Raw genomic sequence first — 134,607 nt, 5'->3', positions numbered from 1 at the left:
AGACATATTTTAATGCCATGATAGTGACAATACTCACCAATAGAATAAAGTGATCTCCACTTTCTGGAGTGTCTTTCCCAACAATTCTGGGAATGAGCACCGTTGAGTCTGTCTTTAAGTCCTTCAGTTTAAATTTGCATGGAATTAGAGCAACAACTCAGTATATGTGATGCCTTTATGTAAGCATGACAGCATTAACCAAAGTAGTCAAAACCTTTCATCTTTGTTACTACATGTAGTGTAGTTTTTGTTGTTGTTTGTTTTTGTGCTAAAAGCATACATTTGTGCTAAAGCACAAGAGAAAAGGCTGGATGTATAAACATGGCACGCAAGCATACCTGTAAGCACTTTAGGTTGCGGAGATCAATACTTTTCCTGCTGGCCCAGTTCCTCCACCACAGTGTGAAGAGAAATGTTGGAACAACAAACACCTGTTGAAAGATAAAAGATACATCTTTAAAGCACTCAATTATTACATTCAGCAATAGTGCAATTCCAGTGATCAGTGATCTTACATTCTGCATGGGTTGTGCCATCTGCAATAATCTTGCATTGAGAACCTTTAAAGAAATAATAAAATGTATTAGTATTATTTATTTGTATTATTTTAATGGTACACTATAAATAGTGTGTGTGTATATATATATATATATATATATATATAGCTACTTACAACATCCGTAAGCCAAGGAAGGTTGTCTCGATTGTCATCTAAGCAGAGTTCTTTGGGACAAAGTCTTTCAAGGTCCCTCATGTTCACATTAGCCTGATCCGTTTTTACAACCGGATCATTATTTTCAGGCTTTGTGTATATGTCACCCAGTTTTTTCTATGAGAAAAAAAGGGGTACAGTGAGTAGTAACGTACAGAAGTATAACTCAGAGTTGTAATATGATGAATGAGATTAGGCTATTGTTTTTGAGTCCATGGGATGCCAATCTACACTGTAAAATCTGTGTTCATTTAACTCTTAAGAGTGTACAAATGGTCCGGTAAGGGTCCGTTTGTGTCCATTTGGTTCCTAACTATCAATTATTTAGTTGGAGACCCCTTGGAACCCCCCAGGGACTCCACGCTGAGAACCACTGCCACATAGCACCACTGAGAAAGCATGTTAAACAGTCCTCAAAAAGGTGCCCTTGTGATTACAAAACACCTCTTTTTAACCCTTTTTTTCAATACAATTACAAATCTTATTTGAATTGTTCATGCATGCCATAATTGTTTAATTATGCCATACAGAGTGACTCAGTTCAGGTCACCCACTATAGTTATGCAACGTCCAAGCTATTGTTTCCACAAAGGAGCTGTTCAGAGCAGAATTATAAACATGATGCATAACATAATTATTCATGTAGTCATTCCACAATTAGTCAAATGTATCATGATGAATACACGAGCAACCATTAAATATATTACTTTTTCATAGGAAAATACCTCGTTTTGCTGAAGAATCGGGAAGAGTTCCAGAGAGAAGGATGGATCTTCTGCCTCTTCGACCAGATCCACCTCACAAGATGCTTTGTCCGCCTCGGCAACAACAGCAATTTCATCTTTGCCGGCAACTTCCATTGTCTGTTTGGCATGACTTTCTGCAGGAGAAATTAAACTTAGACTACGCCATCAAAGGTAAGTCAAATGTACGTAGGCATAATGTTAACTTCCAGGTATTGTGAAAGGATGCCATACATACCACTGCCAAATAGGGTCAGCCGTCCATCTTTGCCAATGGTTGCATTTCCTTTCGACATGCCGCACATTTTGTCGAAGAATTCACTGTTTATACGTTCATTGTGAAGGTGAATTATCAGCCGCAGCATGAACATGTAGTGAACATCTTTAAGCTGACAGAGGACGTCTGGTGCGTTGGCAAGCTCGTGGTTCAGTTGCTCTGACATGGAAGAGTTTATCAGCCCCATTAGTTCTGGCAGCAGGTCTAAACTGCATTGTCTGTCCTCTGGCCTCTTCTGGTTCGTTTGGTAGGACCGGTCATAGAGACAGTACCTGTGGGAAGTCCCTGTAACGGGGTGCAATCCCGGCACTTTCTCTATAGGTCCACCCAGCTGTTTGATTTTTGTTTTCCAGGGGAAAATATTTTCAATGTTGGCAGTTCCATCAAAGGGTTGGAAGAACTCTTGGCGGGTTCTGTTGTTTGTGTGTCTTGCCACCTTTCCTGCCACATCTGAAACATACAGGGTTGGTGGCACCCTAAAACTGAGGAGGGCATCGGTGTGGTCCCTTGCTGACTCCTGCCACCACAGTGGTGAACAATAGTAAACTACTGCATGCATGCATTCAGCATGATAAACTCCCCCTAAAGGACAGGAGATAAAAGGTTTATTTAAAGGCATTATGAATAAGGTTACATGATGCCGATATAATAAGCATTAAGTGATGAATGTTTAGTTTTTAGTTTTGACCTAAATCAATTATTTTATTAAAAGCATTTTTTAAATTTAAATAATCAATTAGTTGGATTAACTATTGCAGCCTTAGTTGACACAACATTTTATAAGTGGTTATACAGTATGTGTTTGTCAGGTGGCAACAGTGTGAGCGATCAGGTGGCAATCAGATTGGGGTCCGCAGCCAAATACATATTAATGTGGGGGTCCTTCACATGAATAAGTTTGAGAACCACTGCAGTAGAGGGTAGTAAGTACAGTAGCAACAGTTGCATGTTCCCAACTAGAGGGTCCACCATAGCAAGGCTTCAGGATTACCAAAACAGGCATGATTTCATACTGTGATCCTTAAGCTTTTGTTATGGTCATATCAGTTGATATTACATACCTCCTGTGTTCTGGATCTTGTTAAACATTTCAGGGTAGATGTCTTTGTAGAGGAGGAGCTCCTCCAGTCTATTGATGAGGTCAAAGCTCGAACCTTCTGAGGACACACCCAACTCACTGCTTATTGAAATGAGCTCTGCTTTCTGTGAGTACAATAAAAGGAGTTAATATAATATTAAGCTAAACCAAATAGAACATCAACAATATTATTAAAAAAAACACTGAGGGCTATAATACCTTTTTAGAGTCTAGGACTTGAAAAAGCGAATCCTCTAAAGATGATGATGAGGTACTGGGCACATCCTCTAAAGATGACGATGAGGTGGGCTTTGAAGTATCTACACTTTGGGAAAGTCCTTTGTAGACCTCGGTCTTGGGAAGAGATGGCCCAATTCTCGTTGAGCTTCCCATCCAAGGACTGAAGCTTGAGTAGGGAAGTTGACCCGTATAGGGGTTCTTATAGTTTCCTATACAGCAAAGCAAAGTTCATTACAAATCTAACAAAGAGCCAGACAGTTATATAAAACTAGGTCCATATTGCTGATATGCGTGTCTGTCTGTGTGTGTCCCGAAAACCATCAGAACCGTTCGACTTCCAACTTGGCGTGTGTATCGTCGAGGACCCGAGGGAGTGATGTGCCGAGGCGGAAGTTGGTCGCATTGACAGTAGTCCAGAAATAACTATAATATATCTGTCTGTGTCCCTTTTATGTCTATAAATGGAGATCCATAGATCATTAATATGACGTCATAATACTGACAGCATAGACTGGCCTCCAAGTTCTATGATAATGGGTAGTGCACTAGTACAGTGGTTCTCAACCTGTGGGTCGGGGTCAAGCCCCCAGAACCCAGTGGTTTCATTGAAGCCAAATGGACATGCTGGCCATTCATGGTACTGCAGCTTAGGGGCCTCAACATGAACGAGCGATAACGGTTTCGACCAATGGGCTCGACTCACGAGCATGCGCACGAGCTTGCGCACGGGGCTGCGCGCTTCTGTGACGCAGAACGCGTCACAGAAGTGACGCACTGGGGCCCAAAATAGGCCGTGCCCACCAAATTTCCAACCCTTCCGGAAGAAGGGGTGATTTAGGACTATGCGCTGGGTGAGCAACTCAATGCAAGTGGATGGGAGGAGATTTCGGGTGCCCTCTTTATTATTTTTAACTCTATGGTCGGGGTCCCCACATGATTGGGGGGGGGGTCTCAGATAAAAAAGTAAAGTGCCGATTTAAGGACTTTTGGATTAAGACCTTTGATACCTAAAAAAGAAATGAAATGAAAAAATACCTTTTATTTTATTACATCAAAAGTAATCAACAAACTATACTATAAAAACTGGTCAAACATTGGCCAAATTGTCAAATACTCTAAAGATACAAAATTTGTGCAAATAGCTCATCTACAAGCTCACAACGCCTCACAACGGCAGCTTGTACATTGGCAATTTTCATAATTTATCTGTGGAACTGAGTCAAACTAAATATAATGCCCGAGTTCAAATATGATTATTTTGGGGGGGTCCCCAGTTCAAATATGATTATTTTGGGGGGTCGCGACCTGAAAAGGTTGAGAACTAGTGCACTAGTACTCTGACAAAGGGTGCAACGGGTACTCTGACAACAGGTACAATGGGTATTGCACAACCGGTGGGCCATTGTGTTCCCAATGGGTATCGTTCTCAGTGGGCATTCGCCTAGTCAGTGTTATACATTTTCAATTAAAAAAAGCTTACCATTGCAGAACCCCGCAGCAATTAGACGTTTTTCGAGGTCTGTCCAACACTTCTCGATGTTCACAGCTGAATCGGCGGGTTGGATGTCCTCTGGTTTGGGCCTTTTCATTTGATCCACTGTCAGAGCAAGCAAGCAATGCTGTAATAATTATGTTTTATGATATTTAACTATTATATTGAATTGCACAATGAAAATATTTCCTACCTGGGATTTTGAAAGCTAACTTCCAGTTAGCATCAGCTATGATTGCAGGTGGTGTGTCGCCACAGCGATTACACACATAGCCGTAGCTGTATTGCGTCATAGCTGAGTAATGGAAGAAAGCCTTCCTGAACGTGTTTCGGTGAATTCTGGTGTCAAGGTGTTCCTCCATCATAGAGACGAAACTGTCAATTTCTGTGTTCTTCTTTAAAAAAGGAATAACATATTTAATCCAACATTGTAAATTGACATGTACACTTCCTTCCCAAATAAAAAAAACATTTTACAAAACATACTGCTGTCGTCCAAAGGAAAAAAATCCTAAGGGGCTGTGTCCGCAGTACGTTTCAGAGCTTTTCAGAGCTCTCAGCGTCCAGTGATTTTTAGGCGGACTGGGCGCCTCGAGTTGAAAATTTAAAGTGGAGATACTTCAAGTTAGGCAATGGGGAGATGATGGTGTGTTAGAGACAGGAGAAGAGTGAGAGAGGGAGAATTGTGCTGTAATGTTTTGCCTGGACTATTTGAGATGCAAGTAAAGTTAAGGAAAAGCAGAGAATATGTTGGACTGAATATTTCTTCTCACACACCGACATCACGTACACTTCTATTTTATATGAATATTGAGAATATATGTATTATAGTATATTGGGGCACTGATGGCGTCAAAATAGAGACGCTAAAAGGTGTTGGAAAGTGACGCCAAATCGGACGTGTTTGACAAGTTGGGATTAGAATGTGTTGGTAGAAACGCTATTTCCCCCGAAACTTCCTGACGGCTGCAACCCACAATTTATAGTACATAGCCCCTGGGTAGGCCACCCGGCCTGGCAGAGATATCTGCTCCGTGGAGAACCCTTTTGTAGTTAGTACTTGTGGTGCATCTCTAGGCTATTATAATGCTGTGTTCACATTGCCAGATACAAAAGATACAAAGCTACACAGCATATTTGTAGCTTTGTATCTCTGTAGATGAAGTTGAAACCAGCTCAACTTTTTTGTAGCTTTGTAGCTGTTGTAGCTTTTGTAGTGTGGGCGGCCGATTGGATTGTATGCTACAAGGGTAATTTCACCGTTTCGAATTACATTTTCTGAATTACTTCAAAGTTACTTCTTGAGTCTGTCTGCTTTTGGGTCAAAACCAAAACCATGCTTGGAATATGTCATTTATTATGTGACATACCTTCACTGCTGTGATCAGCGTGGAACACAGAGGAATGCTTAGCAGGATTCTGTTGTTGAAGTTGTGGAACCCTGATTTGTGATCCTGAAAGCGAACCTGGATTCGGCATACTGGGCAGGTTTTAACAGCAACCTTGACACCTGCAAAATAAGTATGATAGATAGATACTTTGTAGAACAATACATTGATTGATGTGTTGATAGATGAATGCCTACAATGTACAATATGCATACATACTGTACATAATGTACATACATACATACATACATACATACACTTTGTTTTAGTATTTACTGTAAGAAAGTAATTACGTTTAATCCCTCAATATGATTAATGCAGATGAAACTTTTCAAACTAACCTCTTTTTATGCTGAACAACCCATACACAGTAGCTTTTGTTGTAACCAATTTGTAAGGTTCCAGCTCAGGAGGGATTGGCCCAGGACAATGTGGGCAGTATTTCTCTTCTGGAGCAAACACCTCAGGGATATCTCTTTCTACTTGTTTTAGGTCTTGTGGTAATTTTTCAGGGATTCTTTTTTTCTGCCAGAGGTATTCGGTCATTTTTATTATTTGCTCCTTTGTGAAGACATCAGAGTTGCAGTGGGTATCTTCAGGGGTCTCGACATCGCTGTCACTGCCTTGGTCATCAGTCAATAACCCTTGTCTCTCCTGAAACATCCACCACATTCCCAAATATATGTGGATGCAGTGGTGTGGTTGTTTGCTGCTGCTGCTGCAGAGGCAGAACCACTTCCCCTTATTTGAGTTAAACGTGACTGTTGTTCTGCCAAAACAACTCCATCTTTCAACTTTTCCTGCATAGATAGAGAAATAGATTTCTCCAGAATACCTGTGTTCTTTAAAAAAGACGGGGTATACAGTGCAGGTGCCCTCTTTCATGGCTACATCATGGAGTTCTTGACATTCTCTCTCCATTTTCTTGGGGATAAGGCCTTTGTCGACCATGATTTGAATGGCCGTTTGTTGTAATGTCGGTGGTGGCTGGAATGGAGACGCATTTGGAACCCTTGCCAGATGCTCACATTCTACTCCTGGTTTTCCGCTTATATTGGCTAGAGACATGAACTCTCTGCAATCATTTGACTCACAGCCAATTTTTGCACTTAATGTAGACTTCTGGATGTGGATTGGAGCCGTTTTGCCCTTTTTATATTTTGAAGTTAAAAAAATGCCTCTTTCCACATCCACACAAAAAATTGGCTCTGTAATTGTGCTGTGCTGTTTTCGTTCATCATGTCTGTGCATGGCTACGTCATGGAGTTCTTGACATTCTTTCTCCATTTTCTTGGGAATAAGGTTTTTGTCGTCCATGGTTTGAATGGCCACTTGTTGTAATGTCGGTGGTGGCTGGAATGGAGACGCATTTGGAACCCTTGCCAGATGCTCACATTCTACCCCTGGTCTTCCGCTTATATTGGCTGCTATTGGCTGTTTTAGTTCATCATTTATGTGCAAGTTTGCACTTGTTGCTAATGCATAGCCACGCTTGACATTAGTAGCGGTCCCTGTGTCACTGGGTACACTGTCATCTCTAGGACGTTCATCTGTAATTAAATAGAAGATGTTAACAACACATTGGGTGCCAAAACCGTATATATACGGTTTTGCGCATACTAACGTTGAGTGCCAAAACCGTATATATACGTTTAAAAAAAAAAAAAAAAAAAATTACTTTTTTTTTTTTTTTTTTTTTTCCTTCACAGCAACAGGAAATATCACTCCTACAAGATTTAGACTCCAATCCACCTCCTGGTTAACTTATGACTTCAAAAACCTGTATCTCGGCTCCTGTGCACTTTTTTTTTTTACAATGTTAATTTAACTATTTTCAACTGGCTGCAACTATGGAATGGATTTCCGAATGTTTTAAATTTTTTCCCCCCGATTGTACGAGACCTGTATGTGTGTAATGAGGGGATCACCGTGAGGACGGTGATCACTGAAAATATTTTGTGACTACTTGAAAAAGGTTCAAAATGTTTAAAAAGTCCTGGCACTCAAAGTATAATATTTTAATAAACCTCTGGCACCCAATGTGCTTAGTGTAATCACAAATAAAACTTTATCTCCCTGTGTTCTGTAGATTCTGTACAGGTCTTAACACAAAGATAATCACAAAAGCATTTCACAAACCTTTCCTATCTCCACCAAGTTGGACTTTTGTTATTACAGAACAATGGTACAGAAAACTGTTTTCAGAATCTTAATCTCTCAATTATTGTTCATAATTTCAAGTAGTAAATATGCATGAACACATTATTTCACTGCTTTTTACAATGTACTTAATAAACATATAACGGTACATACCTATCCTGCACAATTTTACTATGGGTTTCTTCGATTCATCCAGCAGTCGTCTTTTGGAAGCCATCTCTACTGATGCTCTAGACCTCTCCCTGTGGTGGTCTGTGGAAATCACCAGTAGAAAATGTTTTAGTTATCATTCAGAAACCTTACATAGCACATAGAAGAACAATGAAGAGCTTCAACAGTGCAGTGGTAGTTTTCTGTTACATTAAAAATCACTTTGCCATAATAGTAATTGACACAGAATGCTAAGCCAGACAGTTTTTTGACGATTTGTTATGAGCAAGATACTGTTATACTCCATAGTACAATGGTGTTGCTTGCCGACAAGAACAGCGCAAGCAAACTTGTGTCTCATTAGCTTGTATATCCGTTCTTTATGGCATGCAGCTAGGTCTCCATATGTGGGCATAAAAGGGACACAGACAGACAGATGGGTACAACAGATATTGCCGGAGGGGCATCGGCCTAGTGTATTATTGTTTGCGTTCGTTTGCGTTCGTTTATGGGCTAACCTGTTTCACTGTGCAATGTTAAGTCAATGGGGAGAATATTTTGGAATATCAATGTCTAACCAATAGAGCTACTGTTGAAGATATCTCATCAATATTTGTTGTTACGGCATGGCAAGTTAACTACACAACTCAAACCTCTACCAAGGTGTCATTTGTGTTTAAGTGGTTACAAACTTGTTCAAATTCAAAAGTGAAGTGTTCCATTGTGACCTGGACTCCATGCTGGGTCTCTGTCTTCATCCTCCCGCGGTTCTACCGGTGCACAGACGTCATACTTTCTCGGACGGCCGCGTTTACTCTTCTGAGGTTTGACCACCATGCCCTGTACCGTCATATTGGTGGCGTCTGAGAGAGAGAGAAAATAAGAAAGAGAGAGAATACCAATTTTACACACGGTTAAGGATGCAACTATCTATTACTTTTCCGATTAATTTAGTAATAATAAAGATTTTTTTTTAATCCTATACTGTACCAACAAATCAAAGCGAAATAAATTATTATGAATTAAATTAGACCTAAAATCTCTTTTAATATAAGCAGCAAACACCTCAGTGTTCATTATCAAAGCAGCCAGTGTTTTATTTTAAACAGTAGTTTGCTGGGGTGGTACTGTAGATGTACAGCATAAGCAGGAACAGGATAATCAAAAATCCATTATTGGTATCTATGTTTGTAGTAGGGTTGCAACAGTTAATCGATTTAACCGATTATATAATATAATTGACAATTTAGCAAAATAATCGATTAATAATTGATCTCTATTTTGGGCATGCTATAGGTGAAAAACATTTAAAAAATAGTGAAAACAAGTGATCTACAAGCTCACAACGCGTCATGCCAATATTGTATTACAGTGTACCTGTTTTGATGAACTGATATTTGTGGTAGCGAACAATGAGGTATTAAAGTTAATTGTATCCAGTTATTAAAAGTATATTTTACTTGTACTTTACTATATTTTCTCATTTTGCATAATTAATAGCCTGTATTGGGTTATCCTTTTCCCATCTTTATATTATTGACAGGGCAAACCTGTTTTTGTCAACATCAAAACTGGAAATTGTAAAGTATATGTGACAAAGGTGAAACGGGGGTTCTTAAAACTTTTGTAAAGGTTTTTATTGGTGCTTAATGTATAATTATTTGCTCATTTAACCACCATCTTATTATTTTTGTACAACCGTTTTGCACTGTATTGAGTTACAATTGTTTTCCCCCGGTCCCTTGGTTCACTCATTGAGAGACATTCAGTGGCAGAGAGGTGGTCACGAGGTCCCGCCCAAGGCCACGGTCATGGCCAATGTCCCCAGACATTATGTCACCACGGACAAATGAAGGAAGAGAGAGGTGTGGTTTTGACAGGTATAAAAGAGGAGGCGGGACAGTTGAAAGGAGAAGCAGAGCCCAGAGAGAAGGAGGGTCAGACGGAGAGAGGTAGCAGAGGAGGAGGTTGTATGAGAGCCCCGGAATAAAGTGAGGGAACTTGAGCGAGTTACACCAGCCACCAAGCAGTTGGAAGCCGAGGTGTACCTATCTATGAGCCAAGAGGGAGGAACGATCGAACCGAAGGGGAGGAAGAGAGAGCGAGACCAGACCATAAACAGAGGACCATACGAACCGAGACCAGACCATAAAAGGAGCGCTGAGACGGAGAGTGGTGATAAACGTTGCATACGCAACCTACTCAGCGCCAGGTGTAAAAGCCTGGCCTGTCAGTAAGTACCGATCCATGCAACGTTCATCCTTGTATAAACCACCAACTGTGAAAACGCGCATGTACTTTACCAATGCACAGTGAACTGGTCATAGTTTCTATCATTGCAGAAGGAGAGAAGAAGACAAAGACGACTGGCATAAACCCTCTTCCTACTTACCCCCATATATGGACATGCAGCATTTCCCCCTGAAATGAAACGTGTTGAGTACCTCAAAAGCACTTTATTGGCACAGCACTTTACTTAAGTATTGTTGCACAGAAACCCCTGCTAAATTGAAAACCTGTTGACCAAGCCCTGCGTAATTTGCACAACTTTATAATCCATTTTATAGTTGTTGTGTAAATTACTTTGTTGTGTTTTAGTTAGGTTTTATTAGTATAGTGTTATTTTGATTGTTTTTAAGGCAAAGAAGCCACTGTATTAGGGACCAATAAATATACTTACCTTTTTGATACATTTTGCATCCGTGTCCAGTTTCTCAGGGGAATTTTCTAAAGTGTGTGTTCTCAAAAACCAAAGTATTGAAACTTACCAGTAACTCGAACCTGTGAAAGCCTGTAGAAGTAAAGGTGTATTTAAAGGGGACTCTCCTCTATAACAAAAGTGGCGTAGTCGACAAACTAAACAATATTCAGACTGAAACTCACAATAATTACGCACCCAGCACTTTACTGTGCATTGATATTTTATTGTTGTGAGTTTGATATTGAATTATTTATTAAAGGACAAATAGAGTGTGCAATACCTCAAGATAATTGCAAGTCAAATGTGATACAATTACGGCCTTGTTCACATATACAGTATACTTCTAGACAGTGAGCTAAACATAAAACAAACATGAACCTTCAATCCATGGGTAAAGGATGTTTATCATTGAAATATGGGTCCTGAGTTGATCGGGTTGCAGAAAAGGCCTCGGTGTTTTTTTGCCCAGACCTTTTCATCTGTATGAGGGAAGATGTATCCCAATAAGCCCAGTACAAGGCCCCAGATGTGTGTGTGTGTGTGTGTGTGTGTGTGTGTGTGTGTGTGTGTGTGTGTGTGTGTGTGTGTGTGTGTGTGTGTGTGTGTGTGTGTGTGTGTGTGTGTGTGTGTGTGTGTGTGTGTGTGTGTGTGTGTGTGTGTGTGTGTGTGTGTGTGTGTGTGTGTGTGTGTGTGTGTGTGTGTGTGTGTGTGTGTGTGTGTGTGTGTGTGTGTGTGTGTGTGTGTGTGTGTGTGTGTGTGTGTGTGTGTGTGGCTCTCTGTCCTCTCATTCTCCCTCCCTCTCTTCCATGCGGTGCTGCCGTACATTTTTTCCTGCTGGCCATGTGTGCAGTATGTGTCACGATGTATTTGTGTGTGGGGGTGCACATCCTTCTTCTTATGAAGGAGTGCTTCATAGGAATGGTGGGGTAATGAACGCACAGAAAATAATTAAATAACATAGTTGTCATTTACAGATTGGACAAATATATTTCGGTCGTCCCTAGCCTACTGGCATCATGCATAAACAGTTTTGCACTGATGGTCCAGTGGTATGCGTTATGTCATAAGGTTATGTCGTAAGCACGCACATCCCAAAACAACTTATCGGGTGCTGGACAACAATACGTACATCAAGGAAAAGAGGGGAAGTCTGCACACCGTTAGCTCCCAGTTTTACTATTTAATAAAATAAATTCTACTGGCAGCTAACGGTGTGCGGACTTCCCCTCTTTTCCATAATGGGGAAACTGTACCTGAATCCCGTCTCCCCCCAGAGTCACCACTGGTAACCGCAGCAATTGTCTCCTCCTGAGGCATCTTAGAGATCGCACTTCGAAACAACCTCTCCAGAGATTTAGCCATCAAAACAACGTCATCACCAGGCTATGCACAAACACATAGAAATACAAGTGTGCACACACACACACACACACACGCACGCACGCACGCACGCACGCACACACACACACACACACACACACACACACACACACCTTAGAATAGAAACGGTACATTGTTAACAAGTCATTCAAGAAGATGAAGATTAATATTAGAGGCTTACATTATTGTAGATGTAGCAATTTGTGAACATTATTTCGAAGTCACTGATACACTCTTGGGCATTCCGGTAGTAACTGTTTTTCAAACGTTTCTTTATCGTGCCCATGTCCATAGGGTGCTTGATGATATCATAATAGTTCTGGAGTAAGAAGAGGAGAGCTTATAGATCATTCTTTCTTTTACATTTCTGAATAGAGCTTAAATGGATAACATTTTAATCCTTCAACATATCTGTTTCAGGCAGAGTTATGTGCATCTCTTTCTCTCTCTCTCTCGCACGCACGCACGTACGCACGCACACGCACACTCACACAAATACTCACATGCAAATTGAGTTTGATGGCATCCACTGGAGTCTTGAAGGGCCATGCATAGCCATGTTCCCATAAAGTCTCCAATACCACTTTCAGCAGGTACTACAACAGCAATATCACATCTTATATCAATCAACCTGCATTACAATGTAAGACACCGTTTTATCGTGCAAAGCATGAAACAAAAAAGGTGCTGCCACAGAGGTTCCTACTCCCTACCTGTAGCTGATTGGTCTGTCGTGTGGGCTTGGAGGGGTTCCATGTTTCGGGGGGAGGAGGGTTGTAGGGAAGAGGCACAGGGGGAGGGGCCTGGTGGCTCTCCGTCTCTAGTCTATCTCCCATGGCAACCGTGGGTTGTGGTGGCTGTGCAGACACGTTGGACCAAGTGGACCTGTCAGGGTCTGGTGGGACCACAGGGGGGCCCCTCAGACCGCACATCTGGCTGTACTCTGAAGAAAAGAGCAGCTGATATCATGCCCAGTGCTACTGTTACAGGGGTTAGCGTTTCATGTTATCATGACCAGTGCTGCTGTTACAGGGGTTAGTTAGAGCTTTAAGTTATCGTGACCAGTGCTGCTGTTTTTACGGATTCATGTACATCAGCTTACATCACTTACTAAACCACTGCCAGCATCACTTGATTTTGGGGAGGGCGAAGACAACCACGTGTGTCTCCCCCGATTTATGACATTGCCAGTTCGCTTCTTTTACCTGACAAGTGAGAAGTTTCACCCAGAGACGTTATCAATCAACAAAGTTGGTAAAAGATACAGACTCGACTCTGCCAGGGCCTTGAAAATAGCTCCCAAAAGCTCATGCATGAAACACAAGGTCATACTTGCCAACACTTTCTCCCTTTTATTAACCCTTTCTCCTGCTGTGCTCCTGATTTATAATTTCTCCCATTAATCTCCTGATTTCATGTACAATTCATTCAAACCTTTATTTATTCTTGAAAACACGTTGAGGTTGCCCTCATTTGCAGTGTCGACATACATCACAATTCATTTTCACATCAATATTCACATCAATGATAAAACAAAACAAAACAAACTTCCCCCCTAACGTGTGATACAACACAAGTTTAGAAGCAGTTGCAGACATTTGTGGGTAGGTCTGCAATCAAAGATTTAAATTGACCATATGTTATGGGAGAACATCTTTCATTTAAACTGTAGGTCATTCCAAGTGGTTGGGGCACTAAAACAAAAGGCTGTTTTTCCCAGTTCAGACTTTACTTGGGGGACCTTTAGCATGAGCCAATCATTGGAGTGTGTCCTATATGTTCCATGATTCCATTCCAGCAGAGATTTACGGTAATATACAATGGTAATGTCCCAACAACTGTTTGTTTTACCTGTCAGCCAAGGAAGGCCAACCCACTCTATCATGCAGGATGCAGTGACATGCAGTCCTATAATGTTCACCAGAGACAAATCGCAGAGCAGAATGATACATCTAAGGGCTTGAGGATAGAATGAACAGCATTCTTATAAATGACATCTCTATAGTTACACAGAAAGAAAGACTGCTTCAATAACCCTTCCCTACATGTCATTGGGAAACTAGCTCTGTTCCTGTTGAAAAAAATATTTTGCCTTAGTTTACATGTAATGTAAACTAAGTAATGTCAATTTGTCATCAAGCCAGATTCCAAGGTATTTGTATTCAGCAACCATTTCTATATTGGATCCATTTCAGGTAGTTATGTGTAAGTTATTGTAAGCAATTTCCCTGGCCCTAGAAAATATCATGAATTTAGTTTTGCCTGCAAGTACAAGCTTTAGCTCTCTAAGTGAATCCTGAAGTGCATGAAAAGAAAGCTGCAAGTTCTCAGTTGCACTCTGGACAGAATCAGCAATACAATACATAATGGTGTCGTCTGCATAGAAATTGGCTTGGTAAGCATCTAGACTAGAGACAAAGGAATGTTGTTTATGTTTAAGGTAAATAGAACAGGGCCCAGAATCGATCCTTGAGAGACGCCTTTTAAAATGTTTGTCACGGGTACCGCTCATAATTCCGACATCCCACTACTCCGACTACGTGGCTTCCGCGTGCGGTTAGGGTTAGGTATAGGGTTAGTAACCGTCGGAAAGGCGACATGTCGGCTTCCCGACATGTAACCGTTTGTCACATGCAGTGGTGGATTTTTTGTTTTTTTTACTTAAAGGTAGGGTAAGTGATTTGCTTTGGTTAAAATAAGTGTTAAATAGCTCTATATTCTGATAGTACTCATTGCTATAGAGTGTTTGTTCAGTATTAGGAGTCTCCTTGTCTCTCCACCTCTTTATTAAACAGAAAATGCATTTTCGTTTCAGTTTCATTTCCAATTTTATCCAACCAGGACAGAGAACTCAATCAGGATACAGATTAAACAAGTGAAATTGGAAGTGATGACACTAAGAAATGAGCAGACAAAATTGGAACTGGAACACTATACAAACTAGACGCGTCGCAATTCAGGGCAATTGCAGAGTGTGGTTGCACCGACGCAGGTCGCGGGTTGCTGCCGCCGGGACTCAAGGAATACGCTGGGAGGAGTACCGTCGGAGGCTGCGCCAATTACATTGTCACATAACTCCTGAGATCACTTGCGTTTCATTTTGAAAGGATTGATCCCCCCAACATAAGGTTTTTGCATCAAACGGTTACATTTTGAGCATTTGTGGCGTCCCCTATGGATCAAAGTGGAAATGCTTTTGGGGATTTGTTGAGTAAACCACCCTTGACATGTGATTCAAATTTGGGATTGACTGGACGTTTTGTTCGTGATTTGTGGCCTTTTTTGTAAAACGGGCCCCTTCCGCTAACTTTGGAAGCCATTTACGGACGAACGGTAATGACTATCAAAATTCCGCTTGGAGATGTTTATCGCATGGGTCCAGAGATCATGTGTATAGATTTTTGTGAAATTTGGACAAAATATATGGGAAGAGGAGCTAAAAGTGTGTTTTGAAGAAAATTCAAAATGGCGGAAAATCGATCTTGATGCAAATGGGCGTGGCCTATATGGGGAGATGCGTCATGAGCCAAGGAATGTAGGGAAAAAAGATTTTTATTCTACGACCTACGGTTCAAGAGTTATAGGCCAAAACGTAAAGTGGGCTGTTATAGCGCCACCATGTGGCCGACTGGTATGATTCTTTTTTTTCATAATTTTGCAATAAACTATTAACCTCCCCTCCAAGTCTTGTAACTGTAGCCCTTACGGTTTCCGAGAAAAAAATACTTGAATTGGAGTTTTTGCAATTCTCATTAAAGTGGATGGGGAAATTTAATGCACTAATAAATCAATATAAAAAATCTATCCATACGCAAATGGGCGTGGCCTTTATGGGGAGATGCGTCGTGACCCAAGGAATCCAGGGGAAAAGACATTTAGATTTTACGACCTACGGTTCAAGAGTTATAGGCCAAAATGTAAAGTGGGCTGTTATAGCGCCACCATGTGGCCGAATGGTGTAATTATTTTATTAATAATTTAGCAATAAACTATGAACCTCCCCTCAAAGTCTTTTAACTCTAGCCCTTACGGTTTCCGAGAAAAAAATACTTGAATTTGAGTTTTTTCATTTTCCCATTGAAGTGGATGGGGACATGTAATGCACTAATAAATCAATATCAATTAAACTATGCAACCTATCTCTTAGCAAAGTACAAGCAGTCTGGTCCCGGTGAAGCCGATCAATTTGACTTATGGCACAAAATTTGGAAAAAAAACTGTGGGAGAAATAGCGCGCGAGAAAAAAGTTTATCTAGAAATAAAGTCGGTAGAGTACTATAGTCTGGTTGCCCATTCGGGCAACCACACTAATTAAGCTTAAAAATTGGTACTTTCTCCTGATTGGCTGAGATTTTGACACCTACCGAAAAATGTCTTTTCTGTTTATTAAAGAGCTGGAGAGACAGGGAGACATCTGTTACTGAAAAAACACTCTATATCAATGATTACTATCAGAATATAGTATTTTAACCTTTTAACAAAATACTTTTAGTTTTAACCAAGAAATATCACTTACCCTACCTTTAAGTAAAAGTACCAATACTGCAATGTAGATATATTACAGTAAAAGTCAGGAATTCAAAATTTACTTGAGTAAAAGTACAAAAGTATTGGTATCAAAAAGTACTCATAAGTCATTATGCAGAATTTTTCAAATGTATACAAATCTTTTGAAAATAGCAGATCTACCAGCTCACAATGCGTTACATCGGGACGCATTGTGAGCTTGTAGATCTGCTATTTTCAAATGGCCGAAATGTATATAGGGCCCAAGTGGTTAATGAATGTATGTATGTATATAATCAAAATCTACAAAGTAAGTAGTAACTAAAGTTTTCAAATAATTGTAGTGGAGTAACAATTATATCTCAGAGGCTATTTACCTCTGAAATGTAGTAGAGTAGAAGGAAAAGTATAGAAAATTGGAAAGTAAAAATACTTCCAAATTGTACTTAAGTACAGTACTTGAGTACATGTACTCAGTTACTTTACACCACTGGTCACATGTCCCACATGAACAGAACAATATCCTGCATTTCAATGATCATGCATAGAAAAGAAAGTTCCTTTAATGCCAGGGACTATTTCTTCATTGACCAGGTTTACAATGTCTATATATTATAGACACTTAAGTAAAAAATAAAGAGCATACTTTCACTACTCACCAAAACAAAGACAGTTGTAGGTTGTTGAAAGCCTTTTCTCCATGGTGGGAAGCCTCTCATAATCCCACCATTTGTATAAAATCCACTTTTTTGCCATAAAATAAAATATATCCACCAGTTGGAGAAACGTCTGTTCACTCAATGCTGCCACCTACAGATCTGGTCAATAGAAAATTGTTTGTATATACGTATATACATACTGTATACTCACTCACTCACTCTGGCAGTTATTTTCTGTTTTATACGGAGCATCTGAAGGTAAAAACTGCCCTGGTGAAATTTTGATGTCCTCACAAGGTGTGTGTGTGTGTGTGTGTGTGTGTGTGTGTGTGTGTGTGTGTGTGTGTGTGTGTGTGTGTGTGTGTGTGTGTGTGTGTGTGTGTGTGTGTGTGTGTGTGTGTGTGTGTGTGTGTGTGTGTGTGTGTGTGTGTGTGTGTGTGTGTGTGTGTGGAAATAAAACAACGAGCAGCTTATCAAATTCAAAGCTAATATTGGAGACAGAAACCACCAAGAAGCAACCAACCATCGAGGTATACATACCTTCTTAAAACCATCAAACAAATGGAGATTTGTACTCTTAATGTAAAATGTTACCAAATCCTATTAGTCTATCATAATAAATCCATGAACTATAGCAAGGCCAGGCCTTGAACCTGCTTTCTACCAATGCCCACCTGTCGTGTCCTTGCAGCTGGGTCCTGCCTCATCCGTGGTCTGGCTAGTAGCCACAGCAACTTTGGATATTCCACCATCGAAAAGATCTGTCAATTTGGCACATTTACCTGCATCTTCCAGGTACAGTCTTTTAGCCATTTTCGCGAATTAACTATGTTTGCCACAAAAACTTACAGGTCGTCCTACGGGTATCGTTCTACTCTGCTGTGTGACACACACTTCAGAAATCCACTGGTCTTTACAATGCTGCTTTTTTTTGACCGGCCTTGAGCAGTGTGCTGAATGCATTGCATCATTGTGTCCCAAACTGTCTCATGCTTGTTCCTTTAGTCTGCAAAATTCCTCATGACTCACCATTTAGGTGCTTGTTTTGCACACATGACCGTTGCACATGAAACGCTGTTTGAATCTGCTTTTATGTACAGTAGGGCAAAATATTTCAAAAAGATTAATTCTAAGAAAAAGAAGAATCCTATAAACAAATGGCAGAAATAAGTTTAGAGAAGTTTATTGATTTGTTTCCATCAAAATTATGCAAACAAATACTGACAAATCTCATGATTATTTAATGGCCTAAAATTATAGTGAACTATTTGGCTATGCTTGCCAGGTCTAAGACTGTGGTAGGAAACAGGCGGTGGAACTGGGCGGGTGATATTATTATTTATTTTGTAAATAATTTACAATAGGTGACTGACAGTCCCACATAGGTAGGATATGGACAGCAATTAAATGGCTTTGCACTGATGAAACCGGGCAGGATGAACAAATCGTTCTAGTTTATGTTTTCACTGTCAACTTTCTTGAGACTTTTGGATGAAAAATTCACATTTGCTAAACAAATCAAAACTGTGTTTCACATGCCTTAAATGTTGCTTAATGAATAAGGCTGGAGGGAAGGTTGCTCTTTGATTATTGACACAAAAATCACAGTTGTTGACTGATTTGAAAAATATTCTGGAATTTTCGTCCTTGGCCTGCTGGCAGCAGCGTGCATGGTGAATATGACACTCATCTGCCCACTAGTGTGAGATTAGCTGCAGACAGCCACTGCCCACGCACAGCTGGATGCAAGAATATCCCAGCAGAGATTAGTTAAAGGAGTAGTTCACCCAAAAAAATGACTTATTTTCTATCAATTACACACCCCATGAAGCCTTGAATTCATGGAGATTCTTTAGTTTTTGTCGCATTCCTGAGCCAATAATTTGATGATATCTCTGCGAGGTACAGTATATATAGGCTACTGTATATAACACATATATTTTGTATTACGTTTTTATAGTTTTTATTGATGTACTTAAAATGTAGTTGTGTCAAGAAACGCATTGAAGTCTCGCTCTGATCAATAATGAACAATGTTGAATATGTTGCATCGTCTGAAAGACTATATTGCACAATGTAGCTTGTCAGGTTTCAGTCTACACCAGCGGTTCTCAACCTTTTCAGGCTGTGACCCCCCAAAAATAATCATCTGTGAACTGGGGACCCCCCAGCCTGACAAGCATTTGGAATTGTAGGAGTTGAGGCATTCAATTTTGTTTGACTCAGTTCCACAGATAAATATGGCCTATTTTTTGCCTCTTTCATATATTATTTGAAAATTTGGCTAATGATTGACCAGTTTTTATAGTATAGTTTGTTGATTATTTTTGATGCAGCAATGGTCTTTTTCCTTTCTTTCGTCTTTTTTTGGTTGGAGGGGTGTTAAAGGTCTTAAAAGTCCTTAAAATTGTCGCTTCACTGTCATCTGGAGACCCCCCCCCCCCCCCCCCAAATCATGTGGGGACCCCCCTGGGGGTGTCGACCTACAGGTTGAGAACCACTGGTCTTCACACTAGAGAGATACAGTACATATCCAAGGACACATGGCCAGTGGAGGAAATGAGTCATTATGCATACCTGAAGAGAACATGAAGAAATCATAAATCTCTCTGTGTTTTATCTCCCCCTCCTAGCATCCTGTGATGAATCCCAGGAAAGCTGCGTTTCATTGCTGTATTGTGTGTGTGTGTGTGTGTGTGTGTGTGTGTGTGTGTGTGTGTGTGTGTGTGTGTGTGTTCGTTCATTAGTAAGACAGTGGAATTGCTGTATATTCAGATTCCTCAGAGAACAAAATAAACCCAAATTTAAACAATCAACCTACCTTTAAAATCCCATTTACACTTCTAGCTTCATAACTGTCTCACCAGCCCTGCCTTTGTGAGACAAACATAATGGAGACTGTATGCATTCACAACCAAGCAAAGCCCGTCGAACATCTCAAATAATGTGAAACAGGCCTCTAGGTGAGAATTCTCAGCTTGGACATCTATACCGTATGTCTCCATTATGACCATGGATATGTTCTAGTTTAGTCTAAAGTGTGAAAAACATATTTTCATTTCAGCTGGTCTTTCATATCCTGGGCTGATTGCAGTCTCAGACAGTACATCCCTGTGCCTCTCTAATGCATCCTGCCTTCTGATAAGCTACACAAACATACCTCTAATAATGACCTCCATTTGGTCAGGAGTTGCAGGTGGGTGAGACTGTCTCACATCCATGGGCTCAGCCCCATGTTCTTGGGTTGGAGGGGGAGTGTGAGCAGCTGCTTAATAATGTTCATAATCTTTGAGAAATGCGGGGCAGTCCTCTGTCGTGCTCCTCGCCTGAGTGCCTATTAGCCCCTTTCGGAACCCTGAATACCTTTTTTGTATTTGGGATGACGGTATCCTGGATACGGTCATCCCAAATACAGAAAAGGTATTCAGGGTTCCGAAAGGGGGCTACTGAGTGCCTCTTCATGTAGCTGGTCTTTCTTATTCATGTCCATTGGCCAAACATAAAAAACTTGTTGTGCTCTGTTTGCTGGTTGTGTGTGACACACGCTTGTACATTGGCATACTGATTAAAGCACGAGGACCAGTGGCAGGCCTAAGCCCCCCCACCTACAGTAGCACTTGGCAGAAGGGAAAATGTTTCTACCATGAGATTTATATTTTGCATACACAAAAAAAGGAAAATGTACTATGTAATGAAGACTACATTTTCTTTGTTTTGAGGATCTCTCTCTCTCCCTCTCTATCTCTCTCTCATATGTATGCTATTTTCCATTTGAAACCTAGGTTTCAAAACCTTGTTACTAATCCCGGCCACAGCAGATATTGTTTATCTCTGCTGCCCTCTAGTGTGTACTGACTGCTGCTAATTTGCCCCATCACTAAAACTTAAAATGTTGTTTTCATGCCCTCATCTTGATCGTTCTTGTCATCCAAAGTTGGCTTTTTCATATTAATGTATGTGTGGATGTGATTTCACTGATAACATGAGTGGACATGTTGGAAGAATGTCCAAGTAAGTCATTTGCTTGGGATGCAGAAAATGCCCTTTTCTGCATTCTGAGCTCAGTGGTCAGTGGAAGTCAGTGGTGCAAGTTTGCAGTACCTTTCTGTCAGTTAAATTTTAATTGATTTGATACTTTATTAACAAGTTTATTACCAATACAGATAGTACAGTCAAGGGTTATAACACAAGGATAACACAAAAATGCCCAGGGGCTTGTTTCCATTATGGTACATATTCAATTCATCAGTAACATACAATACAATGCAAATACAAATACAAATGCAATTTTGGGATAAAGCTCAGTAAAATCACAGGTATATTTACAGAGAAAGTAGGGGTCGGGACGGGGGCAGAGGATTCCACTATCAAGTTGCTCAAGGAGTTAATCTATAGGTCCACTTGTATTTTGAGAACAGGACTTCCTTTAAGTTAGCTTTGAGTTTGGGTAGGGAGCGAGAACCTTTGTCTTTTATAGGTCATTTCACATTTCTGTGGAAGCGTATAGTAGAATGCATTTTTTTACCACGTTTGAGCTGAATTTTGGGGGAACGAGGTCAGTTGATCTCCCTCTGGTGTTATGTCCATGCATGGGCATCACTCACTCTGGAGCAGGGGTCTTCAACAGGGGGTCCGGGGGGTCCTCAGAGTTACTGCAGGCGGTCTGCCAAATCTTTGTGTGATGATAGGGAACATTATAGCCGAAAATAGCAGATCTACAAGCTCGGTTGTAGGTTGCAGAGCTTGTAGATAGGCTATTTTCGGAGTGTTGGTGTAGACGGAAAAAGAGCAGACCAAGTACAGAGCCAACGCCCAACGGTCAAGTTGACTTAATATTTAGGGTTTAAAAGGTTAACTAGCTGAAAATACACATTAGCATGAATCGAACTATCTATGAAATCTATGAAAAAGTGTAATCTTCAACACAGTTTTATACAATATGTAGTGGGGGGTCCCTGCTTCATCTCTTTCTCAGCTAAGGGGTCCTTGGGCCGAAAGACGTTGAAGACCCCTGCTCTAGAGAAGTAGTTCGACAGGTATCTGAGCACTGATCCTCTGAGTGTCTTTAAGACCAGACCCATTGAGAGATGCACTCTATATAGTCCTGGGGGAGAGGCCTAGTAGTAAAGCAAGGTCAATTTCATACACCATGTACTGTAGCTGTATATCTGAACCAGAAACGTTAGACTAGTATTTAACAGCTAGCCTATAGCCTGGAATCCAGACTAATTCGCGCCTTTTTTGGTTTTGTGTTCTAATGATGATTCATCACACACACACACACACACACACACACACACACACACACACACACACACACACACACCCTCTCTCTCCCCTTTTGTGTTCTTATGATGATTCATCACACATGTGTGCACACACACACACACACACACACACACACACACACACACAGACACAGACACAGACACAGACACAGACACACACACACACACACACACACACACACACACACACACACACACCCTCTCTCCCCTTTTGTGTTCTGATGATTCACTGTACACTCTCTCTCTCTCTCTCTCTCTCTCTCTTTTACTGTTGTTTTTTCTCTCTTCTGTCTGTACCTTTTTAGTAATGTTTATATGCGCTCTTTTTTTGTAATGTTGCTGGATGGAAATTAGCAGTCATGCTAAATCTGGTGTATTTACAAGGCATTTTATGTGAGGTGTTCATTAATATGCGCTGTCCCCTCCAAATAAACGTAAATAAATAAATGTATGCTCCTTGAAAATACCTCCTGCGCAATGCGCATGCTTTTACGGTAGGTGAAAAGGAAACCCCAGCCAGTGTGTCATTGGCTAAGCGCGCGGATTCTCCCACACCGCTCTGTGCGCTCTCTCATCCAGGGTTGCCATGTCGACTTATTATAAGCGTCTTTAGGCTTATTTTTCTGGGTTGGGGTTGCGGTTTTTTGGGCTTGTTTCTAATGTGTAGTTGCTTATTTGGGCTTGTTTACTAATGTTTTTTAAACCAGTGGCTCTAAAACATGTTCTAATAAATTAATTTCTAAATTAATTTGTCTGCGGACCCCCATCTGAAATCTTTTTATGCCAGGGACCCCCCACACAAGATTTATGTTGTTAAAATGTCATTATTTTCAAGATTTTTTGGGGAAAATTGTAGATCTACAAGCTCACGACGCGTTGTGAGCTTGTTGTAATGATATTTGAACTGTGGTGCCACTATGCCTATGAATTGAATACCAAGGCCCTCATTGGAAACAAGTCCGCAAGGACTTTTATGAACGGACCTGTTAGACAAAGTATTTTAAATGTAACTGTGCTGTTTTACATTTTTTTTTTGCCTAATAAAATATTCAATCAATCAAAAGAAGGGCTCGCTTCTTTTGGGCTTGTTTTCATAGACCTGGTTGCTTGTTTCTCTCTCAAAAGCTGGCAACACTGCTCTCATCTCATTTCCATACAAGCCTGTACACACCGACCGACGAACACACACGCATCTGTCAAGGAAGGAAGCAAGCGCGGTCGAATAGTGTCTTTTGAGAGACCTTGAAAGAAATGTCGCATTTTAGTCTATAACTTCGCAGTGAAAAGGACAGTTAATCAACCATATTCAACCAGAGGTAAGAGGACGCTCTAGTCCCCGAAAGATAACACTCTGCGATGTAAGAATATTAGCCGTTTTGTCTTTTGTGTGCTGCTAAACAACAACGTTAGCCAGCAGGAGGCTCTGCTAATTGATGTCAGTATGTCGGCTGGAAACCAACAAGTGCTGCTGTGTTTTCTCATGTCAACGAGACAACGACCATATACTAACTACTCATATACTAACCTCCAGTACTAACATATTATTAGCCTCGAACGTAACTGGCACGTTTATATAGCCTTCTGACTTTTGTACTTCACCTACACGCACATGTACAGTACACACATCTTAAAAACAAAGTGCTAGCCTTGGATCAATAATATCATAGATGTATTTTATCGAGTCATTGACTTTTACTTTCGTATCCATGATAGTCTTGAGCTTCACCCCCCAATTCTCACTGGACATCCGCGCGGAAAGCCCGTACTTCTCCGAAAATGTACAAAGAAAACATATAAAGTGCTGACCCTGTAGCCCCGGATGTTAACTTGACATCAGGAACCCGTGTGCACTGTATTAGACAGTATTTTTCAATAGATATGTGTTTTAATCCCGTCTTGTGTCGGATTCTGTTCCTCGTAATTCCTCAATGGGTGGTTGTGACGGCTGACGGGGCGCATCCGGTGAAAGCCGGTATTACACTCAATGTAAACAGGAAGTACAGGAGGGGGAAAATACCATTCAGACACAGACGGGATTAAAACACCTATCTATTGACAAATACGGACTAATGCAGTGCACAAAGATTCCGAATGCTGAGTTAACAATCGGGGCTACCGGGTAAGCACCTTATATTTTGCTTTTGTACATGTTCGGAGAAATACGGACTTAAAGGGCGAATGCCCAGTGACAATTGGGGGGAAATCCCAAGACGATCATAGATATGCAAATGTAAAAATTGATCAAATACATCTGATAATTCTTGATCCAAGGCTAATAAAGTGCTTAACTTCAAGCCATGGATGTTACCCGTCGAATCGGACCGCTTGTGTTCTGAAAGAAATCCGTATTGTTCAATAATGAGGTGTTTTATCCAGGTTATCCCGCCTGTGCCTGGAGTTCTCAATATTTCTACGTTTACATCGATGTAATAACAGCTTTCAACTGATAAAACAGCGCCACAATCCTCATTGAGGACACAAAAATCTCTGTCTCGTCCAAGGCTAGTTATAGTCAGAAAGCTGGAACTCTTCTTCTGAATCCCCTGTTCAGTTCAGTTTAGTTCAGTTCAGTTGTATAGCACCTGATACTTGTGAGTGGTTGACTGTTGTCAGGTGTTACTGTTTTCTTGCTAGAATTCGTATTTTGTATTTAGCAATATACACGCTTCATGCTGATTTCGTACTGCATTCAGACATATCCTTTGTCTGATCATTAAACAGGAATACGTGATCAACTAATGTTAGCAAGCAGAAAGCACCAGTGAGAATTTCTTACCCACAGAGGATGGGCCAGATGGTGTGTGTGTGTGTGAGAGGCAGACACTACAGTAGTAAGTCTACATTCTTAACATATCAAACTAAACCCACACCTGAAGCCATCTATTATAGTGATTCATAAGTTGTAAGCCTGGTGTTTTCTTTGAAACAGTGTTCTATATGCACACCGTATATCTAGGTGTGCCCTGGGATCTTTTAGCTATGCCAGGTGTGCCTTGGCACCAAAAAGGTTGGGAAACACTGTTCTAGTGCACTTGGATCTCTATAAAAAAATACTATTACCTTATCAATCATTATATGGTTGGGTGTGGGTGGAGGTGAGGATTAGAGAGGATACATAGTGAAAACAAAAGAGTTTCTGTTTGCAGCATGGTTTCCTGAACAAGAAGACCCATCCCTACAGCATACGTCTAGTCATTTTCACAGTTATATACATTCTACAGTACGACCAGTAGATGAGTTGTAACATATATAGATTCCTAATTTCCTATGTCATTACAGGCAAAGAATCTTCAAAACTTAAAAAAGTAAAAATATAGAGAACATAGCCGATCTACAAGCTCGCTGTGACGAGTTGTGAGCTTGTAGATCTGCTATTTTCACAATGTTGTTTGCACAACATTGTTGTGCTACAAAGTATATCATCGTGCATATGTGGTTAATCGATATATTGATATATAAAAAATGTCAAAGATATATATATATATACTTTAAACCTGCTTTTTGATTGATTATTTGATTAATCAACAAAGTAATCGCTAGTTGCAGCACTGCTTGATAGAGCAGTGACTGTCACTCACAAGCATGTCTGTATATGCTTACACAGATGAGAGTGAATCAGTATGTAAAGCAGGTCAAGCCTAAAATATATCGTTGCTGTTGGGCAGAAACCTCTTATCTCCGTATTTTAACTTTTTGTGTTTCTTCATAAATGAATGCCCTACTTGATCGTACTACAGTGTCACACAAAAGTGGCAGATCTACAAGCTAGAAGACGTGCGGCGCGAAGCGGCGCCTTATGAGCTTGTCGATCTGCTACTTTGGCTGTTTTTGAATTTGAATCCGGAAAAGTAACAGTTTTGGACATGTGAGGTTTCCACCCGACAGAGATGATATATCATAACTATTTAACAGCTTGGCCTACTTTTTTTTACTTAGGCCTTTTGTGTTCTCAAGATTCACTGTAAAACTGCACTTAGCCTTACCATGTCTTAGCCTTGCTTGTTGACAAAGCACCAAGCTGCTCTGTGCAAGGAAAGGACATTTAAAATAGAAAATGCCTACAATTCCACTTCCCCAAATAACTTGCTTGACGCTTCAGTTGCATTTCCCCTTAGTGTCTGAACTTGTAGACAATGAGAAGGTAAGCACATTTTGTATTGAACAATAATTAGACTTAAGAACAAGTAAGTGGTCCTTGGGCTCTCTGTTTGTAACTCGTTGCTACAAAATCATCCTTATTTCATTTGAGCTGTACAAACTGAACTATCAACAGCCAAAACAATCTGTCTATTGCAACAATATTCAAACGCTTTAAAGGAGTAGTTCACTCAAAAAATGACTTATTTGATATCAATTACACACCCTATGAAGCCTTGAATTCATTTTTTTGTTTTTGTCGCATTCCTAAGCCAATAATTTGATGACCGGCAGAAAGATGCTAATGTCTCCGGTAGGAGACTCAAAAGAGACTCTTTGAGTGTCCTACCGGAACCGTAGTAGTTAATCAAATTATTGGCTTAGGAATGCGACAGAAACAGAAAATTTCCATGAATTCAAGGCTTCATGGGATGTGTAATTGATAGAAAATAAGTAATTTTTTGGGGCGAACTACTCCTTTAAGAACAGCTGTAAGGGGCACGGTGGCGCAGTCGGTAGCGCTGTCGCCTCACAGCTAGAAGGTCCTGGGTTCGATTCCCGCCGGGGACGCTGTGGGCGTGTCTTCTCCTCCGCGTCATCAGCGCCCATACCCTAGGTGGGGTTGGCAAAAGGACCTACTCTGTGTGGAGTTTGCATGTTCTCCCCGTGTCTCCTAGGGTAGTTAATACCCTCACAAAAACATGTAGTAATCCTGGTCGCTATACTGCCTCCCCCATGACAGCCGGGGCGCCTGATGGAGGGGAAGGGAACTGGTTGGAATAACGTGTTCCTTCCACGCGCTACGTCCTACCGGGGAAACTCCCCCTGTCAGGTGACAAGAAGGTCAGTTGGCTCTCCTGCATTGAAGGAAGCATGAGCTCGGCCCTGGCCTCCCTGGCTGTGGGGGACTGGTGTAGCGCTGGTGTAGGGCTGGTGTAGCGCCCAGGATCACTTAGGAAATTGGCACCGGGTGAAAAAAATGGATTACAAAAATCGCGGGATAAAAATTTATAAGGAAAGAAAAAAAAAAAAAGAACAGCTGTAACAAAAATGTCTTGAAAACATCAAACATCACTCATAGAATTGAGGGGAACTACGGCTGACCGCTCCACAGGACACAGAGAGCACCATCGCAAAAAGCTTTGTACTGACGTCAGTGTGTTAGTATGCATGACATAACAGCTACAATAACTGAGCCTGTGCCAGGCCAACAAACAGCATATAGGATAGAGGCCATGGTGGCATTGACTATGAACTGGACTCACTGTTGTGCAGTGGATAATGATAAATCACAGAATCAAACAGGCATGACTGGATCTAGGCCAGTGGTTCTCAACCTGTGGGTCGGGGTCCCCACATGATTATGGGGGAGTCCCCAGATGACAGTGAAGGACTTTTAAGACCTTTTTAATACCTAAAAAAATAAAGAAAATTTCAAATAATGTAAGAAATTCAATTTGAATTTGACATTTTCTACAAGCTTGTAGATCTGCCATTCGGCACACAACACAGATATTTTCTTAAGTTTGTGTTACAGGCCCTGTTGATCATGATGTTGATCAATTTGGTCATCCTTTGGAAGAGGATTATGTCAATCTCTCCAAGGTTTTCTTAGATTAAACTCTAAAGTGTTTCTCTCTCTGCATCCAGATAATTCATTTTAGACAGCTGTCGTCATTTGTGTGTGTGTGTGTGTGTGTGTGTGTGTGTGTGTGTGTGTGTGTGTGTGTGTGTGTGTGTGTGTGTGTGTGTGTGTGTGTGTGTGTGTGTGTGTGTGTGTGTGTGTGTGTGTGTGTGTGTGTGTGTGTGTGTGTGTGTGTGTGTGTGTGTGTGTGTGTGTGTGTGTGTGTGTGTGTGTGTGTGTGTGTGTGTGTGTGTGTGTGTGTGTGCGCGTGCGCGTAATGTGTCTAAATATGTCAGTGGCTTAAATGTGTTGATTAACTTTTGACTGGATGACATGCTAGGATGCAGCCAGTGTGCTGATCACGTTTACTATAAGTTGAAAGGTCACAGTGGATCTGTGGAGCTTTGACCCTTGACATTCAACATTATATGCACAGGATGTTCTCACAGGACTGTACTGTAGGTCAACAGTGTGTTTTGGTGTTTGCTGCATGATTCTGTCAGCTGTTTAATGTTATCAAATTAAAAACAGCTCAATCATAGGTGCCGATTTATGTGCGCACAAGTGGGGGCTCAACTCGTCCCCCACTAGCCCAGCCGCGACCAAAAAAAATTGTTGCGGCTATTGTTCTAGGTGTTGACGATGCGTTGACGGCTCTCTCTGGGGCACGCATTTTCACGCATTTGCACCTTCAGAGCTAGTGGAGCTGCGGCCCACTAGTAATGGTACTGTAAATCTGGGCCCCGAAATCTGAGATTGTGGTGGGGGCTCGTCATTTCTGGCAGGGGCTTATGCCCCAAGGCCCCCACAGGATCGTCGCCTATGAGCTCAATCCATGGTGGTGTTTTTTTAATTTATGTTTTAGGGCTTGTTCAACTCATATTATATATCGAAATGGACATTCAGAACCTGTAAACGGCTTCACTTGGCTCATGTAGGTGAGTCAAATAGTCGAGAAGCAGGTTTTTTTTATTAGTTATTTATAATCGATAGTCAGATTAACCACTTTAAGCCCTGTATTGTACTTTGTTGTACAATGAGAAAAGAGAACTGGGGGTGGCAGTGGCTCAGTAGGTAGAGCGGCCGCTTGGGAATCAGAAGGAGCCCGGTTTGATGTATGGTTTCCTTCGCCAGCGGTGTGTGAATGTAGAGTGCTTTGGATCAGGCGCTATATAAATGCACTATTTAGAACTCAGTGTAATAGCAAAAGTGTATAAATTAATCGTTATAGAGGCAAAAGTTTGAACTAATTGTGATTTGAACTGAAGTCATATTGCCCAGCCCTTACTCATAGTACTGATACCATTGCCCTTGAAGTCACTCTCCATGTCATGTGCTGCAGGGTTTTCAAACTTTTTTTCAGCAGACCCTGAATTGAAGGAAGAGAGAGTAATAATAATCACACATTTGTCTCTGTTTCCCCCTTCACACGCTGTCCCACTGACCAGACCAGACCAGTGATTATCCAGCATGTTGTCCAGGCTACGGCCAACCCTGTCCCTGAGACCCTGTGTCTCTGCTTACAGATGGGCGCACACCAAAGAGAAGGGAAAACCCCTTATGCTCAATCCTCGCACCAACAAAGTAAGTGTACTACTATTTTGTGTGTGTGTGTGTGTGTGTGTGTGTGTGTGTGTGTGTACAATATGTGTGTGTGGGGGGTGAACAATATGTTCAGCTCATTTGCTCCAGTCCAGATCCAGGTCAATTAGGCTACATAATTATATAAAGTAGGCTAAGTAGTGGCATAAGCCTTGACAGATCAACCCACATCCTTAAACACAACCACACCAAACCCTTGTCCTACAAATGCTGACTAACCTTAACTAAAGTTAATTAAACGAACGCCAATCCACCAAAATAACATCAGTGTCATTCCAAATTGTGCCATTTCAGACACATTAGATGTAAAACTGGCCTGTGAATGTTGATGTGCACTACTGGGTTTGTCTTTTGTAATATTTTTTAAAAGTTTTGCCAAATACTCATGTCCTCCAAATCCTCATGTAATGAAGTTTCATGTCCACGTTCAGTCCCCGTACCGTATAACCCCTCACCAGAAAGAGGCGAGTAACAGACAGGCCTTCTTGTAGAGTCAGACGATCTGCCATGTAGAGAAATGGTCAAGCCCATCAACATAACCTAATCAGTCTGGGTAGACCTAGACAAAATCCTTTCTAATTGAATTAAGTGACTTCTAACTGTACTGTATCACGTGTTTTGTTTTGTTTTGTTTTGTTTTTTCCTGTTCCCATAATCCATTCTGGATTGTGATTACTGATTTAATTGTGTTAAATGAAACTTTCAGTTTGACCTTTTTAGGCTTTGTAAACAAGAATCGCATAGGGCAGATATGACAAATAACTTACAAATATACAAAGCCTGTTACTGAAATATACAAAGAAATGATGAATGTTCCAATAATTTAAAAAAAAAGTACTCTGGCCAAAACAGGCCATAACCTTAATAATAATTATACATTTCAAAACAGCAAAAATAGCTGATCTACAAGCTCACAACGCATTTGTTGTGGGCTTGTAGACCTGCTATTTTCTCTATTTATTTATTTATTTAAATGTATGAAGGTTTTTGAAATGTTTTTCCCTAAATAGGGCATAACAAAAAATAATTGCTATTGACACAAATAATTCCACAGGCGATTATGTAATAATTGTGACAGGGCTACTCAGGAGATGTTTATCTCAGGTTAAGAATAGCAGAGTGTATCGCTTGACTTTGAAGGACTGAGTTTGACATGGAGAGCATCCTGTCAAAGAGGATCTGTTTTCCTTGTTTTCTTTTTATCTCTATTCTTCCTAATCTTGACAACTGCACATGATGGGAGCTTGTACGAAAAATAATTTCACTCACTTTGTTTATTTTTTTACACCTGTAAACCTGTGATGTGACAATAAAGAAGTTGTTCTTTAGTTGACAATAAAGAAAATCCTTTCCATCTCCAACTGCCATAGGGTTAGGCGTACATATAGGCTCGGTCTGGGAAATAATCAAGCTAATGATTTGTTTGAGTTGAATTGTGCAGGTTCGACCAACCGGGAGACTCTATTCCACAATTATTAACAGTCAGTTCCATACCCATACCATAGCAGTGCAGTATTTCTCCAGGATCTTTGGTTGTTTGTAGTGGTGGTAGGCTAGCTACAGCCAGGCTTGCTATAGACAAGTCTGTGTTTTAACTGTAACCTTGGTTTCATCATCATTATCATAACCTTTATTTATGCTCGGAAATACAGTTGAGGGGCAGGCCCTCATTCAATGTAGCCGACAACACAGAACAACACAGAACACAACACTCAACAGGCAGAGTCATTCACATGCAGCCACATTAAAGTACATTAATCAGAAGATAGAAAAAATACTCAAAAAACTAAAAATAGAAAAACCAAAATCTTTTTAAATAAAGCAGTTACAATCTTGAACAAAGGTGTTGGAAACCACTGCCCTGAATTGACCCACAGAAGGAAGAGGTTTGCTTGCATATACACAGTATTTACTTACCTGAAACATGATCAATTCTAGTGTCTGTTAAAGTTCAAATACGCTTATTTAGATACTAGGCTGCGTTATAATAACATTCAGTTGCCCTGTATTTGTTCTTGGTCAGCAGTAACGTAGATCATTCTGGTAGCAGTTATTATGCAGTAGTTGCTTGCTGCTGAATGAATTTAGTTTGAAAATAATTGTATTTCTTAGTATTTCGCTATATCTTAGATGTTGACCTTGTACATAAGGCTTACACAGTAAAATGTTACTTTATCCATTTGTATACAAATGTTATACAGCCTTATGGGTCTATTTGGTGCTTACATTTGCATACGAGTTATTTTAACACTTGTTTATACTTGGTTTGTTGCTGTTGTCAGTCACCGTTCATGGCAAGTTAGCCCTACGTCGGTTTGTTTCTTGTACAGTAGTTTACAGTTGCAACACTGGGGTTGACACTAAGGGTTGCCCTGTTGCCCGAGGCAAGTAAAAAAATATATAGTGGAGTTTGCTTTTTTGTTGCCTCAATTGGCAACAAGGGATTTTTCTTTCATTCTTTATTGTCTCCGCCAGGCCGAAAGGCATGGCGAGAGAGTATGTTTTACCCCCTGTCCGTCCGTCCGTCCGTCCGTCCGTCCGTCCGTCCGTCCGTCCGTCCGTCCGTCCGTCCGTCCGTCCGTCCGTCCGTCCGTCCGTCCGTCCGTCCGTCCGTCCGTCCGTCCGTCCGTCCGTCCGGCCGTGTGTCCGTCCTGTCCGTCCGTTAGCAGCTAATCTCTGGCACCGTTGGCCCGGCCGCTGCGAAACTGTGCACGCACACTCCCTGGATGCCAACTCAGAACCTCTGCCCCAAATTTTTCAGATTGGCCGTTTATAGCGCCACCAGGAGGCCGATATGTGCAAAACACATTTATTGATACTACTCCTACAGATTTTGTCCAAACATCACACAAATCGGTACACAGTATCTCTATAGTCATGTGATCAACACGGATTTATCCAATTTCCCATATTCCATCCTGATTGCCTAAGATTGGCTTCCAAAGTTTGCAGGATTGTTCCGTTTTGAACAAAATGCCTCAAATCATAAACGCAGCTTGCGATTTCCGTGAAATTTCACACGCACATTTCTATTAGGCCGACGAAGAAATGCCACCCTTTTCACATTGGCCTGTTATAGCGCCACCAGCAGGTCTAATTCTGCAAACATATTTTTGGAACAAAATGCCTCAAATCATGAATGCAGTGTCCGATTGCAGTGAAAAGCCCTTGAACAAATGGCACCCTTTTCACATTGGCCTATTATAGCGCCACCAGGAGGCCACAATAACGTACCTGACCTGGCGGAGACCTGTGCTCCGAGGAGCACTTTTTCTAGTTTTGGAATGTTTTTAGACATTCGGAAGAAAACTCTTTTGTTTGTTTGCTATTCACACATGGGATAAAGTCCCAAATAAGTTGGGCCGTGTGTGTGTGTAGGTGTTCGGGCGCGTGTGTCCTGTAGCTTGATGCAGTGGACATATGCCTCTCCTTGATTTTTCTGGGTCGTTCTGGGTCTCGAATCTCCATGTGATAAGATGATGCTACATATCAGTACAGCTTTTTTCCGCCTATTTTGCATAGTGACTGGCTAATGGTGACACCACCACACACGCTTGCATGATTTAAAATGTTCAGGCAAGTTAACATGATCTTCAGGCTAGTAGACCGATGGGCGAGAGCTTTTGAGACTTGTGTCATCTTATCTGTGCTAAAAATAGCTTTCCAGCATGATATAAACTGAACACAGGGCAAATGAGAGTACCTCATTTGAGTGGCTCTAGAAACAAATGGAATCCATTTTCATTCATTTAGTATCATCAAACCATCACAAACCATTCAATAGCCCATTGGTTAGACTTCTGAAGTTATATGTACGTATATATGTGTTCTTAGGTTTAATTGTATCCAGAAACTTACATGACCACACTATGTTCTGGAAAGCAGGAAGCCAATCTCATTCTTATGTTCCATGATTTCACCAAGCATAGACATCATTCCCAGAGAAGCAGAAGATTGTCATGAGTTGCATTTCAATACCGGATGACACTTAACTTGACTTAAGGCTGCACTGCAGAGAAAAAAACTGCAGCGTGCTGCTTGTTCAGTCCTCTGCCTTTCAGATCCGGAGAGAAGTCTAATGTTAAGAGTGCTCCAAGTCTTCCACAATGTCTGTCCTAATCATGATACCGATGCAATCACAGGAAATTATATTTGTCAGTTAAGTTGTGTAAAATAAGGCATGTTTCTGCTTCAAGTGACTTGCCTTTAATCTCAGTCATACAAAACAAGAAGCTAAAAGACCAGGCCATTTTGTGTATTTCACTTTGTACTGGAGTGGAATGAAATGACTCACCATGATTCAGCATTATACTAGGACAGCCCCCCTACATCCAAAACTCTGGAGCTAGTTAGACACTCACTCACGTATGACTGGCAGGCACACACACACACACACACACACACACACACACACACACAGACATAATGGTTAGCCTATTGTGCCTCTTTTGGTTCATGTTTCAATGGAGGCAGGGCTAAGATACATATACACAATTTACATGAACATGAAAGTACATGCCTATACATCCTTCCCCACGTCCCATGTTCTTCCCCTTCTTTGTTCATGGGGTGTTTCTCTCTACAGTGTTCCTTATTGGCTTTGTGGAACCCACTCCCCTCTCTCACCTCTTTCCTCTTCCTCTCCTCCCCCCAAAAATTGCCCCTGCCCCCTTCTGTTACTTTTCCTCTTCTCCCTCAGCTGCTGTCCCTGCCCGGTCACACACTTCTTAGAATGTTCATAAATGTTCAGAGAGAAGAACATGAGGCATGTTTATGTCTCTATATATACATTATTTCATGAGGTACCGGGTAGTGACTGTCCAGTGACCCAGAATGGTTTCAAGTATTCCCAAGTGTCCGCATGTATTTTGCATCAAAACTAATCCTAAGGATCTTTATCGGAGTCCTCTAGAATCTTTAATGCTTTAATCCTATCTCAGCGTGAGGAAATGTCCTCTCTGAAAGTAGCAGCATAGCATAGCTGGCACTGGTCATAACAAACAGACACAAGTGACGAAGATGGAATGGAAATAGAAATGTTTGGCCTTTGGCCTTTGGGGGGTCAGCAGCATAGCAGACCCTCTCTTACAGTACAACGTGTTAGAAATCTAAAACCTTAGCAGACCTACCTATCTAGGAAATTGTATGTAGAATCAAATTTAGTTTTCACTATCGGATGTTGGCCTGCAGATAAATGGACAAGCGTAGGCCTATACAGTACCTCCATCTCGATACCTTTTTGTTTTTGCTGTTGCTGGGACTGATAATCAGTCATGTAAGCTGGCTTCAATATCGATCTATAGAACTAGGTTTACAAGGCTTAAGCTTTTTGAAAGTTTTTGAAAAACACACTACATGGGCCTGGTTATTATTAGGCAGTTAGTGGAACCAATGCTGTTATTTATACTTAGCGGGACAAATTTGTGAATCCATGGATCTCATGTAAAGTGAATATCTGTGGTGACCAGTCAGTTGGTCCACTCTACAGCTTTCAATACCACCATTCCTGGAACCCACCCTGACCTTTAGAAGATATGCTTGGCATTTCACAGCAGCACAAGAGAGAGAACTTGACTCTTTTAACCTTAGCTGATAGTACTGGACTGATTTTAGATGGAAGAAAGCAAGCCTTACTGCCCTTAACCAACTTGTACAGTGATTACTGTGTGTGTGTGTGTGTGTGTGTGTGTGTGTGTGTGTGTGTGTGTGTGTGTGTGTGTGTGTGCGCGTGTGTGGTGAATCTCAAGCTGCAGTGCGTCTTGTCTCACCTTGTGTTTGATGCATACAGTGTCTTTAAACGATGCGGTCTGCCAGGTTCACCATGGCTTCTGTGCCCACTCTGTATTGTCTCGATAATAAAATGCACAGAGGGTCTCGGACGGAATTGTATTGTCTCCCCCTCTTTCCCTCCTTGACCATTATTCACACGCGCCCCCCCCCCCCCAGTATGACGTAAGAGCAACGGCTATTCCTTGATTCATCCCTTGTAACCCCATATCTTTCTATGTAAGGATAGAATAGCCTCATCACAGGAAATGTAAGGTTTCTTCGATAATAACGTTGATGAACCATTCCTCCTCATCCATCCACTCATCCCTCTATTTTTTTCCCCTCTTCCAGGGTATGGCCTTCACCTTACAGGAGCGACAGGTTTTGGGGATACAGGGGCTGTTGCCTCCCAAAGTGGAGACTCAGGACAACCAGGCCATGCGCTTCCAGAGAAACCTCAAGAAGATGGTGGACCCCCTAGAAAAGTAACAAAGTCATTTGGTCAAAGCTTGGTCATGATGGCTAGAACGCTGCAGCTGTTATTTACTGTTCATAATGAAGGATTTCATCTCCCTGCCTGCCTGATTCATACATAGCTGCTCGAGGTGTCGTGTACCAAAAATAGCATCTAAAAGATCACACGTGTTGTGAACTTGTAGATCAGCTATGCTTGGTGCGCAACACCTGCATGCAACTGAGTATAACTCAGGCTTTATTGTTCCACTAATCTTATAAATGGAAACAGTGACCTACTGCAAATGTTTGGTGTAGTATCCCTTTCATGCAACATTGATCTCCTCCCCTTGTGTGTGTGTGTGTCCCCCAACTATGTCCTTCATCCTCTTTTCATCTCTCCTTCCCGTCCTCCGTTTTACCCCCACCTCCTCTCTCTCTCTTCATAGGTATGTCTACCTGATGGGCATTCAGGAGAGGAATGAAAGGCTGTTCTATAGAGTGTTAATGGAAGACATAGAGGACCTGATGCCCATAGTCTACACTCCCACTGTAGGCCTAGCCTGCACACAGTATGGACACATCTTCAGGAGACCCAAGTAAGAATGCAGTTATGGTATAGTCATAGAATTTGTTGAAGTATTGTAAACGAAATTGTCTAATGCTAAAAACACTGAAGAAAAAAGAGACGTAAGGATATTTTCTATAGTATATTGTTTGTTTTTTCTCCAACCCTAGAACCTTCAAATGATACTAGCCACCATTTTTGTTTCTCTTGCCAGAGGCTTGTTCATCTCCATTCATGACAAAGGCCACGTCCGCTCCATCCTAGACAACTGGCCAGAGACTAATGTTGCAGTGAGTACCTGACAACTACGCTGTAGTAACACCAACTGGCTTATTTTATAGGTGTACCACCAAGGGGCATATTACAGAAATGGGAAATGGATTGCATTATGAAGTGCCTTTTATCCAAAGCGCATTATTTACAATGTATTTCACATCCACACACCTATGGTGGAGGGAAACATGCAAGGCACCAACCCTGCTCACCAGGAGCAGTTAGGGGTTAAGTGTCTTTCTTAAGGACACTTCGACACGCAGCTAGGAGGAGCCAGGGATCGAAACGTGAACCAGCTCCCTCTTTCATTCCAAGACGACAGATGTGGTTAAAATGTGCAAGGTTTTTGTCTATTTAAAAATGTCTCTCTGGCTAGCGGGTAAACCTCGACAGAGAGGAGCTATGGTGTCACACATGCCTGCACCCTCCATTGCTCCGCCCCTCTTTACCATATTGCAGACCACTGAAATCTGATCCAGACCCTGACTTTATGCCTGGCATATATACTTTGTTGAGTACTGTGTCACAAATGGCAGATCAAAGCGGAACAGCTGCCGGTCATCAAATGATTGGCTTAGGAATACAACAAAAACAAAAGAATATCCATGAATTCAAGTCTCCATGGGGTGACTAATCGATAGGAAAAAAGTTGTCAGTGATTGACATCCTATTACTGTTTACCCACTGATCGGGAAATTCACTAGAAATTGTGTGTGCCACAAAAAAGTGTGTGCCATGCACATATTCCCAAAGACGATCACAAGCAATCTCATGATGAAGTCAAGAATGATACTGAGGGCAGATGCCATTCCCTTGATGTATCACCCCAGAAATGCAGCTTTTTTAAACACATACAGTATCTACACCTTTTTGGACAAATAAGTACTTAATCGGAAGCGACCAGCTCTTGGTTTTTTGCACTGGAACATTTTGGACAGACAGACAGACAGACAGACAGACAGACAGACAGACAGACAGACAGACAGACTCACCTACCAACCAACAGTGTCTTATCTAACTGCATGGTCACAGCTGCATTAGGGATATACAGTGTAACAGTAATGCCAAGGAGTCATTATCAAGGAGCAAACGCGCCTTTAAGATAGAACTGACATGATCTTTCACAATTTCATATTACCAAAGCAAATCCTAGTTAGGATAGGAAAATGGACGTGGGAACAGTTCTGCAATGGGATACAAACTCAACCATGGTTAATTATTTACCAGATAAAATGGCATTATCAGATAAGACAGGAGTTATGATGTTTCTGTAATACGTACACCGGAGTACCAGTACCAATGTTACTTAGAAACGATCAGGACATCAATCCCACTTTATCCTAAAAGGCTAATGTACAGTTAGCCTTCTCAGTGAATCAGAAAGTCCCTTAAAGACAGTCTCCAACTATAAACCTATGAAGAGATGGAACACAGAATGAATCCCACAGGTGTGGTGGGCTTTCTACATTAGCCTGTGTGAGACCAATAATCACTGGGAACAAATTAAAACATGTGCCATTTTCCATGATCAGGTGCTATGGTGTCAACTTGTGTCTGTTCTCTATCTCTCTAGGCAGTGGTGGTAACTGACGGAGAGCGTATCTTAGGTTTAGGGGACCTGGGCGCGTTTGGAATGGGCATCCCTGTTGGAAAGTTGTGCCTGTACACGGCCTGTGCTGGAATCAGACCTGAGAGGTGTCTACCGGTGGTGATCGATGTTGGCACAGACAACGAGGTAGGGGGAGGTGTTCAGTGTGTATGTGAGTGAGCGAGCGAGCAGCTGTTTTTCTACACTAAACTGTCCTAGCAATCAATGCATCTCTCTGGTATGTCCATGCCCTTACCCCCAGACCCTCCTGAGGGATCCGTTATACATGGGTTTGTACCAGAAGCGTGACCGCTCTCAAGCGTATGACGACCTGATCGATGAGTTTATGGAGGCTGTGGTTGACAAATATGGCCAGGACACGCTGATCCAGTTTGAGGACTTTGGGAACCACAACGCCTTTCGCTTAATGCGGAAGTACAAGGAGAAATACTGCACTTTCAATGACGACATTCAAGGTGTGTGCTTACAAACTTGAACACAATGTAAATCATAATTTATGTTTAGATTCAAGGCTCTGACATACACTGGTAGCTGGCACCTGTGACATGTTTCAGTTTTTGAAATAGTGCATCTCATTCCCAAATCACGGCATACACAGTATTCTGCTTAGTTTTAACCTTTTGTGAATACATTTTTTTAATAACTGGGCTCTTCATTTGACTCTGAAGCCTGATTTATATTCGTCGTCGATCCTATGTGTCTACGTGCCGAAAATAGCCAATCTATAAGCTTACATTGCGTCATGGATGCAATTGAGTTGTGAGCTTATAGATCTGCAAGTTTTGGCACACAAATAAATGTGTGTGTGTGTGTGCACACGCGTATGTTTATCCTGTACATATGTTTAACAGGCACTGCAGCAGTAGCCCTGGCTGGACTGTTGGCAGCTCAGAGAGCTATTGGTAAACCAATCACTGAACACAGGGTGCTTTTCCTGGGAGCTGGAGAGGTAGGACATAATACTGTCATCCATCTGTCCATCTGAGGCATGGAGAGACCCACAGATAACATGAGGATACAAACGGATTTGTTCGTTGAACCTATGAACTTGAAGCTAAATGTGTAAGATGCTGTGTTGCAAGAGTATTCTTTTTCAAATGTAATGTCCCCATGGTAACTTTTCCCCACATTTATAAATCTTGTAGCTCCCCAGTACAACAACAGTTTTCTCTGTTTTGCCACTAAGCAGATCCAATTGAGCAATTGTGGTTTAAGGACCTTGCTCAAAGCAATCACAAGAATTGTTACTGATCAAAAACATCTACAGTATAGGTTTGCATTTTGTTTTTGACAGATGTTTACTTTGTTACATCATTCCTTTTGTACTGTTATTCTACTCTTTGACGGTTTTCATGCCCTGACTTGGAATATTTACATTTTCTCCTTTCACCATAGCTGTTGCTGCTCAGTGGCCAGTTGTAGAAGACTGGTTTCACTGGCTAATTCCTACTGTATGTGTGTGTACATCTGTTTTAGAATGGAGCAGGGCAAAACAAATAAACTGATTTTGCTTCAGACTTAAATGTCATAAATTGTCTAAATATAAGATATTGTGGTCTTGTCTGCAGGCTGCCCTGGGCATTGCCAACCTGATTGTGATGGCAATGATGGAAATGGGGATGACCCAGGCTGAGGCCAGGAAGAAAGTCTGGATGTTTGACAAACATGGACTACTAGTAAAAGTATGTTTGTACTGTGTATGTTATAAAAGGCATATTTAATGTTTGATATAAATGACTGTGTTGGTGGTTGCTTGTGTAGATCTTCAATGTCCTAGCCAATTAAAATAATGACTTCTGTAGTCCTTGGGGGGTAGATGCTAAGAGAAGAACAAGCAAGCATCTGTTAGTATTATTGTATGGTACAATAACAGTGGTGACTGGTGAACCCGAACCAGCCCATTTGCCTCACTTGCACACAACCACGCAAAGGCGAACAGCAAATCTGCACACTGCAACTGCAGAGTGATTCAGCAACCACCTGAGCCAATGTTGAAGGGACAAGATTTGGCACCACACCAGAAGGAAATACAATGTAGTTCAAATATTTATAATTTCATTTCCTACTACGTTGTATTGATTAACAATGCTTACCAAGTCGAAATGGGACGTTTATCGTTTTCAAGGTATTATGTCCGAGATAGGTCAGGAGACAACACATATCTCAAAGTGATGAGGTCTCTTTTAATCAAGCTGTGTTGACTGGTAGTGTGCTGTATGTGCGCCCTCTGCTGGCATACATGGTGTGACACCTTTGTGTCTCCTAGGTAGACCCCAGGAGGAAGACAATAAGCAATAATTTTTCTGCCCTCGAGTCTGTGTGTGTCTTGGACCTGGTAGTACAGTGTTTAGTGGTTGTAGTCATCTATATCTATAAATTCATTAATCCTGTGTCAGAGTGTGTGTGTCTGTCAGTCCTGGGCATAACTCGGGCACCATCGGACCGATTGACTTCAAACTTGTGGACACTGTATTGATATTGGTGTATACTGTTGATGTCGCAATGACACTGTGACTGTGTGTATTTGTTTAAGCTCAGTGCGGGATAATGCTATGACAATGTGATTGTGTGTATTATTTCCTTCTGCATAGTGCAGGATTGGGTGTATTAGTACTGTGGTAACACATACCGTACTGGGTACTCTTAACTTGTCTCAACATGTACAGTGAGTAGTACTCTCACCACGGGTACAACAGGTATTGCATAACCGGGTGGGGCATGCATTCCCAGCTTCGTTCCTGACTTGCGTGGTCCCAGAGTAAGCCAGTGCCCAAAGGGCACCGGTGTAGTATTAAACAACATGAACACTGTCTATTTGTATCCAGAACAGACCCCAGGAGACTGATGGAAACCAGGAAGCATTTGTCCATGACAGTCCAGGGGATGTTCAGAGCTTCCTAGATGCTGTCAACACAATCAAGCCCACCGCCATCATTGGTAAGAAATTCTGCAACTAATTTCTTACAAGAAATTAAATGGATCAGGTGTTTAAATGTGTTGGTTTATTATTACCTCTACTGCCTTAAACAATTAATGTATGCAACATTTATATTTACAGTAATTTTTCATCGCCTCATTCCAAAAGCAGGCTTATATGGTTGTATGTAAATATAGAAAACACCAGCTCATCAAGTAACCCAGTTCACTCTTCTCTCCTATAGGGGTGTCAGGAGCTGGACGACTCTTCACCCACGATGTCATCAAGGCCATGGGAAGCCTGAACGAAAAACCAATCATCTTTGCCCTCAGTAATCCCACCACCAAAGCTGAATGCACTGCAGAGGATGCCTACACACTCACTAACGTAAGACCTTTTCTGTCTTTCTCTCTCATGTCCCTTCTAGATATTGTATTCCCCCCCCCCCCCCTTGGGTACTTCGTACTTGTCCTATCAAACAACAGTTGTTTATCCCCTTCTCTGTCCCCTGCTGTGTTCTGTCCCTCTGTCCTCTGTGCCATCGTCTCCACAGGGTAGATGTCTGTTTGCCAGTGGCAGTCCGTTTGATCCAGTGACTTTGAGCGATGGTCGTGTCTTCACTCCTGGTCAAGGGAATAATGCATACATCTTTCCAGGTGAAAGTGAATTTATTTAACTGTATTGGAAAACAAATTAATGAAAGATTTATGACCTGCTGGACAAGAATTATGGTCATGGTTAAGAAATTAAACCAAACAATGTACAAGTAAAATATGACCATAGAATAAGATGAATATAATTCATGTGTGTGTGCGTGTGTGTTCGTGTGCACGCTCGTGCTCTACAGGTGTGGCCCTAGCCGTGATCCTGAGTGGAGTGAGACATATCCAGGACACTGTCTTCTTGGAGGCAGCAAAGGTCATTAATACAGATCCTTTTATTGTCCTTATTTCAGCTGCATATTTCCATTCAACTTACAATTAAATGTATTTCCATTAACATCACTTCTACATTAACATTATAATCCATCTGGCCCTTAAAGAGCTAATACATTAATGCTGTGTTTTGCTCTCCTATTCAGACATTGGCAGAGCAAGTGACAGATAAAGAACTTGCAGAAGGCAGACTCTACCCTCCTCTGTCCAACATCAGAGAGGTCTCACTCCAGATGGCAGTCACGGTGAGCTTCCTGAAAATAATTCTATGAAATTTCAACTAAATATTCACTACCACGGCACTTACCAATAAATAACTGCTGTTAAGCAAGACTAGGAATTGTCTTTCTTGATCTGTGCCAGGAAATCATGGCTTGTTGCCAATTTATTGATTAGGATGAATGTGAAACAAAATCTTTTGCCTGCAAGCCCAAAGTTCTTCTACTTCAACCACAACTTTAGCGTCCCTGGCTTCCTCTTTCTCGAACAGAGGTCACAATGTTTGACTATTCTGAACCTCCTTCTGATCTGCCCCTCTGACTTTTTGAACTGATGTATTTCAATGGTCATGGGCGCTACCCTGAGTCTATCAGTTCCCTTTTTGTCTCTGGCTTTTCTGTCACTATGTCTGGACATATGCTAACCATCTCTCTGTCTCTTCTTCTTACAGGTGGTGGAATATGTCTATGCCAACGGCATGGCATTCCGCTACCCTGAGCCTTTGGAAAAGGACAGCTTTGTGCGTTCTACTGTCTGGAGCACCAACTATGACTCTTTCCTTCCAGACATCTACGACTGGCCCGGCGTCGACTTCAACCCTAAAACCTAGACTGGAAATGGGAGAGTCTGTAGGTCCTGACTGTGTCACCCATTTCATTACTTTCAACAAGTCGGCACAAACGGCTTTGTAGGTCAATGGGCATACTGTCATTAGATCTGTGAAAGGTTGGAATAGGAATCAACAAAGGGCATTTAAAGGGGAAGATGCTTTGGAATGGGATTTCATACTTTGAAGCTTGATAGGAAGGAACATTAGGTCGTCCACACAAAATGTATACCACACTATGTGTGTTATATATTGCTTTTAATAAACCAGTAAAAAGGAAAAAGCTGAAACAAACTTTCACATCTGAATTTATGATTTATGAATCCCAATCCAACAAAGCTTTGGAGCTCCTAACCATTCAGCTCACCCCTAGAACCAACAAAGGCCTTGTGTAAGAAATATAGGGAGTCTATTTTAATTAGTCGACAGTTTTAAAAACCTGAAGGTACAGATGGTGCATTAAAGCAGAGGTGTAGAGATATGGGACCTTATACTGGGAGAGAAAGGGAGGGGACAATGTAATTCAGGGGTGGGCATTTTGAAGATGGACCTCTAGAGTTAGAAATTATTTAACACACACTAGGAAAACTAGAGCTGAGTTGAAACCAACATCTATTATTTTGTCTTGAAGAAGTTCTTGTATTTTATTTGTCTATTTTTGTATGGGCTTTTAAGATGTTTTGACATTGTGTTGCATTTTGTAATGACTCGCCCTCTTTCGCCTAAGAATTTGTTGAGTAGAGAAATATTGTATTATCCCTGCAGCCAACATATGACTGAGTCCCTAAAATAAATAACCTTAACATGAAAGAATATAAAACAATGAAGAGCCTCTGTGATAAAAGAACATCTACACCTTTAGTCACTTACACCCAGATGGAAGAAAGGAAATCTTAGGGTCCTACCCATAACTGAGCTCATTCATATTATAGCCAATGAGCACATTCTCAAAATGTTCCTTTAAATGTTCTCATTAAACAGGGCCACACCAAGCACTATAACTATATCATTCACCACTGTTATAGTTGTGATGTGTATTCTGCCATCCACTTGAGTTATAGTGCTTGGTGTGGACGACCCATTAGCTGAACCCACAAATAAAAATTAAGATAAGGAATGACAACATTTTGCTAATAAGCAAGTGCAAATGTGCCTGTATGCATTTAAAAGTAAATTACATTAAAAGCAACCAAACTTTGGTTAATACCGTCTAAGTGTTTCAAAATTAAGTTAAGGAGTGTGATGTTTCTTATTTGTTTCAAAACTGCAACTACAAACTTCAATGGAAAACCAACACTCCAAATTTGAGAAACTCCTCCTAATAATTAAATTGAACAGTGTGGCAAATAAATGTATCTTTAATCATACTTCAAATACAGATAAAATGCAATGGAAATACAAAAAAACATCAATTTTTAAGAAAAGTTCTTAAAGTGTTGCCATTATACTGTGTTTATACTGTATGTACTTGTGATGCAGGTGAAACTGTACTTGTAATTGAAAATATTTATAAAGTTGTATTACGTATGTATGTCTACAGTCTTGGGTGGATCTCAACTCATGAACTGGGCACCCCAACAGCTACAATTGTCCAACACTAATCTATTCCAGAAAATAACGTTCAGAACTTCAGACTCTACACCTTTTGAGATTATTGCACATCTCAAAATGCTACCTTTATGATACTATGCTTTTACATGTAGAATATTGCTTTCATCTTTGTTTGTTTGCAGGTCTAGGCCTCTGCAATGTATTCAAATCTATACATCTCTAGGCTTGGTGAGACATAGTTTTTTTTTTCTGTATAATTGCTAACCTCAGGATATTCTACTAGAAGCTTCTAGCCAATTGCCTGCTCAACACCAGACATCTTTGCATAGTGACACATTGACTCCATATATTAGCATAGCCAAAGAACATTTAAGTAGTCGTACTTAAATGTAACATACTAAAATAGAACAAATATCATTGTAATGTTAAGCTATTAAATAATCATGTAATTATATTCAGTTGGTTTTACTGTTTAAGGACACCATTTTATTCTATTGTGTTTTCTTTTTGAAGATTTTACTATTTATATGATGGTGATTGGATTGGATTCTGTTCATTTTCCATTTTTGAGTGGTATTGGCAGAGTGAGAAAGTCCTCAGCCAAAGTCACTTCTATTCCACTCCCCTGTAGAGCGTTCTCCGCCTGTATCCTGAGTTCTGTAATGTCATCATCATCCCCCTCCTTATGCAAAGCACACGGCTTGTACCGCTGACTAAAGTGGTACAGTACCAGTCTCCGTGCACAGCATGCCCGGGCCACCGCCGCAGCCATTTTAGGTGTACTGTGACCATGGTCCACTGCTTTCTCATGGTGCTCATCTCCCAGGGTAGCCTCGTGAACCAAAATGTCTGCTTTGTTGCACATCCGCAATGGTCCTTCTCCAGTGACTGAGCTACAATCCCCTAGAATGCAGACTTTTCTTCCCGGAATGGCCGCCTCCAATACCTCACTAGAGGACACCACACGTCCGCTCGCTAGCGTTACTGATTCGCCCGCTTTCAGGCGCCCATAAAGTGGTCCTGGGTTCAGACCTATGGGACATAAAAAATATGATCAGGCAAACCATCCATGTACTGTGAGTGACTGCTCTTTGAATCTGCCTGGCATTAAAGGTGCAACATCTTCTAACCACTAGATTGTGCTTGTGTTCACTTCCCATTTCTGTAGATAACTAACACCATGTATAAGCTGCACATTAGCATTATTCCACATTATCCAGTTATAAGTCTTACATTGCTTATTTATTTTCATTTTTAATCGTACAACCACTGGTGATTGACAACAAAAACAAATGACCGTCATAAGGCCATGGACTTGTCTTGGGCAAAAGCTAAACACCTGATAAAACGTTTAAAAGTCACACTAACACGTACTGCTTCTCATGTTTGAGTGGATTAAAAACAGGAAATTGTTATTTAGGACTTTATTAGATAAGACGCTTTACCAACCCTTTTGATTCACTAAAGATACACTGACTGAACTACATGGGAGTGTTTATTAACCTATTGTAACAAAATCACACATTTTATTGGGCTGGCAAACTTTTTTAGAACTGACTGATAAACTAGTAAAAATACTGGAAGTCATTATACCCAACTCCCGAAGCAGTGCAGTGTTGAGTCTCCCAGGCCGATCGTGCTCTTGAATGGAGAAGCCAAATGATGGGATACGGTGGAACAACCTGAAGGCCTTGACCACAAACCTCTTGTCCTCTAGGAGGTGGTAGCAGTCAGTGGAGGCATCGAGGGAAATGGTCCTCCCAGGACGCTCCTGAGGGTGGAGAGGACCACATTCTGCTGTCATCTAAAGATTAGGAAAAAGAAAGGAGACCAGATTAAATCAATCAATAAACAGAAGACAAAAACTAAAAACGTGGTATTCTATCACAATGCATGGAAGAATAAAATATGAATTATTTTGCACTAGTGCAAGCCTGTGCCCACATGTCTGTTTCGTCACGTGCTTGTGGGTGTGTGTGATGCTGCATGGCCCCAGAGTCGGACCCGTGTAGTTGTATTGGTATACAGAGATTTGTGGAATTTATAGCTAGATGTGAATAATACAAATTAATCAAATACCTACTTCAAGGCTGAGCTGCCCTTCTGGTGGACTCTGGTCTGGGGTCGGTTCCAGTTCATGCACTAAATTGTAGTTAAGTAAAATTAAAGAGAGTGGAGAGGAATAGAGCAGATCAGAGAAACAGAACATGAGACAGTTAAATGTAATTAGAAAAAGGAACATTAAATCCCCAGACTTGGGAGTAAATTATATAATTTAGTGCACATTTAGTTTGTAGTACTTTGCTTTCTATAACAGCATATCAATAGCTGAGTGGTAGTGAGCCTGCCAGCTAGCACTCCTGAAAGGGCAAAGCCTTGTTTTTAACATATCCAACTGGGTTAAAAATGTGTAGTGTGGATGTTGGAATTCAGCTTGGATATCAATGACCTGCCTGCATAAGGGAAGAGAAGTTGTGACCCCGTCAGACCAAGAGTCACCCTGAGGAAGTGCCTAAGGCCCCGGGGTCCATAAATATCCACGCAGGGTAGACACTCTGAGGGACTTGGGTTGGTGTTGAGACTCACAGTACATAGGAGTCCAGGCAGGCCAAAGAGGTGATCCCCATGCAAGTGGGAGATAAAAACTTTAGTGATACGACCTGTATGTAAAACATGGAAAATATTGCAGTAGTCAATACAGATGTAGCCAGGGATGTACAACAATGACGTGTTAACTATGTGACCCTTCCATAAAATTAATACACAAACACAACACAAACCTTCTTTCTTGATTGATTGATTGATTGATTGAATACTTTATTGGACAGAAATGCAAACAGCACAAGTACAGTCATTCATACACTTGGTCTAAAAGGAAAACCCCCAAAAGTCCTGAGGACTTGTTTCCATTGAGGTCCTATGTATACAATTCATCAACATAGGTGATAGCATAAAAAATAACACTAAATACCATATCATCAACAAATATAAAACAAAACTATATGTACAGAGTAGCCTAGGGAGAAAAAAAAGGGGGGGGGGTGAATGCCATCACCTTTCTATTCTTTGAGAGAAGTGAGTTTACCTCCCCTTTGCCTGAAGGTGGATTTTCAGGCCTGTTTTGAAGTGATACCATTTTTTAAGGGATTTTAAGGCATTCATTCCACGCTTGGCAATGCAGTAGAAAGAGAATGTACCCATGTTTGTTTTATAGGCAGGTGGGTGGGTGTTACCAGATCGTTGTGACGTCGCTACCGCAGCTAAATAAACAAACAACAATGGGTATTTGACATGTTTGAGAACCGCGCACACGTAGACCCTATTGTTCACTCACTCACCAGCTCTCAGCTGACTCTTCATGATCTGGGTCTGGGTTCCTTCGCCGCAGTCGAACAGCCAACAGTCCCCCTCGGTCCTGAGGACCAGCGCCGAGGCTCCGCGGTGCGGGGCCGGGTAGGCAGACCCGGTCCCCAGGAAGGTCAGATCCATGGTCATTTTATCCTGGAAAATAACCTTAGAACAACTCTTGACACGAACTGACCGGGGGAGCCACGTTCCACTTCCAGTTTGCAATGTAAACACAGGCTCACGGTGATGACGCACAACACAAGCGACGTATGTTTGTATTAAAGACCGTTATATTATACCTCTATGTTAAAGACCCACTCTGGTATTTTCCCTAAGATTCCTTTAATCTTGTAAAAAATAATGTAATAGCAGATAGTAGTGCCCACACAGCAGGAACAATATAACACCAATGTGCCTCAGGCTCATGGACACATATTTTTGTTTTTGTTTAACTCTTTAATTTATTGAGTCGCGCCATGTTCGCATTGCAGAAGGTGTGCAACATAAACAGAGAGAAAAATATTGAAGAAGGGAAAAAACACGTTGTAATTAAATGAATGATTAAATTCTCCTTTTCCTCTCTTCAGTACAGTAATTTATTTTGGTACAATTTGTTTAGTGCTTTTTTTTTTCCTCCCTTCCCTTCCACCCTTCCCAAGGTCTTTTCCTCCACCCGTAGGCATAGAATAATAGCACTAATATTCATGGCAATAATACCCACAGCACAGTACCAGCTCAAATAAAATAAAAAACAGACAACATGGACACATTGTTTAGTGTAATTAATGGTACATAACAGCGTTTGCACGGCAACGTGTTGCAATGATAAGAAAGAAGACCCTGCTTTTGCTCAAATGAAAGTTATAAAATAGAACAAATGTTTTTGGTTGCTCCACAGTGCCCTCTATGGAATCAATGGAATTTTTCTATTGACCAGATTTTTCCTTCCGGTGAAATATTTTATTTTCTGGCCAAAAAGTGTATTATACAGAGAAGGTGGGGTGCTGAGAGGCTTCCCACCTCCAAGAACAGACTTTCAACAACGCAAAACAGCCTTTGTTTAGGTGTGTAGCGAAATGGTTTTGTTTATTTTCACTACTGTTGGAGCCCTCGCAGGGCAGTGGAATTCCTTGTACAAGCGCAGAGCCCAGCGCCTGGCAGGGGGTCCCCAGCAAAATGTTATTATCAAATATGGCTCTCGCTCTTTTATTGCTACTTGTAACTTTTTAATGGATCCTATGTAAGTAAAGCCTGATAAGAGTGTCAAACTCCCAAAATCCACCAGAATACTGGAAATTACATCCACTCTGTTAAAAATTTCCTGGGGGGGGGACCCCCAGTGTGGTCAAGAGCCCCCCTCCCCCATGGGAAAAAAATCTCCTGTTATCGGACGGTCTGAGGTTGGCAGGTAATGTAATAGTGTTTCAGTTTCCATTATACTTTTAGTGAAACATGACAACCACCCTCTCTCCCTCTTCTCTTCAATCCTCCAATAGTTGACATAGGCCTGCTAAGCAGACTGCTCTTCATCTGGCTACATGACTTGAATCACTTGCCTCTCGTGTACATCTCGTGGACATTAGACATCTATTGGCTAAGAATGGTGTGCATGTGTGATGTGCTGACAGACTGTCTTTTTAGGTTTTATAGTCCAGCAGATTAAGTCAATATTTCAGAAGAATCGTTCACTTTGACATTTGCCATGAATAATTCCTAGGACCTACTTTTTTTAAACCCCAACGCAGGGCCAATGCAGGGCTAACAGTTCAGTTCTACCTCCTAACAATGACAAGCAGAAAGTGCATAATAAATGTGCCCCACTCAGAATGGGGTACTTTTAGAATGATTATGAGACAATAATTTTTAATAATAACCTAATAATGAGCATTTGTTTTATAGAAATGTAGTACATAGCTAGTTGTAGTAGTTATAATGTAATTATTAACACATGATATGGAACAGGCAGCAGATGTGAGTTTTTTTGCATGTTTATTTTATGATTCTTTCTTATTTCCCCATCATCTCGACAGCACTATTCATCACCATGGCGATAAACGTCAAAAACTGTCCATGCAAATTGTTTGCTTATTTCCCTTTTGTTTTTTCCTCCCTTTCGTGTTTTTCAGCCCCCCCCCCCCTTTACGCCTTCTGCATAAATTAGTCCCTTTTCTACTCTAATCCTATGTTACTTTCTTCCCTTCTCCTTTTAGGACACTGTGATGCCCCTTTATAGTGATTTCCTTAGCAGAGAATGCACGTACGTTCGGTTCACTCCTCTCTGTTGTACACAGGACTCATTACATCTCTCCTCCCCACATCTCCCACATGTCCTGACTCCCCTACAGACTGCAGCATACATGTCCATATGCCTGACAGCAGAAACAATCTGAGAGGACCTCGTCCTCTCTCAAATGGCCTGACCTTATATGTTACATAACATACATCCTTTCTGGCAGATCTCCTTGAAACATGATGCCTGACATGACTGGCTATCCTCTCTTCTGAAACCTTTCAATCTTTTAACTTTACTTACCAGGGCCCTATTTCACGAAAGCAGAATTAGGGGTAAGCCTGGATTTAACACCTATCCTGGCTTAATTTAGCCAGGATTTGCGATTAATCAGTTTCATGAAAGCTGAATTATCTTGCCAGATTAGTTTAGCCAGTTCACCCTGGCTAAGTTTATCCATGACTAGATTTCACGAAAGAAAATTGACGCAATCCTACCTTAGTTACCATGGCAATTTAGCTGTGAGGTTAGCCTGGTCCGGACCAGGTCGAGAAATGGGTCCAACTCCATTGAGAGTGGCACCCCACTTATCATGCCCATCCTATTTGATATTACCCCATGATCAAAACTCAACTCTGCAAGCATAAAAGTTTGTTATTTAAACATTGTATTCAACATCTGACTGACTTGCAATCTATCACTACTATTCCACTTCTAGCTATTCTAACCGATTTCACCACTCCTATTTTCTGCTAACACTGTGCCGATCCTTAAAATCCCATCTGCTTTTTTGACCACTCTTATTCCTGCTACATAACTGCCTTTCATCACTTGATGAGCCAGTTCCATTCCTCCTTTTATTTTAATTTCCCCTTGAGTCCTCCTGTTTGAATTTCACTCTCCATCTCAGCATGTTCCGCCATCACCTCAAAGAGGTTGAAATTACAGAACAGGATGCAGTTCCTGAAGATACAGAGAAAGTGTGCACTGCACCTCTAAATTACATAGGTTACACATAGAAATGATTACTATCAGAATATAGAGCTTTAATAACATAAAAGGAAAATGTTTTAGGGTATGATACTGAGTGTAGGGTATGATACTGACATGATACTGACCCTGACCATGATACTGACATACATCATGAATATGTCACGCTAAATACTCTGATACAAGTTAAAGTACAAAAGTATTGGTATCAAAATGTACTAAGAGTACCAAAAGTAAAAAGTACTCATTATGCAGAATATCTCTTTTCAAGTTTTCAAATGTATACAAATCTTTTGAAAATTGCAGATCTACAAGCTCATTGAAATTCAAGCATGTCATTGAAAACCATAAAAAAAAAAACATGTCATGGTCAGTATCAATCATGGTCAGTATCATGTCAGTAATACTGTATGCCTGCATACAGGAGCTGTCCATGCTGCTTTGACCGTATCTAACCACTCACTCAGTGATATTTTACTTCTAATATGCATTTGCTTTGGTAAGCCTGTTGCAATTCATTAAGCGCCCAACAATGTGATCAACAATTCTGGTATTGCAATACATGATGAATAAGTAAATAAGTAAGGGTCATGGTCATCTTTTCCAGAGCTTTATTTCTGGATCTGTACACAAGGTATTAAAGTACAACAGAAAATACAAAATAATGTTTAACAAAGGGGAAAAAACAACTCAATATTTATGTACAATTCTTATAAACAATAAAGATAGCTTCTTGAACATTTCTGATAGTGAATGTCTTGATTGTCTATATTTCTGGATATACATTTTTACGTTTTGTAGGTTTTTATTCACAAAGCCGTTTTCTTTTTCGTCAAAGGACTCGAGTTTAGTCTTAAAACCACAACTTCTATAATTATTTTTTCTTCCTTTTTTAAACTTCAAAACACAATACAAAATATAAAATAAAATTTGTTTAGTGCTTGCTTACACACACGTCTCATACCAGAGATATCAATAAAATATCACATTTTTGAGAGTTCACAGGGTGGTGAAAAACCTACTTCTACTACTTAGTCAATGGCCTTTACATTCTGACAGTTTTGCTGAGTCTTTGTACAAACCACAGGTGAAATAAATATCACTGCACTGCTAAAGCTAGAAGAGCTCGGAGGACCTACTGCACAATGCACATCGCATTTGGAAGAGAATCTAGCTCTCCACATACTTAAGAGCAGCAGCCATCCCTTTACCATCAAGACAAACAATATAGACGAGATTGTGTAAAAGCTTTTACACGTACAACTTTTAGCTTTTTTGGAGAAAGAAAAAAAAAGAGAAAATAAGCATCTTTTACACATTACTGCAAGATTCGAATGCAAAATGCAACATTGAGTAATATCGATACGTCTTCGGTAAAGCCGTTTTTCAGTGGTACTTTTAATGAACAAATACAGCTGGCATGCGTGGTTCAGCTGTCCACTGGTGTCGGGGTATGTCTTTCCAAAAGAAAAACAAAAGATCAAATAAGATCACAAAAGTCAAATCGGTAAAATGTAATGTCTGTACATATCTACAAATTATTGCCTTTTGACAAGGAATCAAATTAAATCCTTTGTATCAACACAGATTCACAAGTGTAAGAGGTCAGTTGATAGACTTTTTAAAGGCTATTTGCTAAGTATTTACAAGAAACGCAGAAGTGAATGTCTCCTCTAATGATGGCCTTATAAATTGAACAGACTCTAGCAATGGTTCATATGAAAGAATCTGTACACAGAATTGTGGATTACTGGATCTATGGACATGACAGTCATTCATTACAATGTACCCCTGAAAAAAACAAAAACTACGTATTCATATCACAATGCATAGATAAATTAAGTAAACACTACTACTGCATCCATTCAACTGACAATGACCTGCCAAACACTTTACAGCTCACAATTATGTAATTCAGTCAAGAGAACAGCTCAATTTAAGCTACTAAACCCCAACTGGACATGAAATTCTGAACCAGATACAAGGCATAATCTTATCAGTACAAAAATTAAAACAAAGCAAACAGAGTGGCTTTAAATAAAGAAATAATACTGCTAGCAGGTTTAGGCAATTTTTTTTAAGTGGTCTGAAAATGCTGCTACTTGTTTGGGGGGATACACACAATGTTTTAACTTTAACACACAACTCACAAATCTGTGGGCCAAACAAAGTTTTTCATTGTATTATAAGAAAGGACAACTGGATTAACTTAATAGTTTTTCTGCACAATTGTTTGTGTTCAAGTGGTGAATTGTATGTTAGTGCCTTATAAGCCCACATGGGCTGGACACCTTCGGCACAAGACACTATAATAGAATCAATGTTTCGCAATTCAATATTGCTGGTTCACTACTAGTCTGTAAAGTGATTCTGAACCACCAACCATGATAATTAGTTTCAAAGTGTGACAGAAATAAACTGTATAGAGGATCATAATCAGGAGTGACTGTGAAGTATTCTCAGACATTTAAATGATACATTTTGGCCACTTTGGACTGTTAAGTAAACATTGGGACTAACACTAAATAAGCTTCCACAGGAGAGAACAAAACCAAAAGAAACATCAACCACTCAAACGGAACACGCGTCTACTGTAAGTGCTGCTTGCCCCGACGTTCCTCGTCTCCATGCTAGCGAGTGTTGACTTTCACACAATATCTAGTCAGGCTTGTTGTGGGACATTTTTAACCATCTGCTTCAGCCCGTGAAGTACCTGTAAACCAAAGACTGATTCAGATTTTAAAGTACCACTTAAAAAAAAAAAAAGAAGCGACTACATACAAACAATAGAGGCAGACAATGAAGCTGTTTTGGCAGCTTAACAGAATGGCAGGATAGCTCTGAAGATGTTGTGCAGATGTGAGGAAAGGAGGAAGATACACAACTCTTCTACTGCAGCCTCTGGGCTCCACTGTACAAGGACCTTAAACATCTCAACACCACAAAACAAAAAGTCAAATGGCTATATAAACTCTTGAGAGAAATCAAGATTTTAGTTCTATATGATAGACATCACTGATGTCATATTACACATAAAATGAAAACAAAAACAATATAATAATAGAATTAAAGAAATCAGATTCTCCAGTGAGTCTTATGTACAAGCAGGATGGGGGTGGGGATTTAAAAGAGGGAGAAAAAAAAAAAGAGGATCACTCTGACTGGAGTGCTGCGGTGTGCTGTGTGTGGTGCCGTGCATGTCCACCCAGAAACCCGTTGGGCTCACCGCTACCAGCCAAGCTCCCAAAGTCTGTGACGGACACGGCCATTTTGGCGCCGGTGATTCGGTGGTGGTGAGGTGGCCCGGTCCGCCGCCCCTCATAGTCCACACCACCGATGTTGCCTACGGAGACATCGCTAATAAAGGAGTCGGTCATCTTGAGTCTCTTAGAAGGACGCTCACAGTCTTTACTGACACACACCCCTCCAAGCTGGCCCAGGTCCGAGTGGTAGAAGCCGGCGTCGAGCATGTTGAGGCAGTCGGGATCTCCTCCGTTGGTGGGGAAGCCCATGGGCTCTTCGTGGTTCAATGGTCCGCGGTGGAGGCCGTCCAGCGGTGGGAAGCTGTAGGAATCCAAACAACCGACCTCTGCAGGGCTGCACACTGTGGCCACACTGTTACTCAAAGCTGTATGGAGAAAGGATAAAGACATTAAAGCTGGGGTTTCAGGAGATTATTTAAGCAGATGTTTTTACTGTCTGTATGACAGGGGGTGTGTGTCTGTCTATAGCGAATCTCACGAACCGCTGGACCGATAAGCGCCAAACGTTGTATGGGCACTGTCTGTAGGCCATTGACGCAACTCCACTAATTCTTTGTCACATGGCTTTTACCTTTTTTTTTATATTTAACTTTGGAATGGAAGTCAATGTGGCTGCGATTGCCCTTGCTAACATTTGGACTCATACGTCAGGGGCAGTACGACAAAGGCTGTCTTACAGAGGCGACTTACATAATGGTCGTGAATATTACATACAAGATAAATGACTTATTTTCCTGCAGACTGGCATTGCGGACAACCAGCAAAACGTCTGGGCCACAAAAGGGTCGGCGGACCCCAAGTTGGGGACCCCTGTCATACGTCAGATACGTCACAGATGACCGACATCACAGGCTGGTCACATGAAGCCACACCGTTTCTATGTGGATCCCGAGGTCCACATAATTGTGTGAATGTGGATCGGATGAACAAACACGTTAAGGAAATGTGTTACTCAAACTACTCAGATAGAACATTCTAATAACTTCAGATAAAACTTTAAGACCTGGAAAAGACTATTTAAGCTGTATCACAATATGCCCAAAACCATGCCCCATCAACAGCACCATGTTCTCAGCTACACTGAGAACACACTGTCAAGAAATCTCAGTAGGATTACACAAATTTAATTTGCCAGGCGGTTACTTGTTGACAGGAAAGTTAATTTATAAAAATTAAAGTGTTGATTAAATGCTATAATTATCTCATCATCTTTGTTGGCAAGTCTTCTTCTTTCGGCTATTTCCCATCGGATCACCACAGCGGATCATCTGATTCCATCTGCTTCTGTTCTCTGCCTCTGTTACCCCAGCCGCCTGCATGTCCACTCCCTGAATCCATAAACCTCCTCTTTGGCCTTCCTCTTGTCCTCTTGCCTGGCAGCTCCATCTTCAGCATCGTTTTCCCAATGTACCCCTTATCTCTCCTCTGCACATGTCCAAACCATCTCAACCTCGCCTCTTATATTATCCCCAAACTTTCTAACCTGGGCTGATCCTCTAATGTAGTCATTTCTGATCCGGTCAATCCTTGTCACTCCTAAGGAGAATCGTAGCAACCTCAATTCTGCCACTGCACTCTTCTTACACACGCCTTGTTACTTTGGATAGTTGACCCTAGGTATTAAAACTCCTTCACCTTCTCCACCTCTACTCCTTGCATCCTCACAGTTCCACTGTCCTCTTTCTCGTTCAGACACATATTCTGTCTTACTCCTGCTGACTTTCATTCCTCTTCTCTCTAGTGCATGCCTACTACATATCACAATGTACTCCCGATTTCCTCATTCAATACCATACTTCCTCTCTTGGAACCCTATCATATGCTTTTTCTAGGTCCACATATAAGTAATAAGCAAATTATTGCCCATCGATTGTTGCTCTCGTTGGGAGACGTGACCACCAAGACGTTTTTTACCTGAGAGCAGCATACGTTTCAAATCGATTACAACGGGAGCGCTGAGTTTTTGGAAACTCAGCAGCATGACGAGGCGATGAGCGCCTTGCACGTTTTCACCCGGGGGAAAAAAGCACCTTGGTGGAAACGGCCCCATACCATATATGAGGACCAGCATTTATGAGCCCGAGTTGTACGCTCTGGCCAAGGGCTGGACCATCTTGATCAACAAAATAGTGTGAGCCCAGACACAAAAATAAAATATATAATTGTGCCATTTCCTGCAACGTGATACAAAGCATAATGTTAAAATATATGTGGTTTCTACATATTTTCCAGAAGCACAAGAACCCCAATGATACCGACCTGTGAGGTCACTGGCAGTAATGGAATTGAGCAGGCTGAGCTGCTGGTCCGTGGTGGGCTCCATCCTCCCTCCTCCACCTCCTCCTGAGCACACAGAGGAGGTGCTGTCCACTGCCAGCCCCTCAGCCTCATCCACCAGCCTGTCCATCAGGTCACTAGGGTAACGGGAAGGAAAATAGAAACATGACTTGCCAAAATTCCTGTATTACTTAATAAAGGATTCACGAATAACATAGGCCCATGTGTATAAGAATGCCCTTTCCGCCACTCACGTTACGCCAGGATAGCTGCTGTACTTTTTCTTCCCAAAACGATTCTGCTGAACAAAGAAGTCAAACCGCTCCGACTTTTTCCACATGTAGTAAAAAGCCACACATTCTGCTACCGTCCGTGTTGTAACCTGACAAAGGAGGTGATAACAAATTAGTAGACGTTGTTCCTGTGCAAAGACAACACTGCGTTCATACATCCTCATCGCATCAAGGCAACAAAAAAGAAGCCTCACCTTGTGTTTCTGTATGAGGTGGAAGTTCTTGTCATACATCTGTAGTGCGTGCTCAAAGTTCCTACATTCATCTTCTGACCATGGAGGCGATTCTTCTGTAATGAAAGATTCAGAATTTCCTTATCGATCATGTTAAATACATTGGGAGAGGTGAGGTGACAAAGGAAAAAAGCACCAACACCAACATAGTGACATAGGAAGGCAACGAGCCACCAGAACAGCCTCAAAGTGTGAGGAGGAGGGGGGGGGGGGGTTCTTTTGAAAAATATATTGCTTTATCAAACTCAGGAGAGCCTCAGTAGATATGTTTTTATTTACAGAGACCTTTTCCTCTAAGGGGACAAGTGGCCTCAAACCAAATCAGGACAATTGCCGGCACAGCATTACAGAGCCGCTGTTCCACATCTCTATAGACTACCGGTGATGATTTTTACACCAGCAAACACTCAAATGTGCATTTGTATTTGTAATGAGGGGTTTATGCCCTGCTAAACTACTATAACTACTAAGCTCGCTCGGCGAGCTTACTAGTCCCCTTCAGATCCCACGCCTCGGTCAGTGCCGAAAAATGAGTGCACCTTTTTCAATTCGACTAGTTTTCCAATCATACTGTAGCATATACACACACACACACAGCTGTATTGCTTTATTAACTCCAGCATGACAAAGTGATACGACCCAGAAACACTTGTGGTTTAATTCCATTTCAACTTACCTTTTGAGGACTTTGCATGATTGCAGTATCTCTCCAGAGCTTCACGAGTGTTGTAGTTGCACTTCAACAGCTCATACAAAGCCTATTAGCATTTAGACAAGAGAATTGGTCAGAAATACAGGCGCATACAAAACTTCTTGCAGCAACTCAAGTTCATAGGGGAGATTTAAGAAATTTGTACACCGGAAGAACAGTGGCTTTCATGTGATTTACTCATCTATACATTTTCATGACTATATTTTCTTTGCAACAGAGTCAAATTCTATCCTGTGCTATCAAACTAAAAGCTTGCATATGCAACCAATTTGCCCACAGTGAGCACTGCCATGAGAATTATGACAAGATGGATTAAAGTTACTTGTTCATGGATGATTGAATTTATGACTCTGACCTGTTCGTTGTCTCTGACGTGTGACCCTGCTTTGTCACATCCTGTCTTCTCATCCGTGGTCCGCGACAAGACATCTGACAGGAAACCCCTAACCTTGTTTTCTGGCAACGAGCCGGGGGTCCATAGTAACTGGTCATCATCTTCATATACTGCACAACAACAAACCCAATGTTAATATTTCTCATCTCTTTATCTCCATGGACAGCCTTGGTGCAGGGACGCTCGTTCAATAATACATATATACATACATATTAGGCCTGTCCCCGACTAAGGATTTGTTTAGTCGACTCTAATTGGCGACTAATTGCCAATAGTCGACTGGCAGTCGACTAATAAATAAAAAAAAACTTTTTTTTTTTTTTGGGGGGCCAAAATACATTTTATTTCAAAGGGCCAAGTCTACACAGTTTGTTTTGTCTCCAGCAGAGTTTCTAGTGTCTCTCTCTCTCTCTGGAAGAGGTTGCACATGAACTCTGCAGCCGCACTGAGGCGCTCCAACACAAACAATACCAATACAAAGACGAGGAATAAGAAGAATAAAGTGGAAGTTACGTGTGGTTGCAGGCGTAGACTTGGCCAAAAAACAATTTAAAACAATACATATATACATACATATTAGGCCTGTCCCCGACTAAGGATTTGTTTAGTCGACTCTAGTTGGCGACTAATTGCCAATAGTCGACTGGCAGTCGACTAATAAAAAAAAAATTTAAAACATTTTTGGCCCTTAAAAAAAAAAAAAAAAGTTTTTTTCCCCGACTAGAGTCGACTAAGAGACACTTAGTCGACTCGGACCCCCCGCGACTAACCAGTCGACTAGTCGACTTAGTCGAGGTCAGGCCTAATACATATAAAACAAAATGCATTTTTCATTTTGGTCATTTACAACAGGTTATAAAATGCGGCATTCACCTTTCTCTCCATCTTTGTAGTGACAAATGCAAGACGGGACCTCTGCTTGATACTGTGCTCCCACCATTATTTCCTGTGGTAAACACAAAAAACAACCAACAGCGTAAGAAAGTAGCCACATTTATTCATCAAGTGTTTTACGCCATCTATCCACTGATAGTGCTACTGATGAAACCCATCAAAGATGTATTTTTTTTATTTGGATATACTTTACATAATTTTGTACCTTTCTCGAATCCTCTGGGCTCGGGCCATCATCATCACACTCCGACTCCTTATCACCATCAGAAATATGGTTGGCTGAAAAGGGAATGGCAAACAACAGGTAAGCATTTTGAAAGCCTTGATTACAATGACACTTCCTGACTCTCAATTTATTATGTGTGAGGCTGAAGCATATGGGGATATGCGATCAAAAGCACAGACATGACTGCTTGGAGTGCATCAACCCACCCAAAAACCAGAGTTAACCAAAAGGAGGGACATTTCTTGTTAACTAGCTTGTTATCTATTGAAGTTGCAGTTACTCACATCTAAGTGTTCTGGGGAAGAAGTCAGTGGCCTCATGAGAAGTCACTGATGGGGTCAGATCATCAGCTGAGGACTGGGTCTCCTCCTCATAGTCCCCAGACAGCAGGTCCTTAGCTATCTCCTCCTAGAGAACAAAAACAGAATTACACTACTTGAACAAGGGACAAAGTTGAAGAATGTACAAACTAGGGATGAGCACAGCTAGTCGACTCATTAGTCCATTAAACAGTGCCGCCTGTTTTGAACATTTACAAATACTAGTCGTTTACACTATTATTCTAAAAATGGTATATATATTTGTTTTATTGAGACATCACATTTCTTTTGTTTTACACACTTTGATTTTGCACCCAAATTACTGTCAATAAAATGTTAAATTTAAATTATAAGAAGCACAAATAAGTATTATTAACAACTAAGTTCACACATCACACATCATCCGAATGACTGGAGTAAATTAAGCATTCTGGTATCATCAAAACTTGCCCCAAATTATTTAGTAGACTTATCCAGAGCGATTTACAAGTGCAAAATCAAAGTAAATGGCATGAACCCTTGTCATCAAACGACAGGGTATATAGTCATACTACGCGGCCATCACATCTATGTCGCACAGCCAATCTGACAAATATTGCTGAGTCAGTGTCGAGGGCTTTATCCGAGTACCCATTGTGTCCCTTCTGTGCCCATATATGGAGATCTCTGTATGCGTCTGTCTACCTGTGTCCTTTATGCCCATATATGGAGATCTTTGTGTCTGTCAGTCCTTGTCCCTTTTATGCCCATGATGTCATTGGTATATGGCCATTACCTTGTATATTGGCATGCCGATCTATGGGCAATGGGCATTGCGGTCGGACCTGTGGCTCTTGACAACCGGGTCATAGGGACATGCCTATATATGGGCGTTATCGTGTTTGTTTATGGTTATGTCCGAGTGACGTGGTCGCGGTCCTGCCTATAAATGGGCGCATCGGGTTTGTTTATGGTTATGTCAGAATGACATGGCGTGGTCCGCCCGCCGGCCAGCCCGCACTACCATTAGCTAATTTTAAGATAGGATAAGTAGAGTGCAAAGAAACTTTTGTGCATATTTAAGGCTCATCTTTAGGATTAAAACTTCACTTTTTAATCAAGCTTTCCTTGGACCAGCCCTTAAGTTATGCTGCTATAGGTTTATACTGCCGGAGGATTCCCATGATTCACTGAGCTCCTCTACTTCTCCATCTGTAGATGCATTCATTTTCCATCGATGCATGTTATTAACTTCACTCCTCCCCCAGTTTTTGTGCTCTCTCATCTCTCAGACTTCCATGGATCGTGATTACCAACCCCCCAGCCAGCTGATCGAGGATTTCCATGGACTATGGCTGTGGACAGTTATTATTGTTATAGTTATTATTGTTGCTGCTGCTGTGCGTCTGTCTCTTTGTCTCTCGATATTTCTCTCTGAACTAAACCGGTCAAGGGAGGTGGCCGCTCACCTAGAGCAACGTTCTGCTTGAGGGTTCTTCCCGCTAAAAGGGCGTTTTCCTTGCCACCATTGTGTTTGCCCATGGTGGAATCATAGGGTCTCTGTAAATTAGAAATTATGGTCTTGACCTGCTCTATGAGTTAAGTGTCATGAGATCACTTTTAATGGGATTTGGCGCTATAAAGAAAATACCATACCAATTTTCACCAAAAAGGGAACAGATGGATTTCAGATGGATTTCAACTGTCACAAGTAGAGTGCTATGTTTCCACACATCAAAAAGTTGTTGTTTGTGTGAGATTATGCAAACAAATGTCCACTTGTGGCCAAATTAGGGACGCAGGACAGCTTGGGACATGTATCCAGATAGAAAGTGATAGCGAAATTGAGAGAAAACCTAACACAAGCTGCAGCAGACCAGCATAATTCACTCGAAGCCGAAAAAGGTTGTGCAATATAGATTCTCATGTAGAGTGTAGACTGCATTAACTCTTTGACTGCCAGAGTATTTTTTATAAAGTACTCCCCCAGCGCCAGCGATTTTCGTGTTTTTTTGTTTTGTTATTTAATTTTCATATAGTTTGTCTAGCTGCGGTTTTAAACACATGCGACAGATCTACCAGCAGAGCGCAGCAAATAGACACCTCGATCACTCACTCACTCGCTTGACCCCCCCCAACAGGCTCAAACAGTCTATACGTCATAACCGGATGTGACGTTTTCGCAGATTGCCAATCGGCCTAAAGTACGATATGATACACGACGGCGATGACTGTTCGTCACCCAGACTATAGAAAATAGAAGTGGAGCTCTCTGTTCGTATTTATACCGTGTGAAAAAAACGTCTTTTTCCCTATTCTGGCCGAAAATGACCGGGGAAAAAAATATGAGAACCGGAAACGGAATCTGCGTCATGAAACCGGAACCCAGTGAGTCTGAAGGAATCAGAAAGTGAAACTTATGATGAAAAATAAACAGAACAGCTCGATCACAGATTAAACAATGAAAAAGCTAAACGCGTGTCTAACGCGTCGACGGCCATCTGGACAAACTAGCAAATGACGCGTTATCGAGTCAACGGAAGTCAAAGATCAAAAGCAGACACAGGTGTCTAAAGGACATTGAGAACAAAGGGATTCTACTGTTGCGCCTCAGCCTTAAACGGCCAGTCCGGTGCGTCACAAGGGTAGGGACAATAGATGCATAAGAGAAGAACGCTGGAGCAGCACGGACAATTTAAGCCTTTTATTGTAAAAGGCTAAAATTGTCCGTGCTGCTCCAGCGTTCTTCTCTTAGGTGTCTAAAGGACACTTGGAGCAAAAGATGCTTTTTATTATGCCTTTCTATGTTGCTGTTCTAATTCATAACATATGACAATACTGTACTGTATTTTAGTGTACATACAGTCCGAGTGCCAAGGACCAGTCACATTTTTCTGTAGTACACCTGCTCCTTTCCTAATACCAGTCCGTTGATGAGCCCTACGTATAATAAAATAAATGTGTGTGTAATATTTGTATTTATGTGGCAAAAATTCACCTTGTCCAGGGTCATGTCTGGCAGTTCGTCGGTCAGATCTCCAGAGGAGCTATCTATACTGGAACCTGCTGAGGCCTCGTAGCGGTAGATGGCCAGCAGCTCCTCTAGAGGCATATTTCCCTCCTGGTCAAACAAGAGGAAGAAGGGCACATTAATACTGCAGGTATTAAACAAGGGAGTTATTTTATTGACTTCTGGATTATCAACCCATTTAGACCTGAGGCTCATAACGTACGTCCAAAACTGTTACTTTTCAGGATTCAAATTCAAAAACAGCAAAAGTAGCAGATCTACAAGCTCGAAACGCGCCCCGAAGAGAGCTTGTGGATCTGCTACTTTTGATGCTTTTGTGTAACAACGAAGTATGATCAAGTATCGGACGTTTTGAATATGGAGATAAGAGGTTTCTGCCAGAAGGGGGAAAAAAAGCCTTCTAAATCCTAACAGGAATTGTTATCAGTGAATGGCAACTATCAACATCCTCCCATTCATAAAACCTAAAGAAACTATGTTCTAAATAAGTGATCAAGAGATCAAAATAAGCCATTGTCATGAATAATTAGTAGCAGATAAGATTTTATGGATTCAAAGAATTTAAATAAAAATAAAAATGATATCTTATGTAGTACAAAAGATGTAAATTATGTATTTAGCATCAATTGAGTTTCAACATTTCTTGCTTTGTGACAAAAAAGAAAGAAAAGGAAATACTATTCTGTCAGGATGATGTATTGGCTTACCTTTTCCAGATCAGCTATTTCAGATCTGAAATTCCTCTCTCCCTCCAAAGACTCTTCCTCCTCCAACGTCCTCTCGTCGTCGAACTCATGTACTAACATTTCTGCTGTTGGGTCAAAGTCATGGTCCTCTGACGATAAAGAGCCAACTGAGGAAGTAGGAAAAAATAACAGAAACTATGTATTAATATTGTTGACCTATTTTAATTTATCTTTCACACTTAGGACCCTACAGCATCTCAAATAGATATGGTCATTTTAAGTGTATTTTTAATATAAATACATGCAACTGCACATTTTCTTAGTCTTGGCTCAAGACTATCATAGATGTATTCTATCGATTTTGACATTTGCATGTCTATGAACTATGATCAAAAAAGTAAAAGTCAGACTCGATAAAATACAGTCTTGATGCAAAGCTAGCATTTTTTCATCATCAGTGGAGTTAATGTGCAATTATGCTTGTTACTCTGTAGCTAAATTAAGATATAAATGTTACATTTACAACAATTAAAAACGTTGTTTATGACATAAAAACAAATTTGGTCCAAATTATTTGCAGCAGGTTGTCTTACCTGGACTCGAACTCCCAAAGGAAGCCTGCAGAAAAACGACACCAGAGTATTAGAACCATTTGACAAGCTGTTAACATGACTCTTACAAAGTTCTATCCAGACGTATAAATAAAATGTATACTAAATCAATATCACTGTCTATGGCAGTGGTTCTCAAAATGGGGTCCAGGGACCATCTGGGTTCCAAATGGACCCTTACAGATCTGTAACTCTGAGAGTGTACATATGGAACCAAATGGACCCTTACAACAGATCTGTAACTCTGAGAGTGTACAAATGGAACCAAATGGACCCTTACAACAGATCTGTAACTCTGAGAGTGTACAAATGGAACCAAATGGACCCTTACAACAGATCTGTAACTCTGAGAGTGTACAAATGGAACCAAATGGACCCTTACTTACAGATCTGTAACTCTGAGTGTACAAATGGAGCCAAATGGACCCTTACAGATCTGTAACTCTGAGTGTACAAATGGAACCAAATGGACCCTTACAGATCTGTAACTCTGAGAGTGTACAAATGGAACCAAGTGGACCCTTACAGTGCTATAACTCTGAGAGTGTACAAATGGAACCAAGTGGACCCTTACAGATCCTTAACTCTGAGAGTGTACAAATGGAACCACATGGACCCTTACAGTACTGTAACTCTGAGAGTGTACAAATGGAACCTTACAGATCTGTAACTCTGAGTGTACGAATGCAGCCATAAGGGTCCATTTGTACACTCTCAGAGTTATGGCGGTCCTTGAAATTAAAAGGTTTGAGTCTAAGGTCTATGTTCCCTATGATGCCCGCCAGTAACAGTTGTAGCGCAAACTACTGCATTTACAGCTAACGTTATACCTGCAATAGGTAGCCAGAATGTAGCTTGTAGCTACTGGTGAATGCTGTAAATGGAGCTCTCGGTATTAACAGGTTATCGTATATTTACAATGAAACCATCATAAGAGTGTCGCTTGTATTTATGAGGTTCGTAGCCCAAAAGAAAGATGTTGTTCTGTCGGCTTTCCATGAATTAGCAAAGCGAGCAGGCCAGTGTTGCCATATCGTGTGAGAGAAATAAGCAACCAGGTCTAGGAAAACAAGCCAAAAAGCAGCAACTATGAGGCTACACGAGCACTTTAAACCTACAGTGTATATACATTGAGCTATTTGAAAATAGCCTATCAACAAGGATGCGAGGCGTATTGAGCTTGTAGATCTGCTATTTTCAAAAAGAAAATTGAAATAAAATGTGGAATATTTGGAAGATGTTTTGAAACACTTTAACACAAATCTGGTTATAATAATAATTAATTTGGGGGTTCTTGACATGATGAAAATATGTGAGAACCACTGGGTTTGAATAACAATTAAAACATTTTTGGAAACAAGCACAAAATGACAACTTCACTTTAGAAACAAGCCCCAAAAAACCGCAACCACTAACATTTACAGGTAACTTTACAGAAAAAGAAGCCCAAAGTCGCTTAAAATAAGCGAGCTTGTAGATCTGCTATTTCAAAATCTTTTGCAAGAAAGTGGAATATTTTGAATATTATTTTTGAAACATTGTAACACAAATGCTTAAAACATTTAAGAAAATATTTTAGAACCACTGGTTTAAATAATCTAAAGCAAGCCTAAATCAGCAACTACGCTTTAGAAACAAGCCCCAAAAAACCGCAACCCACCACTTTTTACAAGCAACTTTACAGAAAAAGGAGCCCAAAGTCGTTTATAATAAGCCAACATGGCAACACTGGAGCAGGCTAATGCTATGCTTGGAGAAAATGTAAACACTCCGGTTCGTTTGCGCAGAACTTTTAGCCTCAGTGTTCATCGGCTTTAACGGTTTCCGTGTAATGAAATGACTCTATATAGGACATTTTAATTGCCATTCATTGCTAATACGATACGCTCTGATTTGCTTTTAGCAGCTAAATTGACGTATCAATTTACCACACGGCCGCTTTTTTACCCCAAAGCAGCTGAGAGAGCAGTGTTGCCAGATTCTGCGAGAGAAATAAGCAACCTGGGTCTATGAAGACGAGCCCAAAAGAAGCGACTCGGGTAGGCTATTTGAAAATAGCCAATATACAAGCTCAAAACGCGTCGCATCTCTGCTATTTTCAAAATAAGAACTATCCAAAAATAAAAAAGGTTATTTTGGAATATTTCTAAAACATTTTTAACAACACAAATCTTTATGGGAGGGGGGTCCCTGGCATAAACTATTATCAGATGGCGGCGCCCACGGACAAATACATATCTGAGGAGGGGGTGTCCTTGACATGAAAATGTAGAATCATTAGGAAACAAGCCCCCCGAAAAACGCAACCCGCAATTACCAATATTTGCAAGCGACTTCACAGAAAAACAAGCCCAAAGTCGCTTATAATAAGCAGACCTGGCAACACTGCTGAGAGGAGAGCGAAGGAGGCGCAGCGGCCTGGTAGTGAAGGATCACTCTGAACATTCAAACATATTTTAGACCTCTAAACACCACTATTTGTGACACAAAGCACGCGATATACGAGTAAAAAAACAACATGTATCCAATCGATAGCATAGAAAGCGAGAAATAACGCTAAAATCGTCAAAAGTATCGATTTGAAAAGGGACGCTTCTTCCCTGTTTTCCCTCTTACCTCCGCCATATTGGTACCTATGGCTGCTGCTAGGTTGGAGCGCAGTTACCCGGATGAGGGCTGTCAGCCAATCACAGCTCCAGGTAACACGGATGAACTCTCCCAGCCAATCACAGCAGCAGGTAACAGAGCTCTGGTCGTGACGGCTTTCAAAGTGAGCATTTAGCAAAGAGGGGACCTAATTTATAAATCAGTCAGAATCCTCAAAATGTTACCAATTATGTGGTATAGAGCTGTAGTTCTCAAACTTTAAAATGCCAAGGGCCTCCCTTAACTCTCACAGTGTACAAATGGAACCAAATGGACCCGTTAGGGTTAATTTGGTTCCATTTGTACACTGTCAGAGTTACAGTACTTCATGGCAACTTCATGTCAATTTCATAGAGGTCAATTTAAAATTAAAAACTAACGGAACCCTGAGAGTCCCTGGACCCCACTTTGTATAGGTTGTCTAGTTTTCATAATATTCCACGCTTTAATTGATTTTGGGATTTCATGATAACATGGTAATTCATCGGAGACAAATGTGCTGGAGGGTTTACGTCTATAATGTACAATGTAAGCATGCCACAAAAAAGAATAAATGACATCCATTTATTCTTGTAAAAGGTTTTACATCCATTGCAAAAATGCAGAATGTAGGCTATATGGCCAGCAGAGGGCAATCTATTCACTGTCAACACTGACCTCGTCTCTCCCTAGTCCCTACCCTATGGTCCTTACTTATCCAACTGAGAACAGTGATGGAAGAAGTATACAAGTAAAAGTTTGGTATTCAAATTTGTATTGAGTAAAAGTACAATGGCATCTAAATGTACTTACAGTACCAAAAGTAAAAGTACTCATTATGCAGAAATGTCCTATTTCAAGTTTTCAAAAAGCATAATCTTTTGAAAATAGCCGATCTACAAGCTCACAACACGTAGCGATGCAACGCGTTGTGAGCTTGTAGATTTGCTATTTTCAAATAGCCGTAGTATATAGTAGATATAGGGCTGAAGTAGCTAATGTAGGTTTAGTAATAATAATCAAAATCAAAATCCAAAAAGTAACTAGTAACTACATTTTTCAAATAATTGTAGTAGAGTAAAAGTACAATATTTGCCTCTGAGGTGTAGTGGAGTAGAAGTAAAGTACTGAAATTTGGAAATACTCCAGTAAAGTAAAAATACCTCAAAATTGTACTTAAGTACAGTACTTGAGTAAAAGTAATTATTTACTTTCCACCACTGACTGAGACGTCCTCTCAAAAGCAGAATCGAGTCATATCTAAGTCTAACAATCACAAGTTCAATCTCATTGTAATATGTGGGCAGAGACAGCAATGCATCAGGATGGATGTGTCTGTCGTTGCCCCCTCCCTGAGTCCCTGTCCCCTTTCTCTCTCTTTCATTTGATTGATGCTTGGACACAGACACAGACACACACACACACACACACACACACACACACACACACACACACACACACACACACACACACACACACACACACACACACACACACACACACACACACACACACACACACACACACACACACACACACACACTCACACACACACACATTACTGTACCCTATTAGTGCCCACCATAGAGAACACATACAGTAGGGCAGGCTACATTTCTCTTGAAGTTTCCCCTGGAGTCTAGTTCAAACTTAACAGAATGTTCACAACCTTGTTTACGTATTGGCCTCATCTATTTATTACCACTGCAGTCATGTGTTTTACAAACAAAGGGCCACAGGCAAAAAATAAGGCATTATTTATGAGCAGGCGGGCAGCATGGGAACCAGTAAGTACAGTCCAGCCTGTGACTAACCATCTACAAACCGAGCATCTCCTGTGAACATCATAGAATGGCTGAAATCATCACCAGCTTTAGCTAATGAATAGTTTCATATAATTAATATAATATATTAAAATGAGATGATATAATAAATCATTATTATTGAATTAGCTTTTTGTAATTTATTGTGATTCTAAGGACTGAGCATGGCTTCAGCAGTCTTAATAAGTTATGAATGAAGTGCCACCACCTCTTCCAAACCAATGTTTTGGAGACTCCCTATATCAAGATCCCCATCATTTGCTAGTAATTGTGAAATGTGGTCAGGAAGACGTGGGTTGACTTATAAGTTCTGACGTTGTCAGGTCAACAAGTTATCCTGTGACGTGGGTTATGGAGTGAGGGGGGCGATGGAGGGTAAGAATGTATTGTTGCACGACAAAGGGGATGCCTCTGACTCACAGTGGCTCACACCTACTCTGTTTACATTTCTAATGAAAATAACCGCCCGATATTCACATTCACAATGTCACATGTCAATAGTAGGCTACACATCTGCTTAATTATTATTATTATCATCATCATTTTCAAGTATGCCAGTATTTCAACACTGAGGTTGATGATGTCAGAACAAAGCCAAAAAGAGAATGCATTCTTCTTATTTCCTATTAAGGACCTGAAGACTAACATCGGAGGAACTTTTGAAAAAACATATAGTATTTAATCATAATGCTGATGAGCAGGATGCTGACAAAGATGTACAGACTTTTCAACAAAATGTCAGAGAAAAATTTTGAACTTTTTTAAAGCTTCTTAATTACCATAAATGGTGATTTATGTTGCCTTTGTATTAATTGAATTTGCTTTTATTATTATTTTAAATTGTAACAAAATAATAATCTAGAGGCTTGCTTTGAAACCATGAAATTATATTTTCACAAGGTGATGCTCGTTTTAAACATCCATGTGCTAATTTCACATTGCTGCATGTTATACATAACATGACATAACAGAACCTTTTTTTAGGTCTCTATATCTGCAGGCCAGGGGTATTTGACTACCATTTCCATTCACTGTCAACCACCCCAGTTAAATGTGGTAGATAGATCCATAGTTATGTAAAAACAGCACATACAATATTGACCTTAGCAGCTGGTGTAAGATGTTTTTTCTTCCAATAAACTGAATCTGTGTCATTTTGTCAGAACCAAAACAGCATTCTGTTACAGATTTGTACTAGCAGTTGCAATTCAAATGTATGAGCCACCAGGTGGCAGTGTATAACAGCTATTCATTCTATATGACTCATTCAGCAGCACCCTGTCCTTTCCCATCTCCATTTGCCTTTTGTAAAAACTGTAAACTGTCCCCAGTTAGGCTATGATGTCTGCATGAACAGTGCCGTCCTGTGTTGATATTCTAGTGTGAATCATGTTATGGTCAAACTTTAATAACGTAGTGTGTGCTTACAAGTTGATCACTGATGCTCACATGTACACACATGAGCTAAACAGACAGCAAGGTCAGCAGCTGTAGAACAGGTGCTCTTTTGTCAACAAACCATTGCAATGACATGATGTTTATCGGAGTTCACATTGTTATGGTTGAGCAACATCAACAAGCTTCTTTACTGAATATTGGATGATGACATTTTCGGTAAATGCTGCAGAGATGCTGAAACGCATCCAAATGTTTGTTTATTTTCCCCAGTCAATGGACCAGGGAGAACACAGTGGCTGTGCAATAAGTCAATATTTGGTTTGGTTTAGGAAGAAACCAGACAAGACAGTAAAACCATGTGAACAGTATTCTGACACTACTACTACTGCTATTATTATTATTATTATAATTGTTAATGTATCTATTTGTAACTCTGAGAGTGTACAAACATAACCAGAATGGTCTACTATTACAGGTCCATTTGGTTACATTTATATACCCTCAGGTTAAATGAACACTCGGGATTGTACTGTGGCTTGGAAGATAGAACACCAAAAGCTCACTTCAAGCAGCAGCAATTATGAGTGGGCACAGGCACAGCCATTTCCTCTTTTTCTTCAGCACAAGCACTTTCTTCTTGTGTGGGTGTTTGTAAATATATATATCTATAACCTGCGTCATAGTAGACACACACACTGAACTTTGGATGTGGTATAACTTACAGTATTAATGACACTCTTCCATCTGCAGCAGTGGAAATGTAAAACAAAAAATTTGACAGTTTATAGATGCCATATTCCACTACAAAATTATATGAATCTACTATCAATATTTTTCTCTTGATGTGAATACGTCCTCATGAACTAAATAATCAGTGGACCATTAATGTGAGGCTTCATCTCTTGTTTCATCTTGATTCATTATCAGGGTATTGTAATCACTCCTGTCTTTCTGACAGTGGTATAATGAATAACCACTATAACTTAAACAACACTTCGCATTTCAACAAAGGAGGGATGGAATTTAAGTGTTATCAGATTAGATTAGATGCTTATGGCAGCTTAGATATTGTAATAGTTCAAAGAAATTGATTTGTTAAAGTATTGCTCAACAGATGTCACTCTATGTTTCTGTACAGTGCAAAACGTGTTGAAACTGGACATTAAGTTTATCCCAAAGACGCTGCATGTGAACACGCCTTGATGTAGACCATGTTGACTCAATCCTAGATTCTTTTATTTGAAATACATAACTCTTAACCTAACCCTAAACCATTGCATTGCATTGACATGCCACATGTCAACATTGACACGCAACATTTCACTCTGGCGATTGGGTTGGATGGGAAGAAAAAATAACACCCAGTGTGAAGTGGGTGGTGTGGTCATCACAGTGGTCATCATAGTGATGGAAGCTCACTTCCAAAAAAAAACAGATTTTTGGAAGTGCATAATCCTATTTATAGGTTATTAATGTCATCATGTGTCTCGCTAGCCAATCACAGTGCTGAATAGAGTCAGCCAATAGAGTCAGCCAATCACAGTACAGGAAAGTGGGCCAAGTGGGCCAATCACAGTGCAGGAAACTAATACTAATGAGGTGTCCCAACCCCACTTATAGGGGCGGCTACACCGCCCAAAAATATGTGAGTATCAGAAATACTGTATATTTAAAAAATCTAATTGGATGTGGATCTCGGGATCCACAATGGAACGGTGTGGTTCCCACATGGATCTTTGGCTTCATGTGGTCAGCTTGTGACATCAGTCATCTATGAGGTCAGTCGTCTCGTCTATGATGAAAGAATCCAAATTTGATTCCCATTGACTTCCATAATAAAATTAAAGTTAATGTGAATTTCTATTTATTTACTGTACATGTTAAACATACTCTGCAAATAAACAGAAACGTTTGTACATGTTGTTATTGTTGTATCTTATTGTAAGTCGCTTGACTGTAATGTAATGTAATGTTACATGTAACAGAGACAATGATCTATTTATTTTTCCAGCTTGTTAGATGTGACTAATGTTCATACAATATGTTGTGTTTCACAAGATACGTTTCCACTTGAAAATATGGCTTTTTCAAGGATTTTAAAGATTGAGTTTAGGATACTTATTGCTATTGGTATATAATTCTCAACCTACAGTATGTCCTACTCTTCTTATAGTGGCTTTACTTACTGTATAATCTAGTACAGTGTTACAACTTATTGATAAGTTCATCAAGTGTGTAGATCTTTAAACTTAATCTAGGCGTGATTTACATTATTTATTAAAATATCTGTTTAGTTAATTAATTGCAACTTGAGTACAGAGGGTGAGGAAGGGATCACTTGTTGTTAAAGTGCCTGATTGACATATCCTGCGTGTTACATGTCTAAGCCAGTGTATATCAACCCTGGCAAACGTCCCAATTTTGGGCCGGGGCTACTGCTGAGGTGTGCCGCGCCGTTTGAAGAAGGTTTGAAAAAATATAATTAAAAAAAAAATAAAAAAAAAAAAAGTTTTTTTCTTTCTTTTTTTAAACAATAATAATAATCAGGCATGCAAACAGCCCCGAGGTGAAAAGGGTGACAACATGCTGTTTTTTTCGGGTCAGGTGTCACACTATTGCCCTATTTGGATTAAAAACGGCTAGTGGAAGCTGAAAGTTTGCATGTCTGAATAATGGAAAAACTGAAATATTTGTTTGCATTTGCTTTTTTTCTATATATATTTATACCGTATATCTAGGTGTGCCCTGGGATTTTTTGGCTATGCCAGGTGTGCCTTGGCACAAAAAAGGTTGATAGACACTGGTCTAAGCAACTCTGGCTTACAAAACTATTGTGCAAAGAAAGAAGACCACGCACTCTTACCATTTGTAAGTTAACTGATAATACTTCATGAATCCCTCCAACATGTAAGGACATTACCAGTTAAATTCTGATTGAGTTGGCACTTGGCTGATGAAAACATACTAGTTAACAAAATACCCCATGATGTGAAAAAGTCCTCCATTCCAATTTCACACAATACTCAAGAAAAAGTCACAGGGTGGTTAGTTGTGACCCATGTCACCCACGGATTTTCGGTCAAGTTATATGAATATACTGTCGTTTTGACAGAGACAGCTTTGCAAGTGCCTATCATGTGCAGAGGTGTGTTGATTTTCACAGATAAACATGCACAGTTGAAGTGATGCAAGATTATTATGGCAGAAACAAAACCCAATTGCTCTTTGTGTTGGATGATCTAGTGTGCAGTACTTTAAAAAAGAGACGGTAGTGGATGATGCCTCTATAGTTTTTTTGTCCATCTGCTGCTCTGGGAGGAAAACGTGTGAAGTAACCCACAACCTTCAATCAGATAAGAGAACATTATGTTCTCTGTTTGAAGGCTGTGGGTTACAAGCTGTGCCACACTTCAACCCCCTAACTGCTGTATTGTCTATCTGATTTTTCATCCCTTTCCAAGTGCATTAACCCTCCCCATGCCTAACTACCTGCACTTATACTTTTGTAGTGCCTGCGTTTTAGGTTTGAGCCTCTCAAGTGATTGCATACTGTATATGCAATCACAGTTCCACAGTCCCAGGCTTTATTTTAGCCTGGCTGTTGTTGATAATGGGATTTTGATGGGAAGAAACATTGGCTCATTTGCATATATGAATCTCTGTCTAGGCTATGAATTGCAAAGCTGTCAAATGAGCCTGATGGAATTTAATGACAGCAAAACTGGTATGCTTCACAGTATGTAGTGATATTAGTCTGACAACACAGAAGGTATATCTACTTTAATGAAGTGCCATTTGTCTAAATGATTGTTTAAATATAAATCAATGTTTTGACAATGATGGATTACAATGATCATACCAAAATGTGAAGAAACACCAGAGTATGCTTGATTAACACTTTTCACATACAATTATAATGTCAGCCAGCTAAGACAGCTGAAATAATTCAGAATATCAGAAAGATTGAACCATCTGTTGGGTGAGGTAAAGGGTTTGAGAAGGTGGCTGCAACTATTGACTCACCTAGAAAATGTGATCCTTGGTGCTTCCGAACCAAAAGATAATATATCTGTTTCTACTTATATTTTAACCACATGAACCCTAGCGTCCCTATTCTGATGTGCACATCAGCGAAAATAGCCGATTTCAAGCTCACAACACATCGCAATGCAAAGAGAATTGGTGTAGAGGGAAATACAAGAACTAGAGGATCTAGTTCTTGAGGATCTAGTTCAAGCTGATAAAGCAGCACAGTTTTCTGCTTGCATGTAGTAAAGCTGTTGCTTTGTTGAGACTGTGTCAGGATTTTGTAATTCATCTGGGTCAAGCCTCGATGCTTTTCCTGTCCATCTGCTGTTCTGGAAGGAAATGCATAATATGTGAAGTAATCCACAGCCTTCAGACAGAGGGTTTCCAAACTTCAAGCCCCTGTCTGCTGTCTTGTTTATTTGCTTTTTCATCTCTTTCCAATCGCATTAACCCATTGCCTGCCTACTGATACCTGCCCATGTACTGTTATAGTTGCCTGGCTGTCTTAGGTTGGAGCCTCTCAACTGATTGAGCATACTGTGTAGTGTCCTGTATGTACAATGTGTGTTTGTGTGTGAATGATTGTTAATTGTAAAGCCTAATTGATTGTGAATGATTGTGAATTGAAAGCCTGTGATGTGACAATAAAGTTGTAAATTCAGATTCTGAATGTGTGTGCCAGTGTGTAGGCCTACATTATAGCCATTTCAAGTGTTCATACAGTAGAGCTGTAGGAGAGAAGGTGTGTGGTGAATGAAAATAGCAGCAACACAAAACACTAGATAATTGAGTGATTATGAATATAACACTTTGGTTAATTAACAAACTGTACTGGAAATCTGCCTAGAACCTTTGAGTGCTTTTTAACGGTCTACAATTACAGTAATTGTAGACAATTACATTAATGTCACAGAAAACTGCCAAAGATAACTAGTACAAAAATCAAGTTACAATTGCACCCCATGAACGCTATGGTATGTTTCACAATAGCAAATACACAGTAGGGTCCATCAAAATGCAATACAAAAATGTAATGTCAAAATATCAAAATGTCTGGGTTTGCATTTTGTTCCAATGTCCATAAAAGTTTTGGGAAAATTCATTCAGATTTAGAGGAAATTCACCCTTTTGGGTGCTTTTCTTGCCATGCCATGGCAATTTCTAAAAAATGCAACAAATAGTTTTTTTTTAAATAAATGTGTTTATCAAGAAGCAAAATGTGTTTATTAAGAAGAAAGATTTTCAGAACAACATTGAAATTGTCATTGAACATCACAAAGAAATGGTCTTCTTGAGTTTTATTCCTACGTTGTGTTGCGCTTGCAGCAGCGACAATTCGGCTGTTCACAGCAGTCATGCTCAACTGCCTGCAATTCCGCAGGTGCTCACTCACTTTACCTGCTGCCACGAAGTTGGTTGTGAGTTTGACACCATGCTTGGCGCTGTCAGTCACAGCGTTGATGGCACATACATTCACCACACCTACCTGGAATGCTGCACTGGTAGCCCAATCCTTTACATCGAGTGAGAGAAATGCTGGATCGATGCACAACTGATGCATGCAAAAACAGCAGTCTGGGTTGCGAGGTTCGCCAACCTGGAGATTCGCGAGAAGACTGGAAAACTTTGGCTTGACAAAGCCAGTGCTAAAGTGTAGCTGTGGGGCTTGTATGGGTAGATCAGCTTGTGCTACAAAATGACATTTGCAAGTGCTAGGGGAAGCATCTCACCCGTTCAGGTACCGGAGGTATCTACAGCGGCATCTACAGCTTCTTGCAAGTCAGTAGATGTTGAGTAGATGTGTATTATTATTATATTATTATGCTGCTACGTCAAAGCCAGCTTGATAGTGTAGAGCAGCTTGACCATCCATTGCGCCTTTTGCTGCGCTCCCGGCCATTGGAAAGTTACTGGAGACTGTGCTGCATCATCTGCAACCAGATACATAAGACAGAGCTCAAACTCGTGGTAGTCGCCTCGCTTGTAGTCAATCACTTCTGCAGTGTACACAGTGAGTTCAGCACATAACATGCCCAGGAACGGTTGTTCGGCGTTGGCAGGAATGTAGCGGGACAATGGATCACGATATTTGTGTGGCAGCAGGTTTCAGTTGTCCTGCAGACACGTTAACAAGGTGAGCCTGGCGTCTCAACCATAAGGTCAGTGAAAATGCGGCTGAGGAGGCACCTCACCAATGTGATGCCAGCACACCGACCAGAGCAGTGGTCAACCAAGTAACAACTGGATGTGAGATGGCCGGAGTTTGATGCAGTGGTCTCAAATGCCATGTTGACAACCTGGTCTGTGCAGCACCACTCCTTCAGTAGCTTGCATGTCAGCTGCGATGAACTCTCCGGACACCTTGTTATTCCCCTTCGTATCCACAGAGCATTTTGTGCCGATCCACGTTTCCAACCACCACTGTCAAACGCTTCACCAACTTGCTGTCCCAGTGCAGGGTTCAAATGGTAGATGGTGTCCACTGCTTGTGGTGTTCTTTACTGATGGCCTCCAGCACTTAGCATTGGTCTGCTGTCGCATAGGAGGCTGAGATATTTGCACATGTGATGATGATGAGTAATATTAAATTAGAAAACAAATAGGAAATAAACAAAATTAAGGTCAAAATGTATGTACTGTATGCTTGCAAAAAAAAAGCTTGCACCTAAATCACCACGTATTGCAAACATATTTTGCATGTGTTAACAATATGGAATGGAACACCTTTATCACCCAGACACATCAGTAGGCTACAAATGTATATTTTGATGCACCCCTAATACACAGTGATACTAGTCTGACAATACAGAAGGTCTACTACGTTTTAAGTGCAATATTTGTCTTTTTAGCAATTCTAAATTATTGTTTTATCTATTCCTTCTTTTTGACAATGATTGATTACATCGATGGAACCAATATGTGAAAATAAAACACCAGCAGTACCCTATGCTTCAAAGACCTAAAAAAAAAGAAGGAAAAAATGTAATTTTGACACAGTTATGACAGCCAGCTAACGCCTTCAATAAATTCAGAAATAATTCAGAATATCAGAAAGATCAAACCATCTGTCGGGTGAGATAAGGGGATGAGAATGTGGCTGCAACTGACTCATCTAGAAAATGTGATCCTTGGTGCTTCCGAACCAAAAGACAATCTCTTAATTTCTACTTATATTTTACCGTGCAGTTTCTCACAATCACCCAAGCTGAGATGTCTCCTACAGTTTAGTGATCTGCATCAGATTCCCACACATTTGAAAATACAATTTTGCTGAATGACTTGGAGTCCCCCTATTGACAGAGATTGAAGTTATATCGTGTCACACCTTTACAGGTAAATTTTTACAATCAGGCCTTTAGTATGTAGTTTGGAGCACTCCCACAGAGTTTTCCAACCCTGCCCCTGTAGTTGGTTACGTCCCGCCTATTCTGAGACCTTTATCAGGACATGGTGGGTGTGCAGCTTAGAAATGGAAAATGACTGAACGAAATCCCTGGGGAGTAGTTCTGCACATTGGGTACATTACGTAATGGTTCCGTTTTCTGGGGTCCACGAGCTGGGTTTCCACCGGCAAGTCCCCACACCACACCACACCGCACCACACCGCACCACCTACTTGTGCTGTGTGAGCTCAGTGGGGCCGAAGAGGGCTGAAAAGTGTAATGCTGCTACTGATTGGTCGTGGTCATGATGTTTCGGTAGATTAAAGTGAGGACTGTTTTCGCTCTCCCCAGGACTTCAGAACATGTATATTGTTTGCTGAGATTTTTGTTTTTATTTGTATATATATTTTGCACGGGATTTGCTGTGATTTGCACTCAATTTGTTGTGATTTGCACTGGTGCTGTGATTTGTTTACATTTGTTGTCAATAAACTGTTTTATTAACAATCCATTTAGTTAAATTTGTACACTCTGAGTTTACAGACCTGTAAGGGTCCATTTGGTTCTTACCGATAGCTAGAGTACTCCTGCACAGGTGATTTTCATTTGTAGGACATTTGGCCACTTGTCTACATTACATTGTTAGGCAAGACATTTGACCTCCACCAATGTACTTACATTACAAAGGAGTGTCAATGACCGGAGTCTGCTACGTATACCTGTTGAGGGGGCACTACTGTGCTATGGAAACAGGAGATATTTTGGGTCCTGGGCCATGCGTGCAAGGCCATAGGTGGGTGCGGTGTGGTGCTGGGCTGTGAAACCCAGTCTAGGCTTTCCGCCTAATGCCTAATTTATATGCCATATGACATTGTTGCTTGCCGACAAGAACTTATTTACAAGCCAACAACGTGTCAGTTTGCAACGGTTCCGTTTCCTAGGGGAGTCCACTAACTAGGCCTGCATAATTCCTCCTTTATTCGTTGTAGTATGACAGTCTCATTTCCAGACAAGAACTGATTTGCTAACAACACATTGTTGTAAGCTTGTAAATCACCTCTTGTTGGCAAACAACACCATTGTGCTTAAGTATAAATTAAGCTGAATGTTTCCATTAGTCAGCATTCTCCACTGCCTTCGCCCATTCCTCAGACTATCTGATGTACCTGTACGAATTCCATTCCAGTCCCCTTACATTGTGTGATACTGAGGCTCTGATCAGATGAAAATGGCAGGTGGAGGAGCACTGATAAATTCTGAAAAAACGTGAGTGGATGACTCATACAGTTGTTTGTTTGTATCTCCCTCTCTCTTCTTCTGTGTAAGAATGTGTGTGAGAGACAGTGAGGCCTACAAATGTGTGTGAGAAAGACACAAACCAAGCTCTGAACCAAACAGGTCATGAGGACAACACAAACTGTTGTATTGTGACTGTGTTGGACTAAATATAGAGACAGAGCAGCATCCTACAAACAAGGAAGGATCTGTATCTACTTCCACCATCGCTGCTATTCTAATCAGTGAATGGAGTTTTGAAACGTGAGAATGCTCATGATGACAAAAGGCTCTTTGGCACAGGATTTGTATTCCAAATATCCATAGCATTGTGACAGGATGTTGCCAGCCAACACATCTTGTTTAATGACTGTTTTGTTTCTCTTCCAACTGCCATGCATACACCAGAAATGTGTGCCCTTTGAAAATCTGCCAGGAGCCTTGTTTCGCTTTAATCACATTAAAAATATATATATTACTATTATTATTATTATATTTGAAACAGACACAATTTGTTTGTACTGAGCTGCAATATCACCTATTCAAAGCATTGCAATCATTTGATTGGGCCTGCCTAATTTCCAGTTAACAATGTATGATTCATCCGTATAGTTTACGTTTTCATGGATACCAGCCATGAAATGATCGAATGCAGGAATGTTCTGAACGCAACACAAAGGTTAAAGGAGGCAAGGTGTTCCAATATGCGGTTCTTATGGCAATGGTGGGACGTGCTTGGCTCAGCTCTCTCCCCTTGATTCACAAGCACCTCTCCCCCTGACCTGGGTGGTGGCCCATTTTCACAGCATTGTTCCAGACCTCCCGTACCTCGCCATTTTGTTTCCTGTGTAGAAGAGGAAGTCCTGCCTGAAGCTGTTCCCAGCGCTGTAGGCCACTGACCGTGTGTGCGACACACACGCACGCACGCGCACACACACACACACACACACACACACACACACACACACACACACACACACACACACACACACACACACACACACACACACACACACACAGTACACACACAGTACACACACACACACACACACACACACACACACACACACACACACACACACACACACACACACACACACACACACACACACACACACACACACACACACACCTTCTTCCCCCCTGGCTTCCTCTCAGCTCAAGTTCAGGATCCCTCCCTCTCTGAAGATGAGCCCCAGGGGTGATGCGATGAAGGCCGAAGCACGTCTGCTTACCTCCAACGGATAGATCACCTCCCTGGATGCCACAGAGCGCTGTAGGGCAGGAAGTAGTATTCTTGAAAGAATGTCTGTCAAGAAATTAGAGGATACATTTTATGCCATAATGACAAATATATATATATTTGGACATAACCAGTACATGCCAAAACAATTAGCACATTAAAACCAGACCAATGCCATGATTGTCATTGTATTGTATTTGTCAAATAACCTGCTTTTCAGATTCCTTTGATTTATGCAGCAGTTTATTTTCACTCATTCATCACTGCTGTATGTTTTCATGCTACTTGACCTCTTGTCGTTCCCATGCTCGCCTAATGTGAAAGGCTAACCCAGGCATCCCCTGGTATTACTATAAACAAAGGCTAGGTGATAAAGCAGTGTGGAAATCAGTATCAGCTCACTGCATGTGGTATCTAGGGTAACAATAGCTGATAATACAAAAAAAAGAAGGATGGATGCATGCATGCACTCATGTACAGTCCACTACTTCTAGGCGTGGGAAACCTAATGACCGACTCCTTACTGTGGCTCTGATGCCCTGATGTCTGGCCTCGTAAAAAGCTCCTCATAATTATTGTTGCATGTTGATATTAGTTGGCTAAGCAAGTCAAGGATAAGTAGTCACCCTACATGTTGCTGAAATGTGCATGCTATTGTTTCAGAGAAGCCATCCTATGATAGTGATACCCACATGAAATTACTAATAACTGTGAGCCATTTTTAAGCACTTGATGGGCAGTTTATGTAGGTCACATACTCTGCCGATGAATTAATGTAGCCCATATTATCAGTCTATTACATAAAATCAGGCAATTACAAATGTTACTTTCATTAAAATATAATGAAATTGTAAAATACCAACGATCGGTAGCAACATCAACCATTTTGTCTCATTGCCGAGAAGTTGAAACAATAAATAATGCGTATGAAATGTAAGGGCAGGTTATTTGTTGGGAATGAACAATATTACTTCATGTAGAGCAATGGGCAACATGTTATGGGACGGGACTGTTATCTCTTAGAGTTTTACGCCCCTGTCCAGACTCTGTTTTCCAAAAGCTCTCGTATCCCTGTGACTAAAATAGAAAGCAACACAGAAGGAAAAAGCAGTGTCTCATTATCTTGTTCTCTTGTTTCTTCAGATTACGTATCTAAACAATAACAAAGCTATACTTTGCTGAGCAGTACATGAAAAAGATTGAAGAAAGAAAATGTGGGTCAGTCAATGTAGGCGAGCACAATGATCATTTGATCACCTTGCTTTTCTGTTACACCTAATTGCATTACATTACAGTCATTTAGCAGACTCTTCTATCCAAAGCGACTTACAATAAGTGCATTCAACATAGGTAGGCAAGGAAACTACTAATCACCAGAAGTCTTAAGTGCATTCTCTTTTAAAACAAGCAACTAAGAGTACACCTAGCTAATGTACCGGTATACCTAATGTAACAGAACAAATGGCAAAAGTGTTGTGTCTAAGATGCTCATTTTCCCCCGAGGGCATAATCAATCACTCACAAGCCTGGAAAGGTTCAATTAAACTTCCTTTTCAGATCCCTTGCCTTGTGCTCTGGAGGAGATGGTTTCCTCTCTACCTTCGTCCATATGCTTCCTTTAAGGAAGGATGCCTTCACACCTCCTCCACATGTTGTAGATGGTTGGTTCCACCCTTTCCTTACTTAAGACCTGACCTGTGAAGTTCAACAGTGATATCCGGGCGGGTGTGTCGTGTGTTGGTACTAATGGGCTGGGTGGATTCATAGCCCTGCAACACAGGAGTACAGTGATGCGTGTGTGTGTGTGTGTGTGTGTGTGTGTGTGTGTGTGTGTGTGTGTGTGTGTGTGTGTGTGTGTGTGTGTGTGTGTGTGTGTGTGTGTGTGTGTGTGTGTGTGTGTGTGTGTGTGTGTGTGTGTGTGTGTTTGTGTTTGCACGCACGTGCAGTGCGCTTATGTGTGTGTGTGTGTGTGTATGTGTATGTGTATGTGTATGTGTATGTGTATGTATGTGTGTGTGTGTGTGTGTGTGTGTGTGTGTGTGTGTGTGTGTGTGTGTGTGTGTGTGTGTGAGAGAAGTGGCTGTTTCTGTGTGGCAGCATGCACCATGTGTAAGTGATACCAAGCTCACTGACCATTACATAGACAGATGAAGTTAAACTCTGGAACGCTGGAACTGTGTGTCCCCAACATAATAATGTAAATCTCCCCAGTGAACATGCTCTTATGAAACAATAAAGTATAATTTGAAGGGCACAGTTCGAGGATGCACTGATTATAAACCAAACCCTTCACTTGAAGAGAACAGGACATTTTGTGCAAGCGGAAACCGATTCCTTATGGAGGTGGGTGAATCTGGGAAGTAAATTGCGTAATAATTCCAACTCTAAACTGCAAAAAGAACATCGTCCTGTGTCGACATGGGAACTGCTGCCACAGGAACTGAGCAGCATCAATTCAAAGTTCAAATAGCTGGACATTCACACAGTTGATGGAAAATTAGGACAGTGCGGGGGAGCTTCCTCTTTTGATATTAGCTACAGGAGGCTGGATCAACACCTCACAGCTGCAGTAGTGGCGGTTGAGCATAGGGGGCACTCTCCTCCCACACAGGCCAGCTATATCTGTGGATGTGTTTATGACTCAGCGTTGAAAAGCGACGGCTCCGTGAGTAAGAGGAGGAGGAGGAGGAGTGTGAAATGTCGTTGGGCCCTGATTGGAGTGCATCACTTGCTCAAGAGCAGGCGAGCTGCTCCATGAATCACTGCTGGGATCCCGCGAACACACAGATTGGCAAAAGACTCCCCCTTCACAGCTCTAGAGGAAGGAAGTCTCTCCTACAGGGAGGGTGACAGACGGGGAGCCTCTTCCTGCGAGGAATACTCACCACCACCATAAGAAATAGTTCATAATCCTTCAAGGCATGGTTTCAAACCTGCTAGAGTTGGATTCTGCTTAGCATTGGAAGCATTAGAACCATCTCTGAAAGGCTCAGGGCGCACATGGGCGATATACGGCCCGAGGGCCAGACCCGGCCCCCAACCGGCCCTCCTTCCTCATAGGAAAACAAAACGACCCCCCCAAAAAATCTAAACAATAAAAGGCAGCAGATTTTGATTTAAAATGTATTCATTATACATTGATTTGATTCGGTGCTTGTACTTGTATGAGTGAGTGACAAATGGGCTACCATTCTTGGTTCTTGGTAGTTGATTGGTGTCCTGGTAGGCTACCTTATGGAATAACATTTTCAGGTGTCACAGGTTATATGCTGAATAACTTTATCGTCAGAGAAGGGAAGTCACCACTGCATGGAAATAGTGGAAAGAATGGAATGGATCAAATGCTGTTACCAGCACTCTTAAAGCTGCAGGAATGTGGTGAAGCCTCCTTTAACACTAGGCCGACTGACCTCTCTAATATCCTTTAACCACATGAACCCTATAGCGTCCCTATTCTGGGATGAACATTCCGTGAAAATAGCAGATCTACAAGCTCACAGCGTATCACAACATGCGTTATGAGCTTTAAATCAGCTATTTTCGGTGAAGAGATCTGGTGTAGAGGGGGAAAAAGGAGGGGGCCTATATAGACCCCTGGGGGTCAATGACGTATGTAGCGTTCAAGTTGTTAAAGGTTTCGGTCAGGACCATGTTGAACACACGTCACTGCTCATGATTCAAGATGGTGAACACTAGCTGTGGCTGAAATACAAATCACTCTGTCACGTCCACTTACGACTGGCTGCAAGCCAGTATGCAAGCCACTACTGTTATGAAAGCATTATACAAACAGGATGAAGTCATGTTGAATAGTCTTTCCAGTGGGCCAGCAATTCCTCATCATGACATTAGGTTATGGGCTTTTCATGAACGCTACTGTGGAAATTAAACATGCAACCACCTAAATCAGATGTTACAGTAAAAATTGTATTAGGCTGGGTAATCTTTTATCCAATTCACAATCAATTTCTGATACATTTTAACCTTCTATTCTTCATTTTTTTGTATCTCTTCATACATAAGCACAATCTGAGTTAAGATGGTTTTCACAATGCATATTTTTCTGAGCCAGATCCAACAAATAAAACAGTTTTTTCTCCCTTTTTACAGCTGTCAATATTTGTTGACAGACTGTTAGGGAGGAAAACAATGAATGAGGTAATTCTTCAAGGCTAAAATTGCTTTTCTTCTTGGGATGTTTTGAAAATGGAGGAAGGAGAGGGGAGGGCCTCTCAGGCCTTGGTTCCCACTGACTGTGTGCAGCTGGGGAGATAAACAATAATGTGAAGCAAACAAGGTCTTTTCCCTGTGACGGGCATAAGCATGACCACTCCCACAGGAAAACTCATGTCATACCTGCAAATTAAATCCTGATTTTTACTTCATCATTTTCGGTCGGTATCACCGTTGTATGATGGATGAATTAAGCATCATGTAGAGACTTGGGTTTTTACTGAAACAATTATTTGTGAGTCAAAAACCATACAAGAAATCAGAGATCTATAGAGATATCTGTATATATATATGTATCAGTTTGGTACAAAACTCTTGTGAGATTTAATTTAAAACTGACAGTCAACAATCTCACCTGCTGGTCCTAAACATATTAAACAATGTTTGCACATTGTCTAGGTCAGGATACAGCAATTTATGTTATGGTTTGTTGTTAGATGATATAAAGATAATAATGCACTTGCGTATGCTTATGGGCAACACGCCAAGGAAACTTTTAACGGATTCTTTGGAACTGCGAAAGAACAATTACACAACAGGTTTCGACTCAAGAGAGTACAGAACAGTAGGATAGCACCAATCAAATCTGGTTGGAAAATCGCCAGGAGCTATAAGGTTAAGATTCCTTAACTGCCTCTGCAGATTCAACAATGTTACTCAGTTGAGCCTCCGGTGTACCCTGACTCATAAGGGATGGTTAAATCATAATCAGACAACTGATTGGCCATAGAGAGAAAAAGGATTATTATGTTCTTGGCAACCAACCAGCATTGTACTGTAGCTAAATTCATTTAATTGCTCAATTCAGTATACCTTGCTTAGTCATAGCCTATCTCTCTTTCCCCATTTCCTGTCAGTCTACTTTAGCCTACTCTATCAAATAAAGGCAGAAAAAGCCAAACAAATCTCTTAAAATAATAAATTAAAAAACTGTGCATTATTAAACGCACACGCACGCACACACACACACACACACACACATATACACACGTGCACCCGCGCACTCTCACATACACACACACAGACAGACAGACACACACCTCACATTAGGTTTCTGTTAACTGGTCGTTTTAGAACTCGTCAAACATAAAAGAGAATGCATTAATGTTGATTATTATAAAATTCGAAACTCATCAAGCTAGTGCAGCTTGATAAATTTGTGTCTCTCGCTGTTGCGAACAACCTGCTTTCCTGCTTGCTTACCCTTGCGCTAAGAGAGTCACCTCTGTACGGTAAGCTTGTTGTCAGCCTTCTGTCTATATTTACCAAGCCATGCATGCATGTCCTCATTAAAACATAGAGTGCAGCTGGCCAGACAACACACAGGGACTTGTTATGGTGAACTCTGTTGTTAGTGGAGGAAGGTTCACTGAAATGAAAAGTCCCTCATTCAATGACAGATCCGACCCACCTCCGACCCACCTCACATTACAAACAAGGAAACATAGTAGGAAGCTCTTTCAACAGATGTTTTCTATCGTTGATGACAACAACGAAACAACTGCAACAGCAAAGAATTGCATCATTCAGTTGAGCTCTAGTACTGGATACACAGAATTTAACATTATATTTATGCTTTAAAAACGAATGCATAAATGATAAGGGAAGAACACATGTGTGGAGTGAAGGGAGGAAATCAATAGAGGGAAACGTCCTAACACAGTGGTTCTCAAAGTGGGGTCCGGAGACCCCCAGGGGTCCTTGAAGGGGTTCCAGGGAGTCCAGCATATAAGTTAAAATATAGCGTAAAAATCTGTTTAACCTCGATATACATTGGATATACATCATGAAACAAGTCCATATTTATGGAACATTTTAACATCACAAATCTTGTATTGTGGTCCCTGGCACAAAATATTTGGGGTTCAAATATTAATTTGGGTGTCCTTGTGTCACAGCCCCTTGGCCTGGCCTGCAGGGCCTGTGTTGTCTGTGTATGGTCCAAGACAAAAATAGCAAGACATGCCATCTCCGGTTTACTTCCCGTATCTGCGTGGAGTAGGAGGCCACCTTTTTAGGAGACTGGAAGAAACAGGTTGGAGTCTATTATTTCGAATGGAGGAGTGAACGTGAACACAGCTTCTGAACCGTTCTTTAGCCCCATGGTCACTGAACGAAATATTGGACCCAATCGCCACAAGCCACACATACTTCCCAAAAATCTACTTTTGTATCGACCTTTCTCTGTTCCAGCAACACACTCTCGTGGGATCTAGTACCAGTAAACATAGAACGTTCGCAAGATTTTTTTTGTGTACCATTCCGCCTCTAGTGACTCCAATTGGGATGGTGTATCTTCCTAAATTAACCATCTTTGGTATGGTGGACTCCATAGATATAGAAAACTACTGTAGATACCTCATTGGCCGCTGCAGTTCATTGGAGCGAACTGTATCGCGGCCGTCATATTAGAGGGGGCACGCTTCCTGACTCCTGGCCAATCACAGCGCGTCTTTTCCAGGACTTGTCAGAATGTAGTTGTATAAAAATATCCTGTTGTATTTTTATACAACTAGATTCGGCCAAGTCTCAGAAAAGACGCGCTGTGATTGGCCAGTAGTCAGGAAGCGTGCCCCCGTCTATTATGGCGGCCGCGATACAGACGCCCCAGAGTCGGAGGAGGTGTCTACCTTTATAGGACATAGCAGTGGCGGCCATTTTCTGGTTCCACTCCAAAATAGTCAATGCATTTTTTCCCATTGACGTTTCCAAAGATATTTATATAAATTATTTTAAGCCTAGAATCAAGCTATCCAGGGTCCTGGTGAATCATGACCATATAACAATTGTAATTATATGATATACTATAAATACCCTTTGTTTTGCCGTTTTCAAAAAAGTTTTTTCACAGAATCAAACGTTTTATGGTCATGATTCACCAGGACCCTGGGTGGCTTGATTCTAGGCTTAAAATAATTGATATAAATATTTTTGGAAATGTCAATGGGAAAAATGCATTGATTATTTTGAAGTGGAACCAGAAAATGGCCGCCACTGCTATGCCCTATATGTCTGTGGTGTACTCCCCTGTGTGTGTATTTCTCTCACATATCCTGTAGGCTCGTGGGGTTCCCAATTAGGTGCATTGGGAGCACCTGGCCAGCTCCCTGGAGCCCTATAAAAAAGTGGGTGCCAGCCATTCCAGGTGTCCCTCTCCGGATGACAGCACCCTTTTTCTTGTCTCCCTTTAGTTCCTTGTGATTGAGTTTACACACTCTGCAACACCCCCCACTACATTGATCACACATCCATACATTGCTGACATTACTGATCATACTGAATTGCACACCTCACACCTTTATTATTTAAGTTATTTAAGTTACTTCGGTTAATAAATTGTTAATTTTAGCACTACCACCGTGTCCTCCTCAATTTGTCATGGCCCCATGGGCCGGGTTGTGACACTTGACATGAAAACGTTTGAGAACCTTTGTCCTTACTTAACAGACAGAGATTGAGGAGCAGTGCAGCAGAATTTTCAAGCGCCCCGAAGAGCCAGAGAGGATTCTGGATGACTTTAATAACAAGTCCTGATTACGTGATGTCACTCTGTGTGTGTGTGTGTGTGTGTGTGTGTGTGTGTGTGTGTGTGTGTGTGTGTGTGTGTGTGTGTGTGTGTGTGTGTGTGTGTGTGTGTGTGTGTGTGTGTGTGTGTGTGTGTGTGTGTGTGTGTGCGTGTGTGTGTGTGTGTGTGCACGTGAGAGAGAGAAGGAGAGTGTGGATTTGTATACATTACAACATGGATCTGTGTACGTTTATTTATGTGCATGTGGGAGTGTGTGTACACGTGTTGTATCCAAATGTTGATTCAGACTTTTCTCAGACCATAAGTTTTATCTGTGAGTCATTTCAGTGGGGGAGGCTGGAAATGGCAGAGGTGGATTTAATAACAACAACTAAATACATGCAGAGAAAATGAACTGCGATGGAGTTCACCGACAGTGATACAACCTTCACAACGTGGCTTGATACGATTTCACAGCATTACTCAAAGACACTTTTAATAATAAAATACATTCATAGGGAGTCATCTTCAGAAAGCCCAATGATATTGTTGCAAATTGGAAGTGGCCGCCGTGGCAAGAGAGAGAGGCTCACTGAATGTTAATGACTCTGTCCATGATGGAGAATCTACTAGCTAATGTTATTTGTAATAAACTGTAATAACTACACTACATGTGTGTGTGTGTGTGTGTATATATGTATAGATAGATAGATCGATAGATCAATCGATAGATAGAGAGAGAGCCTGGAGTGATTTTCTGAATTTCCAGAGTGCATGCACTTCAGGCAAAACCATGCTGTTTAGTTCAGCTTTAACCATCACTCTCTATTATAATCCCTCTGATAGCTAAGTGCAGAATCTGTTTCATGCATTAGACTTACAAATGGACACAGAAACACAGACAGATACAGAAACACACACGCACACACACGCACACGCACACACACACACACACACACACACACACACACACACACACACACACACACACACACACACACACACACACACACACACACACAGCTTTATTTGATAGTCAAGCAGTGGTCTTACATGGAAATGCTTTATGAATATTTAAAAAGAAACGGAAGTTCCCTCTATTACAAATGCCATCCGCTATTGGAGAGATTAATAATTAAAGCTCTGGGGTCTGAGCTTGTAGTTCAAGGGATTGAATTTGTTAACATGAATTTGAATTTCAAAGCTTCAGTTGGATCTTGGGCAGGACTGTCCTTGAACGAAACAGATTACTGGCAGACACAAACGTTCTTTATTTATTGAAAATGTCCTTGTTTTTGCCAGACCCAAAGGGTCGGGCTTACATGAGGCTTTGTACCTGTTTCGTCCATACATGGGCAGGGGCCAAAAGTTCGTGACGTCCCCTTTCGTCACGAACTATTCATGACATCATGAACTTCAGTTATAAAGTGGTTTGTAGGTGTGTTACATACTAGGACTTCATTCTGGGTCTGGCAGAACCAGGTCTCCTGGTCTTGTTTTATTTATTTATTTAAGTGATCCTTTGGGGCTGCAATGTATGATACAATAATGTAACCTGGGGGTTACTAACACCCGAATAAGTTGTTACATAACAAAAGGCAATTGTCTTTGACAGCAGAGTATAATGGATACATCCAGCAGTAAATTATATATTGTCATTGAAAAGTTGATCAATGACGGCACTGGGTAATAAAAGTGCAATAATGACTCCTCCTACGCCTTCCAAATGCCATGTGATGCATGTGAACACACCGTACAAGCATGGTGGGAATGTTTGGAATTGCAAAACGGAAACAGATCTTTTGGAGCATTGAGAGAATGTGGTTCAAGATGACATACTATAGCAGTGAACGTGGAACTTACAGAATATTCTGAAGAATGCATGGTATGTTAAGCGTTCAGTGAGCTAACGTGTTTGAAGCATGTCCTGTTCGTTATCTTCCCTGCTTCTGTCTCACTTCACGTGACGTATCCAGTTCTTTTGTTCACAACTCAAAATATACTATGCACACTGCTGTGCAGTTATATAGGGACATTATCTATGGCAGTGGTTTTCAAACTTTTTGTGCCCAAAGCACACCCATGGGCAAGTAAAACTTTCAAGGAACGCCTGTATTAGATTAGATTAGATGTCATTTATTATCCACAAGGGAAAATCATTTTGCTCGGGTCAATACAGACAAAAGACACCACCACAGTTAAAAGACATCACAGTAAATGACAATAATAACAAGAGGTAACTATAAAACATAATGTCACATTTTAAAGGGTTTTTAAAAGAAAAGCTATGTCGTCTCCATGCTTGGAATGTGCATAGTGTCTGTGTGCGTGGATCTGAAAGCAGGTGCTCAGGTTGTGAGTTGAGTCTCTCAAGATTTGTTCCTGCTTTCTTCACTGCTCTCTGGTCGCAGAGGGTGGAGCACTGCTCCCTGCAGAGCTTGGGACCCCCAAGGTGCTCATCCTCCATACCTTGGCCTTGCTGGTCTCTGAGAAGTCTGCGGAGGCTGGTAGGGGCAATATACAGTACATAATATGTCTCAGCCTCTGTAGGAGGTACAGTGGGTCCACTGCTGGCACTTTGCTAAGATGGCCTGTGTTGTCATTGAAGGTCAGGGCCCCTGCCGAAGATGGTCCCAAGGTAGCTCTGCTAACCCTTTCCACAACCTCTCCTTCAAGTGTCAGCTGCGCGGGACAGAGTCAGGGTCAGCCTACCTCCGGGGGCCTTTACGTTCATCCGGAGAAAGTGCTCCTCACACCACTAGTGAAGCTTCATGTGCATCCTCCTCAAAGTGGGCGGGGCTGATGGATGTGTTGACCAGTGCAGTGTCATCTGAAAAAAACACTTCACGGCCATGCTCACATGCTCATGCTGTCCGAGCCCCTCAGGTTGTTGGTGTATAGCAAAAACAGGACCGGGGAGCACTGGTAGATGTGAGCATGACATGACATGTTAAGCTTAACAAACGGCTCCCTTCTGATGAGGAAATCCGTTATCCAAAGGATCATGTGGGGAATCCCCTGGAGCTCTTTCAGTTTAGCACAGAGGGTGTGGGGCATAGGCTAATCTACGAGCTCACAACGTGTTGCTATTTATTCTCCGCAATTTTTGAAAAGTGTTGAAAATGGTAATATTTAAAAAATATATAGTAATTAAAATGTCACCTGAGGCCTTACATTTCGACCAAAATATGAAAGGTGAAGATAACTGCCTATTGGGAAATTAGGAAAGATTATGTATAATTCTTTGTATATTGCAACAATAATGTATCACAAAATCTTGTGTCACTTAATAAAGCACCATTAGTTCCTCCAATCCTTTTTCTTTGATACTTTTGACCTTGTTATTACACTTGTTACTTAGCTCCATGCTCTATATTAGAGCATATGTAGCTCTATATTGTACATCAATGACATTTTTTTTCTTTCTGTTATTCCGTCCTCTAAAGGGCGCTGTGCCCTTTAGTCGTTTTTCTTTTTTGGGGGTTTTCACCATGCCTGCTCTCTACTCCCTTTCATTTATTTCCCTCTCCAGTATATTTCTCCTCCTACCCTCCGTCTTTCTATCTACCGTCTCCAACTCCAGTGTGCATTAGTATTCTGTTCATTCACAGTCTGTCTGAGTCGGGGGCCTGTGGCTTGTCTGCCTCTTCGGCTTAGCCGCTGGAGCGGAGCGCTGCAGCAGAATACTTTATTCATCAAGGTATAATTACACACACACACACACACTCGCACACACACACACACACACGCACACGCACACGCACACGCACACGCACACGCGCACACGCACACACGCACACGCACACGCACACACACACACACGCGTGCCAAGAGACACACAAACGCAGACACATAGACTGACAGAAATAGACACACAACAGCACATCTATCGCTGTATCCCATCTTTTTCTCTCCCATTCTCCCGCCCTCTGTCTCTCCCTCTCTTGGGGTGGGGTCTCAGTGGTGCTGCTATACACTCTAAATTGTCCATGAGTGCAGTCAGAGCTGACAGATTTCATTATGGCCGTAATGCAGCCTGTCGCACTGTCTGCTCTGATAAGCCCTTCAGTACACCGTTGAACCCAGCCATCATGATGATGGCATAGCATGCATGGTGGAGCACAACGCAACATGACTAAGCAAGGATGAGTGAATCAAGGCAAACCACTATGCAAAATGATAATGCAGAACACTACATAAATAACACCACGCGTCACGATCGAAGGACACGAAGACGCAGCGAACGCTGACCGCCGCCTTAAAATGATATGAAATTAACAACTTGTCAATTTGTTGTGACAATCTGCGGTAAGGTTTACTCATGCCTTGCCCAATTCACTATGGTAGTAGGCAGACGAATGGCATCAACCATTTACAATAGCCTGTCTAGACATCCTGACATAGTGGAGGATTGGGCTGCAATGTATTACTGCTTTTTTCCACCCCAGAACCTGTTGTAGCTTAACCACTTAAACTTAAACCCTATGTACTTTGTTGACTGTGGTCCCCGTCCCCAATGGTCTATACTTTGTCCACAACTTTTTCCCCCGGTAGACCTCTAATCTCTTTGCCAAAAATAGGCAATCTACAGTATAAGCTCATAACGCGTCACGATGCGTCGTGAACTTGCAGATTGGCTATTTTCACCAGATGTTCACCTATTATGATACGCCCCGACTTGGGTCACTAGGGTTCACGTCATGTGGATAACCCAGATGGCAGTTGTAAAGACATTCAAATCTTCAGTAGGGCAGGAAATGCTAATTCTGACTTTGATGGCAGCTCGAGTCTTGCAGGAGCTTGTTGACAGACCTATGATTCTTGAGCCGACGATGGGAGTCCATGTTATCTTACTGTCAACTCCTGCAGACACACCATGTACTGCACTGTGTGCCTTGTGATCTCATAAAGAGAAAGGAAAGTGACTGACATCAGCGCCATCGGCCATTCCTGCATGGTGTGTGAGAACATCAGAGGGTTTGGTGACATCACCGAGGCAAGTTAGGATAAGACATGATGACTTGCCACACACACGCACGCACGCACGCACGCACGCACGCACGCACGCACGCACGCACGCACGCACGCACGCACGCACGCACGCACGCACGCACGCACGCACGCACGCACGCACGCACGCACGCACGTATGGTCCAACATGTATTCCTAGCCCTTGGCAAGATTCTCTCAATATCAGATCTGTCCTCACACAAGCCAGTGATCGCTCTGACCCAAAAACCCATGGCTTTGAACATCATGTACAGTATATCAACTGAGCAACGTTCACATGATCAGATTTTTTTTACTGAAATGACAGAATTTGATCCATATACCCGAATAATGGTTTTGTTTTCATCCACTCATGTGAAGCTACAGCAGATGTCTTTGTAACGATATATCCATAACATCACTGTATGTGCTTTGCTCCGGGCCCTCTCATAGTCACTTTCTAACCACACCCAGTTGAAAATAAAAAAGATCACAAGATTCAGAGGTCTGGAAAGGTTTTCCTGCGCTATTCATGTCAGATGGGCAGAGGAGCGAATGTGAGGAGACCACATTTTACCATTCATGCACACTCTAAAGCCTGATTTATACTTGGTTGTGCGCCGTATCGTGCACCAAATATAGCCGATCTATAAGCTTGCAACATGTTGCACTGACGTGTGAGCTTGATCGGTTATTTCTGGTGCGAGACATCCCCCTTTAGTAGATGTGTGATGCTACAATAAGTATTTTCTAATGAAACTAAATAAAGTAAGATTTATTATAAGGGGTTTTTCTTATGTCCATGTTTCCAACATTTTAATAAAAGTACAAAGGAGAGAGAAAAAAGAGAGCCAGGTGACAGTACTCACATGTGCAAGTGAAGAGCACTGCATCATGTACAACTTGCCGCATAAAAGCTTTTCAAAATGAGAGGGATAGGCTAATGGACCATGGGTGAGCACGGAGCATGCCATGGAGCTGTATTCATGCCTCCCTTCTCCCATCTCCCACGTTCTCGTGTCTCTTTCTTCTCTTTTTGATGTTGTGCGCTCGCTCACCTCCCCTAAGGGACAAGTGTTTCTGGCTGTTCCAGCAACAAATACAAGTTAACTGAGGTCACACAGGCCATAAGCAATGAGGGATTTAGCAAGGAAGAGATTCATATATAATGCATGAATAAGGAGCACATATGCTATAACTGCATTATGGTTACAGTATAAAATGGTTAAGCTCTCCCTGTACCGCAGGGAGTATCTACAGTATACTGTATATATATATATATATTTTTTTTCATTTTGTACTTTCTGTCATGGAATATGGGTGTATTATATAATTTTCATATCCATAACCTACAGCACCATGCCCATTAATGATGCCTACTGTATATTTAGTCCCTCCAACTCCTGAACCTTGTTGCTCCATAGGATTTTTCTGTATCAAATGCCTTCATTGTCTCTCCGTTGAAGGTAGTACTAGTGAGTAAGCATCAAATGAATCAGCATTGTAGCCTACTACTGTGAAAGTAGTTGTTTTCTATCCACTAACATTTCCAATTCCCTCTATTTCATCTTGCTAGTGGATATTCAACCATTGGACGCTCAAGCTCTATGCTATATAGCTTGCAACTGGTATACTGTAGTTTAGGCATGGGTTTGTTGTAGTTCAATTAATTAATTTGAGCTAAACTTAGGCACTGTTCTTGTGGCTACATTACATTTACAGTGGGGGGGGGGGGGGGGGGGGGGGGGGGGGGGGGCGTTTTTCTGATCATGGAGGCACTTTCTGATCATGAGGTAAAAAAAAGAAAAGGTAAAAAAAAGGAAAATGTCATAGCTAATGAGACATGGTAAGTATGATTAAAATGAAAATGTTAGTAATGACAAATGACAATAACATTAGCAACATTCTGCCTCCACTTCCCCCCGAAGTGTCAAGTACCACGAGTCTGACAGAAGGATGAAGTGGTTTACTGAAAGTGAACTGCAGTCGAACATGGTGCAGCATACAAACAAGTGTCTACTGACTACGGCTGCTTGTTTAAGCTCCGCTCTAGGAGGGTGCATGCACACAGAAGCAAGCTGAGAAAACTATAGGTCAAAACCTAATGTATGGCTAGACCAAGTATTAATGCTGTCATTATACCAATCGTGACATTCTTTTACCTGATATTAGTGCGTTCCTTAGATTTAAAAACAAGTGCATTCGTGAAGTGCCTGCAAGTAGCACACACACACACACACACACACACACACACACACACACACACACACACACACACACACACACACACACACACACACACACACACACACACACACACACACACACACACACACACACACACACACACACACACACACACACACACACACACACACACACACACACACACACACACACATTCTCTAAATACTTTGGCATTTAGTTGAGTTAAAGAAGATGCTCCTTCTCTAGAGACGTCATAGCATTCAATAGCATATATTATTAACAGCTTCATCATCATCGTTCTTATCCTTGTTAAGGTCCTTACACACTGGGAGTGTCACGAATAAACAAAACGGCCTTCCAAAGATTGCAGGAGTGGCCCGTTTTGAACAAAATGCCTCAAATCATGAAGGCAGCGTCCGATTGCCGTGAAACATTGCTGGCCCACTATTATACCTGCCCTGGCGAAGACCTGTGCTCAGTGTGCTCCTCAGAGCAAATTTTTCTACTTCATACTGATATTATGATGGCGCGATAGATATATTATCTCTTTCAGCTAGTAAGAAAGAAAAGAAAAACAAATGGATTAACTGAAAGCGCAAACAGCCTGTTACACAAGAGTAAATGTGTTGCTTAGAATGACCATCTCTTTGTTAGTTCTGTAGATCTACACAGATCTACACAAACTCTGCAAACTCATACTTTCCTCCTCAAAAACACATACTGAACAGAATTGCATTGACTTCTATGTTCACATCCTATCTGTTCTGTACTACCTGAATCTTTCCTGTAACCACTTTTACTCTCTCAACTTGGCTTGGTATCAAGTAGGTAATCAAGCTCCTTTTATCACCTTTTCTTTCATGGCCTACCACTCACCCACATCAAAGTCATGGTGTCACAATACCCTTGCCAGCACCATAGGAAAGTCATTTGACATAAGCCCGATGGCATTTTACGACACATTGTTCCCCAAGACGGCTTTGTAGGAATAATATGTTATGGTAATCCACTAGTGTTTTGTGAGATATTATTTTATCTCGCCGAAGATATGGCCGAGACTATGTTTTCGCCCCTGTCCGTCAGTGTCTGTGTGTGTGTGCGTGTCTGTGTCTGTGTCTGCGTGTGCGTGTGTGTGTGTGTGTGTGTGTGTGTCCATCCGTCCATCCATGTCCGTGTCCGTGTCCGTGTCCGTGTCCGTGTCTGTGTGTCCGTTGCCTCCCTGGAGGCCAGAGTTATAGCGCCACCAGGAGGCCGATTTTTGTAAAACACATTTTCTGATATTACACATTATATTACACATTATCTCTGGGATCATGAGATCAAGACGTCTTTGCGGGCCCTGGGTAGGCAACCCGGCCTGGCGGAGACCTGTGCTCCGAGGAGCACAGGTCCCCAGGCGGAGACCGCAGGCTGGGGTCCTTTAGTTTGTATTTATTTGATAGACTTTTCATGTGTCTTTACTAATGATAATTTAAAAATGACATTTAATTAAAATTCCCAGGCTTATTTTAGTTTCCAGTCTGCCCCTGGCCTGGAAGGGAATTCACATTGCAAAAGACAGAATGTTCAGCTTTCTCGATCTAATTTAGACGATATATTAGCTCTAATGAGTCTTGACTTTAAGCCAGTTATCATAAATGTGGGAACTAAAACTACCAATAAAATGGGTAAAATTGGAACTAACTGCTGGGATGAGAAGAACTCAGAAACCTACAATCAACTCAGTACAGATATTGCAGAAACTGTAAAGACGGCATAGAGGAAACAAGTTCAAGTTGGTATTCAGTAACACCACCAGCCTAACACGGTAAGAAACAAAATGGATTGTCGGGTGGCATGTCCCATTATAAACCACTAGTGGCTTTGAATGAAGGCGTATAGTGAACACAATGTTACTGGTCTCAACAAGTTTGATGCGGTGAAATAAGTCAGCACGCCCTACCTTTCTTTGTCTCTAATCAGAGTTATAACGTCCAGTCAGTCGAGGCCAAGGTTTCTAGCTATAGCACATTAATTAGGTATACCACTATAGAGATACTGTACAAAATAAATAGACTCTACAAAGTAATTACACACTTAATCCATTAACTCTGAGTAGCTGCCCCCCCCCCCCCCTCTTCTTTCTATGGAAACTAACGTTGCGATGGGAACGATGTACAAAAACGAATTTCACCCACTTTTTTACCTTGTAAACCTGTGATGTGACAATAAAACTGATTCTGATTCTGATTCTGATTCTGAATGATGTCACTCATGTATGATATGCACCAACTTGGGGGAGAATGGGGATCTCTATAATGGGCATAAATGGACCCAGACAGACAAATATTCCTGGATTTATAGATATAGATGGAGTTAGAAGTAGTGTGTTGTAATAGGCTAAATCAGATTTGAAGAATATGGATTATCATTCACAATAATACAAAAACAAACCTGTGCTGTAGGGCCAGTGATTGAAAAGACATGCCCAAATGCTGAGCCTTCTGATAGACAGCTGTGGAATGTGCTTTCATTCTTTCGTTCTGCATTTCAGACATGCCTGGGCAGTTTCTGCAGCAGGAGAACTACAATATGCCTAGTCGTGTATTCAACCTACCGGTATCTTGTTTCCACTAGCTTAATCTATTGGAACAAACAACAAGCTGTACAATGATGTTAGCTATATCATGTTGCTGACTATACCTGACCTACACAGTACGCTTACCGAAGACACACAAACAAACATCATCTACAAACCCTATTGTCCAGTGAGTTCTGTGTGTGTATATTGGTCTCTAGTCTAGTTCAGGTTCGGTCACTGTGATGGATACTTTTGTCACCATTGATTTTTCCAGTTGCATTACTCACTGCTTAAACCAGCTTACAGGAGACTACAGGGAGACATATGTATGAAATGCTATGTGTGTATGCTCATAAAATGGGCATAGCTGTTGTGCATAATATGCTGTACCCAAAGGTAGTGTTTACGTTTTATATTAGGAAAAGAGTAATAGGCTACATGTTCCATTATGTTTCATAACAATTTGCAACATGGAGCACCTAGATATGTCTGCAAAAGGCATTGTCTAATCTGAGTAAAAAGTAATATGTTTGTAAATGTTTGCATACATAGTAGGCCTATAACTCTTTTTACCGTGTCCCAATAACATCTACTCTAATCATGTGAAGAAATATAGATAAGACACTGCATTGTTTTTGTTATTTTACCCCTAGGCCCTACGTAAGTGCACCTGTCGAGGAAAGCAGAGACAATGGGTTGAAATCACTAGATCCATCAAACCCTGTAACCCTGTCCCAGCTCTCTTCCCCCGCTCTATTTCCTGTTGTGCAGGAAGCTAAGCTAAACCTGCTCCACCCACTGGTCAGAGGGTAAACATTGTGTGGGACAGAGTGCAAGAGAGTGAGTGAGAGCGTTAACGAGAGTGCTTAATTTGTACTGGTCGTATGACCGTCTCGCTTGCTGACAAATTTGCAGCGAGTGATATGGTCGTTTGACAAAGTATAAATTAGGCTGAAGAGAGCGAATGAAGGGAAAAATGGGTAAATAATAATGGAATAATCTAATCTTGGTGGAAAGTTGATTTGTCTCTGAATTCTTATTTAAATGTATAATCAAAAACATCTGCTGCACCAAATGAGCAATTTACCGGACAAAGCACACAAAGAACAGTGGAGCATTAACTCAGGAAACAGCCTGGCAGGAAGGGAATGTGGTGTTAATTTAGGCCAAAGGAAGCCCAGTGCTTAGACAACCATCCCTTATCCTGTAGGAAGGAAAGGTGTGATCCCTCACCCACTTACAATGATCTGCAGCTGCAGAGCCTCTCGTGTACCACCTACAAGAAACTCAGTGCACAGTGCAAGTGGTTTGATCACTTTCAACGTCATTGTGTAAAGTATATTTTGCATTGTGACGCATGTACTAATGGGTAAGCTGTCCATTCTGTTCTCACCACACTCCTTGGCAAATCTAAACCATCCAATATTTATATAGTGGAAGAAGAAAAAACCTTGCTGGTGAAGCTGTGAAGATTGTTGCACTTGCCATCGCTGAATAGTGAGCAGTTATTTCTGCTGACGGCTGCAGAACTCAGAGGAACACTTGTCAAAAAGCTGTTAGAAGATGTTCAGGACATGACTGTGTCACTAAAATCTATCTCCTTCTTTAGTGTATTATTAATGATGCTCATTCTGGCTTTGCTATGTGATGGGTGCCTCTGCACTGAAGATTTGGCAAGCAAATAACAGCTCTCCTGGCATTTGGTTGTATTTACCTATAAGTAATGATTGTCACAGCATAGCACTAGTCAGGCAGTGCGGGCCAAGTGCAGTGTAATATTGTGACTGATGGTAACAAAGATACAGTAGCTCAGCCATCATTCTCATTACTAAAGTGGTACTATGTCATAATAATACAGTAGCACCTTACCTTCCCTGCATGCACAAGTGGCAGGGTATTGTAATGTGACAGTGCGTGTCTGTGTTTCTGTGAACAAAATAACTAGATTTTCATGAAACTTGTCGGAAATAACCAATAGGCTAACTGAATACATGATGTTGGGTCAAAAAGGTCAAAGGTTAGGGTCAGATCAATGTCAAAATCTGCCAAATCTCAGGAATGGAGCAATGCAAAATAAGAGATGGTACCAAGGGCACCCCAGGTGCGTTTGTAGTTACATGTCTTAGTGTAGTATTGCAACTAATGTCTGGCAGTATTGAGAACCAAATTTGTCTCACAACATCTAAGATTCCTACTCATACCGTATTTACCTCGGATTCCTTTCTATCTAGGGGTATGATTTGTGAAACTTACACCCAATCAACCATAGGGGTCTGTGACCGAAGTCAGGCTCTCATGCACACACACACACATACGCATGCTGAATACACGAGGAGGAAAACAGCCTCCCACGTTATCATGCCAATCAAACAAAAGCATGGCTTTCTGACACAGCAGGGGAGATGAGGTCATAACGTATAGTCACAGGCTATAACAAGCACAAGTGTACCCAAGTAATTCAGTGTTTTCAGTAAAATCCTGAGTGTTCATTTAACTCTGAAAGTTAAAAATGGATAAATGATTTGACTGTGTACTCGCTCAAAATGTCATGAATTCTGAACGCTCGCTTCTATCAGTGATCAGCCTCTAGCACAACAACATTCCTGCCATTATATATTGAAACAAATCCTTGGTTTTCAGTGATGGTTAGTGTGAGAAGGACCCTATAGTAATGAATACTGCCATTTAATTGATCAGATGTGCTACTGTAAAACGCTCTGAGGTCATATCCGTTGTGTTGTCTGTTGTCAGTGCAGTGTAGCATTACTGCTTGTAGGCATAAACTGTGGTAGAATACAATAAATAAGGAGAGAATGTCTCTGTGTTGCGTAATCTTAGAGGAGTAATAAGGATAATGTGATTTTAAAGACGTTAGGCTCCCGGCACTAAAGAGTCTCACTGAGGCTGTCACTGTGGTCCTGAGTCTCAGTCTGACAGCCTTGTCTGGACGATGCGTCACAATGAATAGTGAGACAGCGAGAGAGAGACAGAGACAGAGAGAGAGAGAGAGAGAGAGAGAGAGAGAGAGAGAGAGAGAGAGAGAGAGAGAGACCAAGCTTTTAAATAAACAAGCATGCACTTAAATGGCAGGTTTCAGTGTAACTACCACCTTGGACCTCTGTTCCCGTCTGTGTCTTGCGGCTGATTGGATGGTTTACTGATTGGCTGGGACATTATCCCTTCCATCTTGTCTGTGGTTGAACAGCTACAGCAGTGACCTCATAAATGTGGCGTCATCCTCTGAAACAACTATAACAGTAAAATCCAGAGTGTTAATTATAGCCCACTCTGAAAGTGTAAAAATGGACCGTTGAATATCCATTTTTCTTTAAATCTAAGGGTTAAATTATGTTTTACCGTGCAATACTCTAACTTCTAAAATCAGTCCCGTCAGATAACTCGCATAGACTGGAAAACATGGTTTATAAGAGTGAACATTGTATTTGATGTTGGTGTTCAGGCTCTGCTACGTGTATTCCTGCTGAGCACAATAAGAAGGCAACCATTTAAGAACAGTGAGATATTACATTTCAAATCCCCTCAGGGGAAAACAAAACCCCACAGAGAGGAAAGCAGAGCCTACAGGTGCTAGGGCCGTGATGGGTTCATACTCGGTACAATCATTAGTGGGATTTTTTGTTTGTTTGTTTTACTCTAAAGGCGGCTTTCCATATACATGGACTTACCTAGCCCCACCCCACACCGCCCACCACAGCGACGGTTTCCACTACAATGAAGTGGGTAGAGTGGTGTGTAAGTGGTACTAAACTGGTGCCTAAAAAGTACCCAGTCTTGGGTAGGTCTGAGCTGGGCTAAGCGGGGCTAAAGCTGTGATAAAGCTGATTGGTCGGCTCACAGCTGTGTCTGTCCACTCAGGTGTCTGTAAAATGTAAACACTACGGTAGCAGTGTTGCCATGTCCACTTATTATAAGCAACATTGGAATTATTTTTCTGTAAAGTTGCTTGTAAATATTGGTAGTACTTTTACTCCACTACAATTATCTGAAAACGTATTAGTTACTAGTTACTAGTTACTTTTCAGATATAAATGATTACATTATAAAACATACATTAAGCCCTATTTTATACCTAGGCTATTTGAAAATAGCCGATCTACAAGCTCACAACGCATCGCATCATTGTAGATCTGCTATTTTCAAACATTTTAGTACTTACTTTTGGTACCTTAAGTACATTTTGATACCAATAGTTTTTGTACTTTTACTCAAGTAATTCCAGACTTTCACTTGTAGAGTGCTTCTACATTGCAGTATTGATACTTTTACTTAAGTAAAACATTTGAGTACTTTTTCCACCACTGCTTGTTTCTAAAATGTAGTTGATTATTTGGGGCTTGTTTCATATGTTGTTGAAACCAGTGGTTCTTAAACATTTTCATGTCAAGGACCCCCAAATTAATATGTATTTGTCAACATTATATATGTATATATTTTTTTTAAATAGCAGATGCACACACTCACAATGCGTCGCATCGCTACGTGTTGTGAGTTTGTAGATCTGCTATTTTCAAATAGCCGTAGATAGTCGCTTCTTTTGGGATTGTTTTCATAGACCTGATTGCTTATTTTTTTCTGCTAAACCTGGCAACAATGAATGTGCGACGATACACGCTAATAATGTTTTTTATATAAGTGATGGCAACGTGTTTAAACACCACACAGGTCTTCCCAACAATAGCGAAGATTAAAGTCAGGGTGAACATGGCCAAATAATAACTTAAGAGCCAAACTAGCTCTGAGGAAGCACGCTAGCATTTAGGCTAACCCTGTAGCCTGAGGCTAAGTTGGTGTGTTAAAGAAAGGGGCGTTGATTTCCTTCGGGAGGGGAGGGGAGGGTGGGGATTTTGCGAGTGGGGACTTTTGTGCAATGGAAACGCAAGACATTTTGAAGCGGTGCGGTGCGGTTCTGGACTGTACTGGACAGTGTCGTGCTTATGCTGTGATGGAAAAGCGGTTTAAGAGTGTACTAATGGAACCAAATAGACCCGTACACTATCAGAGATACAAATGGATAAATCAACACTTTTACTGTGTACAAAATCTGCAGTGCTCTGTGACAGCAGGAAGAGCAACATTGGGCGACATTGGGTGAGCTTAAATTGGTCAGCTGGTTGACATGTCACAATTATTATATAACCCACAGAGTGCCGCACGAGCATGTGACCCATTCAAGTATATCCGCCAGAAGTAGCTCGCAAGCTACGCACAATAAAGGAACGGATGATTAAAATAAAGCACAACCTGATAGAAGCTTTTTGTGGAGATGAACATGCAGCGTGGGCTTCTATGACAGCTTTCATGTCAGGATGTTGAATCAGAGACGTGCGTCCCCGCGCATCATCTGCCTCCTTTTTTTAGCAGCATCCGCCTAAAATAACCTTCCATTCCCAGAGCCCAAGATTACAATCCGAGAAAGCGATAAAAGAAAAATCTGTGGAAATGATTAATGTATTACGTTGAAGGCCTTTGTGGACTATGGAAATGCTTTTCAACCTTTAGGAATAAAATGATGTTATGTTAAGTGTGTGCCATGTGCATTATTTACACTTGAAATTAAATTGAAATGAAAATTGTCCATTTAACCCATCCTAACCATTATAAGCAGTTTACATTTTAGTGTATACATACAGCAAAATCCTAGTGCAAGTGTAACTCTGAGAGTGTAAATGGCCTTATGAGGGTCCAAGTGTTACATTAACACTCGAGATTTTTGCTGGTTGGGGTTCAATAGTCAGTTCCATTTTCAGACTGGTTCTGAGTAGGCGAATTATTCTGATTCGATCAGCTTTAAGGCAAACTAATCTCTTATTGAATCTTTTCACCACAAATCTGAAGTCTGCTTCATGTTTTAATTTTAAAATTGAATTAATTCCTGTTTTAGGCTTGAGCCACATGATCCCTCAATTCTGGGCATGTAGGAAAACATTTGGTGAAAATAGCATTTAGCACTTAATTTGCAATTAGTGAAGAGATTTGGTGTAGAAAAAGGGGGGCCAAGTACAGACCCCTGGGGGACCTCAGTCAACGAAAGAGGTCAACCTGACAGATAGCCTATCAAATCCGCTGCATGTCTCAGGTAAAATAGCTGGCGCCCACCGGCCCACCCTCTGAATTCAGACAGACACATCTCCACACAGCATCTGAGTGTCGTTATCTTCTCTTGGCATTGGACAATGGATCCTCTCACCCATCCACACGAGGAACAATGAACAACAACTCCATTTCAGAGGAAAGTAAATACAGTGGAATGCACAGGGAGTACATTACTGGCATATAAAGACAGAGGGATATCTATGTTGTATGCGAGCTATACAAGGTGTTGACTTTGAGCCATGTCTGAGCTTGTTCAAAGCCAAGGTAGAATCGAGAGCTGTTTTTCTTTACTGCCAGTACTGATAACTGGCAATTCTTGGCTCTTGAGGGAGCCAACATTTTTGCTGCATGGTATTCTGTATTGCTCTCAAGGGTATGTTTGTGTCCCAGAATTCCAGAGATGATTACACAGGCTGATGGGTAACATGTTCCTGCAAACCCCTACTCATATGACACTGCAGATATACTACTGTGAAACTGTGACTCAGTCTTTAAAGAGGGTCTGCAGGTGGGTTAGAAGCACGCACACACACACACACACACACACACAAACTTGAACGAACACACACACACACACACACACACACACACACACACACACACACACACACACACACACACACACACACACACACACACACACACACACACACACACACACACACACACACTATAATTTACAAATTAGGTATTTAGCAGACGCTCTTAATCCAGAGCGATTTACAGTACGCAAGGAAAACACGAGGTAATACATCAAATGCATAGAAATAGTAATCTAGGATCATAGGCAAACCAAGAACCTATCATCAGTCTTAACAGTATTATATCAAAAAAGCAATGAGCCTGCACTCACACAGGTGTGCACGCGCGCACGCACGCACGCACACACACACACCCACACACACCACACACACCACACACACCACACACCACACACACACCCCCCATCACTGTGGTCTAATGGTGGGTGAGTAACACTGTTTGTCTCAGTGACGCCTCCCCCCACACATCAATCTGTCACTGGGGTTGTGGGGAGCAAAGAAATGTTTACACATACACACGCACACAGGTGCACAGGTGAGGGCATCACGTTAAGACAGCTGCTCCACAGCACGGAAGGTAAGGTCATTAGTGAGGGAAATATGTAACAAAAAAAGGCTCAGTTGTTCACTTCCGGCAGAAAGTGTGAAAATTTGCATATGGCATGTTTGAAGTATGCCGATTTCAAATTTTGCCGGATCCAAGCACTTTTCCCATGGGATCTGGTCGTAAAATGAGAATTAAAGATGGCCGCCAACGTTTTTGGTTCAATTAGGTTTTGTATTCCAATCTTTGACACCTCATCACTTTTGAATGTGAAACAAGTTTGTTTTGATGAAATCCAAATTGTAATGCAGCAATACTTTGACATTTTCAGTTTCTGTAGATTAATTTAGCAGATTACGTTCTGTTTTTATGGCAAATTTGATTGAAACCAGTGTTACTCCAAAGTGCTTCATCTGAGCCTCATGATGTTGGTGTCTCTACCTATGTTTTCAGGGGTATTCTTTCACATGAGATCATATTACTGGGTTCACACTTATTTAATATTTTTGTAGCAAAACTCATTCTTCAAAAATAGCATATTAGATGGTTGACAGTGCATGTAACGGACCTTCAGGAACTTCCAAATGATTCCCCAGATACCCATCGTGAATTTGTCAAGGGGAACTTTGTCATTGCACAAGTTCTCTGCTTTGGCACACGATCAGATGCATGAACAGCAGAACGCTATTGTGAAAGGTGATGGCGGAATTGTTGTAATTACTGAGAACTAGACCATACCCGGTGAAGGTTATTGCGCGGTCCCCCCGCGGGTCCCCCCGCGGCACCCCCCGCGGTCACCCCTCCCCACGGGCACCCCCCCCCCCCCCCCACGGGCAACCCCCCACACACCCCCCCGTCGCGGAACCCCCCGGGTCCCGTCGCAAACACACACACACACACACACACACACACGCAACGTTTAGCGCGAGTCGTCTCGTGCGCGCACACACAGAGCCAGCGTGTGCGCACACACACGGGCACATGCGACGCATGCGCAGTTCGTACTGTACTGTACTGTACTGTACTGTACGTACTGTACTGTACTGTACTGTACTGTACTGTACTGTACTGTACTGTACGTACTGTACTGTACTGTACTGTACTGTACTGTACGGTCTGTACTGTACGTACTGTACTGTAATGTACTGTACTGTACGGTCTGGACTGTACGGTACTGTACTCTACTGTACGGTACTGTACTCTACTGTACTGTACTGTACTGTACTCAGACATGCAAAAGTGTCACTTTTCAGCTACAGTCACCTTTTTGAACCCAAATAGGGCAATTGTGTGACACCTGACCCGAAAGAAAACAACATGTTGTCACCTTTTTCACCTCGGGGCTGTTTGCATGCCTGTGTACTGTACGGTCTGTACTGTACTGTACTGTACGGTACTGTACGGTACTGTACGGTACTGTACGGTCTGTACTGTACTGTACTGTACTGTACTGTACTGTACTCTACCGTACTGTACGTACTGTACTGTACTGTACTGTACTGTACGTACTGTACTGTACTGTACTGTACTGTACTGTACTGTACCGTACCGTACCGTACGTACCGTAGACGTTCCTTGCAACACACAAACAGTTCCTTCCGTACATTGCACGAAAGTTGAATGAGGAGTCTGTGATGCGTGTTGATGTGGTGTGGGACACGTACAGAACGGATAGTCTCAAGGAACTCTGAAGAAAGTGAACGAGGCACGCAAGCAGCTATTTGCTCATGGAAATCGCAAAGTGGAAAATATTCCACCCACAAAGGAGGCACTTCGTCAACATGTGAAGAGAGCAGTATTTCAAGCTGGTCACATCTGGGGACAGTCCCAAATTGCCAACCCAGAGATTCCTTCACCTGCAGATTGGGGATGGGTGAAAAGTTAGGACGATGGCTGGTGTCCATTTTGGACGGTGATGGCAGAGGTGGCGTCTAAAGGGTGTCGAGAGCTGATCAAATGCATGTGTAAAAAACGGTGTGCTGGAAAATGCAAATGTTTTGCGGCTAATCTACCATGCACAGAACTATGTGTTTCTGTTCAGGACAATGCTTCCAAGAAGAACAGAGTAGGACAGATTAAATAAACAAGTTAATGAGAAATAAATGTAACGTCCTCCCGGTGGGGGCTCCTCACTGGCAGGTGAGTCAGTAGAATACAACAGCAGTGACAACACACTGTGTGTGGAGAGGAATCAATTGGCATAATGATATATATAACAATTCGATAAAAGGGTGTACCAAACTTTTCTCAGTTGATTCTTATGTGTTTTTTCCCGTAGAATCCATTTCTGCCATGTACATTTTTGTATTGTGCATAATTAATTAGATAATTAGCATATTTGCAGCAAATATGCTAATTATCTAATTAATAAGTCAGACGCTTTGGTCTGACTTCTTGGATCCGGCAATTTTTGAATTCAGCGCCCAAAAATACCCCTAGGTGCAAAATTTCACACTTTCTGCCGGAAGTGAACAACTTTTTCACATATTTCTCCCACTACATCTGCTTTGCATAATGGAAGCCCCCCACAGGACATCATTAAGCTGACTAAAGACCATCTAAGGACATCCAAAGAGCTCAGCAAACAATATCATACCGTTTTTCTTTTATGTATAGTGATCTAAACTTTTAATAAGAAAAAGTATTAAAAAAAGAGTATTCCTTGAGTTGTAATTTAATGGCAACACTTTCTAATGGGGTTGATATCTCTTTGATATATTTGGGAATTAAACTCTGCAGTCTGCATAAAGTTTCAGTTCAAACACTCATATGAATAAAGCAACGCATTGCACTTTCTTGCATGGTAAAAACTATTTTTTTTCTTTTTTGCCGGAATAGTCTGCATAAGGCAGAAAGATTAACCACTTAAGCCCTATTTCATACCATGGCTATTTGAAAATAGCTAATCTACAAGCTCACAACACGCATCATGACGCATTGTTGAATGTAGATCTGCTATTTGGAAACATTGTTTAAAAAAGTGTGAAATATTTTGACAATGTTCACATAATGACATTGCCAAAGATGCCTGATATAGCAGTGGTTCTCAATTTGTTTAATGTCAAGAACCCCCTAGTATTTGGCCACAGACGACAGACTTCCATCTGAAAATATCTTTGGGAGGCACCCCCATACAAGATTTGTCTTGTTCAAAATGTTTTAAAATTCTTCAAATTCTTTCAAGATTTCTTGCAAATAGCTGCTCACAACGCGTTGCGATGCGACACGTGAGCTTGTAAATCTGCAATTTTCAAATAGCCGATGTATATAGGGTCAAAGGGGTTGAGCTGATTTTGATGTTATATTAACTAATTTGGCTGGGGACCCTCTGGGACCCCCTCAAGGATCCCCTGGGGGTCCCTGAACCCCACTTTGAGCACCACTGTGACGTGGGACTTCTTCCGCCATGGTTACAACTGTATTCAGTGAGCTGCTGCGTGACATCAACGAGGACACCTGCATCTACAAAGTCAACCACATCGTCTCCTGGCAACAAGGTCTTCCTGGATCCTTTAAGAGACTTCCTCCCCAACCCCCCGCCCCCTCCCGCCCCTAACATCTCTCGGGTCTATTGTTCCCATCTCATCCGCCAGGCCTAACAGAGGATATCCAGTAGGATGTGTCGCTGTGCTCCCGCCTCCTTGTGACTTAAAGTACACACACTGATGATAACAGCCATTGTCTAGTCACGTGTGACGTTCTGTCAGCAATTATTGCACCACATTTGGCTATCACTTGAGGGAGGGTTTATTCATACTGATGTGGCAAGCGTCTCAGCCAGTTGTTTATCAAGCGTCTGTCTGTATCAGAGCAGAGCAGGAATCTACATCCCCTTGGCTTTTTTGGGTCGCAGAGCAGACATACACCAGTAGTTCACTGCTGAATAATAGTAAAAAGCACTAAAGTGGATAACAATACATGTAACCGAGGAATGATTCAAATATTCTACCATGGGAATTAATATTAGAATCCTGGTGTCTAATAACCCGTAGTGTGGCCTGTATATGACGTATCTATAATGATTAGAATCCTGTAGAAAGTGAATTCCTCCCTGGAGTTTAGGTCATGCTGGTATAATAGGTATGTTGCCTCACAGGGACAGAATATAAAACAGCCTGGAATACATGCTGCACAGAGGGGATGGAGGAAGTCGTATTTTTCTTCAAATTATGTGAACAGGAAGGTTGATTGAGGCAGTAGGCGCACAACGCAGGATGACTAATGCCTGATTTATACTTGGTTGCCATACAGTGTCATGCACCAAAAGTAGCCAATCTACAAGCTCACGACCTGTTGCAGCGCAACGATTTGTGAGCTTGTACATCTGCTATTTTCAGTGTGCGAGATCGGCGCGGCAGCTAAGTATAAATCAGGCTTAACTGAGAGCAGTCAAATGAATTGCAGCTGGGTGTCTACGTGCAGGCGAGGGCGAGAAAACAAGTTGCCATGGAAACAGTAGTGTGTCTCCAACTCCACTCAATAGCGGAGTAAGTGGAGACCGCCGGCCTATTATGAGAGATGATGTATTGATTGGTTCATTGATGGGGCTGTCAGACCCCCCCCCCCCCTCCCCCTCCACAGGAAGCGTTGCGCTTGACCATATACCAACCTCCATGCCAGAAAAAGCATTGCCCAGATTGAACTGTGATTACCCCTTTCCATCAACAGAAGGTAACATTCAAAGCTGCCATAAAGCAGCAGAGGATGGAACGGTGGAGGAGCCCATATATAGAGCACACGAGGTTAGAAACAATATCACTTGGGATCTGAGTATATATGACATGTGAGAGGAAATACTATTTCACTGAACATTGGATTGACTGTGGTGTAATTTGAAAATATGTCAAACCTGTACAAATGTCAGCTTGTCCCTACTCCTCTCTGTGCTGTTTGTTTGGTAACAGAGGACAAAGGACATGTTTGTTTTTCGTGTAAAAGCTTGGGTACATTTGGGATCAAGTTATTACCCAGCTGAAAGTGGAATTTACGGTGAAATGGTCAAATATCATATTGAGACAGGATGTCAGTTTTAGACTTTCAATGGATCTTAGGGTTGATGAGGTCAGAGGTTATGCAACGATGGCAAAATATTTTGTGGCTATCCTATATTAAAATTGGCTACTGGGAGGGGACCACTGCCACATCAGTATGACTAGTCTCGTGTAGCCTAATCTCTCAAGACATGGAATCTGTCGGGAGCTCCTTTTACAACGTGTATAGACCAATTATTTGTTTACCAACATTGAGACTGGACGCACAGATGACTGTCATGTAATCAATTCCCAACAGATCCCCAAACCTGTTGTTTTGGGGAGCACTGGTTTCAGTTCATCCAACTTACTCTTGTGTGTTGGCTAGTGGGGTGCGCCCTAGCGAGACATATACGTCATCGGGCAACGGTATTGCTATAGCTGACATACAAGCTCACAACCGCGTCGCGGATGCAACCGTTGTGAGCTTGGAAGTCTGCTATTCTCAGCGCGTTCTCTGCGCGCGACATCTTCGCGGGACGGAGCATAAATTAGGCTTGACGGGCTACAGCAGCGCGAGCCAAGCAGGCTCTGCTGCCCTGTTCTTATCAGTGTGATGTTGTCTGATAAGGGGTCTATTGTTAGGAATGTTAGGAATGTAAACAAAGACACATGGACCGGAAGTGGAGGGCTGACCTAACGGCCAACATCCTGTTATCCACATTCTATTGGGAAGTCCCCCTAGAGTCAAATTCAAAGGAAAAAAACAGCAGAGGGCGCTGTTTTTAAAATTCTTTTGACTAAAAGGTTCCCACATTGCGTGCAGCCAGACAGCTATTCCACAATCTCCGAATGCTATATAGAGTCTGGAACTACACCTCCCGAAATCCGTGGTAAGAAGCTGGCATCTGTTCGTCATTTCCGTTCACAGAAATATATTTTAAAATATCTTTACATAAACTTTTTTCAATTTCCATTTCTGCTAAGCAGCAAGCTATATATGCTTAGATGATTTTGATTTATATTAGGATAAATTTGCGCAACTGCGTTTGATTTGATTTATTTGAAAAGCAAAACCACATGGTTACAGCAGTTCGAGGATTACACAAGAAAGTCCTGAGAGTTATTTCCGTTGAGGTTGGTTCTGTTGAGCAGGATCGGGACTGGGAGGTCCTCTCCGTACTTTTTTTTCTTCAAAGATATTTGGGCTTTTTGCCTTTATTGATAGATTACAGTAGGCGGACAGGAAATGGGAGAGAGAGATGGGGGATGACACGCAGCAAAGGTCGTCGGGATCGGGAGTTGAACCCGCGACACGCTGTCAGGCTGGCATTGCAGCCTAGGGTGCCTGGATCGTCACGCTGCGACCCAGGCCACCCTCTCCGTACTTGAACAGGAGCTTGCTGTGGTTGTGGTCGACAGACCAAAGGGGGGGCAGGTGGCGGGGCTTCATGGTGGTGAGAAAATGTTGTCTCCATCGACACTCCAGCTCCATCAGGCCTCGCAGGCCAGTCTCTGCGTTGGTACGCACCACCTTCAGCCCATGGGGCACATAGGCCTCGTTGAAAATTCTGCACTCAAGGCCTGAAGCTGTCTGCAGTGCCTCTGGACTAAGCGGCTCCTCACTCTGCACACCTTCTGCCTCCGACTCAACATCGCTATAAAACCCTCTAACGACAGCCTCCAGCTCCTCGCGTCGGTTCTCCGGCAGGCTGTCCCTGGCAGTGAGAAGGGCCCGAGCAGCCGAGCGCACATGCTGCAGGTCCAAGTTCTCCAGCATGCGCACTCCCTTCTCGTTCCCGTGGGGGGCGCCGTACTCATCAGCCAGCTGCTGCTTGAGCATGTCGTCGTGGACGTTGGAGGCGGCCTGGCAGGCGGTGCACAGCAGCAGGATGTCATGGGAGTTGTGTTCCTTCATCTCTGTGGGGAAATGACGCCTGTACTCACGTGGCACAATGTTTTTCCTAACGTACGAATCAGCTTTGCCACACACAACGCAGAGATTCTCCTTGACTGTGAGATAGTAATTCTGATCAGGACGAGGATCAGGTCGTCCCGATGGTTCAAACAGCAATCGAACTATGAAAGGGTCTTCACTCCGGCGCTCTCCTTTTCCTTTGGACAGGTACCACGTGGCCCTCTTTTTGCCAATGGTACACAGGGGCTGGCCGTCTGGGGCATGAAGGAAGCAGTTGTCATACAGAGGAGATTTCCTGGCAGTATAGCCCACACCCAGTGGCTTTCTCTTACATTTACGAAGGTCTGGGACTTGCTGATCTCCAGACTCTGGGCTATCACTTATGGTTTTTCGGAGTCTCCGTCTCCTCTCTCCAGCTGCGATTTTCTCCTCTCCGTCTAAAGCCATCCGGTGTCTGAAGGGCACATCCATCAGGCCCTGGCAGCGGGCAGCCAGCTCAGAGTAGGTACTCCCAGTAGTTGTTGGGGAGCCGACTTCAGGATCAAGGCCCAGGAGATTGAAGAAAAGGGCGATGGAGACCTGGGCATCTCTGGCTGCATATGTCATCTGCTCCAGGGTCAGCTGGTCAGCCTCCCAGTCACTGCATCGCAACTTCAGGGATTTGTCCAGAGACACATTCAACACATCTGCAGCCAGTGACTGCAGACTGAGGCCATTATTCAATGCAACTTGCCTCTGTCTTAAGGCAAGGTAGCGCAGGTCGACCGTGCACCCCAAAGACATGCCGTAGTCCTGGGTCAGACACTTCCCGTCTTCGTAGCAGCCCACACCAACCTTCAGGATATGGGGGTCGCGGAGTACTTCAATCAGGCTGAGTGGGAAGGACTGCTGGCCACCACGAAAGGACACTAGCCTCACCAGTACACACAGCCCTGAGTAGGTCGCAATCTGCAGCAGGGAGACTGCAGAGATTTTGCCGTTTACTGAAACCCATTCACAGTCGAGGCCGAGGACTGGGAAGAGTGACAGCTCCTTTTGCAGCGAGGGCCACAGCTGGTCCCACTGTTCTTCAGAGCACACCATCACTGGCTTCACCCCCAGCAGCTGCTCAGGAGACGGCAGCCGAACAGAAGGGAACAGTTGTGCAGTTGTAGTTTGACAATTAACAGCTTCAATCTCCTTTTCAATGCAATGTAGTGTTTGCGTAGGCTGACACTCCAAGGCCTTAACTTCTTTTTTGATAGGACTTGATGAAGACACAGGTTGAACTTCTATTTGTGTAGACTGACACTCCACAAAATAAACGTCTTCTTTGACAGGACACGACACAAGTTGATCTACCTCCTGAACGGGTGGCAGCTTCTTTCTCGTCCGAAACACCCGCCATAATACGAGCCCTCCCAAAGAGGCTCCTAGCATTGAGGTTAGAATGGTGGTTAGGGATCCTTGTAGTGTCATCACAGCTTTTAGTGGTATTCGTCTTCTTGAGCAGGATGGAAAATTGCAAACCTTTTGCCTTTTTTCGCTTCTGTATCTTTGTAACACTTATAATCGGCTGATTGTTTAGAACCGGGCTCAAGAGCCACTGAAAGGCCTAGCTGGTTTGTACGGCCAGCCAGTTGTCCTGGTACTCTGTATAGGGTCAATATGTTCCTCGAGCGTCACTGATTACACTGGATTGTCTGATGAGCTATTCCTGATTGGGTCTATGTTGTTCACTCTGGAAGTGTTAAGACTGGGTCTAATGCCGATGATGAGAGTAGTTCAACCCTGACATACGGCTTGTTTTATACCACTGAGGGTGGCTCCTGACATCACGGCGGTGATGTCAGGTGGTGTCAGGCATTCCCACATATGGAGCTGGCTATGTCTGTCATGCCCAAACCGGGGACTATGATGTCAGTCCTGGATGGTTCCGGTTATCTCCGTATATGGGGTTTCTAGAAGGAATGTTCTGATGTCAGAGCTAGGTATGTTTTAGGAATCTCCTTTTCTAGCTATTCTATACTGTCAGGCTTTGTCTCCATTTATGGGGATAGGCGAGTATGGGTGAGTATGCCCTGAATGTTCGTAACAGCTGCCCCACGGATTTCCCGTGGAAATACGTAAAAAAATCCATATAATACGTCCAAAGTCAGAGAACATTTCCTCGCCTATGCCTGTGTCTCCGTCTTTGTCTGTTTTGACCCATCATACATTACTTGAGGTAGTGATGAGCCCGCTGCCCCATGAGGACATTTAGATGAGGTTTATTTATGTAGTAGTGATGAGCCCGCTGCCCCATGAGGACAGTTGGATGAGGTTCCTTCCCGGAGGTTGGATTATATTCTTGATAATGCTTTCCATGTTCTCAAGGTCGTTGTACATGGGGTTGGTCCCTGCCGCTGCCCCGTGAGGCTCTCAAGTTTTAAGATTCACGTGTCTAGCTGTGGGCTTTCCTTTGGCCTCCATGGTGTGGGCTTCAGTTAGAACTTAACTTCACTCCCTCAGTGCAAGGCAAGTTATGCCTACTGCAGCTCTCCACCAAAGCTGGACGGCATATACTCTGCCGCCCCGTCAGAGGCGTATTTCTGGACATTGGGTCTGGAACTGCAGTATCCTAGCGTTTGCTATTCATCCGTTATTCAGAACAATTTGGCCTTGCACTTGCCTCCGAGCCTGTGCAGGGTTTGAGGTTGTAGTATTCATCATTATGTTCACTGGTCTCCTATACGGCTGGGTAGCTCTCCCCTGGAGGGTCATACCTTCGATCAACTGTGGGTCTCTGTTCCTGGTGACCACCTATCTGTGCTCCTTTACATCTCATCCTCATTTCAAACAAGAGCCATTCTGCCAGGTCCGGCAGGAAGGGGGTCCGAATCCGGTTCTTGTTGGCGGACCTTTGGAATATTACCCTTAAATCATACGGCAGCCGAGCTAAGAGTTGCATGACATAGGTTGCACATCTCAGCTCCGCTCTTCCTTCTCTCCCGGATTTTGATAACAGAGCCACCAGGCCTCGGACTTTCAGAGTAAATGTTCGGAATGCCTCTATGTCTCCATTCCGAATGGTGGGTCCCTGTATGAGCTCAGCGATGCCCTGCATTGCCACTTGGTGAGGCTGCCCGAACTGTTCCGCGAGGGCTGCCATAGTCTCTGAGTAGGGGTGTGATGAGTCTGCGTGAGCCTCCGCCACTAAGTAAGCGTCTTCAAGCTTCAGATGGTCGCATAAAATGCGGAACTTGAATTGTTCTGATGTGTGGGGAGGGAAGGCATCCTTCAATGCCCCCTTTAATCTTGCGAACTCTCTAGGGTTCGGCGAGGCGAACACCGGTATGATGGGTACCGGTCCCCGATAGAGAGTCTCCCCTGGAAGGCCATGTCGCCGCTCAACTGGGGTTCTCGACCGGTGCCTCCTTGCCGAACCCCGATTGGTCGAAGAAGAACTTTGCCTGGAACGGGTCGCCCTATGGAGACGGCGCTCCAGACCTGAACGGCGGTCCCGCCCGGCGACCCAATCCAGACAGAGGTCATCCTCAACCGACCAGGAGCCGGCACACAGGAGACGAAGTTCCAGGCCCAGGCGACGGTCCCATCGGTCGACCCGGAGGCACCAACGGCAATCACTGCAGTCCCATTGGAGGGCAAGGGGCCACCAGTCGAGACCCACAGTTGATCGAAGGTGTGACCCTCCAGGGGAGACCCTCTATCGGGGACCAGTACCTATCATCCCAGTGCTCGCCGCTCCGAATCCTAGAGAGTTCGCAAGATTAAAGGGGGCATTGAAGGACGCCTTCCCTCCCAACACATCAGAACAATTCAAGTTCTGCATTTTATGCAACCATCTGAAGCTTGAAGACGCTTACTTAGTGGCGGAGGCTCACGCAGACTCATCACACCCCTACTCAGAGACTATGGCAGCCCTCGCGGAACAGTTCGGGCAGCCTCATCAAGTGGCAATGCAGGGCATCGCTGAGCTCATACAGGGACCCACCATTCGGAATGGAGACATAGAGGCATTCCGAACATTTACTCTGAAAGTCCGAGGCCTGGTGGCTATGTTAGCGAAATCCGGGAGAGAGGGAAGAGCGGAGCTGAGATGTGCAACCTATGTCATTCAACTCTTAGCTCGGCTGCCGTATGATTTAAGGGTAATATTCCAAAAGTCTGCCAACAAGAACCGGATTCGGACCCCCTTACTGCCGGACCTGGCAGAATGGCTCTTGTATGAAATGAGGATGAGATGTAAAGGAGCACAGATAGGTGGTCACCAGGAACAGAGCCCACAGCGCGACCGGCACAGGACGCCGCGCGTCCCTAGCCCCCGACGGGCCGTTCGGCAACCGGAGGTACGCAGTCCACGCAACACTGCTCGGACACATAGGATCCAAAGTCCACGGAGAGCTACCCAGCCGTATAGGAGACCAGTAAACATAATGATGAATACCACAACCTCAAACCCTGCACAGGCTCGGAGGCAAGTGCAAGCCAAATTGTTCTGAATAACGGATGAATAGCAATCGCTAGGATACTGCAGTTCCAGACCCAATGTCCAGAAATACGCCTCTGACGGGGCGGCAGAGTATATGCCGTCCAGCTTTGGTGGAGAGCGGCAGTAGGCATAACTTGCCCTGCACTGAGGGAGTGAAGTCAAGTTCTAACTGAAGCCCACACCATGGAGGCCAAAGGAAAGCCCACAGCTAGACACGTGAATCTTAAAACTTGAGAGCCTCACGGGGCAGCGGCAGTGACCAACCCCATGTACAACGACCTTGAGAACATGGAAAGCATTATCAAGAATATAATCCAATCTCCGTGAAGGAACCTCATCCAACTGTCCTCATGGGGCAGCGGGATCATCACTACCTCAAGTAATGTATGATGGGTCAAAACAGACAAAGACGGACATAGCCAGCTCCATATATGGGAATGCCTGACACCACCTGACATCACCGCCGTGATGTCAGGAGCCACCCCCAGTGGTATAAAACAAGCCGGATGTGAGGGTTGAGCGACTCTCATCATCGGCATTAGACCCAGTCTTAACCCTTCCAAAGTAACCAACATAGACCCAATCAGGATTAGCTCATCAGACAACCCAGTGTAATCAGCGACGCTCAAAGAACATCTTGACCCTATACAGAGTACCAGGATGACTGGCCCTTTGTGTTTCACACCTGCAGCACAGCGCCGATGTCACCCACATGCACGTTAGTGTCTGAATGTCTGACTGCCTGTCCTGTCAATATATAGGAATATATGGAGATCCAGTTGTCCAGAGCCACAGATCCGGCCGCTATGCCCATATTTGGGACCGACTGACTTCAAACTCTGCGCGCACATCGGCAAGGACTCAAGGGAGAGCGGATGAGCGGTTGTCCAGAACTGCCGATCCGACCGATATGCCTATATTATGGGTATGCCAATATATGGGCATATGCTGATGACATGGACTGACATATACAGATATCTCAATATATGGGCACAAAGGGACACAGACATACGGGTACAACTGTTACTCTGACAAAGCCCCCGAAACTATGACTCAGACATATCGGTGGGATCGGTGGTGTGACGTAGGTGTGAGGGCCACATAGCGGCCCAAACTCTAGATCAATCAATACATTAAGCTTTATTTATACAGCACAATTCAATGCAGTTCAATGTGCTTCACAGGGGGGGAAAAGTTTTAAAATAATGAACTTTAAAAAAAGCTGAGATGCATACAAATAGGCATAAAAAAAGATAAGAAAGAACAAGTAAAGCAGGAAGAAAAATGCAGCAATCTAAGTAAAAGTGATGCTAAAAAGATGTGTCTTAATATTTACTTTAAAAATGTCCACAGATTCAGAGACCTGCAGATTCCCTGGCAGGCTGTTCCAAAGCTTGGTACCATAATAGCTAAAAGCTGCCTCTCCATACTTTTTTGTACTAGTCTCTGGAACAGTTAGAAGATCAGCGCCAGAGGTCTCATATGTGCCCAGGCACGTACTTAGGAGGCATTACAGAGAAGTAGGCAGGTGCATTTCCATTTAATGATTTAAAAACCAGTAAAAGGATCTTAAAATGTATTCTAAAACTGACAGGCAACCAATGCAAGGACTTTAAAATAGGCGTTTTTAATAGTGCTCTCCGTTTGGTCTTTGTCAACACACGTGCTGCTGCATTCTGGACAAGTTGTAACCGACCGGTTTCTTTTATGGTAGACCAGACAGGAGAGCATTGCAGTAATCAAGCCTGCTAGTGATAAAACAATGTATACATTCTCAGTGTCAGCCTGGTAGAGAAATGGTCGGACTTTGGCAATGTTGCCTCACATGTTCAAATGTGAGGGCCGCGTAGCGGGCTTAACCTCTAGTTTAATTAAAATACCCAAATAATTATTCTAATATTATGAATAGAGATTATTTTACTTTTTTTATATGCATATATTTTCTTCCTTTTTGTGCTGGGCTGTCCACATGACCCTGTGCAGTGGGTTTGTGGTTGGGGGCAGTGCAATTCCTATGCCAGGCAGTGATGCATCCAGGGGGCTCAGGACATAACCCTGAGTGGCTCCTGTGTTGAGGGACAGGGGGCAGCTGGCAGGAGAATGTATGTGACATAACAGACTGATGGCTAAACAGTGGCTTCTTTTCGTGCCCTAAATGAATAGCTATTCTACCTGCAACAACTTGTGATAACCAGTTAGGAAGAAAAATAGGTCTTTACAGCAGTGGGTCTGTATTATTTTTTTTTTTCTTCCTCTGGTAGACTTTTATTGCTAATGTCCATGAAGCCCTTAGGCAGTGTCTGTGGCTGAAGACATGCTCTAGTTGTTAACTGGTTCTTTTGAAAGTACACATGTGTGTCTATGCTCATGTGTGTTGTTTGTGAGCATGGATTTCTGCATCTGAAATAACAGTTTAAAGGGTGGGCCTGTGGAGACTCAATATTTCCTGGTAGACATCATGCAGGTACATCTGCATCTGAAATGCCAGTTTAAAGGGTTGGACTGTGGAGACTCTTTCCTGGTAGACATCATGCAGGTCGATACTCTCAGCCCATAGCAGAACATTAATTCACCCAACCTTGCTGTGGGAACCACAAATGACCAACATTCTTCTTGAGACTTCTGAGAACTAGGCCTGTGCCTACGGGTCGGAAGAAATGCCAAAGGTGCATGCATGGGCTCATTTGTCTTTGTTTAAAGAAAAAACTATTACGATTGTTCGATAATGTATACATTTGGCTTTATACAGTATATTGCTGTCTTTACTATATAGGGTGGGGCTAACAACTGCTTACAGCGATTTCTTTGCCTTGTGAAAACAGCATAATGGTGTTGTCAAGCTGCAGTGGTATTGTAGGAAATAGGTGTGATACTCTACCAGGAGGTAAGTTTCACGTAAGATTAGAATGCGTACAGGAAATGTCTTCTTTGCACTGACTGAATCAAACACTTCATTTTGTATCCATGTACACTTACGCTATATTCTCACAATTATTCATGTGAATTTTATATTAGAACAATGGAACGTTAAGTTCCAGTATGAGCGCAGAGAGGAGTATCAGCATTCAACTCACGCATTCAACTAACCCTAACCCTCACTGAACAGAAGAGGCCATCCTAAACCCAAGGGGGGATGAGGTGTGTGGAGGAAGGATTAGTCTAGTCCTTCAAACTCAGCAGTGAGTCATAGGATAGAAATGTTACTCAGAAGACTTTGCTGTATCCTCCTCCCTCCACAAAACCAGGCTATAGTATTTAAGAACTCACCACACTTCACACATCTTTGTGAAATGGCTTGCTTTCCACAATTAGCCGCTGCACTACTAGCAGTATTCTGCTAGAATTCTGCTTAAATGGTTTGCCTGATAGGGACACATGCTCTTCAATCTGTACTGTACATGTTCCCACTTTGTATTATCATAAAGAAACACACTATACCATTCACATGTCAATGACACACAGTTGTATTTCACTTTTCTCTCATGATCTCAGTTCTGTTAACAAACTAGTTAACTGTAAAGATTAATTAATTGCTGGATGTCCGGAATTATTATTATTACAGCTGAATACAGACAAGACTGGGATACTCACAGTATACTGTACACACTGAGACAGTCCTAACAGTCAGAGACAATGTATTCACCCTCGCCATCGCTGTCTCTTAAATACTGTAGGTTCATAGGTTCAGGATTTGTAGTGCGCCCCCCATCCAGTTATTACACTGGCCCGGGGCGCAGTCCGCAGAAAGAGAAAAGAAAGAAAGAGCCTTCATATACAACTGACTGTCAGATCTGAGTGACCTGTTGCTGGGAGATAGGTCTAAAAGTTTTCACAATATAGGGAGGTGCAACAATGAGCAAGTCAGAAACCTTGGCATATCAACTCTGCCCAGGCTGGCAGACCGGGAGGCGGAGAGGATGTTTTTGCCCCTGTCTGTGTGTCTGTGTGTCTATGGCTAATCTTGGACACTGCTGGACTGATCGGCGTCAGACTTTGCATGCGCACTTCCAGTAGGGCACGTTTTGGCCTATAACTCTTGAACATAGGTCTTACTATAAATCTTTCCAATCCTGGGGCCGCTACTCCACATTTTCTTCAAAACACACTTGTTGGTACTGCTCCAATTGATTTTGTCCAAAACTCACATGAACCGGTACATTATCTCGTGTGATAAACATGTATCATTCAGATTTTTCATATTCCATTTGGATTGAGGGAGGGGCATTAAAATGACAAAAAACATGAATGCATTGTCCCAAATTTGAATCACACATTGAGGGGCCTCTTTAAACAACAAAGAGCCAAAGTGATTTCTCATAGACCCATATGATAGAGGGCACCACAAATGCTACAGATGTCACTGTTGGAGAAACATTCTTTTCAATTATTTTCCATCAAATTACAGTAGGTGCAAATTATCTTGTGAGTCATGTGATAATGGCAGTCAAACAGGGTTTTGATATACTATATTGTTTGCCTGTATGGCTTAAAAAAATGTGTGGGCATAAAGTATAAACACAACATCCAATAAACCACAAACTGGAATCGCATGTGATGGGGCCTCTATAGAGCACACCTCCAAAAGCCCTTTCACTTCTGCCCAGTATTATGCCTTACAAAAGCTATAACCCCCTGCTTCCTCGTGTCATGATGGCGGCAACCCACGACTTACACTGCCCTGGCTAGGCAATCCAGCCTGGCAGAGATGCGCTCATGAGTGCCCATTAACCCATTAAGACCTGAGGCCAATTCTACAAATGCCTTCTGAATCAGTAGTTCAGAAACGTTTTATTTTTTGTGCCAGGGACCCCCAGAAGAGAAGATGTGTTACTCTGGTACTGTAATCATTCACAGGAATTGGCTCCTGGTACGAAACAGAATGACCTTAAAAATACTACTAATATTCTACAAAGCACTTAATGGTTTGGCTCTTTATGATACTTTAAAAAATATTATTTAATTCACTTTCATTACTTTTCTGAATTGCTCACTGATTATAATACGAACAGGGGTCATCAGGCGGATGTCTTCTATGTTCAGCCTTTCATTACTATGATCCTGCTCTCTGGAACAAGCTGACTTGAGGTCAATTACTAGCCTGATTATCAGACTGAAGCTGCACTGAAATTGACTCCAGTGTCGGGGATTACAAGGGGGAGGGGATTAGAAATTCCCTAAACCAATCCTAATTGGGATCCCCACGCCCACCTCCGCCTCTCATTGGACAACGCATTTTGTACCGGAGAAGTCCTAGGTTCACATTTACAACTCCAGACCAAGAGGCAGTCCACTCAGAAAGTGGTCGGGGTCTATGGTATGGAACCAGGCTAGTCCATTACCGCTGTGTCCACATTCAAAAGCAATTCTCTCAGACATTATGGTTAATTGCTGTGTCTGTGTGCTGGGCTGGCTACACTCTTTTTTGTTGACCCTCCAACCTACAACAATAGTCTCTTGCAGTCTCTCACAGCAAAAAGAACAGCAAATCTGAACACACAATAAATCTGATTATCCTAACCCTTCACCAACAACAGGAATTTAAATAACGTATTAATTCCACAACACTATGCTGCCTACTGTAGGCTGCTGCTGCCAAACAAGCAAAAGGCATAAGACCTAATCAACCAACAAGTAGGGCTAGGTCTATTTGACATCAGTAAACCAACAACTTAGCCTAAATTCATTCCACAGCACACTATGTATGTCATAGCTCATAGAAAAATACAAAGTGCATTTAGTAAAATATAGCCCATGCTTACCTTTTATTCATTTTATTCTTGATTTAAAGTTTGTAACGTCCAGTTTAATGTTCACAAGGATCTTCTGATTCCAATGTAATTAATTACACTGTGTGATTTATAGGACTATTTATTTGAACCCATGTTCCACTACGCTCTGACTCTCCACTAATTAATTGCACCTGCTACCTTTTCAATTGAAAGCCTATGCAAATTGGTTAATGAGCTTAAAGGCATATTGCACTCAAATCGTTTTGTGCAGCTCAATAGCCTACTTCCCAAACATAACACTACACACATAGCGAGTTAACAACACCCTAACCCACTACCATCACTGATACCACCAAAAATGTAGGCCTACATGACCAAAAACACCAACAATACAAATACATACAGTAAGTAAAGTAACTGTATCAATACTTATCAGCTGCAATCTGGAACTTATTTTAATTTATAAAACGTTATTTTAACCAATCTGTATGATAGTATGTTAACACAATGTGAATTTAGCACATCTGCAGTGGCTGGAGGTGGTTCCTCCACTCTTGCTTAGAGAAATTTAGACCCTGTGGTGTCAGGTAGGACACATGCTGGTTGACACATAGTCCTGTCTTAAGCCCATAAACCCAGTAACTCCCATGGCCAAGTGGGAATATATAAGAAAAAATAAAGTCTGCACAATGTAAATTTAAAAGAAGCTCCCAGTCAAGGCTTTATTAACATTTCAACACAAGGTCTTCTTCAGAATGAGGACCAGGCCAAACACAACACTCCTTATAAGTGGCAACACCCAAATCAGTGCTGGGCTAAGATGATCACACAGGTGCAATCAATGTGCTGTCAGTCTCAAAAAACAGCCCATGGCATATGGCCCATAGTATCACAGGATTACAATACATATGGACCGAAGTATCACAGGATTACAATATCAAGAAACACAAAGCAATAAAAAAAGAAGGGAAAAAAAGAAATAAACGTATGGATTGGAGTTTTAAAGATACAGCAACAGTTCAACACTACACTCTTAACTACTACCATCGACCAGCACAGTTAGACCTGTTTCTTCTGGAACATTACTTCTAGTTATTATTATTATGACATAATATACAGCTGCAAGACATTTAGCTCATCAGTATCATCAGTACTTGTCCACATTACTTCTAGTTATTATTATTATGACATAATATACAGCTGCAAGACATTTAGCTCATCAGTATCATCAGTACTTGTCCACAATTAACTGCTGCTGAGCTCTTAGCATAGCTGAAATCTCATGGAGGATTTTTTGAATATTTTGCAATGAAAAGAGGGGGGGAGGAGTTACTTTAAGGAGTTACCATATTACACCCTTTAATTTAGAGGAAGTATGGATGGAATGCTATTTCCACTTTGTTGCAGCCATTCAAAAGCTGGGTGGTACTTATCTTTAAACTCGCAGAACATTTGACTGATTGCTGTAGCTTCCACAGCATCTTGAAAATAACTTGTAATGACAGGACTGTGAAGATTACCACACGTGATATAGACGCGCTTCAATCTGTTGCAATGCAGTCTAGTTACTGTTACCACTGGAAACAGGGAGTTGGGTTCTGCAACTTATGCTCCTGCTTTGTGATCAATGTGGACTTGTAAAGCTCAGAGGGAGTTTGCCAACACTAATTAATGACACACACACACACACACACACACACACACACACACACACACACACACACACTCACACATTTTTTTCTTTATTATTTTTTTATGTGGACATTTACAAGTTACTCAGTATGATCAGCAGAGGGGTGAAATGAAATGTAAGGAGGGTTGTAAATGCATGATGCACAATCTTTATAGCATTTATTTATATGGCATTATAATATTTTCATTAATTCACTCTCATACTGATAAAAACAAAATTGTAGTGTGCAAAAGTCCCAAATGAACAGACGTGTTTTGGGAATAATAGAAATGTATGGTAAATACATACGGGAAAGTAATGCTCTGGGAACACGAGAAACAGAAATGCATTACTGTAATGTGCACAGTCACACTATATGGAACAAATACTAAATTTGATGGGACACAATTCTCCTGACAAATTTATTGTGCAGACCCATGCCCTTCCATAGTTGAGTGCTATGGCAAGTTGTTGTACCCCTATAGCCATACACTACCCCATGTAGACATAGTTGTACACCTGGCCATACAGTATCTCATGTGGACACAGTTGTACACCTGGCCATAGTGTATATCTCGTTATGCATATGTCCCATTTCACAAGCTTTCAATATTAAAAGCTGAGGCATGAATTTGTATTGTCTTCGCCACGCCGGACGGCCGAAGGCAGGATACTATGTTTTCACTCCTGTCCGTCCATCCGTATGTCCGTCCGTCCGTGTGTGTGTCCGTCCACGTGTGTGTCCATCCGTTTGTCTGTGAACAGATCATCTCTGGCACTGTTGGAACGGTCGGCATGAAACCTAGCATGTCTATAGTCTTCTCTACAATCATCTCTATGGTCATGTACTATAGTCATCTCTATAGTCATCTCTATAATCATGTACTGTAGATAAAGTGGTTGGAACTTCCTCTGCTGCAAAGATCTGTCATGACAGTTCACACTATTACACTCCTCTGGGTTCAGGTTCTGAAGTAGTTACAGCATGGCTGCCTCTCTTTTAGCCTTTTCAAAATTAATCAGGCCTCTTTTTTAAGATGTTAACAGCCACTGCCACATTTGTGGTTAAATTTAGACGCTGGGCCACTTTCCGAAAGCATTCTGTCTCCCTAAAAACCTGCACCAAGTACTTATCATACCCGCCGGACACAGCACATTGTATTGATTCTCCTGGACTAGCTACTGTAGGCAGGGAGGTGATAGCAGGAGGCAAACTGGAGCAGAGCATTCACAGTTTAAATTGAAAGGAAGTCATTTTCTTTATTGCTCCTCCGTGCTTGACTTAATAACCTAATCTATGGACTTGCTGCGCATGAATGAACCAAGAGGTAGCGGTGGGCAGGACATGTCTATTTTCAGCTGGGCAAAGACCTATTTAAACTTTTCCAATGCTTGAATGTAGCAGATGACAGACGTCAAATCAGAGAGCATTAACGTCACTCTGTTTGGCATAAAGAGTGGCTATTACAGCCCTTGCGGTGACTCATTTTCAAAATTACAGTGAACACCTGGGACGAGAGCAGGAAGGAGTAAAGCATGTAGAGAAGTGAACTCTCCCTGTCACTCAGTCACTCTCTAACTCTACTTACTTTCTCTCTCTCTCTCTCTCTCTCTCTCTCTCTCTCTCTCTCACACACACACACACACACACACACACACACACACACACACACACACACACACACACACACACACACACACACACACACACACACACACACACACACACACACACACACACACACACACACACACACACACACACACACTGAGGAAACAGTATCTGGGTAGAAGATACACAGAGTCAGACAGAAACTGTAGCAGGCCAGTATCATGTCATTGTTTCTCCAAGTTTGTTCTGACAAGTTTGTAAGTTATATTTCTCATCTCTCATGTGGTTGATGAGCATGCTGTAGGCTACAGCAGTAAGAGAGAGCAGAGTGATCTCTGCACCCTCTCCATCTGTTTTTGTCCACATTGTAGGAGGAGGAGTGCTGACATTTGATATATCATGCAACGGTCCGATAATCCCCCGAGTGTGTACATACATCAAACAGTATTCCTCTAGAGCCGAATGCGCCTACTGTAACAATCAAAGCCACACTGAGTCACTCCCTTGCCTGTGGAGAGAATTTTGTGATGGAAGCCGAAAGTAAAAAGATCCCCTTTGACACTCCAGCTTAGACTAAGCCTGCCTGCACGCACAAGGCTTTTTTTCACTGTCCAACGTGACGTGAAACAACAGAGCAAGAGCAGCTTCGAATGGCTGATGCAGAAAGTCAACATCAGTGTAAAGTCTATCTTTTTAACCACTTTACCGCAAAACTAAAATCTATATTATTTCAAAAATAGCCAATCTACACTACGTTTTTCAGTTTTTTGCCTATAATGCCCAAAAATGCTAATAGGTTAAAGGTGAAAATGATTCCTAACCTTTGCTATTATACAAGGTATTACAAGGGGCTGCTTTCTTGAAGAGCTTCCATTTGGAGAGATCCCACAGTCTCATATAGATGTCAGGACCAGGGATGATATTGTCTCGGCGGGTAGATAATTTGACATCAGTAGGCTTCTGCTGCTGGATTCTATTTCGGTCAGTCTGACAGAAACATCGAAGCCATTATGGTCAAGCAACATGCACACAGACCTGGAAGTGTTGTCATGAATAATTCCTTGTACTTCCTGTTCTATTTTTTTCCGTGTGGGGATGTTTATTCATGAGGCATTCATTATTTAACGGTTAAAGTAATACTAGGTAACGTTTTCAACAAAACTAAAGTTAAATTGTATATCTTTTGCGAGTGGCAAAAGTTTCACAACACCCACTCCGTGAATTTCACCCCCGGAAGCCTTTTATTTATATATTTTCTATTGAACGTGTACGGGGGGACTTTCCCGGGAAAATGACGTTCCTGGCCAACGTCATGACATCGTGGCCGACGTCCTCAGGAACTACCGCAACGGTTTCCTGTTTGGCCAGGAACTACCGCGCTATTAACAAAAAGGAACCTCACGCTGATTTTAAGATAATGTAGGATTGGAAGATCGAAAAAGAACAGAAAAAGAAAGCACAGCTCATGGTAACTAATGCTCCACTGGCTAAGAGAAACGATCCGTAGATAGTATAAAACAATTAAAAGATCGCTTTTTGAAACGTTTCCGGCTTCCGGTGAAAACGAATGGAATTCTGGGTAATCGAGGACTAGGGAAATTGTATGCAGTGACGGTAGTGACCAGCAGAGGTTGCTAAAAATCGTTATTTGTGATTCTGCATTGTACAACTTTAACGCAGGGATATTCGGAGAGAAGATATTCAAAGATCCATGTTGACCTACAGTAAGTTCTAAATGACAGATACCAGGTCAATACTCTAATACTATAAATGTAGAGCGGCAGCTATCAATCTTTTTTTTTTAATGTTTGGTCTTTCGATTACTTTTTCGATTTATTGAATAATCAAGAAGCGTGTTTTAAAATAAAATAAAACATTTTATGTATACATTTTAGTTTGGTGATCAATAAATGGGGATAAAAGGAAAGTGTTTCTTAACATACATTGTGAAGTTTAAGCCATGTGAACGCACACAAACACACGCACACGCACACAAACACACGCACACGCACACGCACACGCTCACACACACACACACACACACACACACACACACACACACACACACACACACACCCTTCAGGGGTACACACACACACACACACACACACACACACGCGCGCGCACACGCACACGCGCACGCGTACACGCACACGCACACACTCAGCAATGTTACTCCAAGGCTCCGTCCCTCACCAAGAACCTAAATGACTTTGTTCTGTTGTATTCAGAGGTTTAAGAACATGTTTGGACATATCACTATGAGCACACCAAACAACTGCTGGTACGAACTGATGTCAATCATTGGAAATTAGATCTAAGAGATTTACTCCCCCTTTTATGCTTTCTCCCTATCTTCTGACGTACAATTCTAGACATCTTCTGAGGTTCTGGTGTCTTAATGCTATCCCTCATACTATAAAACTGATTGATTGAAGCCCCCTCAGCAGTGGTGGACATGTACTTAGGGAGACAGAATGACAATTACAACCCCAGTACTTGAGTCAAAGTATAGATACTCCCGGTCAAATATTAGTCCAGTACAAGTGAAAGTTGGTCAATACTTTATAAAGTATTCAAAAGTACGAATTTCAAAGTAGGCTACATTTTCTTTTTAATATCAATGTATTGTTGTATAAATTTTAGACATTTCCCCCCAAAATTAAACAATTCTCCAGAACTTTTGAAAAAATATTAATAATAATGAAAAACCAAACCTGAAAGCTCACAATGCGTTGCATCGCGACCCGTTGTGAGCTTGTAGATCTGCTATTTTAACTATACTATTTGAAATAGGGCTTAAAGGTGTAGTTCACCCCAAAATGACTTTTTTTCTATCGATTACAAACCCCATAGAGACTTGAATTCATGGAGATTTTTTTGTTTTTGTAACATTCCTAAGCCAATAATTTGATGACCGGCCGCGGCTCCGGGAGGAGACTCAAAGAGTCAACTTTGAGCCTCCTGCCGGAGACATTAGCATGTTTCCGCTGGTCATCAAATTATTGGCTAAGGAATGCGACAAAAACTAAAAAATAGCCATGAATTCAAGGCTTCATGAGGTGTGTAATTAATAGAAAATAAGTAATTTACGGGGTGAACTATCCCTTTAAGTGGTTAATTCAAAGAGCACTTTTTCCCTTCCTAGAAATGTAAAAGTAAAGTAGCCTACATATACTCAAAGAATTTACTTAAGTACAGTACTCAAGTAAATGTACTTCATTACTGTCCACGACTACCCATACTATAACCCTCATTGAAGTATAAGGGGCTGCATTTCCATCTCCTTAGTCTTTGAAGGTGAAAGGTTCAACAATCAATGTAAAATATCAAATGTCATTTTACATTAGCCAACCTTACTGTACTTAACATTCACTGATTGAGGCCTCTAAGCAGGTTCGTGCAGTTTCTTGTTTCCATGGTTATGGATATTCCAGGTTAAGGGTTAAGGGCTCTAGAAAACTACTTCAACACACTGTATACCTGTGCTTTAAACAATTATTTTTTATTTGAACTAGCTCTCTTTTTCTTTCTTCTTTAAAAAAAAAAACCCATTTAGACCTTGAATCCGGGAAAGCATCTGTGTAATTGTATTTGTTACTATATATCGTCACTGTCGGGCAGAAACCTTGTATCTCCAAGTTTCCAATGAGGATGTTTTTTCGTAAATTAAAGCCCTACTAAAAAGTAGTGAAAATAGCAGATCTTCAAGCACACATCGCAAGGCGTTGTGTGCTTGTATTGCAGATCGGCTATGTCCACTATTTTAAATAGTAAAAAAAAAAAGGAACTGTTTTGGACAAACAAGTTTTCCACCCGACAACAATATCAAAAATTGAAGTTTTTCGGAAAACTTAGGTTAGGATTTAGAAGGTGCCTCAGATCTAAATGGGTTAACTAACTTCCTGCATTTCTACGCTCTCAGTAGATCTTCTGATTGTCTTTGTCTGTCGGACATCATCAATTTGTCCAATCCCTGTCTATCCTCCAGTATATTTTACTGCCCCTTTTACGTCTTTGACTATCAGTCCATCTGTCTGTTCAGCCTGCTGCTACTTATGCAGTCTGTCGGTCCCGTTAGTCATCTTGTGTTCGTCACCAATGAAGAAGCTTCAGTAACAACCACAGAGGGGTGGGGGATTGAAAGGGTTGGTTAAGTGTAAACAGGCCCAGAGTCTCTTGTTTATCATCGATCTCAGCCGACCCAAGTGGATGTTTCCTGCAAGTCTTATCAAAGACCTTCTTTGAGTGGGAATTGATGCTTATCTGTTTTAATGCGAACCTCTCCTCAGTCCTATTGCACTCGCCTAATATTTAGATACTAGAATACGAGTAACTCATCATAGTCAAATGTGAGATCACTTAATTCTGTTTGTTTCTCAATTTTACTTATTACCATAAAACCAAAGGAGGTGTAAATGCATACAATATATCGGAGGGTAAAAAAACACATGACTCCGTTGTCGCATGCATCCATAGTGGTGTTGAATTCCATTCAAATCTAGGAATCGTAAAATCCAAAACAGGATAGACACAATCAAGCATGTTCTTTTTTTTTATAGAAAATTCTCTTTATTATTAAATAAATAAATACTGCACTTTGTCCACAATAAGTTATTTACTACAGTTTAACAAGATGATAACGTCTCTAAAGAGATCCTTAGAGGATCTGTAGTACTGCATTTTCTTAATGTCATTCTCCTGCAAACTCCCCTCCCATTCCAGCCCAGCAGGCCGAATCCATCTGTCCGCCATGAGAATGAATCACAGTTTTGATAGTTAGTGTGGTGATGTTATCTTCCCCTTTCTCTGCACTGCAGAGCTGCCCGTTTACACTATACAACATGTACAATAACCCAAAGCATAGCTCAGCTATCATTCTGAGAATTGGGTTTTTAGGGTTTCACTCTACAGTATAAACAACTTAACTGGGGCCAGCCCAGTGCTCCTCTTCAAGCGTCCGTCTCTGTCCCGTTCATTCGTACCTACATTCTCACTCCAACACACTCGGTTCTTCCTCTCGTCCGGTGATCAACATACACATCGCCCCTCTTCTGCCACACATTTTCATTTCATTGAGTCTGTCCTTCCCCCCCCCCCACGCCTGCACCTCAGCCAAGTGAGTCATGAAGGTGCCAAGACACAAGAATGAGTAGTCTAGTCATCGCTCCGAATCCCTTCTAAAACATCCCACACACGCGTGGCGCTGCCCTCCACTTCCTGGTTCCATTGCAGCGCTCCAGTGGCAGGTCCATTAGGGCGTTTTATCTCTAGACTGTTCCCAATGCATTCTTCTGGCTTTAGCTGCATCTCTGCAGCAGCATGTTGAGGGAGTACTCCATGCGTTCACGCAGGTCTGTGGGGCAGCCAGCCGTCAGTAAGGAACTGAGGTTGAAGGTGGTGGAAACCCGCTCCTCGTTGATGTATGTCAACATGTATTCATCCTTTTGGCAACATAATATAATCTTTGTGTGGTCATGGTAGAAATTGACCTGCAGACAAAATAAAAAAGGAAGGTTATTTGATTAGATCCTTTGCATGTTTAATTTAAGTCATGGACACTTTTTCTGTCCTTTTTACAGTGTTTTCTGATATGCCAAGCCTTGCTCCTCCCTCGCTGATTTGAATATTGGCCAATGATAGTACTGTAGGTCACATATCTCAAGTAAAGCGCACTGCTCTTAACTCTTTAACTGCCAGAGTATATACACAATCTACCCCCTTCCCTGCTAGAGAAAATACAATGCAAAAATAGGTCAAATGTGAATTTTGTCTCCGTTTATTTTTTAACATTGAAGCAGAAAATCTTCGCATTGCGTTATCTCCTGCTTCCTTTGTGATAAACGAAAAATTCTAATAAAAAAATATATATATATGTATATATATATATATATTTTACATTTTTTTTTCTTTCAAAAAATCTCGTTTTTCTCGTCGATGGCAGGCTGAGCCATGCAGAGAAAAAATTGAAATCTCGTCAATGGCAGGCAAAGAGTTAACATGCCCTGCTATTGCGCCATACAGCAGCATTTTGTGCAATTAGCTGGCGTGTTTACCTGAAACGTGCCGTCGTTAAAGAGCATCATGAGGGCGCGGTCGGACTTGAGCCACTGCAGCAGGTAGAGTCTGGGCATGTGTGTATCCGTCATACCAACCAGATCCCCACCCTAACAAGACAGAAGAACAACCCACACTGGGATTAGAAAGGTATGGGGGGGACAAAAAAACTGGTTCTTTTAAACACAAAGTAAAAGCAGAATAAGGCGTGGATAGGGATGGGCTGGGATGGGCGATGGGCGATGGGCGGTCAAAATCTAATATCACAATTATTTTGTCCAAATACCTCGATATCGATGTGTGACGATAATATCGTATTCTGACAATATAAAAATTGTTGTATACATTATTTTAAAAAAAATAGCGATGCAACCCATTGTGAGCTTGTAGATTGGCTAATATGCATATATTGCCCAACCCCAGGGTGGTGTGAGGAGAAGAGGTGATTACTTACATCCATGAGGTTCTCCTCCATGTAGTGGGAGAAGTACTTGAGCACGGTCACCTGTCCCACAAAGTGTTCAGGAACCTCACAGGTTGGGAATACAGAACACTGGCCAAGCTCAGCATAGTAATGGATAGTCCTGGGCAGATGGTGGGGACAAGACAGAGTAGAAGGTTAACAAAGACCCAGATAAACAAATTCATCACAAAATAACCATAAATGGATTACATGTCATTTTAGCTCATAGAATTTAGGCTAAGTTATTCAGCATATTTGCACTGCTGGCAAGCACTTGCCATTGACGGCGTGCAATCATAACCGCACAGCTCACAGTCAATACAGAAACCTTTTGTGAAGTACTCATTGAGGGAAAACACTAACTTTAAAAGGTTATGGAATTCCATTAAGGTAAATTGATTAGCTTTTGTTCAGTGTCCTGAGGGTGCTCTTTGCTCTTTTGAAGGTGTGCTTTGTTAAAAGCCTCACAATCACAGATACTGTATGTTGACTTGAATGCCAGTGTGGTGAAAGCAAGTTCCAGTACTTACTTCCTGTCAGGCAGGAGGCTCATGTGAGTGCCGTTGTTGAAAAGAACTCCCACGGTGTGATCAGAAAGCTGGTAGCCAAAGCCATACTTGTTAGAGTAGTCCACCCACTTAGTGACCCACTGGAGGTTGGAGCTTCCAGAGCCTTTTGGAATTTCCTCGGCTACAGGGGTCAAGAACAGGGAACAAGACTGTTAGAAAACACTTGTGTAACAAAGTAAAATCCTGCACAAATATGACCAAATGGACCCTTACGGGTCCTTGTGAATGGACCCGTATGTGTACATTTGACTGACAAAGTGTTACTGTGTAGGGAGAACCAAATAATACATTTACACTGCAATGTAAACACTGCTAAACCTGACCACACAGTTGGACAGATTAGTCCAACTGCCAGGAAACTCCAAAATTAACTTCTCAGTGGATTACTGTGCTCGAGGGATTCAACTTCATTAAGAAATGCTATTGTGTGCCGTATATTAACGTGTCACTAAATGGCGACTACACTTTTAGTTTTTGAAATTTTCAGCTAAACGTTTAGGGAAAATAAAATCCGTAAGCCTTACCTTTAGGCATGTTCTCTAGACAGCCTCTGAAGACGCTGGCCACCGTCTCCGCCACGCTTCCTGTAGTGTTGTCCTCTAGGCCTTAAGGAACAGCAACAGGAAAAGTTCATTAGTTTCCGGTCATGTCAATATGGTATGGAGGTGTCAAAGTGTGACTCTAGTAGCAACAGCTCTCCGAAATTCAACAGTTGTTCTAATGAACTGTTTCTCAATGTCGGGTCCGGGGACCAAATGGACCCTTATGGGTCTGTAACTCCAAGAGTGAGGTCCAAATTGACTCTTAAGGGTCTGTAACTCTGATGTTCTCTGATCAGTTAAATTAACCCTGGGGATTTTACTGTGTAGATTGGGTTCTCAGAGCTAAAGAAAAGTATCAAATCTGAACTAAACTACAGTATACTGCAACCCCAGTCTACACTGTAAAATCGTCAGTGCTTTGTACACTCTCTGAGTTACAGATCCGCAAGGGTCTGTTTGGGCCACTGGCGGTCCCCACACCAGACGTTGAGAACCAGTGTTCTAGTGTATGCTGCTACATGTACTGGTCTACAAGTAGTAAGCAGAGCTTGTAAAACATAAGATATTGGGTGATACCAAGGGACCAAGAGTTCAAAACCGTAGTCCCTATCCAAGTGGATCAGATTTGGATTTTGGGTAGTTAAAAGAATTGAAAAAAAAAAAAAAAAAACAGGATAGGGGCCCGAGTGTGATATCTCAGCAAACATTATGTCAACAAGAAATATACGTTTGATTAATCAAATAATATCTTTAACACCCAAAATCCAAATCAGATCCACTCGGAATATAGGGATTAAAAGTTATGCCAGTGTGAACGGGGGAGTTTAGGAACTCACATTCACTGCTGCTGCTGCAGCTCCCCAGACTCCCCCTGACGATCAGACGAATGGTATCTCGCGCCGTCGGTGACTGGCCCTCTGTTGCCACGGCAACAGGTCTTTCAGCAGATGGCGGAAGCGGCCTCCCATCCTAAGATGGAAAGAGGTGATGGAGGCGGGGATTTAGAATACGTGGAAATTAGATGATCTCTAGTACTGTGACTCAGCGGCTGCTCGCTGTTAACACAATGTTAGCGAGAATACTTGGGAAACAGGGCCTTTGCTATAAATGTGCTCGTTATAAAGTCTACCGCCGCATAAGAATGACTCACTGTTGTCTCTCCAATTGTAATATCAAAACACTACCCTTTAATTTCATGGTCAATCTGCATGGCTGAGCATAGCCTAAATCAGTGGTTCTCAAAGAGGGGTCCAGGGACCCCCAGGTGTCCTCCAGGTTGTCACCAGCAAAATTAGATCATTTAAAATCAATTCAACCACTTTGACCTTATTTTATACTTTGGCTGTTTGAAAATAGCTCACAATGGGTTGCGTGTTTACACAAAGGTTCTTATGGGGGTCCCCGGCCAAACCTATATCAATTTGGGGGTTTGCTTGATATGAAAAAGTCTGATGAACTTATTATGTGGACTAATAGTAATTCTTACCTCAGCTAGCTGGTTGTTGTGTTGTTGGCTGATAACAGTTTTCTTCAGGTCATGCTGCAGCTTGTAAATCTCCTCTTCCTCTTTGCTTAGTTTATCTAGAAAAGAAAAATACCCCACATTTA

At 41.8% G+C, this 134,607-nt stretch overlaps 5 protein-coding genes across 5 annotated transcripts in view; 1 reads left to right on the top strand and 4 right to left on the bottom strand.

Moving 5' to 3' along the window:
- Window positions 1-23,948: 23,948 nt before the first annotated feature.
- Window positions 23,949-44,384, top strand: me2 (malic enzyme 2, NAD(+)-dependent, mitochondrial). The gene is made up of 15 exons (XM_080432827.1): window positions 23,949-24,090; window positions 29,984-30,119; window positions 36,258-36,391; window positions 36,809-36,958; window positions 37,142-37,217; window positions 38,774-38,935; window positions 39,051-39,264; window positions 39,661-39,758; window positions 40,378-40,491; window positions 41,635-41,746; window positions 41,971-42,113; window positions 42,280-42,382; window positions 42,574-42,644; window positions 42,808-42,906; window positions 43,332-44,384. Exons 2-15 carry the CDS (start codon window positions 30,006-30,008, stop codon window positions 43,488-43,490), a joined length of 1,749 nt encoding a protein of 582 aa, XP_080288953.1. The 5' UTR covers window positions 23,949-24,090; window positions 29,984-30,005; the 3' UTR covers window positions 43,491-44,384.
- Window positions 44,385-44,827: 443 nt separating this feature from the next.
- On the bottom strand, window positions 44,828-48,600 carry LOC308088391 (zinc phosphodiesterase ELAC protein 1-like). Its single transcript, XM_080432828.1, has 5 exons — window positions 48,377-48,600; window positions 47,492-47,698; window positions 47,122-47,180; window positions 46,632-46,842; window positions 44,828-46,070 (listed from the first exon to the last, which is right to left on the bottom strand). Exons 1-5 carry the CDS (start codon window positions 48,531-48,533, stop codon window positions 45,592-45,594), a joined length of 1,113 nt encoding a protein of 370 aa, XP_080288954.1. The 5' UTR covers window positions 48,534-48,600; the 3' UTR covers window positions 44,828-45,591.
- A 3,637-nt stretch (window positions 48,601-52,237) lies between these two features.
- mier3b (mesoderm induction early response 1, family member 3 b) lies at window positions 52,238-67,149 on the bottom strand. The gene is made up of 13 exons (XM_080434070.1): window positions 67,142-67,149; window positions 64,508-64,532; window positions 63,936-64,081; window positions 63,196-63,318; window positions 60,183-60,306; window positions 59,878-59,951; window positions 59,652-59,724; window positions 58,740-58,888; window positions 58,349-58,430; window positions 57,634-57,728; window positions 57,401-57,528; window positions 57,129-57,283; window positions 52,238-55,234 (listed from the first exon to the last, which is right to left on the bottom strand). The coding sequence occupies exons 3-13, from the start codon at window positions 64,032-64,034 to the stop codon at window positions 54,759-54,761; spliced, it is 1,578 nt and encodes a 525-aa protein (XP_080290196.1). The 5' UTR covers window positions 64,035-64,081; window positions 64,508-64,532; window positions 67,142-67,149; the 3' UTR covers window positions 52,238-54,758.
- Window positions 67,150-111,305: 44,156 nt separating this feature from the next.
- Window positions 111,306-113,303, bottom strand: LOC308088966 (exonuclease 3'-5' domain-containing protein 2-like; the record flags this gene model as incomplete). The annotated part of the gene is made up of 1 exon (XM_080433547.1): window positions 111,306-113,303. One exon carries the CDS (start codon window positions 113,301-113,303, stop codon window positions 111,306-111,308), a length of 1,998 nt encoding a protein of 665 aa, XP_080289673.1.
- Window positions 113,304-130,461: 17,158 nt separating this feature from the next.
- The window catches only part of plk2b (polo-like kinase 2b), a 7,362-nt gene continuing 3,216 nt past the window's right edge, over window positions 130,462-134,607 (bottom strand). The window contains exons 8-14 of the mRNA XM_080433108.1: window positions 134,486-134,580; window positions 133,836-133,968; window positions 132,982-133,062; window positions 132,419-132,578; window positions 131,880-132,009; window positions 131,425-131,535; window positions 130,462-130,860 (exon numbers count right to left, since the gene is read on the bottom strand). Coding sequence (XP_080289234.1) covers window positions 130,669-130,860; window positions 131,425-131,535; window positions 131,880-132,009; window positions 132,419-132,578; window positions 132,982-133,062; window positions 133,836-133,968; window positions 134,486-134,580 — 902 coding nt within the window. The 3' untranslated portion in view covers window positions 130,462-130,668. The remainder of the gene's footprint in view (window positions 130,861-131,424; window positions 131,536-131,879; window positions 132,010-132,418; window positions 132,579-132,981; window positions 133,063-133,835; window positions 133,969-134,485; window positions 134,581-134,607) is intronic.

Source organism: Gymnoscopelus braueri, assembly GCF_963280865.1.
Source record: "Gymnoscopelus braueri genome assembly, chromosome: 7".
Taxonomy (NCBI): Eukaryota; Metazoa; Chordata; class Actinopteri; order Myctophiformes; family Myctophidae; genus Gymnoscopelus; species Gymnoscopelus braueri.
This window is presented reverse-complemented; position numbering and strand designations above follow the sequence as displayed.

Coding starts and splice junctions, on each gene's coding strand:
- mier3b (XM_080434070.1), bottom strand. CDS start 64,034: ATGTTAGTACATGAGTTCGACGACGAGAGGACGTTGGAGGAGGAAGAG. Junction 57,529..57,633: donor ACCTCATACAGAAACACAAG/GTGAGGCTTCTT, acceptor CTCCTTTGTCAG/GTTACAACACGGACGGTAGC. Junction 57,284..57,400: donor AGCAGCTATCCTGGCGTAAC/GTGAGTGGCGGA, acceptor CCGTTACCCTAG/TGACCTGATGGACAGGCTGG.
- LOC308088391 (XM_080432828.1), bottom strand. CDS start 48,533: ATGACCATGGATCTGACCTTCCTGGGGACCGGGTCTGCCTACCCGGCC. Junction 47,699..48,376: donor GAAGAGTCAGCTGAGAGCTG/GTGAGTGAGTGA, acceptor TTTTACATACAG/GTCGTATCACTAAAGTTTTT. Junction 47,181..47,491: donor ACTTCTCTTCCCTTATGCAG/GCAGGTCATTGA, acceptor ACTACAATTTAG/TGCATGAACTGGAACCGACC.
- me2 (XM_080432827.1), top strand. CDS start 30,006: ATGTTGTCCAGGCTACGGCCAACCCTGTCCCTGAGACCCTGTGTCTCT. Junction 38,936..39,050: donor ATGTTGGCACAGACAACGAG/GTAGGGGGAGGT, acceptor CCTTACCCCCAG/ACCCTCCTGAGGGATCCGTT. Junction 41,747..41,970: donor CAAGCCCACCGCCATCATTG/GTAAGAAATTCT, acceptor TCTCTCCTATAG/GGGTGTCAGGAGCTGGACGA.